At 43.1% G+C, this 144,179-nt stretch overlaps 3 protein-coding genes, 2 long non-coding RNA genes and 1 pseudogene across 6 annotated transcripts; 3 read left to right on the top strand and 3 right to left on the bottom strand.

Moving 5' to 3' along the window:
* The first annotated feature begins 4,699 nt into the window (after positions 1–4,699).
* Positions 4,700–24,014, top strand: gtpbp2b (GTP binding protein 2b). Of its 2 annotated transcripts, none has more exons than XM_034187805.1 (12): positions 4,700–4,986; positions 6,956–6,982; positions 12,708–12,892; positions 13,560–13,671; positions 13,904–14,101; positions 15,787–15,961; positions 16,046–16,298; positions 18,986–19,121; positions 20,428–20,486; positions 20,578–20,749; positions 21,028–21,192; positions 22,546–24,014. In XM_034187805.1, the coding sequence occupies exons 1-12, from the start codon at positions 4,798–4,800 to the stop codon at positions 22,780–22,782; spliced, it is 1,908 nt and encodes a 635-aa protein (XP_034043696.1). In that variant the 5' UTR covers positions 4,700–4,797; the 3' UTR covers positions 22,783–24,014. The 2 variants fall into 2 exon arrangements, with proteins under 2 accessions (XP_034043696.1, XP_034043697.1); XM_034187806.1 differs by having other exon boundaries at positions 16,079–16,298; positions 22,546–24,009.
* A 7,320-nt stretch (positions 24,015–31,334) lies between these two features.
* On the bottom strand, positions 31,335–101,067 carry LOC117525870 (apoptosis-stimulating of p53 protein 2-like). The gene is made up of 18 exons (XM_034187804.1): positions 100,850–101,067; positions 84,726–84,873; positions 84,486–84,599; positions 74,102–74,178; positions 73,523–73,624; positions 73,245–73,422; positions 63,895–64,085; positions 63,527–63,691; positions 61,816–62,035; positions 59,838–59,960; positions 57,332–57,438; positions 50,600–50,975; positions 40,553–41,292; positions 39,771–39,908; positions 39,501–39,634; positions 32,100–32,266; positions 31,821–32,020; positions 31,335–31,566 (listed from the first exon to the last, which is right to left on the bottom strand). The coding sequence occupies exons 1-18, from the start codon at positions 100,856–100,858 to the stop codon at positions 31,525–31,527; spliced, it is 3,231 nt and encodes a 1,076-aa protein (XP_034043695.1). The 5' UTR covers positions 100,859–101,067; the 3' UTR covers positions 31,335–31,524.
* A 1,366-nt stretch (positions 101,068–102,433) lies between these two features.
* On the top strand, positions 102,434–111,187 carry rrp36 (ribosomal RNA processing 36). Its single transcript, XM_034188869.1, has 8 exons — positions 102,434–102,593; positions 105,552–105,777; positions 107,366–107,498; positions 107,566–107,632; positions 107,725–107,829; positions 108,604–108,681; positions 108,795–108,912; positions 109,893–111,187. The coding sequence occupies exons 2-8, from the start codon at positions 105,561–105,563 to the stop codon at positions 110,018–110,020; spliced, it is 846 nt and encodes a 281-aa protein (XP_034044760.1). The 5' UTR covers positions 102,434–102,593; positions 105,552–105,560; the 3' UTR covers positions 110,021–111,187.
* Positions 111,188–114,250: 3,063 nt separating this feature from the next.
* On the top strand, positions 114,251–115,647 carry LOC117526797. Its single transcript, XR_004565354.1, has 2 exons — positions 114,251–115,435; positions 115,479–115,647. It is a non-coding gene; the product is annotated as an uncharacterized LOC117526797 (long non-coding RNA).
* Positions 114,816–117,106, bottom strand: LOC117526796. The gene is made up of 2 exons (XR_004565353.1): positions 116,882–117,106; positions 114,816–115,628 (listed from the first exon to the last, which is right to left on the bottom strand). It is a non-coding gene; the product is annotated as an uncharacterized LOC117526796 (long non-coding RNA).
* A 3,199-nt stretch (positions 117,107–120,305) lies between these two features.
* LOC117526988 lies at positions 120,306–131,725 on the bottom strand (annotated as a pseudogene).
* Between the last annotated feature and the right edge of the window lie 12,454 nt (positions 131,726–144,179).

Below are 144,179 nucleotides of genomic sequence, written 5' to 3'. Positions count from 1 at the left end.
TAATGCTTAAATAATACGTATTAAAACCCTAATCAATTATTTTGGTGACCCCTTATTTGGGGCCTAATCGCAGTCTAATTCAATGTGGGAGTTTAATTACTTATTCACTACACTGAATGCTACTATAATTGGTCCCCGGAATGAGGCCTGAATATACGTATGTAAAGCAAAGTGTCTCCACTCAAAATCACCAATAATCGATCTACTTCTATTTCTTACATTTTAGTCGGTGCTCCATGTGAGCGGGATTCAGTAAATTATTAATAAATTTATTCCAAAACATTTATTAATATTCGTGACAGTTTTATTGGTGCCCTCCGTCTGAGGTTTTAACCCATTTCACTACACATTTATTGGTGTCCTGTTGTGGAGGCATAATATTCGCTACCTTTTATTGTGGCCCACGTTGTGAGGCTTTTATTATTAATATTGTGTACATATTATTGGTGCCCGTCTGAGGCTTTATTATTAATATTGTTACATATTTATTGGTGCCCGTCTGAGGCTTTATTATTAATATTGTTACATATTTATTGGTGCCCGTCTGAGGCTTTATTATTATATTGTTACATATTTATTGGTGCCCGTCTGAGGCTTTATTATTAATATTTTACATATTTATTGGTGCCCGTCTGAGGCTTTATTATTAATATTGTTACATATTTATTGGTGCCCGTCTGAGGCTTTATTATTAATATGTTACATATTTATTGGTGCCCGTCTGAGGCTTTATTATTAATACTGTTACATATTTATTGGTGCCCGTCTGAGGCTTTATTATAAATATGTTACATATTTATTGGTGCCCACTTGTGAGGCTTATTATTAATATGTTACATATTTATTGGTGCCCGTCTGAGGCTTTATTATTAATATTGTTACATATTTATTGGTGCCCGTCTGAGGCTTTATTATTAATATTGTTACATATTTATTGGTGCCCGCGCTGAGGCTTTATTATTAATATTGTTACATATTTATTGGTGCCCGTCTGAGGCTTTATTATTAATATTGTTACATATTTATTGGTGCCCGTCTGAGGCTTTATTATTAATATTGTTACATATTTATTGGTGCCCGTCTGAGGCTTTATTATTAATACTGTTACATATTTATTGGTGCCCGTCTGAGGCTTTATTATTAATATTGTTACATATTTATTGGTGCCCGTCTGAGGCTTTATTATTAATATTGTTACATATTTATTGGTGCCCGTCTGAGGCTTTATTATTAATATTGTTACATATTTATTGGTGCCCGTCTGAGGCTTTATTATTAATATTGTTACATATTTATTGGTGCCCGTCTGAGGCTTTATTATTAATATGTTACATATTTTGGTGCCCGTCTGAGGCTTTATTATTAATATGTTACATATTTATCGGTGCCCGTCTGAGGCTTTATTATTAATACTGTTACATATTTCGGTGCCCGTCTGAGGCTTTATTATTAATACTGTTACATATTTATCGGTGCCCGTCTGAGGCTTTTATTAATACTGTTACATATTTATCGGTGCCCGTCTGAGCTGCTTATTATTAATACTGTTACATATTTATTGGTGCCCGTCTGAGGCTTTATTATTAATATTGTTACATATGTATTGGTGCCCGTCTGAGGCTTTATTATTAATATTGTTTACATATTTATTGTGCCCGTCTGAGGCTTTATTAAGACTGTTACATATTTATTGGATGCCCGGTCGGAGGGCTTTAGTATTAATACTGTTAATAATTATGGTTCCCGTCTGAGGCTTTATTAGTAATACTGTTACATATTTATTTGGTGCCCGTCTGAGGCTTTATTATTAATATTGTTACATAGTTATTGGTGCCCGTCTGAGGCTTTATTATTAATACTGTTACATATTTATTGGTGCCCGTCCTGAGGCTTTATTATTAATATTGTTACATATTTATTGGTGCCACCGTCTGAGGCTTTATTATTATACTTGTTTACATATTATTGGTGCCCCTATCTGAGGCTTTATTATTAATACTGTTACATATTTATTGGTGCCCGTCTGAGCTTTTATTATTAATACTGTTACATATTTATTGGTGCCCGTCTGAGGCTTTATTATTAATACTGTTACATATTTATTGGTGCCCGTCTGAGGCTTTATTATTAATACTGTTACATATTATTGGTGCCCGTCTGAGGCTTTATTATTAATACTGTTACATATTTATTGGTGCCCGTCTGAGGCTTTATTATTAATACTGTTACATATTTATTGGTGCCCGTCTGAGGCTTTATTATTAATACTGTTACATATTTATTGGTGCCCGTCTGAGGCTTTATTATTAATACTGTTACATATTTATTGGTGCCCGTCTGAGGCTTTATTATTATACTGTTACATATTTATTGGTGCCCGTCTGAGGCTTTATTATTAATACTGTTACATATTTATTGGTGCCCGTCTGAGGCTTTATTATTAATATGTTACATATTTATTGGTGCCCGTCTGAGGCTTTATTATTAATACTGTTACATATTTATTGGTGCCCGTCTGAGGCTTTATTATTAATATGTTACATATTTATTGGTGCCCGTCTGAGGCTTTATTATTATACTGTTACATATTTATTGGTGCCCGTCTGAGGCTTTATTATTAATATTGTTACATATTTATTGGTGCCCGTCTGAGGCTTTATTATTAATACTGTTACATATTTATTGGTGCCCGTCTGAGGCTTTATTATTAATACTGTTACATATTTATTGGTGCCCGTCTGAGGCTTTATTATTAATATTGTTACATATTTATTGGTGCCCGTCTGAGGCTTTATTATTAATATTGTTACATATTTATTGGTGCCCGTCTGAGGCTTTATTATTAATACTGTTACATATTTATTGGTGCCCGTCTGAGGCTTTATTATTAATACTGTTACATATTTATTGGTGCCCGTCTGAGGCTTTATTATTAATACTGTTACATATTTATTGGTGCCCGTCTGAGGCTTTATTATTAATACTGTTACATATTATTGGTGCCCGTCTGAGGCTTTATATTAATACTGTTACATATTTATTGGTGCCCGTCTGAGGCTTTATTATTAATACTGGTACATATTTATTGGTGCCCGTACTGAGGCTTTATTATTAATATTGTTACATATTTATTGGTGGCCCGTCTGAGGCTTTATTATTAATATTGTTACATATTTATTGGTGCCCTCTGAGGGCTTTATTATTAATACTGTTACATATTTATTGGTGCCCGTCTGAGGGCTTTATTATGAATACTGTTACATATTTATTGGTGCCCGTCTGAGGCTTATTATTAATACTGTTACATATTTATTGGTGCCGCGTCTGAGGCTTTATTATTAATACTGTTAACATATTTATTGGTGCCCGTCTGAGGGCTTTATTATTAATACTGTTACTATTTATTGGTGCCCGTCTGAGGCTTTATTATTAATATTGTTACATATTTATTGGTGCCCGCGTGTGAGACTTTCTTATGAATATTCACATACATAAGGATGTATTGTTTAGAAACTGACGTTGTGGTTAGTCTTGCTTTCTGTCTTTGTCCTGGACAAAACCACTTCACCTGCATCGTCTGAGTCCACCCAAACGGACTTACCTGGGGACAAAACCTATGATGGACTGGTGTCCCATCCAGAAGGAGTCAAAGGCTCCCATCCACGTCATGGTACAGAATCTGAGGAGAAATGGCAGCGGTCTCAAAGCCCAAGTAAGACTTACTTACTTCTTCTTGTACTGGATATAAGATTTTTTTTTAGTGCAGTTTCTAACTTAATCAATGATTTAGGTTTTTTTTTTTTTATCAAACTGAAAAATAACATGTTTTTCTGTTGTAAATACGAATGTCAAACATGTAAAACATATTGTATTACACCACGTGTGTGTGTGTGTGTGTGTGCGCGTGTGTGCGCATGCATGCACCTTTGGTCTGTCTTGGCTGAAAATGAATCAGAACTTTGCATTTAGCGTTCAAAATTCTTCACCAGTTTTACACACACACGCGCGCGCGCGTGCAAAGACAAGCTAAAAAACAATAACACGGATACAGATTCTCACCAACAGGGGTTGCGTTCACATTAATAAACTGATGTCCAAATCCGGTCTTTAGTCTGATCTGAACAGTCTCACCAAAAGAGATCAGATACAAACCACATCTAAATCAGATGGAGAACCACCAAAAGTGGCCCAAAACTAATAAAAAATAAATCCATAAAAAATGAAATTGCAATGTTATGTTCACATTACTTAGCCAAATCAGATCTATCATTATGTCACTGTTCACACTGGACAATAATCTCAAATCTGTCCTCAAAGACAATAAAATAAAATAAATAAATAACAGGACACTTCAGACAGTAATGTTAACGCAGCATTGAAATACAGGAAACTCGCCTAAACCGTCATCGTATAAACCGGATATTCGCCACTCACCGAACAAAGGCACAAGTCCTTGTATGATTTCCATGTAATAAACACCGGAACATAACGGATTTTTGGTTATTACTGCAGTGTGGAAATGAAACAAGTAGATATGGCGCAGATTTCATAAGTACAGATGTCGGAATATTTTGCCATTATTATGCTGAAAATACTTGGAAGTTTGACTGGGTACATTATTTTGAAGTGCAAAGCCGGAAGCTGTATGTGTGTCTTGTGTGCTACTTGCGTGTTGAGTTTGACGCTAATGTCATCATCATCATCTTCCTCCTCTGCGGTTATTCTTCCAAACCGGTGTTAAACGAGTCGCCTTTATTTTAACTTGTCACTGAGTGAACTCAGCCCTGATCCTGGGCCATGGTGGACCTGACCGAACCCGGCGTCCTGTCCCCCGGGCAGAGCAGACACGGACCGGGCTCCGGGTCCTGGAATAACGGCAAGAGACCGTCGAAAAAGTCACGAACGAGGAGAGGCAAACGAGGCCGGAGGAGACGGAATAAAAAGAATAACCGAAATAAAACCCCGCCGCCGTATCTCCCGCCCGAGGTGAATCTTCAAACCTCAATCCGGAATCCTGGTCCGCATTAACCTGCTAGCCAGGGCAGCTAGTCCCAAGCTAAGTGATGCTAACAGATAACTACGTTATTCCTGACAGCAAACTAAGAATTATCCGCATTTAAACGTTACTGTTCAAAAGAGCTACGAGCAAATGTTTTCACAAATGACAGTAAAAATTTTTGTCAGCTATAAATCATGAAAAAAGAAATCCATCAAATTCAGTTTCAATTTATTTTCATTTATATGGCGCCAAATCAAAACAAGTTGCCTTAAAGCGCTTCACACAAATAAGGTCTAACCTTCCCAACCCCAAGAGCAAGAACACAGGAGACAGTGGAAAGAATAAAAGTCCCTCTGATGATTTGAGGAAGAAACCAGCAGACCGGACCAGACTCAGAGGTCTGGTCAAGCAGACCAGACTCAGAGGGGTGACCTCTGCTTGGGCCATGATACCAAAAAAATACACAATACAGAACACAACACAACTGACGAGAGGCCGTGCAGGCGTCCGGTCAGATAGATGAACATTACACGAGAGGCTTTATTTCAACTGTTTTTAATCATTCTTATGTGGCAGCAAACATGCTTGTCCAGAACCTGATTTATTACAATTAAATATAAACTACTGGACTGAAGCTGCAGAGTTATAAATGTATAATAATTAGTAGTATTGTTGCTGTAGTAGTTTCCAGTTTTAAAGGTTTTGGTCCTCTTTGTCAGTAGATAAACTGTCTCAGACAGACGGACAGATTTGAATAAAATTTGGTGAAGCGGTTGATGACGTAGAACAGATCAAACTTTAGCTTTGAATTCTGTGCCTGTTGATTTCTGTGATACTTACTTTGAATAACATTGTCCTCAACAGAACCGTTTAAGAACATTTATGTTTTCAGCAACCTTCTATCAGGAGTCTTAAATACTGATTCAAGGATTTGTGGTCAAAAATTCCACATGGACGGTGAGAAGATGTGGAGTCATGGTGGGCACGAGTCCCTGTCAGACCAAAAACTTGAATGTTGCCTCAAGGTGCTTCACATCTTTCTTGTGTGAAGCAGCTTTGTTGTGATTTGGTGCTATATAAACTAAATAAAAATAAATTGAGGTTCCCTTGAGCAATGTCTGTAATCCCCAAGTTGCTCCTGGTGTGCATTGGCTGACATCTGTGTGTGTGTGAGAGAGAGAGAGTGAAAGGATGAATGTGTGACATCTTTGTAAATCTGCAGGTGATGGACAGTCTTTATTGTTGCTTTCAGTGGGGATGTTTATTGATGTGCAGACAGACTTTGGCCACATTAAGGATGTTTAACAGCATCATCCGTATTTATCTGAAAACATGATCAAGGTCACTTGCACAGTATGGTCTCTTTAAGGACAGATGAACAGAAGACTTGGTTTCAGTAGATGGATAGACATTCTTGCTCTGTAATTTTTAGTGCATTTTAATATTTTTTGGACTAGGGCTGCAACAAACAGTTATTTTCATAATTAATCGAGAAAATAACTGGCTGATTGATGAATGAGTTTGGTCCATAGAAAATTGTGAAAATGTTGATCTGTGTTTTCCAGAGTCTAAGATGATGTCCTCACATACCTTTTGTCCCTAACCCAGTTATATTATTTGACTCCCAGATAGATGTAAAGAAACTATAAAACCATAAATTATTCACTTAAGAATCTCAAATCAGAGAATTTGGATAAACTCAAACAATCATTTGATAATCAAAATAGCTGACAGTTAATGTAATAGTCATTTGATTTTTGCAGCTCTGTCTTGGACAGTGTTTGATGTCTGTTACTGCTAGAAACACGGGACAGAATAGAGTTATTTGCTAAATTCAAATGTCTCTACAACAGCTTGACTTCAGTAAATCAGTAGATTAAGTGGAGGTTTGTCTTCTGGCGAGTGCTGCTTCAGTTCATCTTTCATTGTCTTTTTTTTTTTCTTCTCTGTTTTCAGGCAGAAGAAGGAAACATTGAGTATAAGGTAATTATTTCTCATTCTGCTTTAGTGCCACCTTCAGCCTGAGGTTTCAGTCACAGTTGGGATTGACAAGGCACAGTCTATTAGACATTTTTAAGTCCTGCCAGCGTGAATGTGTTGTCATGGAGCTATAACCCCAATTCAAATGAAGTTGGGACGTTGTGTGAAATGTAAATAAAAAAAGAATACAATGATTTTCAAATCCTCTTCAACCTATATTCAATTGAATACACCACAAAGACAAGATATTTAATGTTCAAACTGATAGACCTTTTTTTTGTGCAAATATTTGCTCATTTTGAAATGGATGCCTGCGACACATCTCAAAAAAAGCAGGGACAAGTGGCAACAAAAGACTGGGCAAGTTGAATGCGCAAAGAACAACTGTTTTGAACATTCCACAGGTGAACAGGTTAATTGGAAACAGGTGAGTGTCATGATTGGGTATAAAAGGAGCATCCTCAAAAGGCTCAGCCGTTCACAAGCAAAGATGGGGTGAGGATCACCACTTTGTGAACAACTGAGTAAAAAAAACAGTCCAACAGTTTAAGAACAATGTTTCTCAATGTTCAATTGCAAGAAATTTAGGGATTCCATCATCTACAGTCCATAATAGAAGATTCAGAGAGTCTGGAGAACTTTCTATACGTAAGCGGCAAGGCTGAAAACCAACATTGAATGCCCGTGACCTTCGATCCCTCAGGGGCACTGCATTAATAACTGATATCATTGTGTAAAGGATCTTACTGCGTGGGCTCAGGAACACTTCAGAAAACCATTGTCAGTTAACACAGTTCGTCGCTACATCTACAAGTGCAAGTTAAAACTCTACCATGCAAAGTGAAAGCCAAACATCAACAACATCCAGAAACACCGTCGCCTTCTCTGGGCCCGAGCTCATTTGAAATGGACAGACACAAAGTGGTAAAGTGTGCTGTGGTCTGATGAGTCCACATTTCAAATTGTTTTTGGAAATCATGGACGTCGTGTCCTCTGGACAAAAGAGGAAAAAGACCATCCAGATTGTTAGATTAGATGAGATATACTTTATTGATCTCACAGTGGAGAAATTATGTTTACACTCCAGTTACCTCAGACAGCAATTAGTCCACATTTATTACTTTTTTACCGTAATAATGGCACACATCAGAATTAAAGGCAACACATACACATTTGACATTGTTTATGTGCACTAAGTTTGAAGAAGTCCGTTATCCGAATTGAGGCAAGTGGTGAAGGTCACGCAGCAACCCTGAGATGCACCGCGATCAGCTTGGGGGGGGGGGGAGTGATGGGGGCTGCAGCTAAAACTGCACCGCCCCCGCCGAAGGGGGAAGGAATGATGTTAGCAGATGCCGGAAAGGGGGGGTGCTGATGGGGGAAGGGGGGGAATGGAGCATGCTTCAGTCCCGTGAAAAGCAGTTTATTGTCTTTGTGAGATGAGATAAACAGCCAGTGTTCCCCAGGCTGAAAAAACAGTCGGGCAATTTGACCTTCAGGCTTGATAAGCCTGTAATGTTATGGTTACAGCAGTGAAAAACACTTTTTAAAACACTTTTTAACAATTCCACTTGCACAACCAAATCCCAATTATGAATTAAGTATATTCCCAAATTCCCAATTATGAATTAAGAATATTCACCGGCCTCTGAAATCTTCAGCTTAAACTAAGGCACACATCTGCTCCAAGATGTCATCCAATTTGCGTCTGAGTTCAAGAGTCATCGCAGTCTGAGAATGCACTGCCTTGCCAACCTCGTTAATCATGACAGACAGGCGAGGGGCTGTGGTTCTTGATGCCGCCGTCTTGCCAATTTTCCGGTAGATCAGGGCAGCACATAAGCCAAAAAGTACCAGCCCTGCTACCATAAGACCAAATATGAATAAATCCTCGACGTCCTCAACAGAGAAAGGCGCCAAGGATGCAACACGCCAAGACCCCCAGGAGTCGAGGACATAGCCCGCAGGATATGTTCCATCTGGGCAGGGAGGATCCCCCGGTCCTGACCTTCTTGTAGAAAAAATGGTGTCAATAGCGTTCAGAGACCAGCTGATCAATTCCATGGTTAATCCAATAGTAGTCCAGTAGATCCAGAATCCAATATAATTTGAGGAATTCACAGTCTGGTGAAGTAGGGGCTTGAAGGTTAAAGGCAGAGAACAGAGATAAGGGAGAGTGGAGGAGATGCGACCGCCCTCGTCGGAGTCCCAAGCAGAGGTTACCAGCGCAAAGTTCAAAAGCCAGCATCTGTGATGGTATGGGGGTGTGTTAGTGCCCATGGCATGGACAACTTACACATCTGTGATGGCACCATCAATGCTGAAAGGTACATCCAGGTTTTGGAGCAACACATGCTGCCATCCAAGCAACGTCTTTTTCAGGGACGTCCCTGCTTATTTCAGCAACACAATGCCAAGCCACATTCTGCACGTGTTACAACAGCATGGCTTCATAGTAAAAGAGTGCAGGTACTAGACTGGCCTGTCTGCAGTCCAGACCTGTCGCCCATTGAAAATGTGTGGCGCGTTATGAAGCGCAAAATACAACAACGGAGACCCCGGACTGTTGCAACTGAAGTCATACATCAAGCAAGAATGGGAAAGAATTCCACCTACAAAGCTTCAACAATTAGTGTCCTCAGTTCCCAAATGCTTATTGAGTGTTGTTAGAAGGAAAGGTGATGTAACACAGTGGTAAACATACCACTGTCCCAGCTTTTTTAAAACGTGTTGCAGGCATCCATTTCAAAATGAACAAATATTTGTACAAAAACAATAAAGTTATCAGTTTGAACATTAATATCTTGTCTTTGTGGTGTATTCAGTTGAATATAGGTTGAAGAGGATTTGGAAATCATTGGATTCTGTTTTTTTAGATTTTACACAACGTCCCAACTTCATTGGAACTGGGGTTGTAATTATCACGACCACATATGTGCTAACTGAGCAGGCTAGCTGATGTGAGCTGTTTTAATATCTGTGCCCAGCTGTGGTCCTCATAATAAATAGCCAGTATGTAGGAAATAAATTTTTGTACTTTACTTTTGTGTCTTACACCCAACTGTTTTGGTAAGATGTATAAACTCTGGTAGATCATGATTTTGTAAAACTGTATTATGTGACATAACTAGCTAATATGATAGTTGTCTCTGCTGTGGACTTTGAGTGATCTGGGGCCTCATGTCCAAAGACTTGCGTGGATTTCCTGCTGAGACATGGCGTACACTGAAAGCCAGAACTGTTGTACGCAGAAAAAAATTCAGATGTATCAAAGTGTGCATACGCATGGATCCAAGCACAGTCCTTTTGTACTTCCCAATCAATGTAGAATTAAGTGCACATGGAGAAGTACCAAATTCCTCCCAGTCCATGCCCTCATCTGAATATGCAAAATTATTTACATAGGCCCAGGGACCTGGGATTGCTCTGTCTGATCATTCAACATGAACGAAAGAAAGAAAAGAAACTTTACTGAGTCTGAACTAGAGATTAAGTGGAGGTACCCTGTCAATTGGGATAAATATTGTAGTGATCACCGGGCCATCACTAAGAATTGTAAATTGTTGTGCTGCAATGCAGCATGGGAGTTTGGGTTTTGGGGTTTTAAGTGTTGTTATTGGGGTTCTTGTTGGTTTAGCAGTGTTGTTGATTTGTTGTGTTTTGTAGTTCAGTTGGTTTAGTCAGTTTGATTGCATCATGTTACTGGTACCATAAGTGTGAAGTGTTGTGTGTTTGATGACTTTCACCATTGCCTCTGTGTTGTGGTGTGTAAACATTAAAGCTGGGTTGTGTTGTGATTGTAATTCAAATTAGCAATATTTGTCAGAGGATTACCATTGCAACCTTGATCAAGGACTGTTCCTTGCGTTAATTATTTGGATAGTGATTTCAACATGCCAAACAATTCGTCACGCTGATGTGGGGCTGCTACTGTGCTACAGCAGAGATGCTCTGCTGTCCTTCTGCAACATGGGCTTTACTCCACTTGTTGATTTCCCCGATGTGGTGAAGGTTCAGCCGGCACGAGCCAGATGAAGGAAGAGGTGTAAAAGAGGGGGGGCTTCGGCAGCGTCTCCGCCGCAGAGAGAATCGACCGCCTCTACCTGTATGTTACTCAGCAACGTAAGATCACTGAGAAACAAAATAGACGATCTTCACCTGAACACCAAGGTGTATTATGAGTACAGGGAATCGAGCGTGATGGTGTTCACTGAGTCTTGGCTCCATGAGGATATTCCAGACTCGCTCGTTGAGCTTGATGGTTTTTCTCTCATCCGGTCGGATAGAACTGAAGTGTCAGGAAAGAGCCGAGGGGGGCGGTGTCTGCATGTTTGTGAATGACAGCTGGTGCAGGAACTACACCGTGCGTGAGACTTTGTGTACTGCTGATGTGGAACTGTTATGCATGTCACTGAGACCCTTCTATCTCCTGAGGGAGTTTGGGAATATTTACATTTGTGCAGTGTGTGTTCCCCCAGGAGGTAACGCGGCCAGAGTCACGAGCACAATTGCAGACTGTGTTCATCAGCAATTGCATCAGTCGCCTGGAGCTCCCTTTTTATTCATGGGGGTTTTAACTATTGTAAATTATAACTGTCTTTACCTGGCTTTAATATGTAACATGTGACACACGGGTCAACAGTGTTAGACAAGTGCTGCAGAGCGTCAAACATGCTTACATTGCAAAATCAAAGCCTCCTTTTTCAAATTGTAACCATAATACAGTCCAGTTTATTCCAATTTACAAAACTGCTTTGAAAAGGAATAAGCCTCAAATCAAATGGGGGACTGTATGGGACAGTGATAGAATAGAGACACTTAAAGGATCCCTCCTTTGTACAGACTGGGATCTTTTTCATCAGATGGTACTGGAGGCGGCCGCAGAGACAATAACTGATTGCATACAGCTTTGTGTTGATTGTGTGATCACCAAAAAAAATTGTAGTTTATCCCAACAACAAACCGTATATGACCAAGGATGTAAAAGACTGTTTTAATAGGAAAAAGATAACTTTAATGAAGAAGGACAAAGTTGGTCTGAAGGTAATACAAAGGGAGCTTAATCAGATGTTCAAAGATGCCAGAAGGCACCACAAGGAGATTTTAGAACATAATTTTGTCAATAAGCTTCAGTAAGATGTGGCACTCTGTTAAGATAATAACCAACATGAGTACAACTAGGAAATACACAGTTACTGCAGTCAGGACCTGCAGTCTTTATGTGACCAGGCTCTTCTCAGGGGAGCTCAGAGGATATTGACAGACTCCTCACATATCCTCTATAAAGAATATGAACTCTTGCCTTCAAGTAGGTGATATAGAGTTCAGAAATTTAAGATGAACCATTTTAAAAAGTCATTTGTGCCGACGTCCATCAGACTTCTGAATAAGATTGCACAAGGCGGCAGAACTGTGTGATGGTATTTATGGTTAGGGGAAGTGTGCAATATGGGGGGGGTTGTCTGTTATATTGTCAGTTGTGTCATATTTATATTCATATTTATGTGGGGTGTTTATATTGGATGGGGTTTTTACTGTTTTTCTTTTAATTGTTTTGATTGTGCATTGTATCCGAGATGAATTTCCCTTTTTGGGATAATAAAGTATAGCGTATTGTATAAATAATGACGTGTTTGTTTGTTACAGCTGTTGAATTAAGCGGTCTGGTTGATACGTGTGGATGTTAACCTGCAGTGTGTTGGCGTTTCTGTCTCACTTGTCCTTGTAGCTGAAGCTAGTCAACCCCACTCAGTATCGCTTTGAGCATCTGGCCACCCAGCTGAAGTGGCGTCTGCAGGAGGGCTGCGGTGAGGCCGTCTACCAGATCGGCGTGGAAGACAACGGCCTGCTGGTCGGCCTAACGGAGGCTGACATGAAGGCTTCGCTCAAGACCTTAAAGAGGATGGCAGAGAAGTACGGCTGCATCTGCTGCTTGTGTTGATGTTTTACTTGGGCTTCGTTCAGACAGCTGCAGGATGTAGAGCAGGGTTCAGTTCCCAGTGTTTGCTTCAGGATACCTGTCTGTGTCTGTACAAGACACTTCACCGGCACCGTCCCAGTCCACCCAGCTGGAAATGGGTACCGGCCCCTGCTGAGGAAGTAACTTCTGATGGACTGGAGTCTGAGACTCGTCTGTTTCACACTGTGGAATCCAGGGAGGAGTGTTTGGCTTTTGACCAGTGACACAGGAGTCAGGGCTCTGTGAGAAGGGTCCTGGGTATATTTGGGGTTCAGGAGCAGGTCTCTGCAGTCCTCTGACCAAGGTCTGGAGGTTGTTCCAAGAACAAAGCGTAGAACCAAAGGAGACTCTGCTGTTGGAGGTTGTAGCTCCTAAACTTTGGACCTCTCTCCTGTGGGTGTGAAGATCTGTGGACACTGTGGAAATTTCAAAAAGCAGCTGTAGACCTTCTTCTTTCAGCTTACTTTAGTGTCACTTATTTTATCTGCTTTTATTCTGTTTTTACTCTGCATGTGTTTTTATTTATTTATTTAATGGTTTCTGTGAACCTCTTTGTGACCTCTAACATTTAAAGGTGTGATACAAGTAAGTCACTGATGTCATTACTGTCTGTGTGGACAGAGTTGGTGCTGATATCACACTCCTGAGAGAGAGGGAGCTGGACTTCAACTTGGTCAGAACCACACGGAAGATTGCAGAAGTCCTTGTTCGAAAAGTTCCAGATGATCAGCAGGTGAAGTTCTGTTGGTACCAGAACCTTTTTCCTGAAAAGAAATCTCACTGATTTAGTTTCTTAAAGACATCAGTGTATTTGATTCAAAATCAGTTCTCCATTTAATAAGGTGTGTGTGTGTGTGTGTGTTGCACTGCACACCAAAAATAAAAACCCAGAAACCCAGATTTATGTTATTAAAATAAATGATAAATGTGTGGTGCGTCTTTTGCCTCCTTGTGGTTCTGCTCAGTTCCTGGACCTGCGTGTGGCAGTTCTGGGGAACGTGGACTCTGGGAAGTCGACTCTGCTGGGTGTCCTGACTCAGGGGGAGCTGGATAATGGTCGTGGCCGTGCCCGCCTCAACCTCTTCAGGCATCTGCATGAGATCCAGACTGGAAGAACCTCCAGCATCAGCTTTGAGATCCTGGGCTTCAACAGTAAAGGGGAGGTGGGCTCTTCAGCAGTTTATTACATATGAAGGAATCTTCTTTGAAGTTCCTCTATCTTGCAGACTTTCAAGTCCACAACTCATCTTGTTTTCTTTAACAATTGTGTCCCCTGTCTGCACGTTTACTACTAAAACAATTATTCAGTCTAGAGCCAGGCTGCCCAGTTTGGGGCCCGTGTGCCACATTTTGCCCGTTGTGTTGCCCAGCATGACCTTTACAGCAAAAGACGTATTCTGTCCTAATGCCGGCCTTTTCAGGCTTGCTGCAGTTCCATATCTGTCCACGATTTTACATGCTGAAATTTGGAGCGCTGTACACTTTCTGTGATGGTCAGCTTGTTTTTGAATGAACACTGCCCCCTAGCGGACTCAGAAGAAAACCACCATATTTTTGAGGTTTTGCTATCATTACACATTTAAATTACTTTTAAACTAGTGTGTTGTCTGTAGGGATCCATGGGCTCTAGATTGGGTTGTGTTTATAAAATAGGTAGCTGGCGTTTTTCGAGGGTGGTAATAAATGATGCAAAGTCTCTAAAATGAGTTGTAATGGTGTGTGATTCTAGAGTGTTTTTAGAACCTTAGACCTCAACAGTTTTTAGAAGAAAAACTCTACCCTTGTATTTCCTGTTAATTATGTAATTTTTAATGTTAATTTACTGTCTCAATGTATTTATAAATTGTTTAGGTTCTTGTTATTATATACACACTATTATTATTATTTATTATTACTCCTATTTTGTTTTTTTATTTTTTTAAATGGACCACAGTGGAAATATGTGTTTTCACTTTCTTGTGTCATCCAGGTATTTTTAACATATTTACATTTATATTATGTATTCACATTGAACTTGGCAAATAAAATCACGCACATTAGACTACTAACAGTACTTATACAGCTAATGTTGTTATAATCATTCGGATGAGCTGCACTCTGATGCGGTGCGCTGATGCACTCGCATGCAGCATTTTTGAATTGTTTGCATAATGTTCACGTCATGAATGTGTGATGAGATTTTGAACATTTCACAATTTTCTTTGCACACTTGCACAAAGCTGCGCACAGTTTACAACAAGTTTGAGACGAGATTACTCTTGTGCACAGCAGAGTGTGTGCAAGTGCGCAGATCAAAGTCGTGCCAGTGTCAGGGGGCCTCTATACACGCACACAGAGGGCACTTGGCTGTTATAATATAGATTTGCCCACAGACAGCCTGGGCACATTTTGTGATGTATCATTTAACTTTGCATTAAAACAGCTGTTTTAAACCTGAATTTCCAAAGCACTGCCTGCACGTTCTGTCAGGAAGGTGTCTTTCTTTTGAAATATGTTATTAAAAACAAACATAGATACTTTTTTATTATCTCTGGTGTCTGCACATTAATTAAACCTCTGCAGGAGCAGAAGTCACAGTGATCACTGGGATTTGAGGGCGGTTTAAGGACATTTTAAATCTGTTTACTGTATCAGTATGAGCAGTGTGAAAACCAATACAGTACAGTATCATGGGAAACGCCCCTATTAGCCGTGCGCATTCTTAAACAGGAGTCCAGTTGTGGACCTGTGGGATCATGTGAGGTGAGACTGAACTGTGAATCATGAAACTTGTGTTGGACTGAAGTGCTTCATTGTGATTCTGTTTCTCGTAATCAGCTAAAGCGGTACGTTGTGTCGTGTGGTGCAGGTGGTGAACTACAGCGAGTCACGCACGGCGGAGGAGATCTGTGAGAGCTCCTCCAAGATGATCACATTCATCGACCTCGCAGGACACCACAAGTACCTGAAAACCACCATCTTTGGGCTCACAAGTTACTGCCCCGACTTCGCCATGCTGGTAGTGAGCGCCAACACCGGTGTAGGTGAGCCGCTGCCACACGTGTCACCTGCAGAAAACCAGTGGAACTTTCTGTGTGACATCTTCAGCTCAGTGTGATGACTGTTAGCTAGCCTTTTCTCCGCGTGCCTTCTGTGTCCAGCTGGTACCACACGGGAACACCTGGGCCTGGCCATGGCGCTGAAAGTTCCCATCTTCATTGTGGTCAGTAAAGTGGACTTGTGTTCCGCCGGCACTGTGGAGCGAACGGTCCGGCAGCTGGAGCGGGTCCTGAAACAGCCGGGCTGCAACAAGGTGCCCATGATGGTCACCAACCCAGATGATGCTGTTACTGCTGCACAGCAGTTTACACAGTCTACGAGGTACTTCACGCTGACCGTACCGCTAACGGTACTCCGTCTGAGGAAGGCGTAGTCTGTACAGACTGAAGGGTCACAGTCAGGCAGCTGAAATAGAATGTTTAGTGTGTGTGAGGTAACAAACAGTTTGTCACAAAGGCAACGTGCACTGAGCCTCATGGAGCAAGATCGAACCCCAGCGGGCTCAGCAGAACAGACGGACAACAAGAAGACGATTCTTTCTACAAATTCAATATGAAAGTAATAAATTATTCTTTTAAGTTTTAATTAAACATTCAAAGGTACCGTAGTCTTTACAAAATGCATACAGTGTCGTATGAAAAATCGACATTAGTTAATTAATGCTGGTGGTAGATGTCTGCGTAGGTTCCCAGTCATTCAGGTCATCGTTGTCTCTGGAGCTAGAAAAAAGGCCGCTGGACGTCTTTAATTTTCTTCAAGACATTTAACCTCTGACAGGCTTCTTTAGTTCTAAAAACCATAAGGTGGAGAGTCCCACGTATATAGAGCCCAGTGGGGGTTTTGCCCCTGGAGGTGGTATGTGACCCACCATTGCTCATGTGCCTAATCACATACGCCAAGGTGTGAAAGCAGGCGGAGTCACCGCCATCAGTTGTTTCAGGTGAAACCATTGGTTGAAGGGATTTCAGGGCTGCATTGTAAGACGTGGAAAGTTGGTGTCGTAACGTCTTAAAGAAGCTTAAAGAAGTCCAGTTGCCCTTTTTCAAGCTCCAGAGACAGTGCTAGTGCTGGTTGATTTGGAGTTGTTCTGTATAACTCATTAATAATGACTTTAATATTATTTGCTGCAGTAGCCAAAAGAAATGAGTTTTAATTTGATTCCAGTATTGTGCTGCCAGGATGACTGTGAGCTGCTGTAGCGAAACTGAACGACGTTAGTATGATGCTTCAACTAATGAAGCTTGTAGTGAAACCTGGGAGTCACAGCTTCACCGCAAACAACACTTAAATGAGACGCCAGTTTCATCTTGTCGTATCTCCCACCACACTGTGACCTGCCTGTTATGTCGTGTGCTGCTGCCTTTCCTGACCAGGTGTTTTGATCTCAGTGGGCTTTTTATCTGGATAAATATAGATATAGATATAGGTGTAGTTCCTTTGACCAAATTTCATTTTTATTACAGTGATAACGTTGTGTCACACTTAGCTGTCCCTGACATCACTGTATGTCTTAGTGACATGTGATGAAGCAGTGGTTCATGACACAGTTGTAGTCCATGGGCCAAGCAGGTTTTCGGTACCACTGAAGGTGACCAAATGACACTTAGAATCCAGCCTCATTGTATCATGGCCTACACAAAAATGTATGATAACCATCATAGGGTGGTAGCTGTAGCCAGGAAGGGGTCAATGAAGAATTACACAGAGGTCAAAATGCAACAATGCTTCAGTCATGTTGAAAACTATATCCCATTATTTGTCTGATCATAACGATTCCAAAAAGGTATAGTTTGTACTGTCTGTGACTGAATGTTCTGGAGTTATGGGGTAAAAACAGCAAAAATGATGACAAAGGTCAGTTTCAGTCTGTACAGGGGTCAAAAGTTACAGTTGCTCCAGTTTCAGTAAAAAATGATGCATGTTATTGTTTTGGTTAATAGGGTTCTAATAAGGACTAGTTTGCACCATCTGTCATGCTCGGTTATCATGTTACAGGGTAACATATGTCACATGTCATAGAATCCAATGGACATCAACCTTGTTTGATCTTTACTTTGGAGACCGAACATTCAACACAGTCAAAACTATTCCAACCAATAATTTGTACAAACTGAAATTGACCTTTGTCACCATTTTTGCTGTTTTGACTCCATAATTCCAGAACATTCTGTCATAGATTGTCCAAACTATACCTTTTTGGAATCTTTATGCTCAGACAACTAATGTGATATAGTTTTCAACATGACTGAAGCATTGTTACATTTTGACCTCTGTGTAATTCTTCATTGACCACTAGCTGGCTACAGCTACCACCCTGGGATGGCTATCATACATTTTTGTCTAGGCCATGATACACTGAGGCTGGATTCAAAGTGTCGTTTGGTCACCTTCAGGTCAAAGTTGATGACTGGCTCCTGGATTATTTGGGCTCAGTGAGTGCAAGCTTCAAACTTTTGTGCAGATGTCGAGCCGTCAGTTTGATTCACGTTTGATGTGCAGCTGCACACTGGATCTGTTTGTTTAAGGTGCAGATCTTATAGTCTGATTACAGAAATGCTCGATGTCATGTTTGCTGATGTATTTTGCAAATCAGTTATTTCTTTGATCATCTGCTTCAAACACTGTGTCCGATTCTTGAAGTGAGTCGGGTTGAGCTGCTGCTGCTGTTAGTCCTGATGATACGATCAACATGGCACAAAAACTGTTGATATCACTTTTTCAGAATTTTGGTATTAACTTGGTACTGAAGTATCTGTTCTGATATGAAGTGACTCCAGTTGACTGTCTGAGCAGCTCACAGACTCATTTCTGACCTGCACACATGGAGTTCACTGAAGCTTTTATCGCGCGCGTGTGTGTGTGTGGTGTGTGTGTGTGTGTGTGTGTGTGTGTGTGTGTGTGTGTGTGTGTGTGTGTGTGTGTGTGTGTGTGTGTGTGTGTGTGTGTGTGTGTGTGTGTGTGTGTGTGTGTGTGTGTGTGTGTGTGTGTGTGTGTGTGTGTGTGTGCAGCGTGACTCCGGTGTTTGCCGTGTCCAGTGTCTCTGGAGCAAGTCTGGACCTGCTGAAGGTTTTCCTGAACATTCTTCCTCCGCTGAGTAACAGCAAAGAGCAGGAGGAACTGATGCAGCAGCTCACAGAGTTCCAGGTACTTTAACAGTAAACAAAGCGCCAACCCACAGATGACAGGTCGCAGTAAAGCTGTTACTGATCATAATTTACAAAAGATGAATGAGAAAACACACTTTACAGTCCGTAACTTGTTAATCTTTTGAGAGAACTTCAGGACCCTTTGACCTCAGCTCACATAACACTGATCGTCTACGACAGCAAGATACACCACTCTGTTCTAGTAACTGTCTTCGTCTCAGTCAGACAGACAGCCTGCAGGCAGAAGGCAGTGCTTTGTTTTGTACTTTGGACAGCTGTAAAAATAAATCAATAAAATCTAGAGTCTGTGTGAACACCATCAGTCTGTCGGTTCTCACATAGATCCCAGGATGGTTCCAGGACCAAAAAGTGCATGTCTGTAAATAGCAAAGCAATTATGGCTGTTTGCACGTTTCTCCTGAAGGTTGTAAATACATTTATCACAAGTGACATAATAAAGTACACAAAATACCACAATGTAGCCACAAGTACCACATGGTTAAAGGACCAGAAACGAGTGTTTAGAACAAAGCCTGCTACGTTCTGTTAACACGTGAGGAAAAACAGTCTGAAAATGATTATTTTATTGTTCTACGCGGTCGCTGTAATAAAATTACTGAAAGAAAACAGAAGAAGTCGAGGTCTTTTTTTGGTTCATACAGACTATGTTGAGCTTCCCTACATGGCAACATGCTGAGGGATGCACAGGGGTCCATGAAATGGCTGCAAAAATATTAAACGTTGAATTTTTAGCTGACTTTCGGTGTCGAGCACCGGACGCAGTGTAACGCAGTATCGACTTATTAAATGCAAGTCACTGCAACACTGTGATACTACGGCAGGCCAGTGAAAAGTCCTTTAGGTTTTTTGATCAGTACGTACCTGCATTGCTAGACTTTATTTATCCCGCTGAACTTTGCTGGCAGTGAAACTTCAAAATCATGGAAGAAGAAGAGGCGGGCCAAGCTTCCACGTCCACAGCAACTCCTCACGGACAAATTGTGCACACCATTGCCAGCTGCAGCTTCACCTTCTTAAGTTCTCTCATGATTGTGGCACGTTAAATAAAGCCCATTAACTCCTGGAAATAATGTATTTTGAGTTTATCCAGTGTATCAAATCCATCTGTGTCCAGGCAGTCTGTAAAAACAGCGTCATGGAGACAAGCTTCTCCCCCGCTCGCAACTCACGCAGCTATTCCTGTGTACTAGACACGCAGTACAATGCAACTCTGCACAGGCCCGGTGTGGAAGGGGCTGAAGATGAAGATTTTGATCTGATTTCTTGCTGTGGTTTTTTTTTAGGTGGATGAGATCTACTCGGTGCCTGATGTTGGGACTGTGGTTGGGGGAACCCTCTACAGGTAGGAGCCCTCAGTGATGTGTGCTGAGTTGTACTGATCTGTAGTTCACTGTGCTGCAGCACTGACGTGTGCGTTTGTGTGCCCGTGGCAGTGGCGTGTGCCGTGAGGGGGAGAGGCTGGTGGTCGGTCCGACTGACGAGGGTCGTTTTCTGCGTCTGAAGGTCGGCAGCATCCAGAGGAACCGTTCTGCTTGCAGGGTGCTGAGGGCCGGCCAGGCTGCAACGCTGGCACTGGGAAACTTCGACCGCTCCCTTCTACGAAAGGTCAGAGGTCAAACACTGTGTGTGTGTGTGTGTGTGTGTGTGTGTGTGTGTGTGTGCACGCACTCATTGGACGTCTTCAGTTTAGAAACTGTAAGAACTTGTTAGAGTAGAAACTAACATGTTCTTTTGATCTGAAGACGTTGTTTGGACGAGTGTTGAAACATCTTGAAGACAAGAAGTTGAGTTTGTAAACCTTGAGACATGTCTGACCTGGATGACTGAGAACCGTCGGCAAAAGATGACGAGTTCTTCACACACGTCTTTGACTTTGGTTGCAGGGTATGGTCATGGTTAGTCCCAAAATGAACCCCAACATCTGCTGTCAGTTTGAAGCTGCCATCGTCCTACTCTTCCACGCCAAGACCTTCCGCCGGGGGTCACAGGTCACCATACATGTTGGGAACGTCAGACAGACGGCCACTGTGGAGTGTCTTCATGGAAAGGTTGTCATCAATAATGTACATTCTCAAACAGTGGGCAGGGCTTTTATGTCTATCAGCTGCAGACAGAAGTTACTCTCCTAAGTGCAGGAGCTCAGATGTACCACGATCTTAGTCAGTGGTGTGACAGAATCGAGCGTTTGGTTTGACAGACAGGTTTGGGAGTCGACAGTTCAGCTCTGGAGGATCATAGTGAAGTAGATTTGTGGAGCCAAACTCACCTGTCATCATGGAGTTTGGAAAGAATGACATCACAGACACAAACAGCTGAAATTAGTTTCTTACACATGGTGGCAGGACTCGCCCTGTGAGACGGGTCGAGGGGCTCAGGACTCGCCCTGTGAGACGGGTCGAGGGGCTCACGACTCGCCCTGTGAGACGGGTCGAGGGGCTCAGGATTCGCCCTGTGAGACGGGTCGAGGGGCTCAGGACTCGCCCTGTGAGACGGGTCGAGAGGGGCTCAGGACTCGCTCTGTGAGACGGGTCGAGGGGCTCAGGATTCGCCCTGTGAGACGGGTCGAGGGGCTCAGGACTCGCCCTGTGAGACGGGTCGAGAGGGGCTCAGGACTCGCTCTGTGAGACGGGTTGAGCAGCTCTGGATTCGCCCTGAGAGACGGGTCGAGAGAGGCTCAGGACTCGCCCTGTGAGACGGGTCGAGGGGCTCAGGACTCGCCCTGTGAGACGGGTCGAGGGGCTCTGGACTCGCCCTGTGAGACGGGTCGAGGGGCTCAGGACTCGCCCTGTGAGACGGGTCGAGGGGCTCTGGACTCGCCCTGTGAGACGGGTCGAGGGGCTCAGGACTCGCCCTGTGAGACGGGTCGAGAGAGGCTCAGGACTCGCTCTGTGAGACGGGTTGAGCGGCTCAGGACTCGCCCTGTGAGACGGGTCGAGAGGGGCTCAGGACTCGCCCTGTGAGACGGGTCGAGAGGGGCTCAGGACTCGCCCTGTGAGACGGGTCGAGAGGGGCTCAGGACTCGCCCTGTGAGACGGGTCGAGAGGGGCTCAGGACTCGCCCTGTGAGACGGGTCGAGAGGGGCTCAGGACTCGCCCTGTGAGACGGGTCCAGGGGCTCTGGACTCACCCTGTTAGACGGGTCGAGAGGGGCTCAGGACTCGCCCTGTGAGACGGGTCCAGGGGCTCAGGACTTGCCCTGTGAGACGGGTCCAGGGGCTCTGGACTCACCGAGATGCTCCCCCGCTGGGCTGAGGGGCGGGGCCATGATAGGGCACAGGGACCAAATAGGGTTAAGTTCAGGTTGTCAGGGTGTTTGCCAGATTACAGTGAATATAAAGCATGTGTCTCCATCTAGTGGTAGCTTGCTGGTACTACGCCCTGCCCTGTGCTGTCTTCCTGTAGGAGGAGCTGCGGACTGGTGAAAGAGCCGTCGTTCGCTTCCGCTTCATCAAACACCCTGAGTACCTCCGACTGGGCGCCAAGCTGCTCTTCAGGGAGGGCGTCACCAAAGGCATCGGCCACGTCGCTCGCCTGCTGCCCACCTCCCAGAACCACGACCAGAACCACAACCAGAACCTGAACCTGAGAGAAGACAGCTTCTTCTGTCCTCCATCTCAGGAGCGGCAGACGCGTCGTTGAGCCTCCGTGAGCGCGCTGCGTGTCTGGACGCTGTCGGAGCATCACTGGGTTTGAGTTCTTATAATCTTCGCGTGTCAGTGTCTGTAGCATCATCCTGTCTGAAATCCTCCTCCCAGCAGCTCCATCTCCTGCTGGCTTCGTGACCCGCCACATGCCTGGCGTTAAAGCGGTTGACCTCTTGACCTCTGTGCGTTCGGGGTCTGATAGCGGTCTGTGGATTGATGGATGATGCGCTCTGTTACTGAGGGAGGGATTTAAGGTGGCGAATTGCTTCAGTCTCAGGTTGGAGAGAGCTGATGATGGATTCCTCTAGCTCCTCCTCCTGCTCCGCCTCCCGCTCATCCCAGCCAGTCCTTCACATTCTTCAGCATGTTCAGGCTGGATATCAAATCTGAATTTTTCATAACATCCTGAGGACTTCTTGATTCATCATATTTTGACATTTTAAACATGAACCCTGAAATGATGCATATTAAATTATTTCCTGGAGCGTGCACGGTGGCGGTTTGGGATAAATCGTGTACTCCCATGTCTGTGAGCTGAAAAGCTTCGTCCAAAAACAAGCAGATTATGCTCCAGTTTCACAGTTGGAGCTCACTTAGCCGTTGTACTGAGATGAACTTGAGCCTTTAACCGTTCAGAGTCCGTCAGTAAAGGACTCAGATTTTAAATCAGTCGCAAGTCGACTAAGGCTGAGGCTGCAGAGGCTGTTTCTGTTTTTAAACCCCGCCCCCTGCGTTTATTTTGCACTTTATTCTGTTCCAGTGTCACAAACGCGTCATTGGGAGGATTTGATTTGGCGTTACTTTTTTATTCACCATAAACTGAAATGACTTTTCCGCCAGATGCCCTCAGAGTGACGCGGTTTGTCTTCATGATCACATCCTCCAGCAGCATTCTGGGACTTCCTGGCACCTTATGACCTCAGTCACGTTGTTGTCAAATGATCTGTGTCACTGCTTCTCTGCTAATTATCGTTAATCATGAAGGGTTTAAGTTTGTGTCAGAAAATAAAATTTCCTCAAGTTTCAAAGAAAAAAACTTTAAAAATCTTAAAACAGTAAAAATCATGAAGCAGTGATTCCAAATAATTATCAGACGTGAATCTGCAGAGACACTGAACCGTCATTAAACTCTGAATATTTGGACTCACGTTTTGTTTTTGTAGTCATTAGGAGGAAACAACACTTAAGAAGATATGAAAGTGTTTTTGAGCAGGTGTGTGTCTGAGCCGTCTGCATGCTCGCTGCCCGTCGCCGACCTCCAGATCCGATGATTTGATTTGAGGAACCTGCGTGTGAACGAGCGGCGCTGTGAGTGACTGTTTGCACTTTGAAATCTGATTAGCTTCTGCATGCTAATGAGATTTGGTTTGTTCCACTAACCGATTCTGAAATAAACTGTTGTTTGCTCCTGACGTCGGCTGTGACTTTTCAAATGTTCCTCTTTTCACAGGAGGCTGAAGTTCTACTTGTAAACGTGCCGACACGACTTCATGTTCCTTTTGGTAAGCGCATGTGAATTTACTCTCACAGTGAAATTAAACTGCAGCAGAACTCATTAAAGTTTAAACTGTCTACCAGGGAACAAACAAAAAAACATCAAAAATACCAAACACACACACGGTTTGTTCTTATTTATTTTTGTTAACATTTCACCAGCTGCAGCACACAGGCGGGTATTGTAGAGACACGCGAACGGACCAGTTGTCTGCCTGGGTGGTTACCATCCAGGACAGCACCAGCACACGCTCCCAGACTTTATATATATATATATATATATATATATATATATATATATTGTATATATATATATATATATGTATATATATGTGTGTGTGTGTATGTGTGTATGTACTTAATGTACTTTTTTTTTTCAAAATGACAAATCTGATTTCATATGTAGGTCCCCCTCTAGCTGCCACCTTATCGTGGTGGGGGAGTTTGCGTACCCGGATGATCCTAGGAGCTATGTTGTCGGGGGCTTTCTGCCCCTTGTAGGGTCTCCCAAGGCAAACAGGTCCTAGGTGACGGGTCAGACTAAGGGCAGTTCAGAACCTCCATGACCAGTAAAAAATCAAGGACCGAGACGTCGCCCGGTATGGCGGAGCGGGGCCCCACCCTGGAGCCAGGCCTGGGTTTGGGGCTCGCGCGCGAGTGCCTGGTGGTCGGGCCTTAGCCCATGGGGCCCGGCTGGGCTCAGCCCGAAAGAGCGACGTGGGCCCGCCCTCCTGTGGGTTCACCACCTGCAGAGGGGGCCATGGGGGTCGGGTGCAGAGAGGATTGGGTGGCGGTCGAGGGCGGGCGGCCCGGTCCATACTCACAGCCCCCGGCTGTTGGGACGTGGAATGTCACCTTGCTGGGGGGGAAGGAGCCTGAGCTTGTGTGGGAGGTTGAGACATACCGACTAGAAATAGTCGGGCTCACCTCCACGCACAACTTGGGCTCTGGTACCCAACTCTTGGAGAGGGGCTGGACGCTTCATTTTTCTGGCATTTCCCACGGGGAGAGGCAGAGAGCTGGGGTCGCATTGCTTATTGCTCCCCAGCTCAGTTGCCATGTGTTGGAGTTCACTCCAGTGAACGAGAGGGTCGCGTCCCTACGCCTTCGGGTCAGGGACAGGTCTCTCACCGTTGTCTCGGCCTACGGGCCGAGCAGCAGTGCAGAGTACCCGACCTTCTTGGAGTCCCTGGGAGGGGTACTAGATAGCGCTCCGACTGGGGACTCCATTGTTCTCCTGGGGGATTTCAACGCCCACGTGGGCGGCAACAGTGAGACCTGGAAGGGGGTGATTGGGAAGCACGGCCTCCCCGATCTGAATCGGAGTGGTGTTCAGTTGTTGGACTTCTGTGCTAGTCACAGTTTGTCTATCATGAACACCATGTTTGAGCACAAGGGTGTCCATAAGTGCACGTGGCACCAGGACACCCTGAGCCGGAGGTCAATGATCGACTTTTTAGTCGTATCATCTGACCTTCGGCCACGTGTCTTGGACACTCGAGGTCTTCAACTCCCACCTCCGGGAGAGCTTCTCCCAGATCCCGGGGGAGGTTGGAGACATGGAGTCCGAGTGGACCGTGTTCTCCACCTCCATTGTTGATGCGGCCGCTTGTAGCTGTGGTCGCAAGGTCTCTGGTGCCTGTCGCGGCGGCAATCCCCGAACCCGGTGGTGGACGCCGGAAGTAAGGGATGTCGTCATGCTGAAGAAGGAGTCCTACTTATCTTTGTTGGTAGGTGGGACCCCGGAGGCAGCTGACAGGTACCGGCAGGCCAAGCGTGCCGCAGCCCGTGCGGTCGCAGAGGCAAAACCTCTGGTCTGGGAGGAGTTTGGGGAGGCCATGGAGGAGGACTATCGGTCGGCCTCGAAGAGATTCTGGCAAACCGTCCGACGCCTCAGGAGGCGGAAGCAGCTCTCCACCAGCACTGTTTACGGTGCGGGTGGGGAGCTGTTGACCCTGACTGGGGATGTTGTCGGGCAGTGGAAGGAATGCTTTGAGGATCTCCTCAATCCCATCGTCACATCTTCCGAAGAGGAAGCAGAGACTGGGGACTCAGAGGCGGACTCATCCATTACCCAGGCCGAAGTCACCGAGGTGGTTAGAAAGCTCCTCGGTGGCAAGGCTCCTGGGGTGGATGAAATCCGTCCTGAGTACCTTAAGTCTCTGGATGTTGTGGGACTGTCTTGGCTGACATGCCTCTGCAACATCGTGTGGTGATCGGGGACAGTGCCTCTGGATTGGCAGACCGGAGTGGTGGTCCCTCTGTTTAAGAAGGGGGACCAGAGGGTGTGTTCCAACTATAGGGGGATCACACTCCTCAGCCTCCCCGGTAAGGTCTATTCCAGAGTACTGGAGAGGAGAATTCGACCGATGGTCGAACCTCGGATTCAGGAGGAGCAGTGTGGTTTTCGTCCTGGTCGCGGCACACTGGACCAGCTCTACATGCTCCATCGGGTGCTCGAGGGTTCATGAGAGTTCGCCCAACCAGTCCACATGTGTTTTGTGGATCTGGAGAAGGCGTTCGACCGTGTCCCTCGGGGCACCCTGTGGGGGGTGCTCCGGGAGTACGGGGTCCGGGGTCCGTTGCTAAGGGCTATCTGGTCCCTGTACCACCGCAGCAGGAGCTTGGTTCGCATTGCCGGTAGTAAGTCAAACCTGTTTCCAGTGCACGTTGGCCTCCGCCACGGCTGCCCTTTGTCACCGGTTCTGTTCATTATTTTTATGGACAGAGTTGTAGTCTTACACACCTCTCTGCAGCTTCTCTCCCCCTGCCATCCCCTCATTACCCCATCCCCGTAGAGACGGTGCCTGCTCCCAGACCACCAATAACCAGCAAAAATCTATTTAAGCATAAAAATTCAAAAAGAAAAAATAATATAGCACCTTCAACTGCACCACAGACTAAAACAGTTAAATGTGGTCTATTAAACATTAGGTCTCTCTCTTCTAAGTCCCTGTTAGTAAATGATATAATAATTGATCAACATATTGATTTATTCTGCCTTACAGAAACCTGGTTACAGCAGGATGAATATGTTAGTTTAAATGAGTCAACACCCCCGAGTCACACTAACTGCCAGAATGCTCGTAGCACGGGCCGAGGCGGAGGATTAGCAGCAATCTTCCACTCCAGCTTATTAATTAATCAAAAACCCAGACAGAGCTTTAATTCATTTGAAAGCTTGACTCTTAGTCTTGTCCATCCAAATTGGAAGACCCAAAAACCAGTTTTGTTATTATCTATCGTCCACCTGGTCGTTACTGTGAGTTTCTCTGTGAATTTTCAGACCTGTCTGACTTAGTGCTTAGCTCAGATAAGATAATTATAGTGGGCGATTTTAACATCCACACAGATGCTGAGAATGACAGCCTCAACACTGCATTTAATCTATTATTAGACTCAATTGGCTTTGCTCAAAATGTAAATGAGTCCACCCACCACTTTAATCATATCTTAGATCTTGTTCTGACTTATGGTATTGAAATTGAAGACTTAACAGTATTCCCTGAAAACTCCATTCTGTCTGATCATTTCTTAATAACATTTACATTTACTCTGATGGACTACCCAGCAGTGGGGAATAAGTTTCATTACACTAGAAGTCTTTCAGAAAGCGCTGTAACTAGGTTTAAGGATATGATTCCTTCTTTATGTTCTCTAATGCCATATACCAACACAGTGCAGAGTAGCTACCTAAACTCTGTGAGTGAGATAGATTATCTCGTCAGTAGTTTTACATCCTCATTGAAGACAACTTTGGATGCTGTAGCTCCTCTGAAAAAGAGCCTTAAATCAGAAGTGCCTGACTCCGTGGTATAACTCACAAACTCACAGCTTAAAGCAGATAACCCGTAAGTTGGAGAGGAAATGGCGTCTCACTAATTTAGAAGATCTTCACTTAGCCTGGAAAAAGAGTCTGTTGCTTATTAGTTGGCTATGTACCACAGGCTTTTAAGGTGGCAGTAATTAAACCATTACTTAAAAAGCCATCACGTGACCCAGCTATCTTAGCTAATTATAGGCCAATCTCCAGCCTTCCTTTTCTCTCAAAAATTCTTGAAAGGGTAGTTGTAAAACAGCTAACTGATCATCTGCAGAGGAATGGTCTATTTGAAGAGTTTCAGTCAGGTTTTAGAATTCATCATAGTACAGAAACAGGATTAGTGAAAGTTACAAATGATCTTCTTATGGCCTCAGACAGTGGACTCATCTCTGTGCTTGTTCTGTTAGACCTCAGTGCTGCTTTTGATACTGTTGACCATAAAATTTTATTACAGAGATTACAGCATGTCATAGGTATTAAAGGCACTGCGCTGCGGTGGTTTGAATCATATTTATCTAATAGATTACAATTTGTTCATGTAAATGGGGAATCTTCTTCACAGACTAAGGTTAATTATGGAGTTCCACAAGGTTCTGTGCTAGGAACAATATTATTCACTTTATACATGTTTCCCTTAGGCAGTATTATTAGACGGCATTGCTTAAATTTTCATTGTTACGCAGCTGATACCCAGCTTTATCTATCCATGAAGCCAGAGGACACACCAATTAGCTATACTGCAGGATTGTCTTACAGACATAAAGACATGGATGACCTCTAATTTCCTGCTTTTAAACTCAGATAAAACTGAAGTTATTGTACTTGGCCCCACAAATCTTAGAAACATGGTGTCTAACCAGATCCTTACTCTGGATGGCATTACCCTGACCTCTAGTAATACTGTGAGAAATCTTGGAGTCATTTTTGATCAGGATATGTCATTCAATGTGCATATTAAACAAATATGTAGGACTGCTTTTTTGCATTTGCGCAATATCTCTAAAATTAGAAAGGTCTTGTCTCAGAGTGATGCTGAAAAACTAATTCATGCATTTATTTCCTCTAGGCTGGACTATTGTAATTCATTATTATCAGGTTGTCCTAAAAGTTCCCTGAAAAGCCTTCAGTTAATTCAAAATGCTGCAGCTAGAGTACTGACGGGGACTAGAAGGAGAGAGCATATCTCACCCATATTGGCCTCTCTTCATTGGCTTCCTGTTAATTCTAGAATAGAATTTAAAATTCTTCTTCTTACTTATAAGGTTTGAATAATCAGGTCCCATCTTATCTTAGGGACCTCATAGTACCATATCACCCAATAGAGCGCTTCGCTCTCAGACTGCAGGCTTACTAGTAGTTCCTAGGGTTTGTAAGAGTAGAATGGGAGGCAGAGCCTTCAGCTTTCAGGCTCCTCTCCTGTGGAACCAGCTCCCAATTCGGATCAGGGAGACAGACACCCTCTCTACTTTTAAGATTAGGCTTAAAACTTTCCTTTTTGCTAAAGCTTATAGTTAGGGCTGGATCAGGTGACCCTGAACCATCCCTTAGTTATGCTGCTATAGACTTAGACTGCTGGGGGGTTCCCATGATGCACTGAGTGTTTCTTTCTCCTTTTGCTCTGTATGCACCACTCTGCATTTAATCATTAGTGATTGATCTCTGCTCTCTTCCACAGCATGTCTTTTTCCTGGTTCTCTCCCTCAGCCCCAACCAGTCCCAGCAGAACACTGCCCCTCCCTGAGCCTGGTTCTGCTGGAAGTTTCTTCCTGTTAAAAGGGAGTTTTTCCTTCCCACTGTTGCCAAGTACTTGCTCACAGGGGGTCGTTTTGACCATTGGGGTTTTTCCGTAATTATTGTATGGCCTTGCCTTACAATATAAGGCGCCTTGGGGCAACTGTTTGTTGTGATTTGGCGCTATATAAAAAAAAAAATAAATAAATAAAAAAAAATTTCTAGGCGCAGCCAGGGTGTAGAGGGGGTCTGGTTTGGAAACCACAGAATCTCGTCTCTGCTGTTTGCGGATGATGTGGTTCTGTTGGCTTCGTCAAATCAGGACCTTCAGCATGCACTGGGGCGGTTTGCAGACGAGTGTGAAGCGTCTGGGATGAAAGTCAGCACCTACAAATCCCAGGCCATGGTTCTCGACCGGAAAAAGGTGCTTTGCCCTCTTCAGGTCGGTGGAGTGTCCTTCCCTCAAGTGGAGGAGTTTAAGTATCTCGGGGTCTTGTTCACGAGTGAAGGACAGATGGAGCGTGAGATCGATAGACAGATCGGTGCAACATCTGCAGTGATGCGGTCGCTGTATCGGACCGTCGTGGTGAAGAGAGAGCTGAGTAGGGGGGCAAAGCTCTCGATTTACTGATCGATCTACGTTCCAATCCTCACCTATGGTCATGAGATTTGGCTCATGACCGAAAGAACGAGATCCCGAGTACAAGCGGCCGAGATGAGTTTGAGATGAGTGGCTGGGCGCTCCCTTAGAGATAGGGTGAGGAGCTCGGTCACTCGGGAGGAGCTCGGAGTCGAGCCGCTGCTCCTCCACGTCGAAAGGAGTCAGTTGAGGTGGCTCGGGCATCTTTTCCGGATGCCCCCTGGATGCCTCGCTGGAGAGGTGTTCCGGGCACATCCCACTGGGAGGAGACCCTGGGGAAGACCCAGGACACGCTGGAGGGACTACATCTCTCGGCTGGCTTGGGAACGCCTTGGGGTTTCCCCGGAGGAGCTGGAGGAGGTGTGTGTGGATCGGGAGGTCTGGGCGGCTTTGCTTGAGCTGCTGCCCCCACGACCCGACTCCGGATAAAGCGGAAGAAAATGGATGGATGGATGGATCTGTAGAATTCATAAAAAGCTGTTTTCTATTAAAAACTTTCATGCTGTTTAAAACAAGAAATTTAATTTTTTTCCGAGTTTGAACTTGAACACACGTGTCAGCACGTTTGGCTCATTGACCAGAATTGAGCCTTTAAAACGAATTTAATCCGATATGCAAATGCTCACAGACACAAATGACTGCTGCTTTTTTATTTTTTTAATGTCTAGTTTCATTAACCAGGTTAAATGTTCTCATGAACATGATTTAGTCGAGGACAAAACCTTTAGTTTTCATAACATGCTTCAATGACATTTTTGTAAATCTGACAAACCTTTGATTCTGTTTTATATCTGAAATTTCTCTTTGGCTTTTTGAAATCATTTGTCAGTAAAATGAGGATGTTGGTTTTGGAGCCCCCTGGTGGCTGATGCTGGTCACATTTGTTTAGATATACTTTAATTTTTGATCAGAACAGTAAATCAAAGACAAAGCGTTGGTGTGTCTGGCAGCAGCCATGTGGATTAAACGGTTTAGTTTGATGTTGTCGGGATGTTTCTTAATTTAATTTATCCTCCGTGGCTCAAACACGCTTCAGTTCTTTGTGTCCGTTAAGCCAGACTCCTCTGACGTGCTCTGATCCTCAGGTACAGCTGCAGAAGAAAAAAATGAAAAGAAATAAAATCATTCTCCACACTTGCTACAAATCAATGTTCAGTGATAAATGGACGAGATTTGAGGAGAAGAATCAGAAGAAAAGGATGATTCTGTTTTCACGGTGGCTTCCAGGAAAATGGAATCATCCTTTTCCTGACTGATTACCGCTAAAGATCCCCTGAAACCTTCTCAGTTACTTTATAAGTATTCGTGCCAGACTGTTTGCACAGACTTGACTCCGCCTCCTCACCCCCAGCAGGTTGCGAGGGATGTAACCCTCGTGGTCGCCGCAGCGCACCCACCACCACTCCGTTTCCAGCTTGTCGTCGCGCCTCAGCACCGTGATGCAGTCGCCCTCGCTGAAGTCTAACTCGTCTTCACGCTGGGCCTCGTAATCCCACAGGGCATAAACCACCCCGCGGTTCATCACGCCCATCTTCTCCTGAACACCTGCAGGAGGCACAGAAGCACCGGCGTAAGAATGCGAGCCTGTGTGGAACCCTGGCAGGACGGCCGTGTGTGTGTGTACCGTAGAGGAACTGGGAGCACTGGGCGTAGCCGTCCTCTAGCTCCTCGCACTTGTCGGCAGCGGTCTGCATGTCAGTGCAGGTGGTGGCGAACACAGCTGCCCCGGACTCCACCAGGAACTTACAGACCTGAACGTTGTTACAGGAAGCAGCACAGTGGAGAGGAGTCCTGGAGACAAAGGACAACAAAACCTGTTAGTCCTCATTAAATTACATACAAACAAACAAAAAACCAGATGTGAGATTTCTTCATCAAAATTTGAAACCCGTCAATGTTGTTTCAGTTTGGTAGAAGTTAAAGCTCGCCTCAGTGTTTCTCAAACAGTGGATCAGGTCAGAGGTCAGGAGTCTGGAGTGATGACCAACCAAACCGTTTTATGTCAGGGACCCAGGGTACATAGGGAGAAGGATGCTGAGGATGGAGCCACCAGGCAGGAGGAGAAGAGGGAGGACAAAGAGGAGGTTTATGGATGTGCTGAGGGAGGACATGCAAGAGGAAGATGTAGAGGCCAGGATGAGATGGAGACAGATGATCTGCTGCGGCGCCCTCTAATGGAAGCAGCAGAAAGAAGAAAAGCAACAGCAGGTCTAATCACCAGGGGAGCAAACGGGTTCCAACCTCAGCAGCACCTGGAAGGTCAACCAGACTACAAAACCAAAAGTGATGAGTCAGAAACAGTCATTTTGGGAAAAATTCCAGGACCTGTGCAGCAGTCTCATCAGAGCTCGGAATGCCGGGACAAAGATGGAGTCTAAAAGAAGAAGGAACGGAGAAGATGTGAGCTGGCAGAAGATTAAAGAGCAGGTCTGTGAAATGAAAATTGTGAAATCCAAGGAAAATTTGCAGGTGGTCTGGGGGGGCATAGGCCCCCAGGAGCCGGGGTCTTGCGCCCCGTGGGATCCCAGAAACCACATTAATTTTTTAAATCTAATGATACATTTTCAGCATCTCCTGGAACAAAAAAATCTCAAAATTAGTGAATATTTAAATGATCCTGTATTCAACCTTTCAAATGAAAGGTTGAATACAGGATAAGGTTAAAACTGAAGTTGTTGTACTTGGCCCACAAATCTTAAAAACGTGTCTAACCAGATCCTTACTCTGGATGGCATTACCCTGACCTCTAGTAATACTGTGAGAACTCTTGGAGTCATTTTTGATCAGGATATGTCATTCAATGTCAATTCAATATTAAACAAATACACTCAACAAAAATATAAACGCAACACTTTTGGTTTTGCTCCCATTTTGTATGAGATGAACTCAAAGATCTAAAACTTTTCCCACATACACAATATCACCATTTCCCTCAATATTGTTCACAAACCAGTCTAAATCTGTGATAGCACTTCTCCTTTGCTGAGATAATCCATCCCACTCACAGGTGTGCCATATCAAGATGCTGATTAGACACCATGATTAGTGCACAGGTGTGCCTTAGACTGCCCACAATAAAAGGCCACTCTGAAAGGTGCAGTTTTATCACACAGCACAATGCCACAGATGTTGCAAGATTTGAGGGAGCGTGCAACTGGCATGCTGACAGCAGGAATGTCAACCAGAGCTGTTGCTCGGTATTGAATGTTCATGTCTCTACCATAAGCCGTCTCCAAAGGCGTTTCAGAGAATTTGGCAGTACATCCAACCAGCCTCACAACCGCAGACCACGTGTAACCACACCAGCCCAGGACCTCCACATCCGCATGTTCACCTCCAAGATCGTCTGAGACCAGCCACTCGGACAGCTGCTGAAACAATCGGTTTGCATAACCAAAGAATTTCTGCACAGACTGTCAGAAACCGTCTCAGGGAAGCTCATCTGCATGCTCGTCATCCTCGTCGGGGTCTCAACCTGACTCCAGTTTGTCGTCATAACCGACTTGAGTGGGCAAATGCTCACATTCGCTGGCATTTGGCACGTTGGAGAGGTGTTCTCTTCACGGATGAATCCCGTTCACACTGTTCAGGGCAGATGGCAGAGAGCGTGGTGGCGTCGTGTGGGTGAGCGGTTTTCTGATGTCAATGTTGTGGATCGAGTGGCCCATGGTGGCGGTGGGGTTATGGTATGGGCAGGTGTCTGTTATGGACGAGAACACAGGTGCATTTTATTGATGGCATTTTGAATGCACAGAGAATACCGTGACGAGATCCTGAGGCCCATTGTTGTGCATACATCCAAGAACATCACCTCATGTTGCAGCAGGATAATGCACGGCCCCATGTTGCAAGGATCTGTACACAATTCTTGGAAGCTGAAAATGTCCCAGTTCTTGCATGGCCGGCATACTCACGGACATGTCACCATTGAGCATGTTTGGGATGCGTATACGACAGCGTGTACCAGTTCCTGCCAATATCCAGCAACTTCGCACAGCCATTGAAGAGGAGTGGACCAACATTCCACAGGCCACAATTGACAACCTGATCAACTCTATGCGAAGGAGATGTGTTGCACTGCATGAGGCAAATGGTTGTCACACCAGATACTGACTGGTATCCCCCCCCAATAAAACAAAACTGCACCTTTCAGAGTGGCCTTTTATTGTGGGCAGTCTAAGGCACACCTGTGCACTAATCATGGTGTCTAATCAGCATCTTGATATGGCACACCTGTGAGGTGGGATGGTGTTGTGGCTGGCGTGCCTGGCTGGCTTTTGTGTGTCCTCTGTTTCTGTCTTTTGGTTTTCCTCCCAGGTGGTGCGCATTTGGGACTGAGTGGCTGTGTAGCTGAGTTTATCAGGACCTCACCCTGATCACCTGAGGCTGATCACGTGCAGCTTGTCAGGACTCACAGCTGTGGTGCATCTACACGGATTGGAACATGGTGGCATTTAAGTCTGGAGTGCACAGTGTGTTTGCCAGAGACTCGACCTTGTGACCAGACGGGTGAGATCGTCGTCTCAAGAGCCATCTCATCCTCAGTGGATGCAGAGAACGTCCAGGTTTGATGCATGGTCTGTGAAAGAGGAGGGGGTGAGGTCTCACGCTCGTCAGCACACTTCCTGAGGTACGTTAGATTTTGTGACTAACATTTATACAGTCAGTAAATGTGTCCCTCACACCTTATTGTATTGAGCTGTTATGTTGGTCGTTTTAATTAGCTTCCACTGCAGTGGAATGTTCCATGCCTGCAGGGTGGGAAGCTGATTAGTAATTAAGCCAGGAAGTGTTTGCTGTTTGTACACCTTTGAGCGGTCTCTCTGTGTGTTGAGTGTGGACTCACAAGATGATTTCTTCATTCACAGACTCGGTTTGTCGCGGCCACCTGGGGGGTGTCGGCGGGGTCCTTGGGTCCGAACAGTTTTCTGGCTCCGGACCGTTAGCGCTGCTGGGAGCGCACCGCAATCCACCACGCCAGACCGCGCACTTTTATATTTATCACATCACTGTTATGTTTATTAACTCTGTTATCCTTTGTACCGTGCTCTGCTTATTTTATACTGGGTCCTTCAAACGCTGGTCGGTTCTCCGGGCTGCGTCCGACACATAACAGGATGGATTATCTCAGCAAAGGAGAAGTGCTCACTATCACAGATTTAGACTGGTTTGTGAACAATATTTGAGGGAAATGGTGATATTGTGTATGTGGAAAAAGTTTTAGATCTTTGAGTTCATTTCATACAAAATGGGAGCAAAACCAAAAGTGTTGCGTTTATATTTTTGTTGAGTGTATGTAGGACTGCTTTTTTGCATTTGCGCAATATCTCTAAAATTAGAAAGGTCTTGTCTCAGAGTGATGCTGAAAAACTAATTCATGCATTTATTTCCTCTAGGCTGGACTATTGTAATTCATTATTATCAGGTTGTCCTAAAAGGTCCCTGAAAAGCCTTCAGTTAATTCAAAATGCTGCAGCTAGAGTGCTAACGGGGACTAGAAGGAGAGAGCATATCTCACCCATATTGGCCTCTCTTCATTGGCTTCCTGTTAATTCTAGAATAGAATTTAAAATTCTTCTTCTTACTTATAAGGTTTTTAATAATCAGGTCCCATCTTATCTTAGGGACCTCATAGTACCATATCACCCCAATAGAGCGCTTCGCTCTCAGACTGCAGGCTTACTTGTAGTTCCTAGGGTTTTTTAAGAGTAGAATGGGAGGCAGAGCCTTCAGCTTTCAGGCTCCTCTCCTGTGGAACCAGCTCCCAATTCAGATCAGGGAGACAGACACCCTCTCTACTTTTAAGATAGGCTTAAAACTTTCCTTTTTGCTAAAGCTTATAGTTAGGGCTGGATCAGGTGACCCTGAACCATCCCTTAGTTATGCTGCTATAGACTTAGACTGCTGGGGGTTCCCATGATGCACTGAGTGTTTCTTTCTCTTTTTGCTCTGTATGCACCACTCTGCATTTAATCATTAGTGATTGATCTCTGCTCCCCTCCACAGCATGTCTTTTTCCTGGTTCTCTCCCTCAGCCCCAAACCAGTCCCAGCAGAAGACTGCCCCTCCCTGAGGCCTGGTTCTGCTGGAGGTTTCTTCCTGTTAAAAGGGAGTTTTTCCTTCCCACTGTAGCCAAGTGCTTGCTCACAGGGGGTCGTTTTGACCGTTAGGGTTTTTCCGTAATTATTGTATGGCTTTTGCCTTACAATATAAAGCGCCTTGGTGCAACTGTTTGTTGTGATTTGGCGCTATATAAATAAAATTGATTTGATTTGATTTGAACCATCAGTGATCATGTTGAAATAACAGAATATGACGTGGAAGTAGAACCTGGAATGATTTTACTTTTAACTGTAAACCAAATTATGCATCAACTCAGAACAGTTAAACTACATGAAATTCATGACGACTGAAAAGACTGTTAAAGCATTTCAAAAACCACAGCTAAAGCTTGTAGAATACGAGGTCTGTCCAAAAAGTATCGGACCTTTTTATTTTTTGCAAAAACCATATGGATTTGAATCACGTGTGATTGCATCAGCCAAGCTTGAACCTTCGTGCGCATGCGTGAGTTTTTTCATGCCTGTCGGTTGCGTCATTCGCCTGTGAGCAGGCCTTGTGGGAGGAGTGGTCCAGCCCCCTTGTCGGATTTTTATTGCGAATAAATGTCTGAACGATTTGGAGCTTTGCTGCATCAATTTTTTTCCAGAAACTGTTGAGAGACCTCCAGGTGGACACCGTTCGGAAAATTAATATGGCTTTCAGGGACGATTTTGTGGGGATTACACAGATTAAGGAGTGTTACTGCCGCTTTAAGGACGGCCCACAACTGCGCGCCGCGCTCCCAGCGCCGATCGACAGGCTGACACCCCGCTGAAACAACCAGATCATTTCCAGCGTGAAGGCTTTGTTGATCCGGGACGTCGTCTGACTTTCACAAAAAGGCAGAAGGTGTGGACATCAGCACTTTTTCGGCACATTCCACTGTTACAGGAGTTTTTTTATGGAAAGAAAAGCGGACGGATGCGCCACCGTGCCGTTCATGGTGCGGGACAAAACCACCTCCGTGTTGGTCTCACAGGACGGCTTTGAGATGGCTTTCAGACGGCTGTCGGTGGGTTTTCAGTCGTGTGACTAACCAAGAAATTGTGCATGAGCTGGACATGCCAGAACATGTCCTGTGAGGCTTCATCACGGCATTGCTTTGCGCCATGCGGCTCCACCGCGACGCGCAGAATTCCTCCACTCCTCTTTCCATGACAAAATCTCCTGTAACAGTGGAATGTTTATTTCTAAACTGGACGCTGTCTTGATCCGGTATGTCGTCTGACTAGCACAGGAATTGTGAAAAGACGTGGACATCAGCATTTTTTCGGCACATTGAGACAGACGTGCGGAGGAGTTCCGCGCGTCGCGGTGGAGCCGCATGGGTGCAAAGCAACGCCGTGATGAAGCCTCACAGGACATGTTTGGGCATGTCCAGCTCATGCTCAATTTCTCGGATAATCACACGACTGAAAAGCAACCGACAGCCGTCTGAAATCCACCTGAAAGCTGTCCTGTGAGACCAACACGGAGGTGGTTTTGTGCCGCGCCATGAACGGCTCCGTGGCGTGTCCCTCCGCTTTTCTTTCCATGAAAAAAACTCCTGTAACAGTGGAATGTGCCGAAAAAGTGCTGATGTCCACGCCTTCTGCCTTTTTGTGAAAGTCAGACGATGTCCCGGATCAACAAAGCCTTCACGTTGGAAATGATCTGGTTGTTTCAGCGGGGTTGGAGCCTGTCGATCGGCGCTCAGAGCGCGCTGTGCTCTCAGCAGTTGTGGGCCATCCTTAAAGCGGCAGTAACACTCCTTAATCTGTGTAATCCCCACAAAATCGTCCCTGAAAGCCATATTAATTTTCCAAATGGTGTCCACCTGGAGGTCTCTCACAGTTTCTGGAAAAATTTGATGCAGCAAAGCTCCAAATCGTTCAGACATTTATTTGCAATAAAAATCCGACGAGAGGGGTGGACCAGTGCTCACACAAAGCCTGCTCACAGGCGAATGATGCAACCGACAGGCGTGAAAAAACTCACGCATGTGCACGAAGGTTCAAGCTTGGCTGATGCAATCACACGTGATTCAAATCCATATGGTTTTTGAAAAAATAAAAAGGTCCGATACTTTTTGGACAGACCTCATATTTTGAAAATCAGGTAAAATATCAATAACATACCTTATAGTAAAAAAGTCATATATTCTTGTGTAAATTCCTGTAAATCCAGTCTTTTTTCCATGAAAAAAGTCTACATTAATAAATAATAACTTTGTACAAATGACAGAGTTGACATTAATGGAGTTATTCTATCAGTATTTTCAAAAAACCATAAGTTAGTATGACTTTATTTTTCAAGACCGCCTGACCGGAGTGTTGAAATTGATAGAGAGCTGCTCTTATGGCTGCTCTTGGTGTGCCTCTGTGGTGGGAGAGCTGTTGTAAACAGGAGCTTCCAGCAGGGGCAGAATGTTGAAAGAAAAATGATTATGAGTAGTAAAAAGTTGATTTTGTGGGTGCTCTCAGGATTTGTCTGTGCTGCTTCCTGCAGGGGCCAGCATGGTCAAACATTCTTGCTTATTCTTTAGGTCTTTTACTGCTTTTGATGCTTTCAAAAGCCATTGTGTTAAAAATCAATTTCAGCTCTTTAGTAACTGCAACTGTTCCATAGACAACACCGGAATTTATTGATTATCTGTAACTTCCGATACAGTTTTGGGTGGTTTATCTTTATCAAAGATAACTTTTCAGTTATCTTATTATCTGTTATCGAAGTTAATTTTTTGGTTATCTGTGCCCACCACTGTATATTATAATATATATATATATATATATATATATATATATAATTTAACCTTCATTTAGTTAGGTTAGTCCCACACCTCAAACAAAGAGAGAAAAAAAGAATCAGGCAAAGACAACAAATACAGTATAATTTGTCAGCATTAAGCAACAAGAAAAACTCTGCCGATCCGGATCAGACTCACCAGCCGTCGCTGTCAGCAGCATTGATGTTGACACCAAACTGAACCAGGAACTTGACGATGTCCATGTGTCCGGCGCAGACGCAGTTGTGCAGCGCTGTGATGCCCTCGTCGTTCGCGGCGCTGGGGTCGTCCACCTGCGGGACACACGTGACATCACAGCTTTAACCGCTGCAGCTGTTTTAGCTTCTTTTTTTTTTCTTTTTTTTTTTTTTTTGGGAAACAAAATATCTCTGTGGTGGATCTGCAGACAGTGTGACAACTGTGACTCACCTCGTAGATGACCCTCTGGACGAGGTCGTACTCGCCCTCTAGGGACGAGTCCAGCAGCAGGGCCAGAGGGCTGAACTTAACCCGCAGGCCGCGGTCGAGCCGCCGCGAGCCGGCTCGGTGGAGGATCGACCGCTTTACCTGAAAGACACACATGAGAAAAATACACTTTTTAAACAGACTTATTTAGGATAAAAAAATATGCAATTTTTAACCACATTAAGCCTTAAAAAATACATTTGAACCACATTTGAGCTTTCTGTGTCTGGAAAGTTGGATTATTGTAGACAATTTTTAAAATAATTCTTCACACTTAGAACATAAAATGTTTGATGGTGAAACAGTTTCAGCAAATGTTTTACGCTGCTGTTATAGTTTCATCATCAGCTTTCACATGTGGTGTACCACAAGTCTCACTTCCCGGTCCAGTTCCAGTCTTGTACCTGTGCAGTACGTGTCGGTGACATCACGTGTTACATGGTTGTATCTATGGTGATCATAACGATGATTTAAAGATGCCTTTGAAACAAAAGTGGAATTTTCTGACACAAAGGTCAAATTCTAAAACACAAATACACAAAATGAGTTTATTCACAATGTGACTTGTAGGTCTTCAGAATCTGGGCCGGACTTGGGTCAGTTTCAAAGCTGGCGGCCGGAGACGACTGAGCCGTTGTTGCCCAAAGTCTGTGTATTGTGTATTTGTAAAAACGCTGTAAAACATTTATTTTCTTTGGCTTTTTTTGTGGTTTTGGAATCTGATATTTTTGAACACTGATGCTCACCGGCTGCACGGCGACCTGTCCTGTGACCTCCGGTGGCTGTAGGCTGATTCTGCGGTTACCAGGCTCCGGCTCCTCATAGCAGGGGTACAGTGGAGGCGGGTATGGAGGGTACTCCTCTGTAGATTGATCGGGAGAGGCCGAAGTTGTCGGGTTAGTCTCCTCCTCATGTTCCACAGGTGGTGATGACACACTCCAGGAGGCGGGGTCGGCGATGGGCGAGTGGGGCAGTAGAGGGGGCGGGGCCTGGCTGTTGTCTGTGGGTTCCGCTTTCTTTTGGATGTTCTCACCTGCACTGGACATGACATCCTTGGTTCTTGCAGGCTCAGTGTGTGTCTCTGTCATAGTGACCGTCTCCATGGGGATGGTTTCCATGGCAGCAAGGGTGGCCTTCTGGTAGAGCAGTTTCTGGATGTTTGGTCCTGCTGGACCCTCAGGCTCTGTGATGGAGTTGCGTTTTTTCAGGGGCCTTGGGGCGTGATGAAGCCGGCGGCGGAAGGCATCCAGGTCGCCATCGTTGGGATTCCTGTGATGGTTGGACAGGAAGGGGAGGAGCTTGGTGGGACTGAGGGGTCGAGGGGGGTTGCACTCTGTTGCTTCTGCACCAACTCCATCACCTTTAGTTTGGCAACTTGTGTCCACCTCATTCCTGTCAGTCACAGAAGAGCAGCAATTCACACTGGTGACATCTGAGCCATCAGCCTGCTGCCCCCCACTGGTTGGGAGGGCCGGTTTTCCATACACTGGCAGAAAACGGAGAGAATGACATCAAAAGTATTAAATATATATCTATATATATACTTCAGTAAGACAAATTTTAAAAGTGAAAGTGTAATAAAAAAAAAATCTAACACTGCGTTTTATTAAGAAGATTGAAGATTATCCTCCAACAGTCCAACTGGAGCAGCTCCACGATACCCGATCAGGACATTAACCAGATTATTGATCATCTTCTGACAGATTGTCTCAACGAGATTAATTTACAGCTAGCTACATGCTAACTGGTTAAGAGTTTAGCGAGCTCGCTAAGCTCTTAACCAGATAATCATTAAAGGAGACCTGCATTGAAAAAAATGCAGTCAGATCTTTGGACCAAAAAATGACTTACATTTACACATGAGATCCTTCTGAATGTAGTAAAGTAAATCTGCAAGCCCAGATCTGTCATTCAACGGAGAAATCTTCATTTGAAAATGACAAATTTACAGCTAACATTTAGCCCTCCACAAATTGTCCCTCTCATCATGGACGCTGCCGAGACGTCACAGACAAGACCCTCTCCCAGCATGCATTGTGTGTGCCAACTGTAATTTGTGGATTTATGTCAGTTTGCATCTGCACCTTTTTCTTGTCTTACACGGAAGGATCTACTTTTTTTTAAAACTTCATATTGTCTTGCGGCACGTTTGGTGAGTACACATTTCTTTTATTTGTGCTTGAAAATTATTTTGGGGGACTTTTTCATACGCCCGTTTGATTGAGTGGTGTCGCAATGAAAATCTACTGTCTTTCGCCTCCGGTACCATCGCGGGATATGGAGGTGAGACCCGCAAAGAATCCCAGTCATTAAAAATATATAAACCTCTCTCAGCATCCATGGAGCTCTGGGGCTCCGATTGCCGAGACGTGCGGTGCTGTGGATTTTGCCGCAAGAAGTCTGTCCTTGCAGCAACAGGTGTACCGGCCGCTTCGCATTAAAACAGCGAGCGTAATCTCAGGACTTGTGCCAAGTGTGCTGCAGCTCCATTCAGTAGACAGAGAGGTGATGCCGGTGTTGTGCGCTGAATCTGACAACACCCGCAGACACGGGCGGTGTGAGTGGCCCGCGTCGGCGGTTAACGAGCTCGTTAACGAGCCCGCAGACTTAATAAGCGCAGCGGAGGTAGAGAGCGGGAGAGGAAGAACGGCGCCCGCTGTCGATGTCGTTGCTGAGCTGAGCACACAGATCTGTATCTCACATTCATTGCAGCTTACTTTTGGATGTTGAAACCAGGACGTGTATAAGTAACATTACTAACAGATAAAATCAATTTCAATGCGGGATCGGACTGAAGGCGGGAGCGCGTCGTCTTGTCCCTGACGTCATGGAAATGATACGGCTGTACAAACTGTTTTCACAGAGGGCTAAATTAAAAAAAAAAAAAAAATCACCAGTAATCAAACAGTCACCAAACAGACATAAAAAAAATCACCAGTAATCAAACAGTCACCAAACATCCATCAAAAAAAAATCACCAGTAATCATACAGTCACCAAACAGCCATCAAAAAAAAAAAAAAAAAATCACCAGTAATCATACAGTCACCAAACAGCCATCAAAAAAAAAAAAAAAAATCACCAGTAATCATACAGTCACCAAACAGCCATCAAAAAAAAAAAACAATCACCAGTAATCATACAGTCACCAAACAGCCATCAAAAAAAAAAAACAATCACCAGTAATCATACAGTCACCAAACAGCCATCAAAAAACAAAAAAAAAACAAATCACCAGTAATCATACAGTCACCAAACAGCCATCAAAAAATCACCCGTAATCAGTCACCAAACAGCCATCAAAAAAAAATCACCAGTAATCATACAGTCACCAAACAGCCATCAAAAAAAAATCACCCGTAATCAAACAGTCACGAAACAGCCATCAAAAAAATCACCAGTAATCATACAGTCACCAAACAGCCATCAAAAAAAAATCACCAGTAATCATACAGTCACCAAACAGCCATCAAAAAAAAATCACCCGTAATCAAACAGTCACGAAACAGCCATCAAAAAAATCACCAGTAATCATACAGTCACCAAACAGCCATCAAAAAAATCACCAGTAATCAGTCACCAAACAGCCATCAAAAAAATCACCAGTAATCATAGTCACCAAACAGCCATAAAAAAACAAAATCACCAGTAATCATACAGTCACCAAACAGTCATCAAAAAAAATCACCAGTAATCATACAGTCACCAAACAGCCATAAAAAAACAAATCACCAGTAATCAAACAGTCACCACACAGCCATCAAAAAAATCACCAGTAATCATACAGTCACCAAACAGCCATCAAAAAAATCACCAGTAATCATACAGTCACCAAACAGCCATCAAAAAAAATCACCAGTAATCATACAGTCACCAAACAGACATAACAAAATCACCAGTAATCATACAGTCACCAAACAGCCATCAAAGAAAATCACCAGTAATCATACAGTCACCAAACAGCCATCAAAAAAAATCACCCGTAATCAAACAGTCACCAAACAGCCATCAAAAAAATCACCAGTAATCATACAGTCACCAAACAGCCATAAAACAAAATCACCAGTAATCAGTCACCAAACAGCCATACAAAAATCACCAGTAATCATACAGTCACCAAACAGCCATCAAAAAAAATCACCAGTAATCATACAGTAACCAAACACCCATCAAAAAAAATCACCAGTAATCATACAGTCACCAAACAGACATAAAAAATCACCAGTAATCAAACAGTCACCAAACAAACATAAACAAATCACCAGTAATCAAACAGTCACCAGCCATAAAAAAATCACCATCAAACAGTCACCAAACAGCCATAAAAAATAACCAGTAATCAGTCACCAGTCATCAAAAAAATCACCAGTAATCAAACAGTCACCAAACAGCCATCAAAAAAATCACCAGTAATCAAACAGTCACCAAACAGCCATCAAAAAATCACCAGTAATCATACAGTCACCAAACAGCCATCAAAAAATCACCAGTAATCAAACAGTCACCAAACAGCCATCAAAAAAATCATCAGTAATCAGTCACCAAACAGCCATCAAAAAAATCACCAGTAATCAAACAGTCACCAAACAGCCATAAAAAATCACCAGTAATCAGTCACCAAACAGCCATCAAAAAAATCACCAGTAAACAGTCACCAAACAGCCATCAAAAAAATCACCAGTAATCAAACAGTCACCAAACCGCCATAAAAAAAAATCACTAGTAATCAAACAGTCACCAAACAGCCATCAAAAAAATCACCAGGAATCAGTCACCAAACAGTCATCAAAAGAAATCACCAGTAATCAGTCACCAAACAGCCATCAAAAAAATCACCAGGAATCAGTCACCAAACAGTCATCAAAAGAAATCACCAAGAATCAGTCACCAAACAGCCAGCAAAAAAAAATCACCAGTAATCAAACAGTCACCAAACAGCCATCAAAAAATCACCAGTAATCAGTCACCAAACAGCCATCAAAAAAATCACCAGTAATCAGTCACCAAACAGCCATCAAAAAAATCACCAGTAATCAAACAGTCACCAAACAGCCATCAAAAAATCACCAGTAATCAGTCACCAAACAGCCATCAAAAACAAAATCACCAGTAATCATACAGTCACCAAACAGCCATCAAAAAAATCACCCGTAATCAAACAGCCACCAAACAGCCATCAAAAACAAAATCACCAGTAATCATACAGTCACCAAACAGCCATAAAAAAATCACCAGTAATCAGTCACCAAACAGCCATCAAAAAAATCACCAGTAATCAGTCACCAAACAGCCATCAAAAAAAATCACCAGTAATCAAACAGTCACCAAACAGCCATCAAAAAAATCACCAGTAATCATAGTCACCAAACAGCCATCAAGAAAATTACCAGTAATCATACAGTCACCAAACAGCCATAAAAAAAAATCACCAGTAATCATACAGTCACCAAACAGACATAAAAAAATCACCAGTAATCATACAGTCACCAAACAGCCATCAAAAAAATCACCAGTAATCAAACAGTCACCAAATACTCATAAAAAAAAATCACCAGTAATCATACAGTCACCAAACAGCCATCAAAAAAATCACCAGTAATCAAACAGTCACCAAACAGCCATCAAAAAAATCACCAGTAATCATACAGTCACCAAACAGCCATCAAAAAATCAGCAGTAATCAGTCACCAAACAGCCATCAAAAAAATCACCACTAATCAAACAGTCACCAGACAGCCATCAAAAAAATCACCAGTAATCATACAGTCACCAAACAGCCATCAAAAAAATCACCAGTAATCATACAGTCACCAAACAGCCATCAAAAAAATCAGCAGTAATCAGTCACCAAACAGCCATCAAAAAAAATCACCACTAATCATACAGTAACCAAACAGACATAAAAAATCACCAGTAATTATACAGTCACCAAACAGCCATCAAAAAAATCACCAGTAATCATACAGTAACCAAACAGACATAAAAAAATCACCAGTAATTATACAGTCACCAAACAGCCATAAAAAAAATCACCAGTAATCATACAGTCACCAAACAGACATCAAAAATCACCAGTAATCATAGTCACCAAACAGCCATAAAAAAAAACAAAAGTCACCAGTAATCATACAGCCATAAAAAAAAATCAGTAATCATACAGTCACCAAACAGCCATAAAAAAAATCACCAGTAATCATACAGTCACCAAACAGCCATCAAAAAATCACCCGTAATCAGTCACCAAACAGCCATAAAAAAATCACCAGTAATCAGTCACCAAATAGCCATCAAAAAAATCACCAGTAATCATACAGTCACCAAACAGCCATAAAAAAAATCACCAGTAATCAAACAGTCACCAAACACTCATAAAAAAAATCACCAGTAATCATACAGTCACCAAACAGCCATCAAAAAAATCACCCGTAATCATACAGTCACCAAACAGCCATCAAAAAAATCACCCGTAATCAAACAGTCACCAAACAGCCATCAAAAAAATCACCAGTAATCATACAGTCACCAAACAGCCATCAAAAAATCAGCAGTAATCATACAGTCACCAAACAGCCATCAAAAAAAAATCACCAGTAATCATACAGTAACCAAACAGACATAAAAAATCACCAGTAATTATACAGTCACCAAACAGACATAAAAAATCACCAGTAATCATACAGTCACCAAACAGCCATCAAAAAAATCACCAGTAATCATAGTCACCAAACAGCCATAAAAAAAAATCACCAGTAATCATACAGTAACCAAACAGCCATCAAAAAAAATCACCAGTAATCATACAGTCACCAATTTGATTTGGCGCTATATAAATAAAATTGATTGATTGATTGATAATTTTAGAGATATTGTGTAAATGCAAAAAAGCAGTCCTACATATTTGTTTAATATGCGCATTGAATGACATATCCTGATCAAAAATGACTCCAAGATTTCTCACAGTATTACTAAAGGTCAGGGTAATGCCATCCAGAGTAAGGATCTGGTTAAACACCATGTTTCTAAGATTTGTGGGACCAAGTACAATAACTTAAGTTTTATCTGAGTTTAAAAGCAGGAAATTAGAGGTCATCCATGTCTTTGTCTGTAAGACAATCCTGCAGTTTAGCTAATTGGTGTGTGTCCTCTGGCTTAATGCTGTCTAATAATAGTGCCTAAGGGAAACATGTGCCTAAGTGAATAAAATTGGTCCTAGCACAGAACCTTGTGGAACTCCATAATTAACCTTAATCTGTGAAGAAGATTCCCCATTTACATGAACAAATTGTAATCTATTAGATAAATATGATTCAAACCACCGCAGCGCAGTGCCTTTAATACCTACGGCATGCTCTAATCTCTGTAATAAAATTTTATGGTCAACAGTATCAAAAGCAGCACTGAGTTCTAACAGAACAAGCACAGAGATGAGTCCACTGTCTGAGGCCATAAGAAGATCATTTGTAACCTTCACTAATGCTGTTTCTGTACTATGATGAATTCTAAAACCTGACTGAAACTCTTCAAATAGACCATTCCACTGCAGATGATCAGTTAGCTGTTTTACAACTACCCTTTCAAGAATTTTTGAGAGAAAAGGAAGGTTGGAGATTGGCCTATAATTAGCTAAGATAGCTGGCTCAAGTGATGGCTTTTTAAGTAATGGTTTAATTACTGCCACCTTAAAAGCCTGTGATACATAGCCAACTAATAAAGATAGATTGATCATATTTAAGATCGAAGCATTAAATAATGGTAGGGCTTCCTTGAGCAGCCTGGTAGGAATGGGGTCTAATAGACATGTTGATGGTTTGGAGGAAGTAACTAATGAAAATAACTCAGACAGAACAATCGGAGAGAAAGAGTCTAACCAAATACCGGCATCACTGAAAGCAGCCAAAGAGAACGATATGTCTTTGGGATGGTTATGAGTAATTTTTTCTCTAAAAATCTAAAAATTTATTAGCAAAGAAAGTCATGAAGTCATTACTAGTTAAAGTTAAAGGAATACTCGGCTCAATAGAGCTCTGACTCTTTGTCAGCCTGGCTACAGTGCTGAAAAGAAACCTTGGGTTCTTATTTTCTTCAATTAGTGATGAGTAGTAAGATGTCCTAGCTTTACGGAGGGCTTTTTTATACAGCAACAGACTCTTTTTCCAGGCTAAGTGAAGATCTTCTAAATTAGTGAGACGCCATTTCCTCTCCAACGTACGGGTTATCTGCTTTAAGCTGCGAGTTTGTGAGTTATACCACGGAGTCAGGCACTAATCTATCTCACTCACAGAGTTTAGGTAGCTACTCTGCCCTGTGTTGGTATATGGCATTAGAGAACATAAAGAAGGAATCATATCCTTAAACCTAGTTACAGTGCTTTCTGAAAGACTTCTACTGTAATGAAACTTATTCCCCACTGCTGGGTAGTCCATCAGAGTAAATGTAAATGTTATTAAGAAATGATCAGACAGAAGGGAGTTTTCAGGGAATACTGTTAAGTCTTCAATTTCCATACCATAAGTCAGAACAAGATCTAAGGTATGATTAAAGTGGTGGGTGGACTCATTTACATTTTGAGCAAAGCCAATTGAGTCTAATAATAGATTAAATGCAGTGTTGAGGCTGTCATTCTCAGCATCTGTGTGGATGTTAAAATCACGCACTATAATTATCTTATCTGAGCTAAGCATTAAGTCAGACAAAAGGTCCGAAAATTCACAGAGAAACTCACAGTAACGACCAGGAGGACGATAGATAACAACAAATAAAACTGTTTTTTGGGACTTCCAATTTGGATGCACAAGACTAAGAGTCAAGCTTTCAAATGAATTAAAGCTCTGTCTGGGTTTTTGATTAATTAATAAGCTGGAATGGAAGATTGCTGCTAATCCTCCTCCTCGACCCGTGCTACGAGCATTCTGGCAGTTAGTGTGACTCGGGGGTGTTGACTCATTTAAACTAACATTCATCCTGCTGTAACCAGGTTTCTGTAAGGCAGAATAAATCAATATGTTGATCAATTATTATATCATTTACTAACAGGGACTTAGAAGAGAGAGATCTAATGTTTAATAGACCACATTTAACTGTTTTAGTCTGTGGTGCAGTTGAAGGTGCTATATTATTTTTTCTTTTTGAATTTTTATGCTTAAATAGATTTTTACTGGTTATTGGTGGTCTGGGAGCAGGTACCGTCTCTACGGGGATGGGGTAATGAGGGGATGGCAGGGGAGAGAAGCTGCAGAGAGGTGTGTAAGACTACAATCTGCTTCCTGGTCCCAACCCTGGATAGTCACGGTTTGGAGGATTTAAGAAAATTGGCCAGATTTCTAGAAATGAGAGCTGCTCCATCCAAAGTGGGATGGATGCCGTCTCTCCTAACAAGACCAGGTTTTCCCCAGAAGCTTTGCCAATTATCTATGAAGCCCACCTCATTTTTTGGATACCACTCAGACAGCCAGCAATTCAGGGAGAACATGCAGCTAAACAATGTCACTCCCGGTCCGATTGGGGAGGGGCCCAGAGAAAACTACAGAGTCCGACATTGTTTTGCAAAGTTACACACCGATTCAATGTTAATTTTAGTGACCTCCGATTGGCGTAACCGGGTGTCATTACTGCTGACGTGAATTACAATCTTACCAAATTTACGCTTAGCCTTAGCCAGCAGTTTCAAATTTCCTTCAATGTCGCCTGCTCTGGCCCCCGGAAGACAATTGACTATGGTTGCTGGTGTCGCTAACTTCACATTTCTCAAAACAGAGTCGCCAATAACCAGAGTTTGATCCTTGGTGGGTGTGTCGCCGAGTGGGGAAAAACGGTTAGAAATGTGAACGGGTTGGCGGTGTACACAGGGCTTCTGTTTAGGACTACGCTTCCTCCTCACAGTCACCCAGTCGGCCTGCTTTCCCGGCAGCTCGGGATCCGCTGGAGGGTAACTAACGGCGGCTAAGCTACCTTGGTCCGCACCGACTACAGGGGCCTGGCTAGCTGTAGAATTTTCCACGGTGCGGAGCCGAGTCTCCAATTCGCCCAGCCTGGCCTCCAAAGCTACGAATAAGCTGCACTTATTACAAGTACCGTTACTGCTAAAGGAGGCCGAGGAATAACTAAACATTTCACACCCAGAGCAGAAAAGTGTGGGAGAGACAGGAGAAGCCGCCATGCTAAACCGGCTAAGAGCTAGTAGCTGCGCTAAGCTAGCGGATTCCTAAAAACACACAAAGTGAATAATGTGTAAATAATTTAGAGGTGATTCAGCAGAGGGAGTGCTTTAGTTAAGGCACGTGAAGATTACACTGTGAAACAAATCGTTATCTAGTTAACTAGATTAATCTAACTGCGCAGATTAAACAGCTAACAGATACAGAAAAACACCGCTGTGCTCCGGAACAGGAAGTGATACAATACCGCAGTGAGAGCCAACCACCAGTAGAGGCAGTCAAAATCATCAAACAGTCACTAAACAGTCACCAGTCATCAAATGATCACCAAGCAGTCACTAAATAATCACCAAACAATCACCAATCATCAGTCACTAAACAGTCAGCAGTCACGGCGCGTTATAGTGACATTATTTTATGTTTGCGTCATTCAGGTGAAGAAATCTCAAATTTGAGTAAAACATCATCTTCTGTTGATAAACTCTGTGATTCTGTTTAGTCACTGACAGAGGAAAGCCTGTGCGGTAAAACCTCTTGAAGGCTGAAACCAGAAGTCCAGTTGCATTTGACTGAGTGTTTTGGGCTAAATGTTTTTCGCCGCTGCTAACAGCAGTGATGGTGGCGTTTGTGGGTGTGTCACCTCTGGGCGGGCCCCGGGTCAGTGTTCCCTGTCCGTTTGCCTGGTAGCTCTTCCCCAGTGTAGCTTGTTGCGTGTACATGGAGTAGATGGAGGACGCCGTCAGAGTCTGAGGTTTCTGTAACACAGAAGGAGGAGCCTCGGCAGGGTCCAGGGCATAAGGTCGCACAGCAGCGGCTGGCGGGTTGTCCGGCTTGTTTGGCAGAGGGAGGGTGTTGCTGTAGGTGGACAAATCCGACAGAGCCTTCAGGTTACCCCCACCTGTCCGGACCTTTCCGGGGAATGTTCCGGTGCTGTAGGCGGGCTTGATTAAGGAGGGGTTTGGCTCACTGGGCAGTGGGGGCGGAGTGGACATCATGCCCTGACCTTTGCTTGAACTCTGTAATGGTGAAAGACAGGAAGTGGGGACACATGAAAGGAAATGGATTCATTAACGGCATGATGATATTTGCGTGAAGGCGAAACTGTTGTTGATTTTGTTTTGACGTCTCACACTCAGAGGCAGGACCAATCAGTCTGTGGGTCAGATTACGTGAGTGCAGCAATTTTTAGTGACCTAAATGTAAATTTGTTGGGTCAACATGATGAATTTGCGTTGCTGTTACTGAATTACCATGGTTCAGGCCAAGTAGATTTGTTAGGGTAAATGTAACAAAAATGCAGCTCCATGTTACATGGAGAAATGTGGCAGGGGCGGGGCTTGAACCTGGAACTTTGCTTTGTTGGATCAGCACAATCTAGTTTAAATGGCCCAAGGAAATTACATCAGTGTGTTACATTTACCCTTACGGGGCAGGGGTGGACAAGTGGTTTGTGTGCTTGGTTTCTCTGCAGAAGGTTCTCAGTTCAAGTCCCACCTTACAACATTTCTCTATGTAATGTGGAGATGCATCAGGAAGAGTATCCGGTGTAAAACCTGTGCCAAATCACCATGCAGATCCACCTCGGGTTTGCTGTGATGACCTTGAGTGAAAACAAGGGAGCAGCTGAAGGGACTTAACATTTTTGTACATTTACCCTAACAAATCTAGTTAGCCTGAACCATGATAATTAAGTAACAGCAACGCAAATTCGTCATGTTGACCCAACAAATTATATTTTGGTCACTCAGCAAAATTCTTCATGGCTAAGTTAATGTATTTTACGTGGGTGGAAATACTTTCCATAATGTTATTATGTTCACTGAGCAAGTTGTTTTTTGGAGTGCAGTTAAAACAAATCATTTACTTTAGGCGGTAAATATCACCCTGATGAAATGAGGAAGTAGCAGACAGGAAGTATGATTATGATGATATTTTGTTTTTTTCTTTTGCACCACATTGTACATTCTTGGCTACAACTCCAATTCCAATGAAGCTGGGACGTTGTGTAAAATGTAGAGTTGGGTATCGAGAACCGGTTCTTTTCGAGTATCGTTAAGAAATGATTCAATCCACCAACATCAATAGCCTTTTTGCTTAACGATTCCCTTATTGGTCCTTCAGAGCAGCCATTGTTTTTGAGGGTGTTTGTTGGGAAAATGATCATTCCTCTATGTTGATTATAGACCCCACAGCGGCTCTGTAATCAACCGTTTCTGCAACATCACTTTGAAGCGTGAACCAATAAAGCAATGCTTCGATCCACTGGCTCATGGTTCTTTGATTTGCTGCTCATCAGAAACGGCAAGTCCGTTTCTTAACTCCTCTCAAAGCCATTAAAATATCATGAGTCACTTTGTGTGGATTAAAGTCACTAACTGGGACTCTTGTCTTGTTGGAGTCAAGAAATGAGAATCGTCCTCCGTTCCATTGGCACAGCTCGAAACACTGCGTGGCTTTCTGCCGAGACAGGAGTCCGCTCGGAATTAATAACTTCAAAATGAATTGCCGCTTTAAATAAAATGACACCTCTTATAAACGTTGTAATACAGACAAAAAACTACAGTCGACTAAAACATTTTTTTTCATCCCAAAATGAGATGTGCTGCGTTCTTTATTTTAAATTACATCCTGATGTGCAGCACAGCAGCTGTAAGAGCTCAGCTCAGATGTATGGAAAGACATTCATGCTAATAAAGTCTGAAAGGAAATGCTTTTGACAAAAACTACAGATTTTGTTTATTTCTATTTATGTCCAGAGCTCAAGGATCCACCATGTAGAGTTTATTATGTCCAAAGTTTAAGGATCCAGTGACCAATTCATATTTATTTACTTTAAGACTCAATAAATGTTGTTCAGTTTCAATTAAATTTCAATTAATTGGCTTATAAAGCGCCAAATCAAGAGCCATCTCAAGGTGCCTCACATAGAACAGTTCAACATAAAAAAAAAAAAAAAAAAAAAATCAATACATATTTAAAAAACAGAAGTAAAATAATAAAACATAAAAAATAAAAACTATTCATAATAACTATTCATTCTGTTTTTATTTACATTTCACACAACATCCCAACTTCATTGGAATTGGGGTTGTAGATTTCAAACTTGCGGAGTAAAAATAATGCATATTGTTGGAAATTTCTTTAAAAAACGCCTCCCTCGGCTTGGCGGCACTCTGTTGCCCCCTTGTGGCCAGTAACTGCTGTTAGGTGTGCAAATTGTTGTGAAAAGTGTGATGACACAGACCCACAACAGGGGGCGTAAATGAACGGACAATGGAAATGCCAAAAGGTAACAATTTAATGTTGTGAAAAAATGCACAACAGTATAGAGATACGGTTTTGAACAACAGACAATTACACAGTCGGTGTCATGTGGGCAGGCCCGAGGATAGGAGACGCCTGTCCAGAGAAGAGTCGGGACCCACACGATTTCCCCTGCCAGCGGAGACCCGAGAGTCACAAGAGCCGCCAAGTCCTGAGTCTCTGGTGTTGGGCCAGCAGTACCTCCTCTTCGGTCGGCCCACACAACAGGACCCCCCCCCTCAACGGGCGCCTCCTGGCGCCTGACCAGGCTTGTCGGGCTGTCGTCGTTAGAAGTCGGCCAGGAGGGCCGGGTCCAGGATGTAGCTCCGCTTCACCCAGGAGCGTTCTTCGGGTCCGTAACCCTCCCAGTCCACCAAGTACTGGAATCCCCGGCCCCGCCGACGAACATCCAGGAGCCTGCAGACGGTCCATGCAGGCTCGCCGTCGATGATACGGGCAGGAGGCGGCGCTGGTCCGGGGGTGCAGAGGGTGGAGGTGAGATATGGCTTGATCTTGGAAACGTGGAATACCGGATGAATCCGCAGTGAGGCTGCGACTTCCAGCTTCACTGCGGCCGGACTGAGGACTTTGATGATTGGAAACGGTCCGATGAACCTGTCCTTCAGTTTCTGAGAGTCCACGTGCAGAGGGATGTCCTTAGTTGAGAGCCACACCTCCTGCCCGGGCTGGTACACAGGAGCCAGGGCACGCCGGCGGTCTGCATGGCCCTTCGCCCTCGTCCGGGCTTCCAGAAGGGGCAGAGCGGGCTGCGCGCCACACCCGACGGCACCTTCTGAGGTGGGCCTGGACCGAGGGGACCTCGATCTCTCCCTCCGTGGCTGGGAACAATGGGGGCTGATACCCCAAACATACCTCGAAGGGGGAGGGGCCAGTTGCCGAGGAGATCTGACTGTTATGGGCATAATGAACCCCAGGAAAGACAAAGAAGTGCGGTGGAACTCACACTTCTCGTCCTTCACAAACAGCCGGTTCTCCAACAACCGCTGCAGGACCTGACGTACATGCTTGACATGGTCTCAGGATCCGGGAGAAGATGAGAATATCGTCAGGTATACGAAGACGAACCGATGCAGGAAGTCCCACAAGACGTCATTAACCAAAGCTTGTTACATCGCGGGCGCATTGGTGAGGCCCGAACGGCATGACCAGGGTACTCAAAATGACCTAATGGGGTGTTATATGCCGTCTTCCACTCGTCTCCCTTCCGGATCTGAACCAGGGGATACGCATTCCTAAGATCCAGTTTCGTGAAGATTTGGGCTTCATGCAAGGGCGTGAACACTGAATCTAACAGAGGTAACGGGTATCGGTTGCGAACCGTGATCTCATTCAGCCCTCTGTAGTCAATGCATGGACAGAGTCCGCCGTCCTTCTTGCCCACAAAAAAGAAACCAGCACCCATCGGGGAGGTGGAGTTCCGGATCAACCCGGCAGCTAGGGAAGTCCCTGATGTAGGTCTCCATTGATTCGCGTTCCGCTTGTGAGAGGTTTACAGCCTGCTGGACGGTACTCAGCGCCCGGTATCAAATCAATGGCACAATCGTACGGATGGTGCGGGGGCAGCATGAGCGCCAGATCCTTGCTGAAAACGTCAGTGAGGTCATGGTACTCGGCTGGCACCGCCGCGAGATTGAGGGGGACTAGAACCTCCTCCTTAGCTGTCACACCGGGTGGAACCGAGGATCCTAAACACTCCCGGTGGCAGGTTTCGCTCCACTGCGTCACAACCCCAGATGGCAAATCAATCCGGGGATTGCGCTTTAACATCCATGGAAAGCCCAAAATCACTCGGGAGGTAGAAGGTGTCACATAAAACACAATCTCCTCCCTGTGATTCCCAGACACCACCAAGGTCACTGGCTGTATCTGGTGCGTGATTAATGGGAGCAGGATGCCACCTAGTGCCCGTACATTCAATGGTGACGGTAAGGCCACTAGAGGGAGCCCAACCTCCCTAGCCCATCTGCTGTCCAGCAGATTCCCCTCCGACCCCGTGTCCACCAGTGCTGGGGCGTGAAGGGTTAGATCCCCACTCAGGATCGTCACGGATGCGTGCGGATTTACGGGGTTTCCCCACGTGAGTATTGTGGCCCACCCTTAGCCCAGTCTCTAAGGGTGGGCGTTGTAGTTTAACCGCTTGGGGCAATTCTTCTGAATGTGCTCGCTCGAGCCACAGAAAAAGCATTCCCCGTGGGCCAGCCTCCGTTGTCTGTTTTCTGATTTCACTTTAGCCCTGCTCGTGTCCATAGCTTCGTCAGCAGGGGGAGCTGTCGCCACACGGAGCTCTCTGGCAGTGGAGCGTGGGGACGGCGGCACCCTTTCAGACCCGGAAGGAAGAGGGACGACTCGTGCCCGGCCATGCCCTTCGCCCTGCTCCCGACGATGTTGTCTAACCGTATAACCAGGTCGATAAGCCCGTCAAAATCCCGCGGCTCGTCCTTAGCCAGCAGATGCTTCTTCAGGACCGGAGACAGTCCGTTTACGAAGGCGGTGCGGAGTGCAACATTGTTCCAGCCGGACCTCGCTGCCGCGATGTGGAAGTCGACTGCATATTCGGCTGCACTCCGATGCCCCTGTCTCATCGACAGTAGCACCGTGGAAGCGGTCTCGCCTCTGTTGGGGTGATCAAACACTTGTTTGAACTCCCGCATAAACCCAGTATATGTCATTAGGAGCCGAGAATTCTGCTCTCAGAGCGCCGTAGCCAAGGCGTGTGCCTCTCCTCGAAGCAGATTTATTACATAAGCCACCCAGCTGGCGTCAGACGCATACACGATAGGACGCTGTGCAAAGACGAGCGAACACTGCATCAAGAAGTCAGCGCACGTCTCGACACAACCTCCATACGGCTCCGGAGGGCTTATGTATGCTTCAGGGGACGGGGGGGCTCGTTGAACGACCACTGGAATATCTGTATGTGGCACTCGGTCAGCAGGAGGAGGTGCCGCAGCAGCGCCCTGCGCGTGCGCTTCCACCTGAGCGGTGAGAGCCTCCATCCTCCGATTGAGTATAATGTTCTGCTCGGTTACCAAGTCCAACCGAGCAGTGAAGGCGGTTAGGATTTGCTGCAGCTCACCTAATACGCCTCCTGCTGGCCCCTGTGCACCCTGCGTTTCCATTGGAGGTTCACTTGATGGTTGACGCCCCTCGGGATCCATGACGTTGGCCGAGAAATCCTGTTGTGAAAAGTATGATGACACGGACCCACAACAGGAGGTGTAAATGAACGGACAATGGAAATGCCAAAAGGTAACAATTTAATGTTGTGAAAAAATGCACAACGGTATACAGATACGGTTTTGAACAACAGTCAATTACACAGTCGGTGTCGTGTGGGCAGGCCCGAGGATAGGAGATGCCTTTCCAGAGAAGAGTTGGGACCCACACGATTTCCCCTGCCAGCGGAGACCCGAGAGTCACCAGAGCCACCAAGTCCTGAGTCTCCAGGTGGCCACCGCCTTCAGCTGTCGGACCGGGTACTGCTGGCAGAAAGCAAAAACAGATCAAGTGGGTGTGTGCACACCCAGCAGAACAATCAGCAACTCAGTTCATTTCCTTTTGTGGGAGAATCTCCACCTCCGACACGGGAACAATATACATGCAGCGCCTGAGTGACTACTTATCCGAGGAGCGAAGAGCGTCGTCTCCTCCACAAACCCAGCCTCCAGCTGCGAAGTCGCCAACAGGTACTCCTGCAGAATATTCAGAACAATTGTATAGCAACAAAAACGGCTGAGAGTTTTACCAGTTGGTAAGACGATTTCTCGGCAGACATGTGGTGTCTCCTCCAGGCTTTTATGGTGATGATGACTGATGAGTGGTGACAGCTGTCAGCTCCGGGCTCCTGGAGCTCCTCTGCAGTGACTGCGCCCTCTAGTGCCTGAAGCCCGCCTTCAGGCAGGGCGCCCTCTGGTGTTGGGCCAGCAGTACCTCCTCTTCGGGCGGCCCACACAACACAAATATTCACTTTCTCTTTGATGTTTTTGGTTAACCAAGTTCAACCTTTTGTAGGAAAGAGGAAGAACTCTTTGTCCAGGTGCAGCAGTACCTGCTTGTCCCTGTGCATGTTCTCAGTGATATGATTGGTCCGTACGGGGACAGGGGGCGGGATGCTGGACCCAGACAGTCTCTTCTTGTCCTTTGGGGTCTCACCGCCTGCAGATCAAAGAGAAGGTAGTCATGGCAATGGCCACACCTTCAACACTGGCGTTTTTAACTCAGAAATGTTGGCCACTACGTTTTCATGATTTCATGAGGTAGTGTACAAAACACGACTGGGAACGACTAGTCAAGTATGACGTCAACCATGCAAGGGCACTCCCAGTAATCCCAAAATGATTTTACAGCCTATCAAGTAGAATATGATGATCCACTGTATCAAATGCAGCACTGAGATCTAACAGCAACAGAACCGTAGTGGTGTCTGACTCCATTGTAAGCAGAAGATCATTCACCACTTTAGTGAGAGCCGTCTGTGTGGAATGATATTTTCTAAAAGCAGACTGCAGTGGCTCAAAGAGATTATTCTCAGTAAGATAGTCCACGAGCTGCCGTGACACCACTTTTTCCAGAATTTTAGAGCAAAATGATAGATTTGATATCGGCCGATAGTTTTTCAATACACTAGGGTCAAGATTAGGTTTCTTAAGTAATGGTTTAATCACTGCAGATTTGAAACATTTAGGAACAGATCCAGAAGTTAAAGAAAGATTAATAATTTCCAGCGCAGTCGGCCCAAGAGTGGGCCACAGGTCCTTAAACAGTTTTGTTGGTATAGGATCAAATAAACAGGTTGTGCTTTTTGTTGACATTACGAGTTTCGTCAGCATGCCTAGTGAGATATTATCAAATTCTGTAAATCTCGGTAATACCTCAGTAGTGGCGCCCACCTCAATAGCAGGGTGTAGTGGCTGGATTAAGGCATGCTGGGATATGTTTAACCTGATGTCTTCTATTTTCTTATCAAAGTAATCCAGGAAATCTTGTGCTGTAAAAGGAGAGCGAACTACAGGTGGCTGTCCATGAATAAGTGTTGCCACCGTGTCGAACAAGAACTTTGAGTTATGCTTGTTTTTGTTGATCAAATCAGAGTAGTAAGTCCGCTTTGTAGCCAGTAATGCATGCTTATAGTCTAAGATAGCATCACGCCACGCAAGGTGAAATACTTCTAATTTTGAACGATGCCATTTCTGTTCTAGACCTCTTGCTTTATGCTTGAGGTCACGCAGATAATCATTGAACCAAGGTGACTGTGATTTAGGGGAGCGCGGTTTTAACACGTGGTGCAATCATGTCGAGTGTAGTTTTGAGCACTGAGTTTAAACTATCCACAAGTCTGTCTACTGACTGGGTATTTGTCAAATGTGAAGCTAAGACATCAGGCAGTCTAGCTTCGAGTTCAGTCTTAGTTGAGGAGTTGATGCATCACTGTAGTGATATATAAGGTTGTTGTTCCACTAAACACTGCAGCGAAACTGTAAACTTAATAAGTGAGTGATCAGAGACCACTAATGTAAGAGGCATGATGTCAGTATTAGTGACAGCAATACCACGTGTGAGAACCAAATCCAGGGTATTTCCACTAATGCGTGTCGAATCCCGAATGCATTGCTGAAATCCTAATGCATCCACAATTTCCATAAATGATTTGCAGAGGGGATCAGAAGGCTTATTTATATGAACGTTAAAGTAACCAATGATCAGAACGTTATCTGCACTAGCTGACAAGTTAGAGATGAACACACCAAATTCATCTAAGAATTCAGAATATGGGCCAGGAGGCCTATATACAGTGACAAAGTAATATGGCTGATTTTTATTCTTCTGACCTTGGCAATGTGTAATATCTTGAGCAAAGCAGAGAATCAGATGCCCAAACAAGTGATATTTGTGACCCCCAACAACTAATAAGCTAAACCTAGATTTATAAATACGAACAATACCTTCACATTAATAATTTACATTTTCTGTTTCTGTACCTCTGCATGGAACAACATCAGAACAAATTGTCTGTTCCAGAAAAGGACCAACATCTCTGTCTGGAACAAAAAGGTCCGTTCATTAAGAATCTTTTTTTTTTTTTTCTTTCCACGGGTATAAACTGAATTAAAAATGTTCTGGTTTAATGCTTTTTTCCCGTTTCTGGTTGGACTTCATCCAGAATTTAATCAGCATGAGATCTGAATGGTTTCGGTTCTAGAATAAATCTGAGCGCCGCACCACCGAATAATAAACTGTTTAACCTGAGGCATGACCTCGCTTTGAGCTTACAATGAAGCATCATGGGAATAAATGCCTGACAAGACCTCTAAAGATGAAAAATTAAACTGAACTGTGTGACCTGATAAGATTTTTGGTACTAAAGTAGTCAGAAGTTAATTTGAATTCATTCAAAGATTTTTACTCATTTTTATTATATAAATTTGAACAATTGGAATATTTTATTTTGAGTATTTGTAACTAGATTGTTTCTGTTTGAATTGAGCTGATTTAAATCCAGACTTTGATATTGTGAGGTTTTTGGTTAAAAACGTGGTGAACCAGCCGGTACTCGCCCTCGCCGTGGCTGATGGTCCTGGACATCTGCGGCAGCGTGGAGGCGTGGCTACAGCCGCCGCTGGATTCAGCAAAGGACTTCTTCCAATCAGACAGTTTGGTAACATGTGATTGGGTGATACCTGTTAACACACACACACACACACACGTAGCATTAGCACTGTAATAAAGAAATTCTAATAACTTTCACACGGAGAGCAGCGCGTCATCACGTTCTGGAAGTTTTTGAGCTCCTGAAAAACTTTTAAGTTTCTTTTGGGAATTTGAGTTCCTGTTGTGGGATGAGTCGAAAGTCACATTCCTACTTCAGCTTCAATACTGGACTGTTTTTACAGTTGTAAAAACTGGAAACACTGAAAAATGTGTCCAGCAGGGGGCAGACTGCAGCAGAATGTGTTGCTGACTGCAGATGTTTTGTTGCTGTGGAGCCACTTGGTGTCGCTGAGTTTCTCATTAAAAGCTGCTCAGTGAGGGTCGTGGCACTGGGACAGACGATGTGTGAGGCGGACGTAAGAATGTTAAGAACATCACACACCTGTTTGTTCTGACACGCGAGCACTGTGGTGTGTAATGCACATCACAGGCTCTCGGGGAAGCTGGCAGGGCTTTAGTTGTTTGTTTGTTTAAGGCCGTCTGTACACAGTCCTCTGAGGTGTTCCATACAGAAGGATACGTGGTGTAGAACTTCAGCTGTGGAGCCGTTCCAGATCCGCTGTAGGAACCCGATTAAAACGGGAGGTGCCAGAACATGAAACACAACTCTTACTGTGGGTCTTTATTTAAATCCTCTGCTGTCTTTATTATTTACTTCTGTTTTTGTTAGGTTTTTTTTCTGTGTGGTGAGGTGCCCCCCCTGTTGTGTGTTGGGGTGTGTGGCTGGACATTTTGGTGTTCTTTTCTTTTCTTTGCTCTCCAGGTGGCATGAAAGCTGATTTGTCTGTGGAGAAGGTGCTGGCTGAAGAGTCCTTCACCCTCATCAACATCATGTGCAGCACCTGTGGATGGTGCTCACGTGCAGCCTTAAGGACTTTCAGCTGAAGCAGATAATTGGATGGCGTTCTGCATTTAAGTCATGTGTGATTCAAGCAGAACTGCCGGGAACTCGACCTTGTGATGTTCGTTTGTGAGACGCTGAGGACCGCGCCTGGGTTTGACACATCGTGCCTCTGAAGGAAGAAGGGTGAGGGACACATGCTGTCAGCACACATCAGAGGTGATTAATTGTTTGACTACTTGTTGATAGTAACTTGGTATTTTGTTACGCAGTAGATTTGAATTGTGATGAGAATTGTGCAGCTCGCTTCTCACTGCCGTGGCGTGCGGACCGGTGATCCTCCACCTGTTGTGAGAAGCTGCTCATTTGCATAAAGCTTAAAATACAGACCTGAATGTGTTGCTGATGGTGTGTGTCTTTTGAAGGATATTAGTTGTAACTGCTGACTTACCTCACCTCTTCTATCCTTCGCAGAGAGTCGGTTTGTCGTGTCCACCTGGGGGGTGTTTGGCGGTAAAGTGAGTCCAGAAGCGCCGGGCTTCGATCCTTTTGGGCGCTGGAGAGCGTGCCAGCCTTCACTCCACCAGACTGACGCATTTTTGTTTATACACCTTGTTTTGCACCAGAGGGTGAAATTAATAAATTGTTTTGTTATTGGAACCGCTTTCTGGTTGTTTTGGCGCTGGGTTCCGTCGGACGCAGGTCCGCTCCTCAACCCGCGTCGACACATAACACCCCCGCCTTCAGCTTTATTGTCTGTGACTGATGGTCTGGTAGGTCATTGGTTGGTGATTGATGATCCTAATAAATCAAACCTGCTGTTTTCAGAACGCCTCGTGGCCTCATAGCAGGTGAACACCTGAGTGACGGTAACACTTTTACACAGTTTCCACAACAAGCCCAAATTCTGGAGCCGCCTTCAGTTCAGATTATGTTTGTTTTTGTTGAAAGTCGAATCCTTAATGTCACACAGCCCCACGTACCTGCGGCTGGTTTAAGTGGTCTGGGCGGCGGCTTCACGGTGGTATCTGGTCTGGGAAGTGTGGTGATGCCGTCCAGGTACACTGGCTTTGTCACAACCGCTGGGCGAGGTGGCAACGGAGGCGCCTGATTCTTAGATTTGGAGGTTGACTGGATATACGGTCCCACTGCCGCCACTCTGGAGCCCCCCCCATGCTGAGGGGTCGTACTGTCAGGCGCCACCTGCAGGAAATGGAAATCTGTGATTGACCCCCGCAGTCAATTTGTTGGAGTGTTTGCTCTGCTCTGTCTTCTGATTGGCTGTGTAACTGTAATTATAAATAGTTGTTTGGCTGTGTCCCATTTTACGGGCTGCGTCCTTCTAAGGCTGCAGTGATCTGCTCTTCAGACAAGACGGAGGCTGAAACAACCTGCTCTGAAATGACTCCAGGTTTCTGGGTGTAACCTGTAGTTTAGTCACTTTTCAGTACTAATTATTTACAGTTGTACATACGGAGTCTGAAAGTCTTTTTTAAGTCTTGTGGAGGGGGAGTGAGTGTTGGGGGGGAAATAACTGCATTCGTGTGTCTATTTGTGCCTTCAAACGCACAGCAACCTGACATTTTCAGAGAATAAATAAATAAAATGGCTGATTTACATGCAGACACATTAACAGCCAACACTGTTTTGGAACCAAGATGGCACCAGGAGTCACGTGACTGGGTTTTTCGATTCATCATGTCACCACTCTCTCAATTCAGGCATGAAATGAGACAGAGGTATGCAGCCTTTGAAGGATGCAGCTGCTCAGTTGGGACGCAGCCTTTATATTCTTTGATAACTATTGCACTTCAATGAAGGGACTCTTGGTGGCGCTGTGAGACAGTATCACACAGCTTCTTGTTCTTGGTAGCGGTCACACGTGGCAGCTCCCTCAGCGTTCTAGACATGTAAATTATCTGTAGTGATCAACAGTATTTAAATATGCGCAGCTGTCTGACAGGACGTTTGAACAAGGGCTGAAAATATCATTTTGACCTTTGACCTCTTCATCTTTTTGACTAGGGGTGGGTTTTAGGGGCGGTTACGTAGCTACTCCTCCAGACTTGTTAACATGATGTCCTTCCAAATCCACACATTATGTTCCACTTCCTGTCTGATGTGTGTGTGAACTTTGAGTAGGGTTGGCAGTTGTTGCGTCCCGTCTTGAATTAATACGGGATGTAAATTGTTCTGTATTTTCATAAATGTCCCACACACACACTCATCAAAACTGAATAATGAACAAAATAAATCACAGGACTATTAAGGGCAGCCATTGTTCTCTCTGTACTTCGCGTTGGGTCCTGTAACGAGGAAACTCCACCATGTCCAAAGAAGCAAAAATGTTTGCAAACGTACAAATGTGAGTGGAAAAATTAAAATTTTTGGTCTGTTTTCCTTAATATTTATCTTTATTATTGCACACTTCAGTGACTGATCAGTTTGTCATTAACAGTTTCATCTTAATAAAGCACTTAAATTATGACTAAATGCTTTTTTCAAAATTAAATCTAGCACTCTTTGGCTGGTGGGCGTGGCCCTGAGGAGCCGTGGTGGGCGTCCTTTATTTTCATTTCTGGTGGCAACCTTAACTTTGACTCCGAAATTGCTGTTGGTTGCCCAACATTTCCCCAGTAACATGTGCAGGATAAATGTTGTGTTCTTGCGGTTATTTGTTGACTGCTGACTTACAGGTGGGTTTTCATGCCGCTGCAGCGCGGCTTTCTTCTTCCAGAGCCGCTGTCGCAGCTCCAGCAGCCGCCGGTCCAACACCGCCACCTCCAGGTTCCTTTTGTTCAGACTTTCTCTTTGCTGCTGCAGCCTGTCGCTCTGACCCTGGTTCAGTTTGTTCCTCAGCTGAAGAAAGATATTCTTTAAGACTCTGGTCTCAAACTCTCGACCCGTGGGCCACATGAGGTCTGCAGGTCACAACTTTATGAGCTGTGGCATATTTTTCATGTATTTTTTAAATGATAATTTCAGATTTAACTCTTTAGAGTTGTTTTTTTGTGTGTGTGTGTCAGTATTGTAATCTGACGGTTTTATGTCTGCCGTCTCACCTGCAGCTCCTTATAAAGGAGCTCCAGCTCCACCGAGGAGGAGGTGCAGTGGTGAGAGAGAGGATTCTCCAGCAGTCTGCTGCTCCTCAGCGCCTCCAGCTGGCCACTCAGCTCCTCCACCCTGGCCACGGCGAGCAGCAGCTCCCGCTGCTTCTGCTGAAACATTCCGGTCATCTGATCAACCTCCTCCACTGTAAAAACAGACACCGCAAACGTAAAAAGTGACGAGGTGTAGCCAAGAAACTTTGTGACATCACGAATTTGTGACGCACCTCAGCTGTTACTGTCTCAAGCTCACACACAAACTCACCAGAATTTTTGTTCTTTTAAAGCTAACTACATGCTAACTAGCCAGACTGTCTTGGTGAGTCCTTGTGTTAAGCGGACTTAGCTGATGCAACAAGAGCGCGACACTCAACACCATCGATGACTATTATCGATGACTAACTATTATGAGATTGATTGTGACATACGTAACATTCTTTGGCATCTGCTTCTTTTGGAGATAAGATTAAACCCATTTGTTTATTTACAGTGCGTCTCTAACGGGAAGAGCTACAGTGGTACAGTAGTGTTCAGAATAATAGTAGTGTTATGTGACTAAAAAGATTAATCTGGGTTTTGAGTATATTTCTTATTGTTACATGGGAAACAAGGTACCAGTAGATTCAGTAGATTCTCACAAATCCAACAAGACCAAGCATTCATGATATGCACACTCTTAAGGCTATGAAATTGGGCTATTAGTAAAAAAAAAAAAGTAGAAAAGGGGGTGTTCACAATAATAGTAGCATCTGCTGTTGACGCTACAAACTCAAAACTATTAAGTTCAAACTGCTTTTTTTATCAATTCTGTGAATCACTAAACTAGTATTTAGTTGTATAACCACAGTTTTTCATGATTTCTTCACATCTGCGAGGCATTAATTTTGTTGGTTTGGAACCAAGATTTTGCTGGTTTACTAGTGTGCTTGGGGTCATTGTCTTGTTGAAACACCCATTTCAAGGGCATGTCCTCTTCAGCATAAGGCAACATGACCTCTTCAAGTATTTTGACATATCCAAACTGATCCATGATACCTGGTATGTGATATATAGGCCCAACACCATAGTAGGAGAAACATGCCCATATCATGATGCTTGCACCACCATGCTTCACTGTCTTCACTGTGAACTGTGGCTTGAATTCAGAGTTTGGGGGTCGTCTCACAAACTGTCTGTGGCCCTTGGACCCAAAATGAACAATTTTACTCTCATCAGTCCACAAAATATTCCTCCATTTCTCTTTAGGCCAGTTGATGTGTTCTTTGGCAAATTGTAACCTCTTCTGCACGTCTTTTATTTAACAGAGGGACTTTGCGGGGGATTCTTGCAAATAAATTAGCTTCACACAGGCGTCTTCTAACTGTCACAGCACTTACAGGTAACTCCAGACTGTCTTTGATCATCCTGGAGCTGATCAATGGGTGAGCCTTTGCCATTCTGATTATTCTTCTATCCATTTTGATGGTTGTTTTCCATTTTCTTCCACGCGTCTGTTTTTTTTTTTTTTTTGTCCATTTTAAAGCATTGTAGATGAACAGCCTATAATTTTTTGCACCTGCGTATAAGTTTTCCCCTCTCCAATCAACTTTTTAATCAAACTATGCTGTTCTTCTGAACAATGTCTTGAACGTCCCATTTTCCTCAGGCTTTCAAAGAGAAAAACATGTTCAACAGGTGCTGGCTTCATCCTTAAATAGGGGACACCTGATTCACACCTGTTTGTTCCACAAAATTGACGAACTCACTGACTGAATGCCATCATCATCATCATCAATTTTATTTATATAGCGCCAAATCACAACAAACAGTTGCCCCAAGGCGCTTTATATTGTAAGGCAAGGCCATACAATAATTACGTAAAAACCCCAACGGTCAAAACGACCCCCTGTGAGCAAGCACTTGGCGACAGTGGGAAGGAAAAACTCCCTTTTAACAGGAAGAAACCTCTAGCAGAACCAGGCTCAGGGAGGGGCAATCTTCTGCTGGGACTGGTTGGGGCTGAGGGAGAGAACCAAGAAAAAGACATGCTGTGGAGGGGAGCAGAGATCAATCACTAATGATTAAATGCAGAGTGGTGCATACAGAGCAAAAGAGAAAAACACTCAGTGCATCATGGGAACCCCCCAGCAGTCTAAGTCTATAGCAGCATAACTAAGGGATGGTTCAGGGTCACCTGATCCAGCCCTAACTATAAGCTTTAGCAAAAAGGAAAGTTTTAAGTCTAATCTTAAAAGTAGAGAGGGTGTCTGTCTCCCTGATCCGAATTGGGAGCTGGTTCCACAGGAGAGGAGCCTGAAAGCTGAAGGCTCTGCCTCCCATTCTACTCTTACAAACCCTAGGAACTACAAGTAAGCCTGTAGTCTGAGAGCGAAGCGCTCTATTGGGGTGATATGGTACTATGAGGTCCCTAAGATAAGATGGGACCTGATTATTCAAAACCTTATCAATCAATTTCAATCAATTTTTTATATAGTGCCAAATCACAACAAACAGTTGCCCCAAGGTGCTTTATATTGTAAGGCAAGGCCATACAATAATTATGTAAAACCCCAACGGTCAAAACGACCCCCTGTGAGCAAGCACTTGGCTACAGTGGGAAGGAAAAACTCCCTTTTAACAGGAAGAAACCTCCAGCAGAACCAGGCTCAGGGAGGGGCAGTCTTCTGCTAGGACTGGTTGGGGCTGAGGGAGAGAACCAGGAAAAAGACATGCTGTGGAGGGGAGCAGAGATCGATCACTAATGATTAAATGCAGAGTGGTGCATACACAGCAAAAAGAGAAAGAAACACTCAGTGCATCATGGGAACCCCCCAGCAGTCTACGTCTATAGCAGCATAACTAAGGGATGGTTCAGGGTCACCTGATCCAGCCCTAACTATAAGCTTTAGCAAAAAGGAAAGTTTTAAGTCTAATCTTAAAAGTAGAGAGGGTGTCTGTCTCCCTGATCCGAATTGGGAGCTGGTTCCACAGGAGAGGAGCCTGAAAGCTGAAGGCTCTGCCTCCCATTCTACTCTTACAAACCCTAGGAACTACAAGTAAGCCTGTAGTCTGAGAGCGAAGCGCTCTATTGGGGTGATATGGTACTATGAGGTCCCTAAGATAAGATGGGACCTGATTATTCAAAACCTTATCAATCAATTTCAATCAATTTTTTATATAGTGCCAAATCACAACAAACAGTTGCCCCAAGGTGCTTTATATTGTAAGGCAAGGCCATACAATAATTATGTAAAACCCCAACGGTCAAAACGACCCCCTGTGAGCAAGCACTTGGCTACAGTGGGAAGGAAAAACTCCCTTTTAACAGGAAGAAACCTCCAGCAGAACCAGGCTCAGGGAGGGGCAGTCTTCTGCTAGGACTGGTTGGGGCTGAGGGAGAGAACCAGGAAAAAGACATGCTGTGGAGGGGAGCAGAGATCGATCACTAATGATTAAATGCAGAGTGGTGCATACACAGCAAAAAGAGAAAGAAACACTCAGTGCATCATGGGAACCCCCCAGCAGTCTACGTCTATAGCAGCATAACTAAGGGATGGTTCAGGGTCACCTGATCCAGCCCTAACTATAAGCTTTAGCAAAAAGGAAAGTTTTAAGCCTAATCTTAAAAGTAGAGAGGGTGTCTGTCTCCCTGATCTGAATTGGGAGCTGGTTCCACAGGAGAGGAGCCTGAAAGCTGAAGGCTCTGCCTCCCATTCTACTCTTACAAACCCTAGGAACTACAAGTAAGCCTGCAGTCTGAGAGCGAAGCGCTCTATTGGGGTGATATGGTACTACGAGGTCCCTAAGATAAGATGGGACCTGATTATTCAAAACCTTATAAGTAAGAAGAAGAATTTTAAATTCTATTCTAGAATTAACAGGAAGCCAATGAAGAGAGGCCAATATGGGTGAGATATGCTCTCTCCTTCTAGTCCCCGTTAATACTCTAGCTGCAGCATTTTGAATTAACTGAAGGCTTTTTAGGGAACTTTTAGGACAACCTGATAATAATGAATTACAATAGTCCAGCCTAGAGGAAATAAATGCATGAATTAGTTTTTCAGCATCACTCTGAGACAAGACCTTTCTGATTTTAGAGATATTGCGTAAATGCAAAAAAAGCAGTCCTACATATTTGTTTAATATGCGCTTTGAATGACATATCCTGATCGAAAATGACTCCAAGATTTCTCACAGTATTACTAGAGGTCAGGGTAATGCCATCCAGAGTAAGGATCTGGTTAGACACCATGTTTCTAAGATTTGTGGGGCCAAGTACAATAACTTCAGTTTTATCTGAGTTTAAAAGCAGGGAATTAGAGGTCATCCATGTCTTTATGTCTGTAAGACAATCCTGCAGTTTAGCTAATTGGTGTGTGTCCTCTGGCTTCATGGATAGATAAAGCTGGGTATCAGCTGCGTAACAATGAAAATTTAAGCAATACCGTCTAATAATACTGCCTAAGGGAAGCATGTATAAAGTGAATAAAATTGGTCCTAGCACAGAACCTTGTGGAACTCCATAATTAACTTTAGTCTGTGAAGAAGATTCCCCATTTACATGAACAAATTGTAATCTATTAGACAAATATGATTCAAACCACCGCAGCGCAGTGCCTTTAATACCTATGGCATGCTCTAATCTCTGTAATAAAATTTTATGGTCAACAGTATCAAAAGCAGCACTGAGGTCTAACAGAACAAGCACAGAGATGAGTCCACTGTCCGAGGCCATAAGAAGATCATTTGTAACCTTCACTAATGCTGTTTCTGTACTATGATGAATTCTAAAACCTGACTGAAACTCTTCAAATAGACCATTCCTCTGCAAATGATCAGTTAGCTGTTTTACAACTACCCTTTCAAGAATTTTTGAGAGAAAAGGAAGGTTGGAGATTGGCCTATAATTAGCTAAGATAGCTGGGTCAAGTGATGGCTTTTTAAGTAATGGTTTAATTACTGCCACCTTAAAAGCCTGTGGTACATAGCCAACTAACAAAGATAGATTGATCATATTTAAGATCGAAGCATTAAATAATGGTAGGGCTTCCTTGAGCAGCCTGGTAGGAATGGGGTCTAATAAACATGTTGATGGTTTGGATGAAGTAACTAATGAAAACAACTCAGACAGAACAATCGGAGAGAAAGAGTCTAACCAAACACCGGCATCACTGAAAGCAGCCAAAGACAACGATACGTCTTTGGGATGGTTATGAGTAATTTTTTCTCTAATAGTTAAAATTTTGTTAGCAAAGAAAGTCATGAAGTCATTACTAGTTAAAGTTAATGGAATACTCAGCTCAATAGAGCTCTGACTCTTTGTCAGCCTGGCTACAGTGCTGAAAAGAAACCTGGGGTTGTTCTTATTTTCTTCAATTAGTGATGAGTAGAAAGATGTCCTAGCTTTACGGAGGGCTTTTTTATAGAGCAACAGACTCTTTTTCCAGGCTAAGTGAAGATCTTCTAAATTAGTGAGATGCCATTTCCTCTCCAACTTACGGGTTATCTGCTTTAAGCTACGAGTTTGTGAGTTATACCACGGAGTCAGGCACTTCTGATTTAAAGTTCTCTTTTTCAGAGGAGCTACAGCATCCAAAGTTGTCTTCAATGAGGATGTAAAACTATTGACGAGATACTCTATCTCACTTACAGAGTTTAGGTAGCTACTCTGCAGTGTGTTGGTATATGGCATTAGAGAACATAAAGAAGGAATCATATCCTTCCTTAGGGGAATACTGTTAAGTCTTCAATTTCCATACCATAAGTCAGAACAAGATCTAAGGTATGATTAAAGTGGTGGGTGGACTCATTTACATTTTGAGCAAAGCCAATTGAGTCTAATAATAGATTAAATGCAGTGTTGAGGCTGTCATTCTCAGCATCTGTGTGGATGTTAAAATCACCCAATATAATTATCTTATCTGAGCTAAGCACTAAGTCAGACAAAAGGTCTGAAAATTCACAGAGAAACTCACAGTAATGACCAGGAGGACGATAGATAACAACAAATAAAACTTGGGACTTCCAATTTGGATGGACAAGACTAAGAGTCAAGCTTTCAAATGAATTAAAGCTCTGTCTGGGTTTTTGATTAATTAATAAGCTGGAATGGAAGATTGCTGCTAATCCTCCTCCTCGGCCCGTGCTACGAGCATTCTGGCAGTTAGTGTGACTCGGGGGTGTTGACTCATTTAAACTAACATATTCATCCTGCTGTAACAAGGTTTCTGTAAGGCAGAATATATCAATATGTTGATCAATTATTATATCATTTACTAACAGGGACTTAGAAGAGAGAGACCTAATGTTTAATAGACCACATTTAACTGTTTTAGTCTGTGGTGCAGTTGAAGGTGCTATATTATTTTTTCTTTTTGAATGTTTATGCTTAAATAGATTTTTACTGGTTATTGGTGGTCTGGGAGCAGGCACCGTCTCTACGGGGATGGGGTAATGAGGGGATGGCAGGGGGAGAGAAGCTGCAGAGAGGTGTGTAAGACTACAACTCTGCTTCCTGGTCCCAACCCTGGATAGTCACGGTTTGGAGGATTTAAGAAAATTGGCCAGATTTCTAGAAATGAGAGCTGCTCCATCCAAAGTGGGATGGATGCCGTCTCTCCTAACAAGACCAGGTTTTCCCCAGACGCTTTGCCAATTATCTATGAAGCCCACCTCGTTTTTTGGACACCACTCAGACAGCCAGCAATTCAAGGAGAACATGCGGCTAAACATGTCACTCCCGGTCCGATTGGGGAGGGGCCCAGAGAAAACTAACGAGTCCGACATTATTTTTGCAAAGTTACACACCGATTTAATGTTAATTTTAGTGACCTCCGATTGGCGTAACCGGGTATCATTACTGCCGACGTGAATTACAATCTTACCAAATTTACGCTTAGCCTTAGCCAGCAGTTTCAAATTTCCTTCAATGTCGCCTGCTCTGGCCCCCGGAAGACAATTGACTATGGTTGCTGGTGTCGCTAACTTCACATTTCTCAAAACAGAGTCGCCAATAACCAGAGTTTGTTCCTCGGCGGGTGTGTCGCCGAGTGGGGAAAAATGGTTAGAAATGTGAACGGGTTGGCGGTGTACACAGGGCTTCTGTTTAGAACTATGCTTCCTCCTCACAGTCACCCAGTCGGCCTGCTTTCCCGGCTGCTCGGGATCTGCCAGAGGGAAACTAACGGCGGCTAAGCTACCTTGGTCTGCACCGACTACAGGGGCCTGGCTAGCTGTAGGATTTTCCACGGTGCGGAGCCGAGTGTCCAATTCGCCCAGCCTGGCCTCCAAAGCTATGAATAAGCTACACTTATTACAAGTACCATTACTGCTAAAGGAGGCCGAGGAATAGCTAAACATTTCACACCCAGAGCAGAAAAGTGCGGGAGAGACAGGAGAAGCCGCCATGCTAAACCAGCTAAGAGCTAGTAGCTGCGCTAAGCTAGCGGATTCCTAAAAACACACAAAGTGAAAAATGTGTAAATAATTTAGAGGTGATTCAGCAGAGGGAGTGCTTTAGTTAAGGCACGTGAAGATTACACTGGGAAACAAATGGTTATCTAGTTAACTAGATCAATCTAACTGCACAGATTAAACAGCTAACAGATACAGAAAAACACCGCTGTGCTCCGGAACAGGAAGTGATACAATACCGCAGTGAGAGCCAACCACCAGTAGAGGCAAGCCATCAATGCCACACTACTATTATTGTGAACACCCCCTTTTCTACTTTTTTTTTTACTAATAGCCCAATTTCATAGCTTTAAGAGTGTGCATATCATGAATGCTTGGTCTTGTTAGATTTGTGAGAATCTACTGAATCTACTGGTACCTTGTTTCCCATGTAACAATAAGAAATATACTCAAAACCTGGAATAATCTTTTTAGTCACATAGCACTACTATTATTCTGAACACTACTGTATGTAAAAGTTTGGGCCACCCTGATGATTTCCATGATTTTCCTTTATAAATCATTGGTTGTTTGGATCAGAAATTTCAGTTAAATATATCATATAGCAGACAAACACAGTGATATTTGAGAAGTGAAATGAAATTTATAGGATTTACAGAAAGTGTGCAATAATTGTTTAAACAAAATTAGGCAGGTGCATAAATTTGGGCACCCCAACAGAAAAAATACATCAATATTTAGTAGATCCTCCTTTTGTAGAAATAACAGCCTCTAAATGCTTCCTATAGCTTCCAGTGAGAGTCTGGATTCTGGCTAAAGGTATTTTGGACCATTCTTCTTTACAAAACATCTCAGGTTTCTTGGTTTCCGAGCACCGACAGCCCACTTAAAATCACACCACAGATTTTCAATAATATTCAGGTCTGTGGACTGAGATGGCCATTCCAGAACGTTGTACTTGTTCCTCTGCATGAATGCCTTAATAGATTTTGAGCAGTGTTTAGGGTCCTTGTCTTGTTGGAAGATCCAGCCCCAGAACAACTTCAGCTTTGTCACTGATTCATAAAAATTGTTCTGAAGAAACTGCTGCTATTGACTGGAATCCATGTGACCCTCAACTTTAACAAGATTCCCAGTACCTGCACTGGCCACACAGCCCCACAGCATGATGGAACCACCTCCAAATTTTACTGTAGGTAGCAAGTGTTTTTCTTGGAATGCTGTGTTCTTTTTCAGCCATGCATACCGCCCCTTGTTATGTCCAAATAACTCAATTTTAGTTTCATCAGTCCACAGCACCTTATTCCAAAATGAAGCTGGCTTGTCCAAATGTGCTTTAGCATACCTCAAACAACTCTGTTTGTAGTGTTTACACAGAAAAGGCTTCCTCTGCATTACAGCATCATACAGCATTGAAATGTGTTGCAGGCATCCATTTCAAAATGAGCAAATATTTGCACAAACACAAAGTTTATCAGTTTGAACATTAAATATCTTGTCTTTGTGGTGTATTCAATTGAATGTCGGTTGAAGAGGATTTGCAAATCATTGTATTCTGTTTTTATTTACATTTCACACAATGTCCGAACTTCATTGGAATTGGGATAAAAGAAAATCCTGAAAATTATCAAGGGTGCCCAAACTTTTACATACAACTGTACATGATGATATTTTACAGCTCAGTGTGGCATACCACAAGGTTCTGTTCTTGGCCCTTTGCTGTCACATTCAGTGTTATGCTGATGATGCAGATAATGTAGATCCTGTACGTTCAAGTTACGACTGACTTATACAAATAATCATTAGCCCCGCCCCCATTGAAAAACACCCGTAGCTGATGAGGTGTTGGTGGACTTTTGGCTCCCTTTCCGTTCACGTTGTTGTAGCGCAGTCTGGCAAGTGACCACACTGACCTAGTTTGCTGTTGCTGTGGCGTTTGTGCTCCACTTGGCCCCTGAGGGCCCGAACACGGTGAAGCTTGGCCTCCTGCTTCTGTGCATTTTCTCTGAGCCGCTGCAGCCGGTCCTGATCAGACAGTTCCTGCTGGTGGTGCCACTGATCCTCCAGCTGCAGGTTCATCATCTGCTGCTCCTGCTCCGCCCCAAAACACAATCAATCAGTCATCCAATCGATCGATACGGTGTATCAGGCTGGCAGTCGTGAATAAAAACTGAATGTTGGTGTGCTGTACTTTGGAGGCCAGCAGTTTTTTCTGAGCGTTAATTTGCTGCTGCTGACGAGTTGCCAGATCCTGCAGCTCGCTCAGCATCATTTCAGCAGGAGCAGAAGAAACCTGAAAAATAGCAGATTCACCTGAACTCCATCGAGGTCACTGAATCCGATACCGGTTTGTCCACGAAAAACATCAACACTAACTGCTGCTGAGCCCAAAATATATTGATTCTGCGTTTCTTTGTTTGTTCAATAAATAAGACACATAAAAAAAAAAAAAAAAATTCTTGGTCTTTTAGGAACAACTCAAACTTTTTCCAGTTCTGGATTTGCAGTTTCTAATTTTTAGTCTTCACAATAATCTCGCAGTTATCCCCCTTTCCACATTTTAGGCTTCACCACCAATAAATGTCCTTCTAGTCTTTAGAATTGAAGTTAAGTTTTCCAAATTTCCTGACTTTGTGCTGCTAACCTGAGCTAGCCGTTGCTCCTGGTGTCTTCATGTTACGCTAGCTCACAGTATCGCTATGCTTCCAGGTTTTGTGCTAAATTAGGCTAACAATAGCGGCGGTGTCTGTGTAAACCAGCAGCCACGTACCGAGTTTGCCACATAACAGAATGTAGAATCCTTCATCTGGTTACTTTTGATCATGTGATCTGCAGTTCTGGATCCACCTGCACAAAGAAACAGACTGCAGTTAGCACTTTGTCTTAATTTGGGTAAAAAATTAAGATCCACTCGCTTGCTGCAGGAACCAATTCAGATCACGTCAGTTTCATACATTAGAAACTTTAATTTTGTTGGTTTTGTGCATTAGAAACATTAGTTCAGGTAGTTTTGTGCATTAGAATCTTTATTTCGGTTGGTTTCAGATATTAGAATCTTTAGTTTTGTTGGTTTTGTGCATTAGAAGCCTTAGCTTGGTCGGTTTCAGATATTAGAATCTTTAGTTCGGTCGGTTTCAGGTATTAGAATCTTTAGTTCGGTCGGTTTCAGATATTAGAATCTTTAGTTTGGTCGGTTTTGTGCATTAGAAGCCTTAGCTTGGTTTCAGATAATAGAATCTTTAGTTTGGTTGGTTTCAGGTATTAGAATCTTTAGTTTGGTCGGTTTTGTGCATTAGAAGCCTTAGCTTGGTTGGTTTCAGATATTAGAATCTTTAGTTTGGTTGGTTTTGTGCATTAGAAGCCTTAGCTTGGTTGGTTTCAGATATTAGAATCTTTAGTTTGGTCGGTTTCAGGTATTGGAATCTTTAGTTTGGTCGGTTTTGTGCATTAGAAGCCTTAACTTGGTTGGTTTCAGATATTAGAATCTTTAGTTTGGTCGGTTTTGTGCATTAGAAGCCTTAGCTTGGTTGGTTTCAGATATTAGAATCTTTAGTTCGGTCGGTTTCAGGTATTAGAATCTTTAGTTTGGTCAGTTTTGTGCATTAGAAGCCTTAGCTTGGTCGGTTTCAGATATCAGAATCTAGTTCGGTCGGTTTCAGGTATTAGAATCTTTAGTTTGGTCAGTTTTGTGCATTAGAAGCCTTAGCTTTGTCGGTTTCAGATATCAGAATCTAGTTCGGTCGGTTTCAGATAATAGAATCTTTAGTTTGGTTGGTTTCAGGTATTGGAATCTTTAGTTTGGTCGGTTTTGTGCATTAGAAGCCTTAGCTTGGTTGGTTTCAGATATTAGAATCTTTAGTTCGGTCGGTTTCAGGTATTAGAATCTTTAGTTTGGTCAGTTTTGTGCATTAGAAGCCTTAGCTTGGTCGGTTTCAGATATTAGAATCTTTAGTTCGGTCGGTTTCAGGTATTAGAATCTTTAGTTCGGTCGGTTTCAGATATTAGAATCTTTAGTTTGGTCGGTTTTATGCATTAGAAGCCTTAGCTTGGTTTCAGATAATAGAATCTTTAGTTTGGTTGGTTTCAGGTATTAGAATCTTTAGTTTGGTTGGTTTTGTGCATTAGAAGCCTTAGCTTGGTTGGTTTCAGATATTAGAATCTTTAGTTTGGTTGGTTTTGTGCATTAGAAGCCTTAGCTTGGTTGGTTTCAGATATTAGAATCTTTAGTTTGGTCGGTTTCAGGTATTGGAATCTTTAGTTTGGTCGGTTTTGTGCATTAGAAGCCTTAACTTGGTTGGTTTCAGGTATTAGAATCTTTAGTTTGGTCGGTTTTGTGCATTAGAAGCCTTAGCTTGGTTGGTTTCAGATATTAGAATCTTTAGTTCGGTCGGTTTCAGGTATTAGAATCTTTAGTTTGGTCAGTTTTGTGCATTAGAAGCCTTAGCTTGGTCGGTTTCAGATATCAGAATCTAGTTCGGTCGGTTTCAGGTATTAGAATCTTTAGTTTGGTCAGTTTTGTGCATTAGAAGCCTTAGCTTTGTCGGTTTCAGATATCAGAATCTAGTTCGGTCGGTTTCAGATAATAGAATCTTTAGTTTGGTTGGTTTCAGGTATTGGAATCTTTAGTTTGGTCGGTTTTGTGCATTAGAAGCCTTAACTTGGTTGGTTTCAGATATTAGAATCTTTAGTTCGGTCGGTTTCAGGTATTAGAATCTTTAGTTTGGTCAGTTTTGTGCATTAGAAGCCTTAGCTTGGTCGGTTTCAGATATTAGAATCTTTAGTTCGGTCGGTTTCAGGTATTAGAATCTTTAGTTCGGTCGGTTTCAGATATTAGAATCTTTAGTTTGGTCGGTTTTATGCATTAGAAGCCTTAGCTTGGTTTCAGATAATAGAATCTTTAGTTTGGTTGGTTTCAGGTATTAGAATCTTTAGTTTGGTTGGTTTTGTGCATTAGAAGCCTTAGCTTGGTTGGTTTCAGATATTAGAATCTTTAGTTTGGTTGGTTTTGTGCATTAGAAGCCTTAGCTTGGTTGGTTTCAGATATTAGAATCTTTAGTTTGGTCGGTTTCAGGTATTGGAATCTTTAGTTTGGTCGGTTTTGTGCATTAGAAGCCTTAACTTGGTTGGTTTCAGGTATTAGAATCTTTAGTTTGGTCGGTTTTGTGCATTAGAAGCCTTAGCTTGGTTGGTTTCAGATATTAGAATCTTTAGTTTGGTCGGTTTCAGGTATTAGAATCTTTAGTTTGGTCAGTTTTGTGCATTAGAAGCCTTAGCTTGGTCGGTTTCAGATATCAGAATCTAGTTCGGTCGGTTTCAGGTATTAGAATCTTTAGTTTGGTCAGTTTTGTGCATTAGAAGCCTTAGCTTTGTCGGTTTCAGATATCAGAATCTAGTTCGGTCGGTTTCAGATAATAGAATCTTTAGTTTGGTTGGTTTCAGGTATTGGAATCTTTAGTTTGGTCGGTTTTGTGCATTAGAAGCCTTAACTTGGTTGGTTTCAGATATTAGAATCTTTAGTTCGGTCGGTTTCAGGTATTAGAATCTTTAGTTTGGTCAGTTTTGTGCATTAGAAGCCTTAGCTTGGTCGGTTTCAGATATTAGAATCTTTAGTTCGGTCGGTTTCAGGTATTAGAATCTTTAGTTCGGTCGGTTTCAGATATTAGAATCTTTAGTTTGGTCGGTTTTATGCATTAGAAGCCTTAGCTTGGTTTCAGATAATAGAATCTTTAGTTTGGTTGGTTTCAGGTATTAGAATCTTTAGTTTGGTTGGTTTTGTGCATTAGAAGCCTTAGCTTGGTTGGTTTCAGATATTAGAATCTTTAGTTTGGTTGGTTTTGTGCATTAGAAGCCTTAGCTTGGTTGGTTTCAGATATTAGAATCTTTAGTTTGGTCGGTTTCAGGTATTGGAATCTTTAGTTTGGTCGGTTTTGTGCATTAGAAGCCTTAACTTGGTTGGTTTCAGGTATTAGAATCTTTAGTTTGGTCGGTTTTGTGCATTAGAAGCCTTAGCTTGGTTGGTTTCAGATATTAGAATCTTTAGTTCGGTCGGTTTCAGGTATTAGAATCTTTAGTTTGGTCAGTTTTGTGCATTAGAAGCCTTAGCTTGGTCGGTTTCAGATATCAGAATCTAGTTCGGTCGGTTTCAGGTATTAGAATCTTTAGTTTGGTCAGTTTTGTGCATTAGAAGCCTTAGCTTTGTCGGTTTCAGATATCAGAATCTAGTTCGGGTCGGTTTCAGATAATAGAATCTTTAGTTTGGTTGGTTTCAGGTATTGGAATCTTTAGTTTGGTCGGTTTTGTGCATTAGAAGCCTTAACTTGGTTGGTTTCAGATATTAGAATCTTTAGTTCGGTCGGTTTCAGGTATTAGAATCTTTAGTTTGGTCAGTTTTGTGCATTAGAAGCCTTAGCTTGGTCGGTTTCAGATATTAGAATCTTTAGTTCGGTCGGTTTCAGGTATTAGAATCTTTAGTTCGGTCGGTTTCAGATATTAGAATCTTTAGTTTGGTCGGTTTTATGCATTAGAAGCCTTAGCTTGGTTTCAGATAATAGAATCTTTAGTTTGGTTGGTTTCAGGTATTAGAATCTTTAGTTTGGTTGGTTTTGTGCATTAGAAGCCTTAGCTTGGTTGGTTTCAGATATTAGAATCTTTAGTTTGGTTGGTTTTGTGCATTAGAAGCCTTAGCTTGGTTGGTTTCAGATATTAGAATCTTTAGTTTGGTCGGTTTCAGGTATTGGAATCTTTAGTTTGGTCGGTTTTGTGCATTAGAAGCCTTAACTTGGTTGGTTTCAGGTATTAGAATCTTTAGTTTGGTCGGTTTTGTGCATTAGAAGCCTTAGCTTGGTTGGTTTCAGATATTAGAATCTTTAGTTTGGTCGGTTTCAGGTATTAGAATCTTTAGTTTGGTCAGTTTTGTGCATTAGAAGCCTTAGCTTGGTCGGTTTCAGATATCAGAATCTAGTTCGGTCGGTTTCAGGTATTAGAATCTTTAGTTTGGTCAGTTTTGTGCATTAGAAGCCTTAGCTTTGTCGGTTTCAGATATCAGAATCTAGTTCGGTCGGTTTCAGATAATAGAATCTTTAGTTTGGTTGGTTTCAGGTATTGGAATCTTTAGTTTGGTCGGTTTTGTGCATTAGAAGCCTTAACTTGGTTGGTTTCAGATATTAGAATCTTTAGTTCGGTCGGTTTCAGGTATTAGAATCTTTAGTTTGGTCAGTTTTGTGCATTAGAAGCCTTAGCTTGGTCGGTTTCAGGTATTAGAATCTTTAGTTTGGTTGGTTTTGTGCATTAGAAGCCTTAGCTTGGTTTCAGATAATAGAATCTTTAGTTTCGTCGGTTTTGTGCATTAGAAGCCTTAGCTTGGTCGGTTTCAGATATTAGAATCTAGTTCGGTCAGTTTCAGGTATTAGAATCTTTAGTTTGGTTGGTTTTGTGCATTAGAAGCTTTACTACAGTCCGTTTCGTGCGTTAGAAGGTTTAGTTTGGTCTGTTTTGTGTGTTAGAAGCTTTAGTTCGGTCTGTTTTGTGTGTTAGAAGCTTTAGTCTGTTTCGTGTGTTAGAAGCTTTAGTCTGTTTCATGTGTTAGAAGCTTTACTTCGGTTGGTTTTGTGCGTTACAAGCTTTATTCTCTTTCATGTGTTAGAAGCTTTAGTCTGTTTCATATGTTAGAAGCTTTAGTCTGTTTCGTGCGTTAGAAGCTTTAGTCGGTCTGTTTCGTGTGTTAGAAGCTTTACTTCAGTCTGCTTCGTGTTTTAGAAGCTTTAGTCTGTTTCATGTGTTAGAAGCTTTAGTCTCTTTCATGTGTTAGAAATTTTAGTCTGTTTCATGTGTTAGAAGCTTTAGTCTGTTTTGTGTGTTAGAAGCTTTAGTTTGGTCTGTTTTGTGTGTTAGAAGCTTTAGTTTGGTCTGTTTTGTGCATTAGAAGCTTTAGTTTGGTCTGTTTTGTGTGTTAGAAGCTTTAGTTTGGTCTGTTTTGTGCGTTAGAAGCTTTAGTTTGGTCTATTTTGTGCGTTAGAAGCTTTAGTTTGGTCTGTTTTGTGTGTTAGTGTTGGGAAGGTGTCGTAGCACGGACCCACAACAGGGGGCGCAAATGAACGGACAATGAGTAAGCCAAAAGGTAACAATTTAATGTTGTGACAATACACAACTAAATATACAGAAATTGCAAAGTCAATTAACACCAGGTGACGTGTGGGCAGGCTCGAAGATAGAAGACCCCGACGAGAGAGAGGCCGCGTCCCACACGGCCTCCACCACCAACGGTCTGAAGAACACCGGAGCCGCCAAGTCCCGAGTCCCCAGGTGACCTCTGTCTTCGGCTGTCGAACCTGGTACTGCTGGCAAAAAGCAGAGACAAGATGAATGAGTGTAAGCCCTTACACTCAGTGGTCTACAGTCTGTACACAGTCAGGAGGAGGACCTCCACCTCCGAATCACACACTCGTGCAGCTCTTTGTTTAACCACTTATCTGTGGCGCAGTCGTCGTCGTCACGCCACACGCCAATTCCCCAGATAAGGGCGAACACCACAGGATACCGGCTGCAACAGAAGTTCAGAAATTACTCAACGATATGAGTCAGCAGAGAAATTACCTCTCGGTAGTCGATTTCTCGGCGGGGAGGTGGAGTTGCAGTCCGGCTTAAGTACTGGTGTAGATGAGTGACAGCTGGTGTGATGAGTGACAGCTGTCACTTCCTCTGGGTCTGGCGCCCTCTCGTGCTTGGAGCCCGCACTCCAAGCAGGGCGCCCTCTGGTGGTGGTGGGCCAGCAGTACCTCCTCTTCAGCGGCCCACACAACAGGACCCCCCCCCCTCAACGGGCGCCTCCTGGCGCCCGACCGGGCTTGTCCGGGTGACGTCTGTAGAAATCGGCCAGGAGGGCCGGGTCCAGGATGAAGCTCCTCTTCACCCAGGAGCGTTCTTCAGGTCCATACCCCTCCCAGTCCACCAGATATTGGAACCCCCGGCCCTTACGACGGACGTCCAGGAGCCTGCGGACCGTCCAAGCAGGTTCCCCGTCGATGAGCCGGGCAGGAGGCGGCGTGGGTCCAGGTGTACAGAGGGGCGAGGTGTGGTGCGGTTTGAGACGGGACACGTGGAAGACAGGGTGGATCCGCAGCGAAGCCGGGAGACGGAGCTTCACTGCGGCCGGGTTGATGATCTTGAGGATAGGGAATGGTCCGATGTATCTGTCCTTCAACTTGGTTGAGTCCACACAGAGGGGGATATCCTTTGTTGACAGCCACACCTCCTGCCCGGGCTGGTACGTGGGGGCCGGGGACCGTCGGCGGTCCGCATGGGACTTGGCCCTCGTCCGGGCCTTCAACAGGGCAGAGCGGGCGGTCCGCCACACCCGGCGACATCTCCTGAGGTGGGCCTGGACCGAGGGCACACCGACCTCTCCCTCCACCAGCGGGAACAATGGGGGCTGGTACCCCAAACACACCTCAAAAGGGGAGAGGCCGGTAGCAGACGAAACTTGGCTGTTGTGGGCATACTCGATCCAGGCCAGATGGTGACTCCAGGCCGCCGGATGTGCGGAGGTGACACATCGAAGGGCCTGCTCCAACTCCTGGTTGGCCCGCTCTGCCTGGCCGTTGGTCTGGGGGTGGTACCCGGACGAGAGACTCACGGTGGCCCCCAGCTCCTTGCAGAAACTCTTCCACACCTGTGAAGAGAACTGGGGACCACGATCTGAGACGATGTCCGAAGGTATCCCATGCAGCCACAAGACGTGATGAACCAGGAGGTCTGCTGTCTCCTGGGCCGTCGGGAGCTTCGGGAGGGCCACGAAGTGGGCCGCCTTGGAGAACCGGTCCACTATCGTGAGGATTACGGTGTTGCCCTGGGACGGCGGGAGGCCCGTGATGAAATCCAGGCCGATGTGAGACCAGGGGCGATGAGGCACTGGCAGGGGTTGGAGGAGGCCCGTCGTCCTCCGATGGTCTGCCTTGCCCCTGGCGCAGATGGTACAGGCCTGGATGTAGTCCCGGACGTCGGTTTCCAGGGACGCCCACCAGAAGCGCTGCTGGACTACTGCCACGGTCCTACGCACTCCGGGATGACAGGAGAGCTTGGACCCGTGACAGAAGTCCAATACGGCAGCTCTTGCCTCTGGTGGGACGTACAGTCTGTCCTTGGGGCCAGTCCCCGGGTCCGGGCTCCTGGTCAGGGCCTCCCGGACGGTCTTCTCCACTCCCGGTGGCAGGTTTCGCTCCACTGCGTCACAACCCCGGACGGCCAATCGACCCGGGGATTGTGCTTCACCATCCATGGAAAACCCAAGATCACTCGGGAGGTAGATGGTGATACATGGAACACTATCTCCTCCCTGTGATTCCCAGACACAACCAAGGTCACTGGTTGTGTCTGATGTGTGATTAATGGAAGCAGGGTGCCATCTAGTGCTCGCACCTGCACTGGTGCCGGCAGAGCCACCAGAGGGAGCCCTACTTCCTTTGCCCATCTGCTGTCCAGCAGATTCCCTTCTGACCCCGTGTCTATCAGTGCTGGGGCGTGAAGGGTTAACTCCTCACAAAGGATTGTTACTGGGATTCGTGCCGATCTGCGGGGTCTTTCCGCGTGTGTGTTATGGCCCACCCTTAGCCCAGTTTCTAAGGACAGGCGTTGTAGTTTGACCGTTCAGGGCAGTCCCTCTGCATGTGCTCACAAGAGCCGCAGACAAAACACTCCCCGCGGGCCAGTCTCCTTTGTCTGACATTTGATCTTACTTTGGCCCTGCTCGTGTCCATAGCCTCCTCAGCAGGGGGAGCTGTAGCCACACGGGGCTCTCTGGCAGTGAAGCGTGGGGACGACGTCACCTTGTCGGAACCGGAAGGGGGAGGGACGGCTCGTGCCCGGTCACGCCCCCCGGCCTGCTCCCGACGATGCTCATTCAAACGGTTGTCTAAGCGTATAACCAAATCGACAAGCCCGTCAAAATCCCGCGGTTCCTCCTTAGCCAGTAGGTGCTCCTTAAGGACCGGGGACAGCCCACTTATAAAGGCGGCGCGGAGCGCAACGTTATTCCAGCCGGACCTCGCTGCCGCGATGCGGAAGTCGACTGCATACTCGGCTGCGCTACGGCGCCCCTGTCTCATCGACAGCAGCACGTTTGAAGCGGTCTCGCCTCTGTTGGGATGATCAAACACTTGTTTGAACTCCCGTACAAACCCAGTATAAGACGTTAGGAGCCGTGAGTTCTGCTCCCAAAGCGCCGTAGCCCATGCGCGTGCCTCTCCTCGAAGCAGATTAATAACATAAGCTACCCGGCTAGCGTCTGATGCGTACATGACAGGGCGCTGTGAAAAGACGAGCGAACACTGCATGAGGAAGTCCGCGCACGTCTCGACACAGCCCCCGTACGGTTCCGGAGGGCTTATGTATGCTTCAGGGGACGGTGGGGGGGTTCGTTGAACGACCAGTGGTACGTCTGATTCAGGCCCAGGACCAGCCAGAGGAGGAGCTGCAGCAGCGCCCTGATCGTGCGCTTCCACCCTGGCAGCGAGAGCCTCCACTCTCCAATTAAGGAGGACATTCTGCTCGGTCACTAAATCCAACTGAGCCGTGAAGGCGGTTAAGATCTGCTGCAGCTCACTCAACACGCCTCCCGCTGACGCCTGCGCCCCCGGCTCTTCCATTGGTTGTTCACGCTCGAGCTGACGCCCCTCGGAATCCATGACGATTGGCCGAGAAATCCTGTTGGGAAGGTGTCGTAGCACGGACCCACAACAGGGGGCGCAAATGAACGGACAATGAGTAAGCCAAAAGGTAACAATTTAATGTTGTGACAATACACAACTAAATATACAGAAATTGCAAAGTCAATTAACACCAGGTGACGTGTGGGCAGGCTCGAAGATAGAAGACCCCGACGAGAGAGAGGCCGCGTCCCACACGGCCTCCACCACCAACGGTCTGAAGAACACCGGAGCCGCCAAGTCCCGAGTCCCCAGGTGACCTCTGTCTTCGGCTGTCGAACCTGGTACTGCTGGCAAAAAGCAGAGACAAGATGAATGAGTGTAAGCCCTTACACTCAGTGGTCTACAGTCTGTACACAGTCAGGAGGAGGACCTCCACCTCCGAATCACACACTCGTGCAGCTCTTTGTTTAACCACTTATCTGTGGCGCAGTCGTCGTCGTCACGCCACACGCCAATTCCCCAGATAAGGGCGAACACCACAGGATACCGGCTGCAACAGAAGTTCAGAAATTACTCAACGATATGAGTCAGCAGAGAAATTACCTCTCGGTAGTCGATTTCTCGGCGGGGAGGTGGAGTTGCAGTCCGGCTTAAGTACTGGTGTAGATGAGTGACAGCTGGTGTGATGAGTGACAGCTGTCACTTCCTCTGGGTCTGGCGCCCTCTCGTGCTTGGAGCCCGCACTCCAAGCAGGGCGCCCTCTGGTGGTGGTGGGCCAGCAGTACCTCCTCTTCAGCGGCCCACACAACAGTTAGAAGCTTTAGTTTGGTCTGTTTTGTGCGTTAGAAGCTTTAGTTTGGTCTATTTTGTGCGTTAGAAGCTTTAGTTTGGTCTGTTTTGTGTGTTAGAAGCTTTAGTTTGGTCTGTTTTGTGCGTTAGAAGCTTTAGTTTGGTCTGTTTCGTGCGTTAGAAGCTTTAGTTTGGTCTGTTTTGTGCGTTAGAAGCTTTAGTTTGGTCTGTTTTGTGCGTTAGAAGCTTTAGTTTGGTCTATTTCGTGCGTTAGAAGCTTTAGTTTGGTCTGTTTTGTGTGTTAGAAGCTTTAGTTTGGTCTGTTTTGTGCGTTAGAAGCTTTAGTTTGGTCTATTTCGTGCGTTAGAAGCTTTAGTTTGGTCTGTTTTGTGTGTTAGAAGCTTTAGTTCGGTCTGTTTCGTGTGTTAGAAGCTTTAGTTTGTTTTGTGCATTAGAAGCTTTAGTTTGGTCTGTTTCATGCGTTAGAAGCTTTAATTCGGTCTGTTATGTGTGTTAGAAGCTTTAGTTCGGTCTGTTTCGTGCGTTAGAAGCTTTAGTCTGTTTCGTGCGTTAGAAGCTTCTGTTCACTGGTTCGTATGCATCCTGAGAAATGTGCATTGTTGTTTTGTTGTCACCGTGGAAACAGATGAAGAGAAAAACGTGAGGACCAGAACCCGAGCTCTGGGTTCGTCCGGTTCCAGGTTTGGACTGGTAACCTCTGACCTGAGTCTCGTCTTGGAGGCCTCTGGTGGTGCAGCAGATACTGAACCTCTCCTCTCTTCTTCCCCCATTGCTGCAGCACCTCCAGCATCCGCTCCCCCTCATTGACAATGCGCTCTGATTGGTTAAAAAACAGGAAGTACTCCAATAAAGGCTGAGCCGATGAGAGGCCACACCCACTGATGGATGATTGACAACACTCAGTGAGTAAAGTGAGCAGATTAAGAGAAGTCCAGGAGTCACCTGATCCTCTCCAGGACTCGGACAGGTAGCACTCGTCTTCTCCGGGTTCCTTGCAGAGTTCCACCACGTCTCTGCACAGCGTGTCCGGGGTGACGGGAACCTCGCTGACGTGCTGCTTGTCCTCACTGAGGAACACGGTGAGAAACGTCTGCAAAGAACCAGCGCAGCGTGATTTTGCTTTCCACAGAGACAAACCTCAAAGAAGAAAAAGACGCCAGCGTTAAGACAGAACAAACAAGCACAGTGACCTCTAGTGGCCACAAGGAGCCTGCAATCAACACAGAGACTTCCAGTCCATTCCTTCGGCTTGTCTTATTATTTTCCCCACTTGGGGGCGCCACAGCAGATCTGAGGTGGCCCTGCATGTTGATTTGGCACAGATTTTACAACGGATGTCCTTCCTGACTAAACTCTGCATTACATTTTGAACCAAGAACCTTCTGCGCAGAAAACCTTGTTTATTATTTCAAAACTAAAAAGAGACTCCATGAATCCTGCTGAGTGGAGGATCATCCGTCAGTGTTCTGCTCCGCCCCGTTATCTCTCAGTGTCTCGTGTAAATGTTCTGCTCCGCCCCGTTATCTCTCAGTGTCTCGTGTAAATGTTCTGCTCCGCCCCGTTATCTCTCTGTGTCTCGTGTAAATGTTCTGCTCCGCCCCGTTATCTCTCTGTGTCTCGTGTAAATGTTCTGCTCCGCCCCGTTATCTCTCAGTGTCTCGTGTAAATGTACTGCTCCGCCCCGTTATCTCTCAGTGTCTCGTGTAAATGTTCTGCTCCACCCCGTTATCTCTCTGTGTCTCGTGTAAATGTTCTCGCTCCGCCCCGTTATCTCTCAGTGTCTCGTGTAAATGTTCTGCTCCGCTCCGTTATCTCTGTGTCTCGTGTAAATGTTCTTTTCCGCCCCGTTATCTCTCAGTGTCTCGTGTAAATGTTCTGCTCTGCCCCGTTATCTCTCAGTGTCTCGTGTAAATGTTCTGCTCCCCCCCGTTATCTCTCTGTGTCTCGTGTAAATGTTCTGCTCCGCCCCGTTATCTCTCTGTGTCTCGTGTAAATGTTCTGCTCCCCCCCGTTATCTCTCAGTGTCTCGTGTAAATGTTCTGCTACGCCCCGTTATCTCTCAGTGCCTCGTGTAAATGTTCTGCTCCGCCCCGTTATCTCTCTGTGTCTCGTGTAAATGTTCTGCTCCGCCCCGTTATCTCTGTGTCTCGTGTAAATGTTCTGCTCCGCCCCGTTATCTCTCTGTGTCTTCTGTAAATGTTCTGCTCCGCCCCGTTATCTCTGTCTCGTGTAAATGTTCTGCTCCGCCCCGTTATCTCTCTGTGTCTCGTGTAAATGTTCTGCTCCGCCCCGTTATCTCTCAGTGTCTCGTGTAAATGTTCTGCTCCGCCCCGTTATCTCTCTGTGTCTCGTGTAAATGTTCTGCTCCGCCCCGTTATCTCTGTGTCTCGTGTAAATGTTCTGCTCCGCTCCGTTATCTCTGTGTCTCGTGTAAATGTTCTTCTCCGCCCCGTTATCTCTCAGTGTCTCGTGTAAATGTTCTGCTCCGCCCCGTTATCTCTCAGTGTCTCGTGTAAATGTTCTGCTGCCCCCCGTTATCTCTCTGTGTCTCGTGTAAATGTTCTGCTCCGCCCCGTTATCTCTCTGTGTCTCGTGTAAATGTTCTGCTCCCCCCCGTTATCTCTCTGTGTCTCGTGTAAATGTTCTGCTCCGCCCCGTTATCTCTCAGTGTCTCGTGTAAATGTTCTGCTCCGCCCCGTTATCTCTCTGTGTCTCGTGTAAATGTTCTGCTCCGCCCCGTTATCTCTGTGTCTCGTGTAAATGTTCTCGCTCCGCCCTGTTATCTCTCAGTGTCTCGTGTAAATGTTCTGCTCCGCCCCGTTATCTCTCAGTGTCTCGTGTAAATGTTCTGCTCCGCCCCGTTATCTCTCAGTGTCTCGTGTAAATGTTCTGCTCCGCCCCGTTATCTCTCAGTGTCTCGTGTAAATGTTCTGCTCCGCCCCGTTATCTCTCTGTGTCTCGTGTAAATGTTCTGCTCCGCCCCGTTATCTCTCTGTGTCTCGTGTAAATGTTCTCGCTCCGCCCCATTATCTCTCAGTGTCTCGTGTAAATGTTCTCGCTCCGCCCCGTTATCTCTCAGTGTCTCGTGTAAATGTTCTGCTCCACCCCGTTATCTCTCAGTGTCTCGTGTAAATGTTCTGCTCCGCCCCGTTATCTCTATGTCTCATGTAAATGTTCTGGCTCTGCCCCGTTATCTCTCTGTGTCTCGTGTAAATGTTCTGCTCCGCCCCGTTATCTCTCAGTGTCTCGTATATGACTGAGTGTGACCTGTCAGTCATCTGTCATGAAGCACGAAGACATCAGGATGTGATTGGTCAGAATCTCTAACCTCAAGTGTTGAACAAAATCTCTTGATGATGTCACAGAGGGTTCACATGAGCAGAATCTATTCAGGCCACAAAGTGATTAAAAGTAGAAGCTGCGTGATGTTTGTGGAGACTCAGAGCCATCTGTCCGTCCAGCAGGGTTCCTGCTGTCCGCCCCAGATCCAGAGCTCCTCCCACACTCCGCCTCCAGCCTTCATCAGCCACAGTGCTGCGTTCACATTCTGTGAGTTCAAATACCATCACTTCCAATCAGTCATTTAATCAGTGGGTTCAGAACCACCTGGACCCTAATGTGGAGATACATCAGGACGGACTTCCAGTGTAAAACTTGTGTCAAATCTTTTTTCTTTTTTCATGACCTAAAGATGAACCAGATAGCGCCTTCTTTAGTTATGGTTGACTCATTATCCAACATCATTAACATACCTGATACGTTCATCCTCTCAAACACGCTGACGTTAGGTTTTAGCCTAAACTAATAAATATGAACTATTGCTGCAGTAACTCTGTCATTAACTAATTATCTGGCTAAGTTAGCTTCTGTTAGCGGTATCAGTGACATCATTAGCATACCTGATACGTTCTGTTCATCCTCTCAAACACGCTGACGTATTGTTAGGTTTTAGCCTAAACTAATAAATATGAACTATTGCTGCAGTAACTCTGTCATTAACTAATTATCTGGCTAAGTTAGCTTCTGTTAGCGGTATCAGTGACATCATTAGCATACCTGATACGTTCTGTTCATCCTCTCAAACACGCTGACGTATTGTTAGGTTTTAGCCTAAACTAATAAATATGAACTATTGCTGCAGTAACTCTGTCATTAGCTAATTATCTGGCTAAGTTAGCTTCTGTTAGCGGTATCAGTGACACTGAAGTCCTGTGAACTACAGAAAATGAGTCCAGTCAATTGCAGACGGTTGCCCAGTTCCGGATCACCTTTTTTAAAGTCCCGCTATACGGAGCCGTAATGCAACCGAATGTCCATTATTGTGTATTGTTGTATTGGGTATTTGGATGTTATTTAGCGGGAAAAAGTCTGGGTGGAGCAGCGCTTCTACTTAAAGTGTGAAGCCACATTATGTGTGGTGCAAATATTTGCCAGAAATGGATCACTTTTGCAGGTTCCGGATCACGACACTCTGTCACTTGCAGATTGCACAATGATACACACTGTGCCCGAGAATGTGTTTTGAACACAAAATGATAGAAATTATACTTATTAAATGAGAATTTACTTAGTTTCGAAAGGTGCCGTTATATGTTTTTACGAGCAAAAAATGAAGTGTGGAGGTGAGATTTCTCCTGAATTAAAAAGTAAAAGCCCCCACATTCATGTCCATTCATGATGTTGAGATGACCCCCAAAGTCCACATGGATCACAACTACAGACACGAGGCTGCTGCTTCAGTGATCCACAACCGGCAAATTTTCACGACGGAGATAAATGCGCGCAGCAATTAAACAGCAAGACATAACACACTGACATTTTCTACACAAGTAAGTAAGTATTTTCCCACTCTAGAACCAATGACACCGAACGGCTAACTCACCTTTGTTACGCTTTAGAGATCGTTACTTTAAAACTTGCAGGAGTGAGTCAGAAAAAGCGCGCACACCGCAGACACCGGGATGTTTGGATTCCTCTGCTGACCAGAAGGATGGCTGGATCCGGTCGAGCTTGTGGTCGTTTGTAGACAAAACATCAATCTTTACATTGGAACCAAGTATTAGCTTATTCGTGCTGATTACGAGAAACGGCGCAAAAACTACAGCAGTGATCCGGAACTGGCAATGATCTGGAACTGGGCAAGTGACTGTATTTACAAGTAAAGTGGTGCTTTTGATGATAATTAACACTTGGATCAGGTCTGGGAACTGGTATTCCTTTCGATTTTGGATGTAATTTAATTTATTTTATTTAAATTCAGCCTTTATTTAAGCAGGTTTGTCCCATTGAGATCGAGATCTCTTTTTCGAGGGAGACCTGGACAGTTATAAAGTTTCCCGTGCAGCTAACCTCATCTGAGATGTGGGCGTGTCCTCGACCTTCTCCAGCCTTTTCAAATGAATCAAACTCTTTGTAAAGAGGCGGCTCAGATATTCGTGCTTGCGTTCTGCAAATACTTGTGGAACTTGTGGACTGAAGGTTTTAGACCAGGTCCAGCGGTGAGGTTCTAGATGTTGATATCAGGATCCAACAACTTTAGGAAAAGTCAAGGACCACTGAACACATTTTCTCATAGTTTCTAGATCCATGAGGATCCATGTAAAGGTCATATGACCAGTAGACTGTGACCCCTGGGACAGCTGTCAATCACCAACTGAAGCTGTGAGTCAAAGGTCTCCCTCACGGTGGTGAGACTGTTGACTGAGACTTGGAGGATGTCTGAGAGGTGTCGTTTGCACCGAGCAGGTGTTTGTGCTGAAACTCTTTATTTGGTCTCTGGAGGATCCTGATGAGATTCTCCTGGTGCACTGATGGAACCAGGCTAATGAAGACACGTTCATGAAGCAGGTGACGTGACTGAGATGAATGCGTCCAATTACTCCATCCTACATTCAGCTCCGAGGGGACACCGGAGCGTCACCATCTCCCTGTAATTGGGTCCATGTTGTCAGTCACCTTTCAGACATTGAGCAGGAAACCCAGCAGCCAATCAGAGCACAGAGAGGACGGAGAGGACGACCTCCCGTTGCACGTCCCCAAAACCACAACAAGCAGAGACCATATGATCAAACCAACAGTTTTACTTTATATCCAGATTTTGTGAGCGTCACTGAACTGCTGCAGCGAGATGGATCAAAATAAAGGGGCGGATCCATGAATAAAGGGGTGGAGCCCTGAAATATATAGTTCCATTTTTTATGTTTTTAGTGCTGATTATCCACCTTTCAGGGGAACTTTTTAAAAGTATTTTTACTGCTACTGGAATGAGGTTTTTTTTTGTGATTCGTTCGGAAAAGTTCAGATCTACTCCAGAGTTTTTAATCTGCCGACACAGAAGGCTGTCCAGGCACTTTTGGTCCTTTAAGGACTGGGGCCTGCAGGGAAAAATAAAGTTGTTTGAGGAAACGTAGTGACAGCTGGCACGCGTGTGGAGGCGGAGTTAACGTCTGCAGCCATATGGCAGCCAGCGTCACATGACCCACTGAGACGGGATTAAAGAGGCGCCATGTTCCAGCCCGTCTGCTGCTCAGGGTCCGGACAGCAAACATCCACTAACCACCAAAAACCGTCCACGTTACTGTGGAACTGTTTCAAGACCTGATTGAACAGATTTAACTTCATTCATTAACAAATCCACAAACTTCTTAAAATGAATCGACGTCCTGGGATTCTGTGACAAACACTCCTGAAGTAACTCTGTAAAAATCTGGACTTCTTTGTGTTCATGTTTGTTGTGACGCGTGTGCGACCTGCTCTCACATCACTAAACACCAAACTCAAATCAGATCCATGACCACTTCATGAGGGAAGCCACCAAGACGGCCGTGACACCTGCGAGTGAGATATGAGCGTCACCGGCTGTGATTGGACACACGGTGAAGCATTGTGACCGCGGCTAAGGCCAACACGTCACCGTGTCCTTCAGCGTGAACAGCAGGTCCCTGAACCTCAAACAGTGTAAATGTGAGGCGTTTTGGCACCCGTTCTGAAGATGCTGCAGATGTGGACATCTGCTCGCGGTCTGATTGACAATTTGTGTCACATGGTGATGAAACAACACACAGAAATTCAGATTCAGGCCACATCATCCATAAATGTGAAACAAATGGACTGCATTTATATAGCGCTTTTCCATCTACATCACACGCTCAAAGGGCTTTACAATAATGCCTCACATCCACCCTGATGTGAGGCTGCTGCCACACAAGGTGCCCACTACACACTGGGAGCAATAGGGGATTAAAGACCTTGCCCAAGGGCTCTTAGTGATTTTCCAGTCAGGCGGGGATTTGAACCGAGGATCTTCTGGTCTCAAGCCCAACACCTGAACCACTAGACCATCACCTCCCTGCAACGCAACCTAATGAAGTAACAAAACTAAGAGATTGTTTCCATCCCTTGTTCAGACGTGATCTGAGATTATGTGTCTGGATGAATTTGACTGGACAGTTAAAAAGTGGGCGGGACTTGATGCCACACTTCTTTATACTTGTTATTTTTTTATAGCTGTTGTTTGGTGTTTGGAGCCCAAAAACGTTGACTTTGTTACTGGAAGTGAAGCAGAAGAACATCAGTGTTCTGAGGAACTCAAACACACGGTTCCCCCATGACCTCATACTGTAACACTGTCGCTGTGGCAACAGTAACCAGGCAGCATGGTGAGGATGAAGCTGATGATGATGACAGTGACATTCATACATTTAACATGAAACCATAGAGACCATAGTACTGATACAGCTAATAGTACTGATACTGTGAATACTGCTGACGCTGCTAATAGTATTTACTTCAAGAAGAAAATAAAAGACATCAGGTTAAACATATCCCAGCATGCCTTAATCCAGCCACTACACCCTGCTATTGAGGTGGGCGCCACTACTGAGGTATTACCTAGATTTACAGTATTTGATAGTATCTCACTTGGCATGCTGACAAAACTCGTAATGTTAACAAAAAGCACAACCTGTTTATTTGATCCTATACCAACAAAACTGTTTAAGGACCTGTGGCCCACTCTTGGGCCGACTGTGCTGGAAATTATTAATCTTTCTTTAACTTCTGGATCTGTTCCTAAATGTTTTAAATCTGCAGTGATTAAACCATTACTTAAGAAACCTAATCTTGACCCTAGTGTACTGAAAAACTATCGGCCGATATCAAATCTATCATTTTGCTTAAAATTCTGGAAAAAGTGGTGTCACGGCAGCTCGTAGACTATCTTACTGAGAATAATGTCTTTGAGCCACTGCAGTCTGCTTTTAGAAAATATTCCACAGAGACGGCTCTCACTAAAGTGGTGAATGATCTTCTGCTTACAGTGGATTCGGGCACCACTACGGTTCTGGTGCTGTTAGATCTCAGTGCTGCATTTGATACAGTGGATCATCATATTCTACTTGATAGGCTGGAAAATCATTTTGGGATTACTGGGAGTGGCCTTGCATGGTTGACGTCATACTTGACCAGTCGTTCCCAGTCGTGTTTTGTACAGTAACACTACCTCTTACCTTAGTGACATGAAATTTGGGGTTCCACAGGGGTCCGTCTTAGGCCCCCTGATTTTCTCCCTTTATATAGCACCCCTTGGGCACATACTGGGGCGTTTTGGGATTACCTTTCATTGCTATGCTGATGATACTCAGTTATACGTACAAGCCGATAACTGCTGGTAATCTCATTCACATAAAATCCTTAGAAGATTGCCTTGCAGCAGTGAGAAGTTGGATGTCTAGAAACTTCCTACTTTTAAACTCTGATAAGACTGAAATGATGGTTCTTGGTCCAGCGAGACATCGGCATCAATTTGACCAGTTAACGCTTAGCCTAGGCTCGTGTGTCATACATCCTACTGACAAAGTGAGGAACCTTGGGGTAATTTTTGATCCTACATTGTCCTTTGACCTCCACATTAGAGATATTACAAGGACTGCTTTCTTCCACCTGCAAAATATAGCGAAGATTCGTCCCATCCTGTCTATGGCCGATGCTGAGACCTTGATTCATGTGTTTGTCTCTTCTAGATTGGATTGGACTACTGCAATGTTCTATTTTCTGGTTTACTACAGTCCAGCATTAGGGCTCTCCAATTGGTTCAAAATGCTGCTGCCAGAGTTTTGACACAAAGCAGAAAGTTTGACCACATTACAACCATTTTGGCGTCTCTTCACTGGCTTCCTGTCCCAGTGAGATCAGATTTTAAGGTTCTGCTACTAGTAGAGAAGCTTGAATCTTCGACTGCACTGGGTTGCTTGAGAAGAATAACAGAAGCCAGCAAAGCTGGAGTTTTAAACCTAATCAGACCCCTCCTACCGAGAGGCAGACTGCTATTGGCTACTGACTAACATTTGCTGTAATTAGCACCTATTGTGCTCTAGTTAGCACTCTCCTAATGGACAGGGCAGTTGTGCCTCCTAACGATGGGACTGACACCTCTCCTGACGACTCTCCTGACGACTTGAATGACTCATTACCATGAACAAAAGATTGAAACTGCTTTGACTTAAGTACCCCATTGTAAACAGGGGACAAAGTGTGTCTCAGACCCCCTCCCAGGTTAAGGCTGGGTTTCACCTGTTTCACATACAATGCTTCCTTCACTCCCCTCTCAAACCATTTCTTTTCTCTGGCTAAGATTTTAACTTAGGTTTAAAACTCCAGCTTTGCTGGCTTCTGTTATTCTTCTCTACAAGAGTCAAGACAGAAGTCAGACTACCAGAGCAAGAAATTTAGCTGAGGAAGCTTCTGCGATTAGAAGTGAAACGTCCTCACGTCAAGCAACCGAGTCCAGTCGAAGATTCAAGCTTCTCTACTATGGAAACCACCTGGACAACTGAGAGCCTTCACAGAAACAGTTCTGCTACTAGCCTATAAAAATTTTCACGGACTGGCACTTCCCTACCTAGCTGACCTAATTAAACCCTACGTACCGGCCCGGGCTCTGCGTTCTCAGGGTGCAGGACTACTTTTTGTCCCTCGGGTGAATAAGAAGTCTGTGGGTCACAGAGCTTTTTCTTATCGTGCCCCTGTTCTGTGGAATGATCTCCCTGCATCAATAAAACAGTCAGATTCTGTGGAGACTTTGAAGTCCAGACTTAAGATGCACTTATTTTCTGTTTCATATGGCTAGCATCCTGACATAGTATGTTCTAGTGGCTGGCGATCACCTTAGTTTTTCTTCTGATTTCCTGTTGCTTAATTCTGCTGAATTAGACCTTAAGTGTAGTTTTTCTAATTGATTCTGTTTTCATTTTCTCTCTGTCTGAGATGCAACTGCATCCATGTGCTGCATTCAGTGATTTCTGTGGTGGATGCGGAACGGACTCTGCTGCAGGAACAGATCCCCAGATGACCCCCCCCCCCCCCCCCCCCCCCAGTCAAGGCGCCTCACACAGTAAAGTCTAACCTTACCAATGCCAGAACAAGCACACAGGTGACAATGTTAAGGAAAAACTCCCTCTGGTGATACTGAGGAAGAAACCTCAAGCAGACCAGACTCAAAGGGGTGACCCTCTGCTTAGGTCATTCTAACAGTAGCATGGTAAATGGACGGCATCGCTATAGACCATCACCTCCCCCTTTGCAAGCTTTATTCAAAGCTTTTACCAAACTGAAGAAACAGAAAACAGGAAAACCAGAGTACTGCAGATAGTACTTATACCAGCACTGCTGATGGTAGTTGTACTGCTAATAGTAGTCATACTGCTGATAGTTCTTGTACTGCTAAGTGCTAATACTAGCAAAGTGTGAGTAATATTAAAATGTAGTGCTAATGGTGCTGATATGATGCTGATGCTGCCTCTACTGGTGGTTGGCTCTCACTGCGGTATTGTATCACTTCCTGTTCCGGAGCACAGCGGTGTTTTGCTGTATCTGTTAGCTGTTTAATCTGTGCAGTTAGATTGATCTAGTTAACTAGATAACGATTTGTTTCACAGTGTTATCTTCACGTGCCTTAACTAAAGCACTCCCTCTGCTGAATCACCTCTAAATTATTTACACATTATTCACTTTGCGTATTTTTAGGAATCCGCTAGCTTAGCGCAGCTACTAGCTCTTAGCCAGTTTAGCATGGCGGCTTCTCCTGTCTCTCCTGCACTTTTCTGCTCTGGGTGTGAAATGTTTAGTTATTCCTCGGCCTCCTTTAGCAGTAATGGTACTTGTAATAAGTGTAGCTTATTCGTAGCTTTGGAGGCCAGGCTGGGCAAATTGGAGACTCGGCTCCGCACCGTGGAAACTTCTACAGCTAGCCAGGCCCCTGTAGTCAGTGCGGACCAAGGTAGCTTAGCCGCTGTTAGTTCCCCTCCAGCAGATCCCGAGCAGCCGCGAAAGCAGGCCGACTGGGTGACTGTGAGGAGGAAGCGTAGTCCTAAACAGAAGCCCCGTGTACACCGCCAACCCGTTCACATCTCTAACCGTTTTTCCCCACTCGCCGACACACCCGCCGAGGAACAAACTCTGGTTATTGGCGACTCTGTTTTGAGAAATGTGAAGTTAGCGACACCAGCAACCATAGTCAATTATCTTCCGGGGGCCAGAGCAGGCGACACTGAAGGAAATTTGAAACTGCTGGCTAAGGCTAAGCGTAAATTTGGTAAGATTGTAATTCACGTCAGCAGTAATGACACCCGGTTACGCCAATCGGAGGTCACTAAAATTAATATTGAATCGGTCTGTAACTTTGCAAAAACAATGTCAGACTCTGTAGTTTTCTCTGGGCCCCTCCCCAATCGGACCGGGAGTGACATGTTTAGCCGCATGTTCTCCTTGAATTGCTGGCTGTCTGAGTGGTGTCCAAAAAATGAGGTGGGCTTCATAGATAATTGGCAAAGCTTCTGGGGAAAACCTGGTCTTGTTAGGAGAGACTGCATCCATCCCACTTTGGATGGAGCAGCTCTCATTTCTAGAAATCTGGCCAATTTTCTTAAATCCTCCAAACCGTGACTATCCAGGGTTGGGACCAGGAAGCAGAGTTGTAGTCTTACACACCTCTCTGCAGCTTCTCTCCCCCTGCCATCCCCTCATTACCCCATCCCTGTAGAGATGGTGCCTGCTCCCAGACCACCAATAACCAGCAAAAATCTATTTAAGCATAAAAATTCAAAAAGAAAAAATAATATAGCACCTTCAACTGCACCACAGACTAAAACAGTTAAATGTGGTCTATTAAACATTAGGTCTCTCTCTTCTAAGTCCCTGTTAGTAAATGATATAATAATTGATCAACATATTGATGTATTCTGCCTTACAGAAACCTGGTTACAGCAGGATGAATATGTTAGTTTAAATGAGTCAACACCCCCGAGTCACACTAACTGCCAGAATGCTCGTAGCACGGGCCGGGGCGGAGGATTAGCAGCAATCTTCCATTCCAGCTTATTAATTAATCAAAAACCCAGACAGAGCTTTAATTCATTTGAAAGCTTGACTCTTAGTCTTGTCCATCCAAATTGGAAGACCCAAAAACCAGTTTTATTTGTTATTATCTATCGTCCACCTGGTCGTTACTGTGAGTTTCTCTGTGAATTTTCAGACCTTTTGTCTGACTTAGTGCTTAGCTCAGATAAGATAATTATAGTGGGCGATTTTAACATCCACACAGATGCTGAGAATGACAGCCTCAACACTGCATTCAATCTATTGTTAGACTCGATTGGCTTTGCTCAAAATGTAAATGAGTCCACCCACCACTTTAATCATACCTTAGATCTTGTTCTGACTTATGGTATGGAAACTGAAGACTTAACGGTATTCCCTGAAAACCCCCTTCTGTCTGATCATTTCTTAATAACATTTACATTTACTCTGATGGACTACCCAGCAGTGGGGAATAAGTTTCATTACACTAGAAGTCTTTCAGAAAGCACTGTAACTAGGTTTAAGGATATGATTCCTTCTTTATGTTCTCCAATGCCATATACCAACACAGGGCAGAGTAGCTACCTAAACTCTGTGAGTGAGATAGATTATCTCATCAATAGTTTTATATCCTCATTGAGGACAACTTTGGATGCTGTAGCTCCTCTGAAAAAGAGAGCTTTAAATCAGAAGTGCCTGACTCTGTGGTATAACTCACAAACTCGCAGCTTAAAGCAGATAATCCGTAAGTTGGAGAGGAAATGGCGTCTCACTAATTTAGAAGATCTTCACTTAGCCTGGAAAAAGAGTCTGTTGCTCTATAAAAAAGCCCTCCGTAAAGCTAGGACATCTTACTACTCATCACTAATTGAAGAAAATAAGAACAACCCCAGGTTTCTTTTCAGCACTGTAGCCAGGCTGACAAAGAGTCAGAGCTCTATTGAGCCAAGTATTCCTTTAACTAACTAGTAATGACTTCATGACTTTCTTTGCTAATAAAATTTTAACTATTAGAGAAAAAATTACTCATAACCATCCCAAAGACGTATCGTTATCTTTGGCTGCTTTCAGTGATGCCGGTATTTGGTTAGACTCTTTCTCTCAGATTGTTCTGTCTGAGTTATTTTCATTAATTACTTCCTCCAAACCATCAACATGTCTATTAGACCCCAATCCTACCAGGCTGCTCAAGGAAGCCCTACCATTAATTAATGCTTCGATCTTAAATATGATCAATCTATCTTTATTAGTTGGCTATGTACCACAGGCTTTTAAGGTGGCAGTAATTAAACCATTACTTAAAACGCCATCACTTGACCCAGCTATCTTAGCTAATTATAGGCCAATCTCCAACCTTCCTTTTCTCTCAAAAATTCTTGAAAGGGTAGTTGTAAAACAGCTAAGTGATCATCTGCAGAGGAATGGTCTATTTGAAGAGTTTCAGTCAGGTTTCAGAATTCATCATAGTACAGAAACAGCATTAGTGAAAGTTACAAATGATCTTCTTATGGCCTCAGACAGTGGACTCATCTCTGTGCTTGTTCTGTTAGACCTCAGTGCTGCTTTTGATACTGTTGACCATAAAATTTTATTACAGAGATTAGAGCATGCCATAGGTATTAAAGGCACTGCGCTGCGGTGGTTTGAATCATATTTATCTAATAGATTACAATTTGTTTATGTAAATGGGGAATCTTCTTCACAGACTAAGGTTAATTATGGAGTTCCACAAGGTTCTGTGCTAGGACCAATTTTATTCACTTTATACATGCTTCCCTTAGGCAGTATTATTAGAAAACATTGCTTAAATTTTCATTGTTACTCAGATGATACCCAGCTTTATCTATCCATGAAGCCAGAGGACACACACCAATTAGCTAAACTGCAGGATTGTCTTACAGACATAAAGACATGGATGACCTCTCATTTCCTGCTTTTAAACTCAGATAAAACTGAAGTTATTGTACTTGGCCCCACAAATCTTAGAAACATGGTGTCTAACCAGATCCTTACTCAATTCAGATCAGGGAGACAGACACCCTCTCTACTTAAAACTTTCCTTTTTGCTAAAGCTTATAGTTAGGGCTGGATCAGGTGACCCTGAACCATCCCTTAGTTATGCTGCTATATGGGGGTTCCCATGATGCACTGAGTGTTTCTTTCTCTTTTTGCTCTGTATGCACCACTCTGCATTTAATCATTAGTGATTGATCTCTGCTCCCCTCCACAGCATGTCTTTTTCCCTTTTTCTCTCCCTCAGCCCCAACCAGTCCCAGCAGAAGACTGCCCCTCCCTGAGCCTGGTTCTGCTGGAGGTTTCTTCCTGTTAAAAGGGAGTTTTTCCTTCCCACTGTCACCAAGTGCTTGCTCATAGGGGGTCGTTTTGACCGTTGGGGTTTTTCTGTAATTATTGTATGGCTTTTGCCTTACAATATAAAGCGCCTTGGGGCAACTGTTTGTTGTGATTTGGCGCTATATAAATAAAATTGATTTGATTTGATAGTAGTAGTGTTAGTAATATACAGTAGTATATTATGGTGCTGATCGTAGTAGTAGCAGTATATTTGTAGTAATTCTGGTTTGGACCATGTTGGCAGATGGTGATAGTAGTAGTGGTAGTATTAGAAGTACACTCAACAAAAATATAAACGCAACACTTTTGGTTTTGCTCCCATTTTGTATGAGATGAACTCAAAGATCTAAAACTTTTTTCACATACACAATATCACCATTTCCATCAAATATTGTTCACAAACCAGTCTAAATCTGTGATAGTGAGCACTTCTCCTTTGCTGAGATAATCCATCCCACCTCACAGGTGTGCCATATCAAGATGCTGATTAGACACCATGATTAGTGCACAGGTGTGCCTTAGACTGCCCACAATAAAAGGCCACTCTGAAAGGTGCAGTTTTTTTTTATTTGGGGGGGGGGGGGGGGGATACCAGTCAGTATCTGGTGTGACCACCATTTGCCTCATGCAGTGCAACACATCTCCTTTGCATAGAGTTGATCAGGTTGTCAATTATTCTGATGGACTCAGCTGAAGACCTGGATCAAAGTCGGGTTGGTCTTCTGGAACTGTTTGGTTCCTTGAAGACATTTTGCTCTCTGTCGGTTGTGAAGGTGAAGTTCTTGTGAACTTTGCTTGTTTGTGTCGTACCAATTAATTCTGTCACACATGGACTTAAAAAGCAGAAGTTCTCACTTCTTATTTTAAGTTTCCTCAAACTGAACTTCTTCCTCAGTGAGCTACTAAATCAAAACAAAACAACGTCGGTGTCAACTGTGATGCATTTCCCCGTTGTCACCATGACTGAATCTTCAACGAACCTTTGAGATGATTGACGACGTTTGACTTTGTACATTCGTGTCGTCGCTGGGTTTAACATTTTTAGCTTCCTGGTTCACACTGCTGAGGGTTGCAGGTTCTAGTCCCACTTGGTCCTTTCTGAGTGGAGTTTACATGTTTCTCCCCGTGTTTGTGACAGTAAACTCCGCCTCTCACCCAGTGACTGCTGGGATAGGCTCCGCCCCCTTGAGCCTTAAATGGAGTAAGTGGGTTCAGAAAATGTTTTGATGGCAGATTGTGAGCTGTTTTTTGTTAGTTTGTTTGAATTCAGGAAGTAATAAGAATATTTAGCCAAAATCAACAAATGTTTAAAGTGAATCGAGCCAAAAGAGTCGACTCAGTAACATGAACCATATTTACCATCAATGTAATGTCAGCTTTCAAATCTCGATGTTTCTGTGTCATCAGTCTGGAGCTAATCATAGCACAAATAGCTAACATAATATCTCTACTGCTCATTTATTTACAAAAAAGTATTTACAATATTTAAAGATAAATGAGCTCAACATGCCAATGTCTAAACCTGCTACCTGCTAACTAACCAAGTGAGAAACACTGCCGCGCCTGAGCTAAGCTAGCTAGTGTGGATGTTTTTCCAGGTAATAAACAAACAAATGGGTTAAATAACTGTATTTTATAAAATACAGCTTTGCCTGAAGACTAACTGTAGATCTTTTTTTGAAAAAATCACGATTGAGTAGATAAGATATTTTATACATTGTATAGTGCAGCACAGCTAGCTCATGTAGCTGCCGCCATTTTTAAAGTAAGAAGCATGGAAGCATTTCTTAATTATGGCATTCAGTCTGAATTTTAAACTACCTCAGTTTTTCCTGCATCAGTATAAATCTATATTTTGCTTTAATTATAAGTGTTGTACATAATCAGATTAAACATTTGTCGTTGGAGTGTCGCTTTTCAGCCAGTTCCTTTTTAGTAGCAATTGACAGAATTTTCTTTCTTTTTAATTATTTCACCAGGTATGAGTCCCAGATACACAGTCTGTGGATCCATAGGTATTTTAGAATTTAAAATTTCCTCCTTCAATTGAATTACATTGTTCCAAAATGTTTGTATTTTTGCACAATTTCGATACAATCTTAATGGGAGTTCTTTTATATGTGTCTGTCAAAAATCAAAAAGAAAGCTCCTTTTAATTAGTTGCTTGAAATTAATCAGTTGTTAATAATAACTTTAATGATAACAATCTGTTTGTGAATCTGCTTATTTTTATTATTTTGTTCCAGAATTATCTTTGAATGAAAAAGTGTGTCTGAAACAGCAGTGTCCAATGCAAAATAATATCTCAGTGAAAACATATTTAATATATTTACTTTTGAATGAAATGTTTGGACACTCACCGGCATCATGTTGGTACATCTGAACTCTGTGGCATCAGATCAGGCAGATAGTACTCAGAACCTTCACCCTGTCAGACCAGAAGACCAGAAGGTTGTTACAGACCCTCAGACCTTTAGACCTTCTGATCCTCAGACCTTCATCCTATCATTACTGGGACTGCCTGGTTTCCTCTTGGACCTGTTGCAAAGACTGTTGGTCTGATCCCACTGCAGAGAAAAAAAAAAAAAAATGCAAAAATCATTCCACTGGTCTGAAGCAGGAGAGAAGCTCAGGATGAGGAGGAAGCTCAAAAAATGACAAATGATAAAAAATAAAATCCACTTTCATAACATGCAATAAAACACAATCCAGTATGATGAAAGCTGCAGTGAGACACCCAGGGCAGGTGTGCGCGTGCGTGTGGAAGGGGAACCTGTTAATCGCCAGAACCGATCCGAGCTCCTACTGCAACAACAAAAGCTCTTCCAAGGACAAATTTCACAATAAAAGGTGCTGCAAATTCAAAAACATGAGTTAGAAAATTCATCTTTTATCTAACAGCGTTCACACAAACCAAAACATATTTTATCTGTAACATGACAAGTAAATAGGAAATAATACAGTTCCTGTCACACTTTGTACCAGCTATGAAGTTGTTCTGAAATAAACACACGTGTACGGGGTTTTGTACCATTACAATATTTAATTAAATATCCAAAGTTATTAGAGAGTGACAAACTGATTTAGGCCCCATAAAAACATGAGTTTATCATCCTTGACATAAGAAAAAAGTAATATGGGTGGATTTTTTTTTCTTCTTAGAAACAGGCAGATACAAACCTGAAAAAAGCCACATATAGCACCTGCATACCAAGTATTTTTAAAATAAATAAATCTAAGTAGTATAACCAGTGAAAACGGCAATCTTTTATTTTGAAGGATGTGTTTGCATTACCGGGTTTAACGTGTTATACTTGGCCAAAATCTTCACCGGGTTCTCCTAGCAACCAGTGGACTCCTCCCCCTGCGTGTGTGTGAATGTGCACAGAATAAAAAGACTTAGGTAAAAATAAATGTATAGCAACATAATTAAAAATACATCTTAATCATGTTTTATATAGAAGAATTTTTATGTGAAATTGAATTTTATTATTTAACTGATTTAATCTTTCTACAAGAGCTGATTTATAGCTTTTATGTGGCTTTTGTTCAGTAAAAATACTTCTTTTCAGCATAACGAATTAAGACGTGTTTTTTTTCGTTTTATAACCTTTTTTGACTTTTCATTTATTCATAGCTTTTTATATCTAAAAAGTAATTTATTGTGACAAAACCCGACACAGATATTTGGAGTGTGACAAACAGAAATTAAACCAGAAGAGTGTGTTTATTTGTTTGTTTATTTGTTTGCTTGTTTGTTATTTGAAGATTCGGACATGAAGCTTTAACTGCTGCGGAGATTTCATGTCAGGTTAAACTCGTTGATGCTAAAACAATGAATTCATCGTGTTTGCAGACATGACGGAAAGGAAGTAGTTGACTCAATACTGCAGGGGGCGGTAACATGCCACGAAGCAGTAAATTGCTAAATATAAAGAGACGAAGAAGAAGCAGCAGGAGGTCTGTGGAGTTCTGTGCTGTAACGTGTTTGGTTTGTTTTGTTTTATAAGTTTAATATCAACGGTTTTTTTTATTATTAATATGTGATGTGAAACAGAACATAACTGATGTGAAGCAAGGCATAAATGAGGATTTAATTTGTTGGTGAGTTAACCTTTAATCGTTGTTAAACCCGTTAGCTTTGCTAATGCTAATGTTCTGCTCGCTCCGCCAGACACTTAAACACTTTTTATTCAATTAAAATCAAACCGATAATAAAACATCAGCTGGAGCATCTTGCTGTTGTTAAATACGCTATAATTCGGCGTATAGTCGATGTTCTGACTTTTGTTGCAGGAAAGTTACTAATGAAGTGACCAAAAAAATAAAATTTTAACAAACTTTAAAAGCAGCGAGACAATAAAATTAAACCGCAACGACAACAGCTTCATAAAAGAAGACGAAAGGTTTTTGATTATTAGTTTGAAGACCAGTCGCCAGATGTTGTAAAGTAGAGGTGGGCGGATCGATCCTAATACCAATCAATATCAATGCCAACGCTGGTATTGATATGGAACGATCCTCGTGTAAAAAGATCGATACTCAAGCTTTTTTTCTCTCCTGCATGCACTGACTGCTGCGCACGCAGATTCATCAAAATCTGCTCTCTGTAAGAGCAGCGCTGCGCTGTGTCACACAACACGGAGCAGGGCACCCTTGTGTTGTGGTTTGTCGGCCCTCTACATCAGGAGATTTTGTTTTACGTTGTGTTGAGTGATATTTTTTAAACAAAAATATTGATTGTGATAAAGTATTTTGTTGTCACATACAATGTTTGATGAAATTCTGTCCTAGGTCTTTTGGATCCTTTGGATCTATGAAGCTTAAATATGAAAAAGTATCAGTATTGATGTTGGCGATACTGGTCCTGTATTTACTTGGTATTGGATCAATACCAAAATTTCCAGTATCGTCCACCTCTGTTGTAAAGGTGTAATCCGGTGTCACGTACAATTCTTTCCGCCTCGCTTAGAAAACAGCGCGGAATGTTATGCTTAGATCTATTTATTCGTTGCCATCTGCATCTCTACCTGTCAACTGACACCAGGGCAGAAGTAAGCTCAATCTGTTTTAATTGTTAACACTGGTTAATCACGGACTCAATGAAAATGCAAATGTTTCGTGAGCAGATGACTGCCCTTGCGGAATATTTATGAATGAACAACTACCCACAGGGTATTTCAGAATCATCCAGATGGACACTGAGATACCAGTCCAAGAAATTTTTCTTGGAGAACAGTTAATATGTCAAAAAAGAGTTAATAACATCGATTAAATAACTGACAATAGCTGTAAATGAAGAAATTTGGGTGTTTTGCTTCTTTCATCATCCATCCACCTCAAGTTCCAAACGCTGTTTTCTAAGCGAGGCGGAAAGAATTGTACGTGACACCTGATTTTGAAATCCCTTTGTTTGCTATCCAGGATCACGTAATCTATTTTACTTTTAGCCCAGTTGATCAAAGTGAAGTTGGATGTTCTGAATTAGACGCCATATGAGTTGCGTCAGGAAGGGCATCCGGCGTAAAACTTGTGCCAAATACCGATGCGGATCCGGATGTATCCGCTGTGGCTACCCCGGACAATAACGGGAGCAGCCAAATGGACAACATCATCACACTGAAAGTGTGTGTAAAACCACCACATCCAGCAGGGGGCCACTCAAAATGTATTTGATGAAACAAAAGCACAGAAAATACAAATACCCCATTTTCAATATCTTTTGACCAGCCGGACTGTCATTGCCCCACAAAACATAAAAAAAGCAAACGCACATCCCATGTCCTTCAAATTCAAACTTAAAATGTCAACCTTTAAACATAAAAAAATAAATCGTGCACACAAACATTCAGTCGCCTTCTTCTGTGGAATGACCGAGCTGTGCTTTGAGGAGAAGGATCTCAAGTTTGGCTTTGGTTTGGTGCAGTTTGGTTAATTTGTTCCTCTGCTCCTTCAGTTTCTCCTTTAAGAGAAGTGTCCCATAGGCGGCATCATCTTTGCTTGTCAGAGGACCTTCTAAACCTCTTTGACTTCCTGTGGCTGTGATTAATGTCTCTACTTGTGCAGATTCACCTTCTTCCACAGTAACAGCACTGAGATCAAGAGTCACAGTTTCTTCTGCATCAGTAGGAACAGATTCATAATGTCAAGACCCAAGTTGGTGTGTTCACCTCTCTTGAAGCTTGTTGTCTGAGTGTTTTTATTTATTTATTTATCTATTTATTGCCTCTGCATGGTTCTTAGTTGCTTTCGTCTTCTTCCATCTAAATTTGACCCGATTAGTTGTCCTCTTCTGGTCAGATCCTGTGGCATTTACATTCTGTGTGATTTCAGCCCAAACATCTTTTTTTTTTCTTCTTGTTGGTCAGTTCTCCTCCCTTTGTACAACTAAAACATCCTACTGTTGAAGCATAATGGCACCTTGTGTGTGCCTGTGGTTTCTGTCACTGTGAAATGAGATCCTTTGAGTGCTTGGTTCCACGTGTTTGGTGCACAGAGCTTATGTAGACCTCCAGTGTGAATGAGTCTATAATTTCAACTATTTGGTTTGAGAATCGCTGAAAAATAGCAGTGAATAAATGTATATCTACTGCATGATAAATGTTATTTATTTCACCAATTAGAATTTAATTTAAATCACATTTTGTTGCTGAAATCCACCTTGAATCCATCAAATGTAATAATTCAGATTTTTTATTTATTTATTTTTTTGGATCAAAGATACCCCAATGCTACTAAAATGTTTAGAACAACACAAACTGAGGGTTTGATCCAGATTAAAACCAAGATTGGATTATGTGATCTAATCTGGCTTCAGAATCTGTTTTTGAACAACTCATTTTCTGGCATTGATCTGATCCTTTATCTAAAATACAATCAGATTACCTTTAAACAACTGGGCCCAGAGGATCCTCTGTTCAAATCCCAGCAGACCACAAAACCACTAAGGACCCTTGAACAAGGCCCCTAATCCCTGAATGGGTGAATGTGAGTCATCACTGTAAAGTGCAATAGAAATTGATTTAAACTCTGGTTTAAAAGCCTGAAAAACTTGAATCACAGAGTGACGGGATGAAGCAGCAGCATCAGAGGCCAGCTGCCATGGAGATGATGGAGAGCAGCAGTGGTGATGAAGACTCTGATGTGGAGAAGAACTACACCCTGATCTCTGAGAGAGGAGAGGCTGTGGAGGAGGAGTCTGGCGAGGAGGAGGAGTCTGGTCAGGACGAGCACGGTGACGTTGAGGACACTGAGGGTGGCGGCAGCGCGAGCAGAGACGTCAGGAAAGGTGAGTGAACACTGTCTGCTTTGTACTCAGGATCAGCAAATGTTTCATTTTTTATGTTTGAAAAGTGGGTGGGGTTAGCAGCAGCTAGTCGTTGAGCAGCGACTCTGTGGTTAGTGTGGCGGAAATCAGATTAAATTATTCATTGATGTCACTCAGTGGAATTTAAAACTTTCAGATTTCTTTTCAGTGTCTTTGAGTAAATCTGAAATATTCATATAATAATTTAATGATGAGCGTGTCGTTTTTGGCGGAGCTGATGTCATTATTGTGTGGCACTGAGAAAACACTGACGTTCATAAGTCTTTGTTTTGCTAACACAAAGAACAAATGCAGGGCTCTCCCCAGAGAATTAGAGCATAGTGGCGCTCGGTGCGGCTGGAAGAGATTCTGCCTGGTTGCCCACAAATTGACAAAACAAGAAAGATAATAATAAAATAAAAAACAATAATCAAATAAAATAAACTTGAATGCACATATCGATCTTGCGTATTTATTGTTGTATTGCTATGATGCATGCTTTTTTATACTTTTGTGTAATTTTTTTATTTTTACATACATGCATTTTTAACTGCTTATCTGGTATCGGATCGCGGGGTTGGCAGCTCCAGCAGGGGACCCCAGACTTCCCTTTCCCAGGCCACATTAACCACCTCTGACTGGGGATCTGTAATTTTTTTTTATTTATTTTTTTTTTTTTATACAGTAATAAATTAATTTAGAGTTTTCTCAAACAAAGCTTGAGCTTCTCTTTGGTCTCAGCACTGATGAGCCCCCCCCCCACTGTGGTCGTTGACCGCAGCGCCCTGGATGTTCTGGCAGTTCTCAGTTTCATGGACGTTGGTACCTCCCGAGATGGCACAAAAAACAAAATCCTCCTCTGACCGCAGACGTTGTGTATCGGTTGTGCTTCGTGGTGACTGATGTGGACAGAGAGTCGGCTGACTGTGTTCATGATGTTTCCTCTTAAACCTTTGCATGTTGTTGAATATTCCACCAATGACGGCACTTTATTTTTTGAGTGACAGTTAACCAGACCAATGACGTGCGAGTGCTGCACAAGATGCCTGCGTTACGAGATTACACAGGAAAGCGATGCACAAGAAGAGAAATGACTCCACGCAGCTACAAACTGATGAATTTCAATAAATTTAAGCAAAATTCTCAGAGAAAGCAGAGTGAATGTCGTAAACGTGAAACTCGTCATGATGGCGCTGAGAATGTAACACCCTGGAGCTGCGCCGGACTGCCATTGGTTGGGGAGAGCCCTGAAATGCATCATTTATCCAGAAGGTTGATCGACTGCATTGATCTGTTTTTGTGACCACAGGAAGTGATCACAATATCAATCCCACAGTTTATCTGCGTTTTTTGGCAACTAAATGTTTTGTGTTGTGGCGTGAACACCACCAACTGGACTCATGATGATGATGACGGGTCGCAGTCTGAGGTGATAACTTTAATTATGACACCAGAACGGACTGCTGTCGTGTGATTGGTGGACTGTGTCACATGACAACCGTTATTTGTATATTTTATTGCCCTTTCAAGAAAAATACATTTGACAGTGTCTGTGCCCTTTGACCTTTAGAGCTGTCCAGCATGTCCTTTGAAGACATCATGAAGCTGCAGAACAAAGTGGGAACCAAAGCTTACAACGCCATCGCTTACGGCAACAAGACCAGACGCCGCGAGCAGGCGACGAAAAGGCTGAACAAGAACCGGTGAGTTCTTTGTCTCGCTGCAGCCGGCTGGTTTTAAACTCCCATTTTATTGTTTGTTTGTGTTCAGGCCCGTGGAGATTTCATCCAAAAAACCTGTTCCTTTCCTCTGTCAGGTTGTTCCTGTAAAGAAAACTGTGCGTATTTTTTTTATTTATTTATTTTTGCTCTCTTTTGAAACCAGATTCTTCTGCTGGACTTCATGTATGTATGTTTGTTTGTTTGTTAGACTATGAGGGATCCTCGATTCGACGACCTGTCTGGAGAATACAAACCTGCCATATTTGAAACCTCGTATAAATTCATTAATGACCTCAGACAAAGAGAGAAAGAGGTGAGGAATGCTTAAAAAAGGCTCTTCTCTGGGGGATTGCTTAATTTTTTTAAAACAAAAACATGAAAACAAGTTTTGGTTTTGGAGGCAATTTTTTTCCCCACTTTTATTAAAACTGACCAGAAATTTTTTTTTGTAATTTAAAATTTAATTTTTTATTCAAACTTTGATTTACTATTTATTTGTTGGATTCAGATCATTTTTCCAGTTTCAGAGCTTCATTCCTTCATTTTACCTGTGAGGTGTGGTCTTACCTGAGAGGGGTGTGGTTTAACACATGAGGCATGTCTGCTCAGAGCTGTAAAAACTGACCACGCCCCTCTCCAGTAAGACCACGCCTCTCAGGTAAAAGCTCCTGGGGTGTCAAAAAAAAAAAAAATCAGAATGTTGGGTGGAAAGCTTGAATTTAAAACTAAAGTAGAAAATATTCCAAAAAATCCAGGTTTGAGATGAGGTCATGTTCAAACTGGAGAAATAAGTACCTGTTACTTCATATATTTTTGGAATAATTGTATTTTTCAGAGTGCAAAATCAGATTGTATTTTCAGGCTTCTTTTATTTTTTGCACCCACAGTTTTAATGTCCGGCGCGTGCTGGTTGAGCATTAAAGTTTGTGCCGTGGTCAGTGCTGATGTCCTTATGAAAAAAACAACAACAAAAAGGACAGATCTTAAAAATGCTTTGTTTTACCATCTTCAAATAAATGTGGTGCAATGTAACACCATAAGGTGGCACTGTGTGATGTGAGAATGTGATGTTTGCTTTTTGTTTCAGGTGGTAAAAAAGGAGCTGAAGAAAATGAAGAAAAACAGCCAGAGGAAAGAAAAACTGCAGAGTCTCCTGAAGAGGATGGTGAGTTTAACGCAGCCTGACTGTCAGTCACACCGAGGGGGAGGAGACCAGACGCCACAGGCCTGCTGTGCTGTGTGTCGCCACCGTGTGGTGTGAATGTTACTGTTTTCCAGGAAAACCAGGAGCGAGTGAGGAAGAGCCGAAAAGAGGAGAGCGAGCGAGAGCTGCAGTTCAAGAAGCAGCAGAGAGAGGGCGCCAAACAGGGCCTGAGACCCTTCTTCATCAAGAAATGTAAGAAACGACATTCAGCCCTGTTTTTATCTCCATCAGCAAGAAAATGTTTGTGTTTTTTGCAGAAGAATCTGATCAGTTTGTCTATTGATTCGGTTTAGATGTTGTTTTTATTTGATGTTTTCATTTCTGGATACAAACAATACTTTTTTTTTTTTTTTTTTGAACCTTAAATAATCAAAACTGGGTGAATGGGTCAAGAAATACAAGTACAGTAAATAAATAAATGTGAACTCTTGGACCTCGCCGTGGACAAATGTGTTCCAATTTCTAAACTCTTATTGATCATTTTTAGTCTGTTTTTACGAACATTTTCCTCCATGTTTGACTTGTGTAAACTTTTGGTTGACATGTTCTTCAATGTTTAATTAATGGTCAGCTTTTTTTTTTTTTTTTTTTTAGAAGTTCCAAATCCATGTCAAATGGACCTAGACTGCTTTTTAATAAGTTTGGTCCATAAGTATTTGGACAGTTTTGCTTTGTTAAAATTGGCCGGATGATCTCGTTGACTTTCATCATTTAAAAAAATAATCTATTTTCTATTTAGAATCACAATCAAAAACATTCTTATTTAGGGTCTGCTCCGTTTTCTGCCCCTGAGCAAGGCAGCATCTCTACATCTGGAGTTGGTCCCTGGGTGCCGGACTGTGGCTGCACACCACCCCTAGTGGTTGGATTCTGTACAGAGGGCACATTTGATTGTGATGTACAATAACAATAAAGGTTTTCCATCTGATAGACAGACACACACGAGACCCAACTGCACGCCAGGAACAACTCAGGATCTGCAGCAAAAAAACAGAAATAAACCTTCTCAGCTAAACCTGTAGCGAACAAATGTCAGTTACTTGCTCATATATTTACATACAGCTGCAACCCGAAAAGGCTCAAAGTGTAAAATATCAATAAAAAAGCAGAAAATGATTTCCTATTTGTGTTTAAATGGACTGAAACTGGTTTGTTTTTATGTTCTGAACCAGCTGAGAAGAAGAAGCTGCAGCTCGCAGAGAAATACCAGCAGCTGAAGAAGAGCGGGAAGCTGGACACGTTTCTCAGCAAGAAGAGGAAGAGGAACACCAGGAAGGACCGCCGGAAGCTGCCCGGATAACTGTGACAAAACACATGAAGAAGAAGCAGCTGAGAAAAAAACAAACGCTGAACTCTGACACCAGACACACTTTGCTCTGTGGTGGAGCAGTGACCCCAGTTAGCCACTAGATGGGAGCAGTGTCGCATCATCACTGCAGGTGGACTCAGTGAGCCACAGGGTTCCTTTTTGTTTTTTGGGGGGGTCACTGAATTTATGGTAAATTTTGTATTTTTAGGATGGATATCAGCACAATAATATTTAATGCCACCAGGGGGTGCTGTGTAGTTTCACTGTGAAATGTGCTTATAAAGAGGAAGAACAGAGTAAATGATGTCACATTAACATAATTTCACCATCATTCCTGAAGTAGAATTCCAGGATTGTTCATTCCTGGCAGAGAGATGTGCACAGAGTGCCCTTCGCCCTGGAACTAAAAACCCCAAAAGTGGGGGAAAAAAAAAAAAAGTCTGAAAGTATGATTTTATAAACGCAAACACCATATTTATCCATAAATGAACGGTAACAGATTTTTCTGCCACTAGATGTCACACTAGCTCAGTTTTTAAGGAGTTACAGCTTCCCTCCTCAGCCCGCCCACTCCATCCTTATCCCGCCCATTCTGTCCTTATCCTCCTCCTCTCCTCCATCCTTATCCCGCCCCCTCCGTCCTTAATCCCATTCCGTCCTTATCCCCCTCCATCCTTATCCCGCCCACTCCGTCCTTATCACGCCCATTCTGTCCTTAATCCCCCCTCCTCCATCAGATGCATCAAGAAGAATAAACAGCAGTTGGAGCTTTAGAACAGTTCGAACGCTCTGAGGGGAAATCAAACTTATTAGGGTTTTAGTATGAAAACTGCAGAGATGTGCTGAGTCGTGACTCCTGCTGCGTCACTGATGTCATGTGCTGCTGCAACAATGTAAATTTCCCTGTTGTGGAACAATGAAGGATTCTTATCCTAAATGGGGAGGAGCAACAGTTACTTGAGTGCCTTGATTGAGAGAGCGGCATCAACTCAGAACGTGGCACCATTTTGGTTCCAACTGTACTGAACTACTGAACGAAACTTAAATGTTTTCAACATTTTTTAAAATCCTTTAACCACATACAGCAACACATCCAGGTCCAGGTGCTATCAAAATAAATATAAAAATAGTTTAAGATACCAAATTTACATAAATTTACAATTGATGATTTATTTAATGAATTTATGCGTCTGCAGCTCTGTAACGTGTGTGACAGTTTTAAAGTTCTCTGTCTCTGGATTTTGCTTTATTCTGGACTAATTTCACCCTCAAGCTTTTCTTTCTACAATCATCACCTCCAAATCAAAGGTTAGCTGAACATTTTCCTCTTTTACCGACTTTGTGCTGTAAATGTGATGAGAACTTTTCTGATCCATTTATAATCAGCATGCGCACTATATAATGATGGGAGACGAAGGATTAAAAGCAGCAAAGTGTCAAATCACAGCCTTTTGTGTCTGATTTAACAGGTTCACGTCAGGCTGCAGGTCCAAGTCTGAACACGGTGTGAGGAAAAAAAAAAGGTCAGACTTTTAATCACAGAAATGACTCCGGTCCCACTTTCCACAAATCGGTGAGTGTCACAGCTGAACTTTAATTTGTACCTCTGTTACTGTGCACGTCCAGACTGTTTGGGGTTTTAATGGACATTGCAATCGGACAGAACATTTTATCAGATGTAAGTGAAAAATCCACTGTACAAAATCAGTTATAAACAATGATTATTCCATGGAAAACAATACAAAAACTTTTGGACTTTTTTTTGTCCGGTGACTGTGAATATCTGGTTTATACAATGACGGTTTAGGTGAGTTTTACTGTACATAGTTGGCTTATTAACGGCTATTTACTTCTAACTAAAACTAGCTTATTTTCATTATTTACAGTTTTATTTTACATGGTTTCGATTTTTAATGATTCATTAGTTTGTTCTTTTAAAGACATCAACATACGAGGTCTGTTGGAAAAGTATCTGACCTTTTTATTTTTTTCAAAAACCTGATGGATTTGAATCACGTGTGCTTGCATGAGCCAACCTTGAACCTTCGTGCGCATGCGTGATTTTTTCACGCCTGTCGATTGTGTCATTTGCTTGTAAGCAGCCTTTGTGTGAGGATGGGTGGAGTCTCTCGTCGTTTTTTCTTTGCAAGGAAAAAGACTGAACGACTGGAGCAGCGCGACTGCATCAAATTTTGCCAGAAACTGGGCGACAGCCAGGTGGAAACCATTCGGATTATTCAGACGGCTTTCGGTGACGATCCTATGGGCATCACACAGATTAAGGAGCGGTACAACCGGTTTAAAGACGTCCGCACAACGGTGGAGAGTGAGCCGTGCTCCGGGCGACCATCAACATGCTGAAATGACCAGATCATTTCCAAAGTGAACGCTGTGGTGATGCAGGACCGTCGTGTGACTATCCAAGAAATTGCGGAAGAGGTGGACATCAGCACTTTTTCGGCACATTCCCCTGTGAAAGATTTTGCCGTGAAAAGAGTGGCGGTGAAATTCATGCCGATGGCTTGGGCATGAAGCTGATGGCGCAGCAAAAGTGCCACCGTGTTGAAGCCTCACAGGACATGTTGTGACATGCCCAGCTCGTCCATAATTTCTCAGATAGTCACACGACTAAAGCCACCAAAAGCCGTCTGAATAATCCGAATGGTTTCCACCTGGCTGTCGCCCAGTTTCTGGCAAAATTTGATGCAGTCGCGCTGCTCCAGTTGTTCCGTCTTTTCCTTGCAAAGAAAAAACGATGAGAGACTCCACCCATCCTCACACAAAGGCTGCTTACCAGCAAATGACGCAATCGACAGGTGTGAAAAACTCACACATGCACACGAAGGTTCAAGGTTGGCTCATGCAAGCACACGTGATTCAAATCCATCAGGTTTTTGAAAAAAATAAAGAGGTCGGATACTTTTCTAACAGACCTCGTATAGTACCATAGTTCTTAGGTTTCCATTTGATAGCATATAGATTATGCTTTTTATTTTCCTATAGTATGCTAGCAGAGTTACTTTAGATAGATACCAATAGAATTACATCATAGCTTGTTTCTATAATACCAGATTTATAGCTTAGCCTACTACCTATAATTTAATGTTACTACTAATCTACATATTAAATTACCTATACTACAATCTTCTATATTAATATTTAGGTTTTAATACCTACTCCTGTATGTTATATAGTACCATATTTATTGTATACGTTGTTTATTACCCTTAATATTTAAATATAACATATGATGTCTGTTGGGTATTTTCTCCTCCAAACATTTTTAAAACCTTTAACAAGACAAACAGAGTCAAGAAACACCAGTGAGACAGAAAGTCAAATTTTACGCGCGGAGTGCAGTCAGGCTGTACACCAAGGCTACACTAAAGTCTGGCCTGCTTTTCCGCTCTTTTTATTAAGAGACGCCCTCATCACATAAACAAAAACTTGTCCTAAGGGTGGGGGTGATGACGCAAGACAAGTTTCTTCCCGTAACATAAACGCATACGTCAATAAGTGCAGCTGTAAGGAAGAACACTTTCTTTTACACAGGTCAGCACATCTCGTTCGTCTGTTGCAGTTATCAGCTGTTCTGCATCTGCCTGAAGTGTCCTGTCCTTCACACTCCTTCACACTAAGCACCACATCACAACAGTCAAAACGTTCTCTTACTCCCAGTCGTTAAGAGGCTGCGAAAACAAAGTTATATTATAATAATAAGTACATCCAGCCCTTCATTCCCAGCTCAGATTGACCCCAGAGTGCTAAAACAAAATTGAATTCTCAGGCTTGGTTAAGACAGGTGCAAAACAGCACAACACCGTTCTCATGAGGAAGAAGACAAATGTACAAATGTTTAACAGTGATAACATATATACAAAATCTTTAACAATGTCTTATCTTTCTTATGTCTTATTATATAGATACCTTTTTTTTCTTGAGCTGCTTGGGTGGGTAGGGAGAGTTCCCATGGAATACAAAAGCTTTTCAACCTACCATCCCTGGTTCTCAAGACCAGACACCTAAGTGGCTCTACTCTACTCTTTTCTGCTCTATTTCACTCCTCCTTTTTAGATATTTAGATATACCTTTGTATACTGGCATAGTTCCACCTTAAAAATGGGATATAAGATATACCTTACTGAATTTTCATGGGACTGAACAATAAATTGACCTCTTAAAGCTTTGATGATGAAGTCACTTCCATCCCACACGCTGACTTTATTTTCCCAAATGTTTCTTCTGTTCGGATCTGAAGTGAATCTACATCTTGAAGCCCTTGTTGTGCCTCCAAACACACAACAACCTGACATTTTCAGAGAATAAATGAATAAAATAGCTGATTTACATGCAGATGGATTAACAGCCAACACTGTTTTGGAACCAAGATGTCGCCACTCATCACGTGACACCCCCCATGTCACCACACTCTCAATTAAGGCACACTAACAGTTACTGATGTGGGACTCACGTGCACGTGCTGTCAGACTGAGTGCACAGAGGAGTTTATTCTCTGCTCAGAATTATTTTAAGACAAAATAAGTGATGAAAATTTCAGTTCTATAAACTAGTTTTTACGTTACCGCAGTTCACTTAAACCTAGAGTGCAGTGCAAGTTCCCTGGGAACTTTGGTGCCCCCTTAAGGGGAAAACTTTTTATCATGCAACTTCAGATAAAACTTTTTTTTTTACATATTTGAATCAAATTTAAGCATGACTGAAGTTTTGACTAAAATTGACCACCAGAGCTGAAAAAAAAATCTCATGGAAAAACTGCAATGAGTCATGTTTTCCTCAGTCATTTTATTGATCACTGGCATCAGGAAAACCATGATCAGCGTTATGACCCCAAAAAGAGCATGCAAGATTTGAGGTCAAAGGTCACATCACAGACTCTTGGCTACATGTTTGTCACTTAAGGTTCCTGAGACGTCCCAGGACGACTGAAAAGGTGAACAGAAAAACATGCAGCATGGCTGCAGCAGGCACACTGCCCTCCAGAGGGAGAACAGGGAGCTGCAGTCTGATGTGAACAAACCTCAATCTATAAAACTTGTTTCAGACTCGTTTCTTTTCTTTCTGTTAATCTGTGAGTCGTTAACTCATCATCCAGAAACAGGTTCAGTCCAGTTTGTATTCAGTCATGTTGTGTTTCAGCGCCGCCTCCGAGCGAGCAGCGCTCTTTATTGCTCGCTGTATCAGCCACATGCTCACATGGACGCTGATAAAAGCACTGCCAGCTGCCCAGAACCAGTTCCTCCTGATCCAGCTCTGAGACCTCATCACCCAGATCCTGATCAGCTTACACGTCTTACTCTGTTGGACCAGCAGTCCACTGAGGCTGGGACCTTGGACCTTGCAGGGACAGACTGGTGTGGGTATCCGGGTCGGGTCTACTTGTTCTTGGTGGCAGTAGGCGGTGAAACGTAGCCGATGACGGCCGGCTCAGGACTGGATTTGTCTTTGGGACTTTGAATCAGAGGATATGCCTTCAGGTTGTACCAGCCCCAGTGGATCAGCCCCAGACTGGTTCCCATAACAATCAGGACTTTGTACTTTTCCCAGATGCTCTGGAGGCCCATGACAGACAGGAAGTCACCTAGAACAACATTAACCAATGAAAATGAAAATCAGTGGATTAACTGCAAACACAGCAGCATCCAATCAGAGTCCTCAGAATAAAGAGGTGACCACAGACTGAGGGACGGTTCCAAATCCATGTCAAATGGACCCACACTGCTTTTTAATAATTTGGGTCCACAAGTATTTGGACAGTTTTGCTTTATTTTAAATCATCTGGATTATCTTGTTGACTTTCAGTTTTATTTCAAAATCACATTAAACTTTATTATTATTATTCAGTCCGTCCACCTTCAGAACCTGACTGCACAAATAAAAGGATAATTTTAATATAAACAGTTTTCTGTCAAGTAAGAACATGAGTATTTTTTATTACTATTCAGAAATACAAACCGTCTGGAGGAGGCAACTTAACTTAGAGGACGTTTAGAACGACAGCACTGGATCAAAGTGCAATACAGACGTGGGCACCAGGTTCCAGCCAAGACAAGGGGAGGAGCCTGGTGAGGGAAGAGACACTGACACGTCTGTGACCGTGTGGAGGATCCGTTCACAGTCTGTCTCAGCTTCAGGACAAACGGACCAGATTCTCTTCGAGCCTGGACCGTTTAACGGTGTGAGGATGAAGACAGAACTTCATTCATCCCTCAGAAGAGTCTCTCGGGGTTAAGGACTTTATTTAAAAATGTCTAAAACCTCAACAGTAAAGTCAAGTCAACACAACGAGATCATCATCTAAACTGATTTGTTTGTCTGGACATCGTATCTAAAACCTGTTTTAATGTTTTGGATGCAAATCTTAAATGCGCAGAAAATGTTTAATATTTGGTCACGTAGAGACTCATGAGGCGAACAGCTGCCTTTATATTAAACCTGCAAGAAAACGCCCGTAAACATCAGTTTAAAATGTGCACATTTTCATGTCCAAAAACAAAGTTTAACGCAGGACGCCTTTACGTACTTCCACTCCCACCGGAAGTCCGAGCTCCGTGATTTTCATGTTACTAAAACGGCAAAAAAGAAGGAAGCCGCTTGTTTTAAACGGGTCGTTTTGTAGTTATTCTCTGGAGCGCGTCAAAAACTGACGTTTCAGCCCACAAACAGACTTGGCAAAGAATTTATAGCTGTATGCTATCAGTTAGCTGGCGAAGCTAGCATTTTTTTAACAGCCCGTTTATTCATTTATTTAGTCAGATTGTTTGTTTAGTCTGTTTATGTGTTTACAACGTGTTTACACAACCAGCGACAACATTTAAACAAAGTCAGTCTCACCTTCAGAAATCAGCTGTTTTCTGCATCACGATTTCAGGCGAACAAACAGAAGCTTTCCAACAAAGAACGTAGACTAAAACGTTTCCTGATTTACTAAAAACCCCAAAACGAAACCTGGACTGACGTTTAAACGTCCGTCAGGCAAAAGAACCTCAGCCCACGAGTCACGTGACCAGCCGGCAAGGTCAAAAGACACGGGTGACACCAACTTAGCTTAGGACAAGCTAAAAGTGGACACTCGTTTTGACCGAACAACTGTCCAGTTTCTGAGTATTCTGTGTTAGTACGCGCCCGCGGCCGACGTGCTTGATGAATTCCTGCGCAAAAAGTAGTTCTCACATAATTGTGATATATTCCTGTGCAATGAGTATATCTCATCTAAATCAATTCTAAAACTTACCAGTAATAAAATTAGAAAGACAACTGAAGTTTTAAAAGTGGCCATAATAAATATTTAAGAAACTTAAGTTTATGAGCATTGTAAACATTAACACAATGGAGTTTGATACGGAAGAGTTCAGAAAGATATGAGTGAAATGTTTTGATGACCATTTACAGTTGGAGATGAAAGAGTTGGGTGTTGGTGTTAAAGTCAGAACAAGAAGCTGCACTGAAAGAGATCAATCTGGGACAGAGAGAAATTCTGTGTGTTGGTGCTGCAATGAGAGCGGCACGTGGAGCGGGGTGGGGCAAAAGACTGACCCCTAGCAATAGTGACGTCATTAACACAAATGACAAGAAGGCTTTAAAATATGTGTTGGGGGGGGGGACAAAATCGAAGTTTGAAACAAAACCAACAAAACGTAAAGATTTTTATCATGCTCGTTAGAAGGAGGGCGCCCTCTGTTGGAACATAAAGTCATCACACTGTGTTGAAGGAGTTTGGTTTAATTTTGAAAAATAAAGCAAAATAACTTGAAAATACAACAGAAGACCAAAAACAAAGAAATCCTTATAAAGTCTTTTTACCTGCAGGAGGCGGGAATGCAGTGCTCAGATCAAATCTACAAACATATTTATATACATACACACATATTTATATATAAAAGGAATTTATCAGACATATTCACATAAAGCATGGTCACATCATCCAGAGCTGAACCTGATCCAGCTAGAAAAGGTCTAGAAAATCCATATTTATATATGTATATTTCATACAGCGAGTGTGGACGAGGCCGTAGAAAGTGTCAATGAATAAATAAAGTGGTTCACAGCAAAAATAAGTTCTCTGTCCTTAAACAAAAAAGTCGTCACACGTGACTGCTTCCTGTTTGACTGTTTCACAATAAAAGAACAGGAGGTTGTTTGGCCCTTCAGGACTGGTGGAAAGGATGGAATGAGAAAGTTTAACGAGAATATTTACAGTTTTACATGAATGACAGCCACCATTCGAAAAAACAATGACACAATTATGAGAATAAAAATTTTGTTGTGAAAAAAGTCCCTACAGCAGAGGCCTGGTTTAGACTAGGGGTCACCACAGCAGGTCCAAGGTGGATCTACATGTTGATTTGACACAAGTTTTACACCGGATACCCTGCCTGACGCAATTCCACATTACATGGAGAAAGAAAAATCTATTATTCTACAAATCTATTATTCTACAAACTGAAAAAAAAAAAAAAAAAATTCCATCGAGTCAATGAACAAAAATGCATTAATAATAATAATAGTTTAAAATGTAACTCATTTCATTTCTCAAATCTAAATTACTTATTATAATCCATCAGTTATTTCAGCTGACACTGTGGAAAAAAGTGCACTTATTTTACAGTTATGTTCATATAATCATTATAAACATGAACTCTGAAGCAAAAACAAGTTATTAATTTGAGAATAATTTTGGAGTTTCCCTCAAATATTAACTCCTGTCTAAATGCAGTGAGGATTCTACAGGAATCAGGTCTGTGAGGGAAGCCCTTTGACCCGACTCCTCCCACATGGCTACAGATACAAATACATCATCTGTCATTTTGACCTTGAAAATGACCTTACTGTTCTGATGGCTTTCCTCACTTGATAAGTCAGATGTTATAAGTCAGATTATGCCTCCTGTATAGTTGGATAAAATCAGTCAGAAATGTCTGACACAGGAAGGGAAGTCTGTCTAGAGCAGGCGGTCCTAGAAAACTGAGTGTCCATGAAGATGAGTGAGGGAAACCAAAATACACCATGACAACGCTAAAGTGGTGATCGTATTTTCCAGAGCATAAGTTGCACCTGTTTTCTGTATGTGGAACTCACTTTGTAGCAACAACAGACACACAGCACGCTGCGGCATGTGCACACCACAGCTGTGCTGTTACTTAACATGAAAATGGTAAATGGACTGCATTTATATAGCGCTTTTCCATCTGTATCAGACGCTCAAAACGCTTTACAATAATGCCTCACATTCTGACTCACTGATGTCAGGGTGAATGTGAGGAGGAGTTTAAAATTTTAAAAATAAGCAAGACAGATGATAAACATGCAATGGACAACGTACTGGATGTTATTTGATGTAGTTTGGACAAAATAAACCATCACATGAACACAGAGTGGTGACAAAGCCAAGTGGCCTGTGTGTGCGTGAAACCTCGTTCACAGAGAAACTGGGGAGAGCTGATGTTATGTATTATGGGTCAAGGACGAACTCTGTGAAAAAGGAAACGTTGATAGGACTAATACTGTTGGAGGAATTAGGGATATTAGGTAACACCTACTGGAAAAATGGATGCTGATGTCACCATGAATCAGTCCCTGGTAACCAGACAAGCTCTGAACAAAGGAACTATCTCAACCTTGTCAGCTGTAAAACACAACTAAATGTGCCAAATAATGAATACAATTATTCACAAAACTTTCTCATTTTAATTTCCTGCACTTTCAGTTAAAATAATTATAGAAACTTTGCATAATTTATTACCACCTTTGAAAAATGTCAGCTGCTTATTTACTGAACACGACCCAATCTAGAGCCCATGGATCCCCACGGACAACACACTAGTTTACTTTTATTACTGGAGTTTGTTTTGTTGAGTGCACAGATTTTTAGGAAAGTCCTTAATGAACACATGATTATTTTTGGTAGACAGTTCACACTAGTTTAAATCATAGGACGTCTCAAACTAGTAAAAAAAAAAGAAAAAAAAAAGGGGGGGGGGGGACTTGTGGTCTGAAAAATGCAGTTTGAGCTTCAATAGTTTGACTGGAGGTTTTTTTTTTTTTTTTGCATCAGTCGCCTTCGTGGTTGAGAGGATGCCAACATGGCTCTGAGAAAAGAAGTGCTGTGATTCCAACAAGGGGTTGGGAATTTTTCTGGAATTAAAGTGACTGAACTCTTTCCACTGAAATATTAACCTCATTAATATCTGTCATTTACTTTAATATGACCGTTTTCTAAACTTCTGATCGTATTCTCATTAAAAAGCCTTTTCTCAGGTTTTTGTCTCACTGAACCTTTAGGACCCGTGTCCAACAAGTCAGCGTTGGGTTTAAAAATCATGGAATTCTAATCTGGAGAGTGTTTTCTGGGCCGTGACGGAGGCTGAAGGTCCGTACGCCGGCTGATCAGCAGTGAAGTCGTAGTAAAATATTTGTGTGCTCAGCCACAGGAAGTTTGTTCATCCTGCAGAAAAACGAGCGACACAGAAAAGATGATTCATGCTGCACAGAAACGAGCGGCGCTGCCCTTACCAAAAAACAGTACTTATAAGTATATAAAAAGTAAACTAGAAGTATACTTAAAACATACTTGCATATACTACTTTTTGGTAAGTGTGTACCATAAAACCCACCGTGACCTGTTGCTCCTCCTCCAGCTCGTCCTCGTCTGTTTCACGCTGCACCAACAGCTGATGTGAAATTTTAGGCTCAAAAACACGGCAGCATAATCTTGGTGTAAACATCGGAACACCAACGGTCCAGACTAGAGGTTTGGTGGAAAGCAGGCCCTGAAGTCCTGAAACAATTCAGATCTTATTTATTCCGTGTTTTTGATTGGCTGAATCAGGCGCGCTGACGCAAACTAACTTCCTGTTTCAGGTTAAGACTCTTCATCTGGTTTGGAACCGTCTGAACCCAAAACCAGGATTAAGACCCACAGTGACACTGATCTGTAAACACTGGCTGTGACTCCGCCTCCTTGTCAATATCACCCTGACAGCGATGGAGGGAGCAGTGAGGAGGCGTGGTCACCAGCACACGTGGGAATGTGGTCATTGGACGGGTGAGCGCACAGAAGAATGACCCCTCCCACTATTTCTATTTTATAGAGAATAAAGTGCTTCCTGCAGTCAGTCTGACTGGAACAGAAGGCGATCCGTACGTCTGAACAGTCAGCGCCGTGACGGCGGCAGAACCAGGAAGGTCCACTGCTACTTCTTCTTCTTGACGTTATTGTTTGAGGCCAGCCTGGATCGTGGTGTGAGGAGGAGGCCTCTCAGCGGGATTTGACTTCGAGTGACCTCGAAGAGTTTGGAAAACACCTGAAGAGGAAGATGTAAAGTAAACGAGTGCCACAAAAAAACAGACACACAGATGACCAACGTTAAAACCCAAACCAGGTCCGGTGCCCCCCACAGGTCATTAACTACAGCTGCAAACGCAAAGACAAGGGCAGAGGTCACATTTTTCAAACAGAACAAAATGTTTTGTTGCATCACACACACGCTGAACTGATGGTGTTTTTATAACAAAGCTGGGCGGAGCTTCTGCTTTCACCCGTTTGTCTGTTTGTGAACCTGTAACCTGCAATGTTTCATATATCGTTATGAAATTTTTAGAGGATTCATATCCTGATTGATTAAATTTTCAAGGTCAAAGGTCAGGAAAAATCTTTTTAAAAATTGGAAAAATCCCTTTCCTTTAGTACTGAACAAGTTCTCAAAAATTCCTAACTGTCAAAAAAGATCACATTTCTTTCAGATTTCAGAGGGTTATGTAGGATTGTATCCTTTGTCGATGGACAAAGTTTGATCCGGGTCTGATCCGGATTGTGGATTTGTGGACATTTGAATTTAATATTGAAAAGCCCATCTGTTGTACATTTTGAATTATATCTCAATCAAATGTGCCTCAGTCACTCTCGTTTTTCTGTTCTGGATTTACCTTCACCACCAAAACTGGATGGAGGTTCCAGTTTTATGCCCATTTGTGTTCAAGTTGTCAGTCGGAAACCAGGTGTCAAAAAGCAACACATTGTTCACAGCAGAGAAAAACAAAGTCAGTGAAATGACCTGAAAAAGAATTCAGAAACCAAAACAATAGAAGAAAAAAAAAAAAAAAAAAACCTGACAACACCACAAAAAACTTCAACTGCATGACCTAAATACATCCTCCTGACATTTGATCACATCTACTTTATCTGATGAAAAGTCACTTTGACCTTGAAAATGTTTTCCAAGGTAAAAATTTGTGGAATTGGAAACCAGTGTTTGCGGAGGTTTGTGCTCTACGAGTGCAGCGCTCTAGTTATACTTTCATCAGCGCGTCCGTGGTCATACAGACGAGCGGAGGATGCAGCCGCGGGTTCTGCAGCCCGACAGGGAATTAATTTATACTTAGTCTTTTCTGAAATCAGCCAAACACAACGGGCTCAAATGAACATTAAAAATAAAGCCACGCCTCCTCCCTTCTTGTTAATGTGGGCTAAACGCGGGTCGGCGCTCACCTTCCGTGGCGTCCTCTGCAGCGTCAGCAGGAGAAATAAAAACAATCAGATGATACAAGAAGACAGAAAAACGGCAAAAACATCTTCCGTAAGACGCCTCCTCTCACCTGCTCCCACAGCGTTTCAGCCACCTGGTCGATGACTCCGCCCACCTCACGAAACTTCCCAGAGTACTTGGCGTAGGTCCAGACGCAGAGCACTGTCAGAGTCACGCCCATCAACAGGTTACACAGTGTGGCCACCAGCTGATGCCAACAAAGCCCGTCACCAGAGAGACCACGTACATGGTGACATGACGGCAAACAGGGGTGGCCGGCGGGCGTGCGGCGTAGATATGTTTTGCCAGCGTTGTGCTTGCTGAAGTTGGCATAGGCTTCGTCCAGCTCCGCCTCCAGCTGCTCTGTTAGCGGTGGCAGAAGTGCTCACGCCCATCTTCTTGATGGTTCGAAGTGTCGCACTGACGCCTGGCGGAGTTCAGCGTGGTGGCGCTCCAGTTCTGCTGGGGAAAGGTACGGCCGGTCTCCGCCACAGATCTGACAGAGAACGTGACATTCATCTGGAGTTCAGGCAACAGTAACGGGAAGTAAAGGAAGACTAATGGGTAATTGTTACCTGCTCCATACTTTTGATGTACGCGTCTTTAGCGCCGGCTACAGCTGCACGGTTATGGCTTCAGCTGTTGCCTAGGAAACAGATTGTATTTGGATTAGATCTGACCAATTCTGGTGTGCAGAAAGGAAAACAAATAAAACAAACAAAACAAAAAAATGAGTGGAATCATCCAGTCAGAATCAAGTAGTCACTCGCGAGAAGCACTTCCTGTATCAGCATCGACTATGAACGTGAGTTACCGAGACGAGGGAGACCAAACAAAAAACATGACAGGAGTCATCATAAAACATGGTGTCAAGATCGTGCCACAAACGGGCTGCCTTGCTGTTTCAGTGCGCACTCTTTAGTTTGTTTTTGGTGTGTTACTTTTGTACTTTTAAGGATATGATTCCTTCTTTATGTTCTCTAATGTCATATACCAACACAGAGCAGAGTAGCTACCTAACTCTGTAAGGAGTTAGAGTATCTTGTCAATAGTGTTACATCCTCATTGAAGACACCTTTGGATGCTTGTAGCTCCTCTGAAAAAGAGAGCTTTAAATCAGAGTGTCTGACCTCCGTGGTATAACTCACAAACTCGTAGCTTAAAGCAGATAACCCGTAAAGTTGAGAGGAAATGGCGTCTCACTAATTTAGAAGATTTCAGCTTAGCCTGGAAAAAGAGTTTGTTGCTCTATAAGAAAGCCCTTCGTGAAGCTAGGACATCTTTCTACTCATCACTAATTGAAGAAAATAGAACAACCCCAGGTTTCTTTTCAGCACTGTAGCCAGGCTGACAAAGAGTCAGAGCTCTATTGAGCTGAGTATTCCATTAACCTTTAACTAGTAATGACTTCATGACTTTCTTTGCTAACAAAATTTTGACTATTAGAGAAAAAATTACTCATAACCATCCCAAGATGTATCGTTATCTTTGGCTGCTTCAGTGATGCCGGGTATTTGGTTAGACTCTTTCTCTCCGATTGTTCTGTCTGAGTTATTTTCATTAGTTACTTCATCCAAACATCAACCTGCTATTAGACCCCATTCCTGCCAGGCTGCTCAACGGAGTCTACCATTATTAATGCTTCAATCTTAAATATGATCAATCTATCTTTGTTAGTTGGTTATGTACCACAGGCCTTTAAGGTGGCAGTAATTAAACCATCTACTTAAAAAGCCATCACTTGACCCAGCTATCTTAGCTAATTATAGGCCAATCTCCAACCTTCCTTTTCTCTCAAAGATTCTTGAGAGGGTAGTTGTAAAACAGCTAACTGATCACCTGCAGAGGAATGGTCTATTTGAAGAGTTTCAGTCAGGTTTTAGAATTCATCATAGTACAGAAACAGCATTAGTGAAGGTTACAAATGATCTTCTTATGGCTTCGGACAGTGGACTTATCTCTGTGCTTGTTCTGTTGGACCTCAGTGCTGCTTTTGATACTGTTGACCATAAAATTTTATTACAGAGATTAGAGCATGTCATAGGTATTAAAGGCATTGCGCTGCGGTGGTTTGAATCATATTTGTCTAATAGATTACAGTTTGTTCATGTAAATGGGGAATCTTCTTCACAGACTAAAGTTAATTATGGAGTTCCACAAGGTTCTGTGCTAGGACCAATTTTATTCACTTTATACATGCTTCCCTTGGGCAGTATTATTAGACGGTATTGCTTAAATTTTCATTGTTACGCAGATGATACCCAGCTTTATCTATCCATGAAGCCAGAGGATACGCACCAATTAGCTAAACTGCAGGATTGTCTTACAGACATAAAGACATGGATGACCTCTAATTTCCTGCTTTTAAACTCAGATAAAACTGAAGTTATTGTACTTGGCCCCACAAATCTTAGAAGCATGGTGTCTAACCAGATCGTTACTCTGGATGGCATTTCCCTGATCTCTAGTAATACTGTGAGAAATCTTGGAGTTATTTTTGATCAGGATATGTCATTCAAAGCGCATATTAAACAAATATGTAGGACTGCCTTTTTGCATTTACGCAATATCTCTAAAATCAGAAAGGTCTTGTCTCAGAGTGATGCTGAAAAACTAATTCATGCATTTATTTCCTCTAGGCTGGACTATTGTAATTCATTATTATCAGGTTGTCCTAAAAGTTCCCTAAAAAGCCTTCAGTTGGTTCAGAATGCTGCAGCTAGAGTACTGACGGGACTAGCAGGAGAGAGCATATCTCACCCGTGTTGGCCTCCCTTCATTGGCTTCCTGTTAATGCTAGAATAGAATTTAAAATTCTTCTTCTTACTTATAAGGTTTTGAATAATCAGGTCCCATCTTATCTTAGGGACCTCATAGTACCATATTACCCATTAGAGCGCTTCGCTCTCAGACTGCAGGCTTACTTGTAGTTCCTAGGGTTTGTAAGAGTAGAATGGGAGGCAGAGCCTTCAGCTTTCAGGCTCCTCTCCTGTGGAACCAGCTCCCAATTCAGATCAGGGAGACAGATACCCTCTCTACTTTTAAGATTAGGCTTAAAACTTTCCTTTTCGCTAAGGCTTATAGTTAGGGCTGGATCGGGTGACCCTGGACCATCCCTTGGTTATGTTGCTTTAGACGTAGACTGTGTTTCATAATTATTGTATGGCCTTGCCTTGCAATGTGGAGCGCCTTGGGGCAACTGTTTGTTGTGATTTGGCGCTATACAAGAAAAAAAAGTTGAAGTTGAAGTTGACTTGCACTGGTTCCTGGATCAGGGGAACAACGCCAGCGGATTTGTTTCCCATTTTTCTTGAGCCGTCATTGGATTTATTGGGCATCTTGGCCAAAGGTGCCCTCACCACGGCCTTCACAATGAAACACCGGAAGAGGGGGAGATATACCGGTGCACTTGTGCAGCTTCACTGACACGGTCACCGTACACCGCTAACAGGAATATTCCTCTCCAACATGCACTCTCTGCAAAATAAAATGGCCGAACTCCAGCTACTGGTGGGAAAAAGCAGAGATTTCTCTACATCTGCTGTTTTGTGCTTCACGGAGATGTGGCTCTGCGCATCAATTCCGGACTCTGCGCTGCAGCTGGCAGGCTTCCGACTTTTCGGAGAGGACCGAGATGCAGGACTCTCCGGCAAAATGAAGGGTGGAGGAATCTATTTTTACGTTAACAGTGGCTGTTGTAACAATGTGATAGTGATCCAACAGCACTGCTCTCCTGATATGGAAACATTTTATTAACTGCAAACCATTCTACTCACCCCGTGAGATCACCTCATTCATTCTGGTCAGTGTTTACATTCCACTGCAGGCCAACGTCCACGAGGCACAACACACACTCACCAACCAGATACTTTGTGTGGAGCAGACCAACCCGGACTCTTAAGTTATTGTCCTCAGTGACTTTAACAAAGGTACTCTCTCCCACGAACTTCCCAAATACATACAGCTTATGTCGACCAGAGAGGACAGAACTCTGGATCACTGTTGCATAACTATGAACAATGCTTATCATGCCGTCCCTGTGCCGCTCTGGGACACTCAGACTATGCCATGGTCCACCTGATTCCTACCTACAGGCAGAAACTAAAGCTCTGAAAACCTGTAGTGAGGACATCTAAACTGTGGAGCATCTACAGGCATGTTTGGAAAACATGGACTGGGATGTGTTCAAGACTGCCACCAACACAGACGCTATGACCTCATATATTAGGTTCTGTGTGGACTGCTGCATACCGTAACAAACCACAGTGAGGTATAACAACAACAAACCCTGGTTTAGTCCTAAACTCAAACAGTTGAGGCTGCAGAAGGAAGCTTTCAAGAGTGGGGACAAGGTCAAGGCGATTAGGGAAGCTAAACGGCTGTACGCTGACAAACATCAATACCAGTTCTCAGCCAATGACTACATCTGTCTGGAAAGGACTCAGACAGATCAGTCACCTGTGTTCTTGCTCTTGGGGTTGGCAAGGTTAGACCTTACTTGTGTGAAGCAGCTTGAGGAAACTTTGCTGTGATTTGGCGCTATATGAAATAGATTGAATTCAATCACCAACTACTAACCACCCCCCCCCCCCCCCACCCCCCCACCCACACACACACACACACACATATACAAACACTCTGTCAATGACCCTCTACTGGCCAACAAGCTGAACCAGTTAAACTGCAGATTTGAAAGACAGACTGTCCTAATACCATCCCCATGGTCACCAGCTCCAACCCACCAGCACCTCCCCCCCCACCCCGACTGGGGTCTGCCCCACGTAGTGTAGAGTTCAGTGGTCTGCCCCCCACACAACTGCCCACAGCAAGGACCCCCACCTCATCCCCCACCACGCCTCTCTGTTCATGAGAGGGATGTCAACAGGTTCTTCAAGAGACAGGACCCACACAAAGCAGTCGGACCTGACTCTGTCTAGAGTGCGAGAGAGCGCATCAACTCGGAACGTGGCGCCATTTTGGTTCCAACTGCGCTGAACTACTGAATGAACCTTTAATGTTTCACCATTTTTTAAAATCCTTTAACCACAACAGAAACACATCCAGGTTACAGGTGCTATCAAAATAAATATAAAAATAGTTAAGATATCACATTTACATAAATTTACAATTTATGATGATTTATTTAGTTAATTTAAAGCCTGATTTATGCGTCTGCAGCTCTGTAAGTCCGTGTCATACGACGTGTGTGACAGTATTAAAGTTCTCTGTCTCTGGATTTTGCTTTATTCTGGATTAATTTGACCCTCAAGTTTTTCTTTCTCCAATCATCACCTCCAAATCAAAGGTAAGCTGAACATTTTCCTCTTTTACCGACTTTGCGCTGTAAATGTGATGAGGACTTTTCTGATCTGTTTATCAGCGTGCGAACTGTAAAAACTATGAAAATATGATGGCAGACGAAGGATTAAAAGCAGCAAAGTGTCAAATCACAGCCTTTTGTGTCTGATTTAACAGGTGCACGTCAGGCTGCAGGTCCGAGACTGAACACGGTTTGAAAAACTAAGCGCAGACACAGTGTGTGTCCACTTGGTGGCACTGTTGGACTACGTCTTCCTTCGATTAGTATTTGTAAGAACAGGTCTGACCTGCAGCATGGACTTGGGGTGAGGAAGCTCCTCCCCTTGATAGATCTTCATGTACGCCTGAACACAGAAATGACAAGCAGACAAAAAAAAAAAATAAAAAATCACAAAGCTGTTAAGAAAAGCAGAAAAACAGAAATAATTTTTTTTATCATGAACTGTCCAAAGACTAAAACCACCAGAGACTTAAACTATAAAGACACATTACAGAGCAAACCTCGTCCAGGTCTGACCCAAAGTCCTAAAAAGAAGAGCCACTGTGTTTGAATTTAAGATTCTACAAAATAAAAAAAAAAATCAAAAGTGAAGATCACAGGAAGGGGTCAGACCTTGAAGTAGTGAAGGAGGTCTTGCAGGTGATTTTAACTCCTCCGATCTCCTTTTCCACCAGATTCTCTGGAGACAAGAGCGCCGGGATGAGGTTTGCGAGCTCCTTCTTGAAGTCCTCGTCGATATCTGGGACAAGACAGGACCACAGGTTCACAGCTGTCGACAAGGTTCTCAACCATCAAGACAGGAGGAACCTACAGACTTACTCCAAAGCAAGTGGACCTCTTCTTTAGTCTTCGACACCTTTCACAGCTCATCCCAGTGACTTTAAAACTGAAGCACTCACTTACAGCTACACCTTTACCTACATGTGTTAAATGGTAAGAAGGCGGTTTTGCCCTGTTGTTCAGTTAGTTCTGAGTTACCTCTGAGCCGGCCGTCAAAGTGAGGGTTGGTCGCCACCTTCAGGCCGGGGTGAGGCAGCAGGAAGCACCTGATATTGGAGAAGCAGGAGTGGATGTGTTTCCTGACATTCTGCAGTTCTTCATGTTGATTCTGCTTCACCTGGACACAGCAGTGAGGAACCTCAGAAGCTGAAGGACCAGGTCCCAGGTCTGTTTGATCTATGACAATCATATATGAACCGTCAAACTTCACAGCTGGATCGAGATCCAACCGTCAACCAGGTGCATGGACCCAGCTTGGGTACATCCCACGAAGAGGACCAGATCTCAGACCTGCTCGCTCTGAAGAACACCAGAAGTAAACTTCTAAAACACGGGACTCACCAGCAGCCGTTTGTCCAGGAAGCTCCGCCCGCCCTCCAGGCCGTACGGATGTTCATACGGGTAACTCCAGTCTCTGATCAGGAACATCAGCGTCTGAACACATGTTCATGTTACTGATTCACAATCACAAGAGACCAAAACGGCTTAAAACCACCTGAGCCAAAAACCTGCTCACCTCAAAACAAACTTCATTATTTTTATGACTTTTATCTGCGTGCGTTTTTGTAACATGTCCGCTGAGGCGTGTCTGGGCTGGTGGATCATAAAATGACAGCTAACAAACGTGCTGTTTAATTTATAAAACAAACCCTTGGCTCCATCCATTTGAACAGATGGTATGATTTTATTTCTCAGGGACATTGCACAATAATACATTGACTTAAAAAAACAGGAAAGATGCATTGTGCCAGGTTATAGCAAAAATACTAATTTCCACCTATAGTCCCTGGACAGGTTGATGTCTAACTATAAATAACAGCATTTGTAAATGAAAAGAAAATCCATTTAGCACAAAGACTATTGATACTGTAAACATATAATACCTCACCCCTCAAGTATACATTCATAAAAACTTTCAACATTTTATCAGTTCAAAGACATATACAAAAGATACCACTTTGTTCACACTCACACTCATTATATATACACACACACACACACACACACATATATATATACGTGCCATATACACATACATACATATATATATATATATATATATTAATATATATATATATACGTGCACATATACACACATACATATATATGTATGTGTGTATATGTGCACACATACACAGTCACACTTTTCAAACATCATCACACTATATTCTCACGCTTACATCATATATACAAATCATATTTTCAGACGCCTGCACTCTGTGCTCTCATACACATACATTCATCAGTGGTGGGTACAAACTTGCTTTGATAAAAGCCATTTCTTTGTCAGCTGTGCAAACATTGGAAAAGTTGTACATTTCATTATGTCGTTTGGTAAGATATTCCACTGACTAGAGGCAACAACAGAAAAGGCAGATTGGCAAAAGAGGGTCTACATTTAGCAATGCTGCGCTCTCCTCTAGAGGTCGCCCTTGTAGCTCGAGTTGTTCTTTCTGAGCACGTGACAAACCTTCTTAGGGGAGGAGCAGCCATATCGTAGATGATTTTAAAGAGTAGACAGATATTTGCATGTATTATTAGATTGCAAAATTAAAAACTCATACTTAGAAAGAATAAGACAATGATGATATTGTCTGGATTTCCTATCATGAATTTTTATTGCCCCTTTTGAACATTAATTCAAGGGGCTTTAGGGCTGATTACTGGCCTGCGACCAACTAGTCACGCGATCCACTCCAAGACTGAAAACTCACTGGACCTGGTTTGAAGGTGTTGTCTGCAGTCAGCAGTTCGTACCTGAAAAGGTTTCTTGAAGACTTCCTCCATAGCGAGTCGTCCATACTCCGTGAAGAGCTACGAACACAAAACAATCTGTTTATTTAACACATTAAAAATAAAAAAAACAGGCTCATTTGACATTTGAACCAAAATCCACCTCAACCTGAAACACATTTTTCCTCCTGCACAAGAATTTAGATTTTCTATTTGGATTTTAGATTTTGATTTTCTATTTGGATTTTAGATTTTGATTTTCTATTTGGATTTTATACAGTACCAGTCAAAAGCTGGACTCACTGTCTCATTCACCTGAATCGGGCAGTGAGTCTAACTTATGACTGGTACTGTATTTTAATTTAATTGATGGATTTCCACTTAGATTTCTATTTGGATTTTATATTTTATTTATATTTAGACTTCATATCATTTTATTGACGACATCTCAAAGCTGTTCTCTTTTTCTTTTATTTGAATAAATGTAATGATATGATGCTATCACAGGGATATATGAAATGGCCGTTATCAATAAAACCTAAATAAGAGGAAGCGGGTCCAGCTGATAATCCTGAAGTCCTCCTGGGTTTTTGTTTAAATTGAGGGTTCCTGTGTGCAGTGGTGCTAGATGTCAAATTCTACCATCGGACTGATTGTACGGTGCAACTAGGACGGCACTCAGAGGAGATGAAGTTGAATTTGTGCTTTCCACCATGTGACGTGAAGTGTTACCTCACAAGATCTCAGGGGACATGATTGAATCCTGCAGTGAGTCCAGCCTAAAACCGTGCTCAACACGCAAAGTTCTGACGACAAACTGACCTGGAGGTGCTGGAGGTCGTCTTCCTGGACGTTCTGGGACAAGTTGTACACCTGAAACACATCCAGAAAAATGAACGATTCTTTCTAAAAGTGAGAACTCAGCAGCTTCTCATCACATCTGTCAGATGCATTTATGAGCAAAAGTTTGTTTCTGAGCGCATATTAAGATCTGACCTGCACAGAGCTCGTCATGGTGCTCAGGGCGAACAGCGTGGCGCAGTCTTTGATGGTTGACTGACTGTCAAACGCCCCCTGTGTGTCAATTAGGAGAAGTGCAACCTACACGAAAAAAAACCCGTGAAAATAAGCAGCTTTTCTCCACAGAGCATCAATAACTGTGAAAAAAGTACAGAAATTAGCTGTTTTAACTGAAACATAGCGACATGAAATTACATCAAAGGGTCATGTTCTAAGGAGTGAGGAATGTTCTCAGTTTGCACAAGAAGCTACATTTCAGTCTTTTCTTATAGTTTGTGGTGGCAACGAGACCAGCAGGTGACTTTTATTAAAAAGTCTCCATGGATACAGAAGAAAAATAAATAAATGCTAAACAGACTTTTTATTTAAATCAACATTTCATCCACATGCAACCAGGAGGAGGCAGTAAGTAAATGTCCAAACTGACCGTATGAAGTTTGGACTTTTACCCAGAGTTCAACACACATCAGCAAATATTTAGGAAATAATGGGGCAGGTTCAGATGGAAAAGCATGCCCTTAATCCAGCCACTACACCCTGCTATTGAGGTGGGCGCCACTACTGAGGTATTACCTAGATTTACAGTATTTGATAGTATCTCACTTGGCATGCTGACAAAACTCGTAATGTTAACAAAAAGCACAACCTGTTTATTTGATCCTATACCAACAAAACTGTTTAAGGACCTGTGGCCCACTCTTGGGCCGACTGTGCTGGAAATTATTAATCTTTCTTTAACTTCTGGATCTGTTCCTAAATGTTTTAAATCTGCAGTGATTAAACCATTACTTAAGAAACCTAATCTTGACCCTAGTGTACTGAAAAACTATCGGCCGATATCAAATCTATCATTTTGCTTAAAATTCTGGAAAAAGTGGTGTCACGGCAGCTCGTAGACTATCTTACTGAGAATAATGTCTTTGAGCCACTGCAGTCTGCTTTTAGAAAATATTCCACAGAGACGGCTCTCACTAAAGTGGTGAATGATCTTCTGCTTACAGTGGATTCGGGCACCACTACGGTTCTGGTGCTGTTAGATCTCAGTGCTGCATTTGATACAGTGGATCATCATATTCTACTTGATAGGCTGGAAAATCATTTTGGGATTACTGGGAGTGGCCTTGCATGGTTGACGTCATACTTGACCAGTCGTTCCCAGTCGTGTTTTGTACAGTAACACTACCTCTTACCTTAGTGACATGAAATTTGGGGTTCCACAGGGGTCCGTCTTAGGCCCCCTGATTTTCTCCCTTTATATAGCACCCCTTGGGCACATACTGGGGCGTTTTGGGATTACCTTTCATTGCTATGCTGATGATACTCAGTTATACGTACAAGCCGATAACTGCTGGTAATCTCATTCACATAAAATCCTTAGAAGATTGCCTTGCAGCAGTGAGAAGTTGGATGTCTAGAAACTTCCTACTTTTAAACTCTGATAAGACTGAAATGATGGTTCTTGGTCCAGCGAGACATCGGCATCAATTTGACCAGTTAACGCTTAGCCTAGGCTCGTGTGTCATACATCCTACTGACAAAGTGAGGAACCTTGGGGTAATTTTTGATCCTACATTGTCCTTTGACCTCCACATTAGAGATATTACAAGGACTGCTTTCTTCCACCTGCAAAATATAGCGAAGATTCGTCCCATCCTGTCTATGGCCGATGCTGAGACCTTGATTCATGTGTTTGTCTCTTCTAGATTGGATTGGACTACTGCAATGTTCTATTTTCTGGTTTACTACAGTCCAGCATTAGGGCTCTCCAATTGGTTCAAAATGCTGCTGCCAGAGTTTTGACACAAAGCAGAAAGTTTGACCACATTACAACCATTTTGGCGTCTCTTCACTGGCTTCCTGTCCCTGAGATCAGATTTTAAGGTTCTGCTACTAGTAGAGAAGCTTGAATCTTCGACTGCACTGGGTTGCTTGAGAAGAATAACAGAAGCCAGCAAAGCTGGAGTTTTAAACCTAATCAGACCCCTCCTACCGAGAGGCAGACTGCTATTGGCTACTGACTAACATTTGCTGTAATTAGCACCTATTGTGCTCTAGTTAGCACTCTCCTAATGGACAGGGCAGTTGTGCCTCCTAACGATGGGACTGACACCTCTCCTGACGACTCTCCTGACGACTTGAATGACTCATTACCATGAACAAAAGATTGAAACTGCTTTGACTTAAGTACCCCATTGTAAACAGGGGACAAAGTGTGTCTCAGACCCCCTCCCAGGTTAAGGCTGGGTTTCACCTGTTTCACATACAATGCTTCCTTCACTCCCCTCTCAAACCATTTCTTTTCTCTGGCTAAGATTTTAACTTAGGTTTAAAACTCCAGCTTTGCTGGCTTCTGTTATTCTTCTCTACAAGAGTCAAGACAGAAGTCAGACTACCAGAGCAAGAAATTTAGCTGAGGAAGCTTCTGCGATTAGAAGTGAAACGTCCTCACGTCAAGCAACCGAGTCCAGTCGAAGATTCAAGCTTCTCTACTATGGAAACCACCTGGACAACTGAGAGCCTTCACAGAAACAGTTCTGCTACTAGCCTATAAAAATTTTCACGGACTGGCACTTCCCTACCTAGCTGACCTAATTAAACCCTACGTACCGGCCCGGGCTCTGCGTTCTCAGGGTGCAGGACTACTTTTTGTCCCTCGGGTGAATAAGAAGTCTGTGGGTCACAGAGCTTTTTCTTATCGTGCCCCTGTTCTGTGGAATGATCTCCCTGCATCAATAAAACAGTCAGATTCTGTGGAGACTTTGAAGTCCAGACTTAAGATGCACTTATTTTCTGTTTCATATGGCTAGCATCCTGACATAGTATGTTCTAGTGGCTGGCGATCACCTTAGTTTTTCTTCTGATTTCCTGTTGCTTAATTCTGCTGAATTAGACCTTAAGTGTAGTTTTTCTAATTGATTCTGTTTTCATTTTCTCTCTGTCTGAGATGCAACTGCATCCATGTGCTGCATTCAGTGATTTCTGTGGTGGATGCGGAACGGACTCTGCTGCAGGAACAGATCCCCAGATGACCCCCCCCCCCCCCCCCCAGTCAAGGCGCCTCACACAGTAAAGTCTAACCTTACCAATGCCAGAACAAGCACACAGGTGACAATGTTAAGGAAAAACTCCCTCTGGTGATACTGAGGAAGAAACCTCAAGCAGACCAGACTCAAAGGGGTGACCCTCTGCTTAGGTCATTCTAACAGTAGCATGGTAAATGGACGGCATCGCTATAGACCATCACCTCCCCCTTTGCAAGCTTTATTCAAAGCTTTTACCAAACTGAAGAAACAGAAAACAGGAAAACCAGAGTACTGCAGATAGTACTTATACCAGCACTGCTGATGGTAGTTGTACTGCTAATAGTAGTCATACTGCTGATAGTTCTTGTACTGCTAAGTGCTAATACTAGCAAAGTGTGAGTAATATTAAAATGTAGTGCTAATGGTGCTGATATGATGCTGATGCTGCCTCTACTGGTGGTTGGCTCTCACTGCGGTATTGTATCACTTCCTGTTCCGGAGCACAGCGGTGTTTTGCTGTATCTGTTAGCTGTTTAATCTGTGCAGTTAGATTGATCTAGTTAACTAGATAACGATTGTTTCACAGTGTTATCTTCACGTGCCTTAACTAAAGCACTCCCTCTGCTGAATCACCTCTAAATTATTTACACATTATTCACTTTGCGTATTTTTAGGAATCCGCTAGCTTAGCGCAGCTACTAGCTCTTAGCCAGTTTAGCATGGCGGCTTCTCCTGTCTCTCCTGCACTTTTCTGCTCTGGGTGTGAAATGTTTAGTTATTCCTCGGCCTCCTTTAGCAGTAATGGTACTTGTAATAAGTGTAGCTTATTCGTAGCTTTGGAGGCCAGGCTGGGCAAATTGGAGACTCGGCTCCGCACCGTGGAAACTTCTACAGCTAGCCAGGCCCCTGTAGTCAGTGCGGACCAAGGTAGCTTAGCCGCTGTTAGTTCCCCTCCAGCAGATCCCGAGCAGCCGCGAAAGCAGGCCGACTGGGTGACTGTGAGGAGGAAGCGTAGTCCTAAACAGAAGCCCGTGTACACCGCCAACCCGTTCACATCTCTAACCGTTTTTCCCCACTCGCCGACACACCCGCCGAGGAACAAACTCTGGTTATTGGCGACTCTGTTTTGAGAAATGTGAAGTTAGCGACACCAGCAACCATAGTCAATTATCTTCCGGGGGCCAGAGCAGGCGACACTGAAGGAAATTTGAAACTGCTGGCTAAGGCTAAGCGTAAATTTGGTAAGATTGTAATTCACGTCAGCAGTAATGACACCCGGTTACGCCAATCGGAGGTCACTAAAATTAATATTGAATCGGTCTGTAACTTTGCAAAAACAATGTCAGACTCTGTAGTTTTCTCTGGGCCCCTCCCCAATCGGACCGGGAGTGACATGTTTAGCCGCATGTTCTCCTTGAATTGCTGGCTGTCTGAGTGGTGTCCAAAAAATGAGGTGGGCTTCATAGATAATTGGCAAAGCTTCTGGGGAAAACCTGGTCTTGTTAGGAGAGACTGCATCCATCCCACTTTGGATGGAGCAGCTCTCATTTCTAGAAATCTGGCCAATTTTCTTAAATCCTCCAAACCGTGACTATCCAGGGTTGGGACCAGGAAGCAGAGTTGTAGTCTTACACACCTCTCTGCAGCTTCTCTCCCCCTGCCATCCCCTCATTACCCCATCCCTGTAGAGATGGTGCCTGCTCCCAGACCACCAATAACCAGCAAAAATCTATTTAAGCATAAAAATTCAAAAAGAAAAATAATATAGCACCTTCAACTGCACCACAGACTAAAACAGTTAAATGTGGTCTATTAAACATTAGGTCTCTCTCTTCTAAGTCCCTGTTAAATGATATAATAATTGATCAACATATTGATGTATTCTGCCTTACAGAAACCTGGTTACAGCAGGATGAATATGTTAGTTTAAATGAGTCAACACCCCCGAGTCACACTAACTGCCAGAATGCTCGTAGCACGGGCCGGGGCGGAGGATTAGCAGCAATCTTCCATTCCAGCTTATTAATTAATCAAAAACCCAGACAGAGCTTTAATTCATTTGAAAGCTTGACTCTTAGTCTTGTCCATCCAAATTGGAAGACCCAAAAACCAGTTTTATTTGTTATTATCTATCGTCCACCTGGTCGTTACTGTGAGTTTCTCTGTGAATTTTCAGACCTTTTGTCTGACTTAGTGCTTAGCTCAGATAAGATAATTATAGTGGGCGATTTTAACATCCACACAGATGCTGAGAATGACAGCCTCAACACTGCATTCAATCTATTGTTAGACTCGATTGGCTTTGCTCAAAATGTAAATGAGTCCACCCACCACTTTAATCATACCTTAGATCTTGTTCTGACTTATGGTATGGAAACTGAAGACTTAACGGATTCCCTGAAAACCCCCTTCTGTCTGATCATTTCTTAATAACATTTACATTTACTCTGATGGACTACCCAGCAGTGGGGAATAAGTTTCATTACACTAGAAGTCTTTCAGAAAGCACTGTAACTAGGTTTAAGGATATGATTCCTTCTTTATGTTCTCCAATGCCATATACCAACACAGGGCAGAGTAGCTACCTAAACTCTGTGAGTGAGATAGATTATCTCATCAATAGTTTTATATCCTCATTGAGGACAACTTTGGATGCTGTAGCTCCTCTGAAAAAGAGAGCTTTAAATCAGAAGTGCCTGACTCTGTGGTATAACTCACAAACTCGCAGCTTAAAGCAGATAATCCGTAAGTTGGAGAGGAAATGGCGTCTCACTAATTTAGAAGATCTTCACTTAGCCTGGAAAAAGTCTGTTGCTCTATAAAAAAGCCCTCCGTAAAGCTAGGACATCTTACTACTCATCACTAATTGAAGAAAATAAGAACAACCCCAGGTTTCTTTTCAGCACTGTAGCCAGGCTGACAAAGAGTCAGAGCTCTATTGAGCCAAGTATTCCTTTAACTAACTAGTAATGACTTCATGACTTTCTTTGCTAATAAAATTTTAACTATTAGAGAAAAAATTACTCATAACCATCCCAAAGACGTATCGTTATCTTTGGCTGCTTTCAGTGATGCCGGTATTTGGTTAGACTCTTTCTCTCAGATTGTTCTGTCTGAGTTATTTTCATTAATTACTTCCTCCAAACCATCAACATGTCTATTAGACCCCAATCCTACCAGGCTGCTCAAGGAAGCCCTACCATTAATTAATGCTTCGATCTTAAATATGATCAATCTATCTTTATTAGTTGGCTATGTACCACAGGCTTTTAAGGTGGCAGTAATTAAACCATTACTTAAAACGCCATCACTTGACCCAGCTATCTTAGCTAATTATAGGCCAATCTCCAACCTTCCTTTTCTCTCAAAAATTCTTGAAAGGGTAGTTGTAAAACAGCTAACTGATCATCTGCAGAGGAATGGTCTATTTGAAGAGTTTCAGTCAGGTTTTCAGAATTCATCATAGTACAGAAACAGCATTAGTGAAAGTTACAAATGATCTTCTTATGGCCTCAGACAGTGGACTCATTTCTGTGCTTGTTCTGTTAGACCTCAGTGCTGCTTTTGATACTGTTGACCATAAAATTTTATTACAGAGATTAAAGCATGCCATAGGTATTAAAGGCACTGCGCTGCGGTGGTTTGAATCATATTTATCTAATAGATTACAATTTGTTTATGTAAATGGGGAATCTTCTTCACAGACTAAGGTTAATTATGAGTTCCACAAGGTTCTGTGCTAGGACCAATTTTATTCACTTTATACATGCCTTCCTTAGGCAGTATTATTAGAAAACATTGCTTAAATTTTCATTGGTTACTCAGATGATACCCAGCTTTATCTATCCATGAGCCAGAGGACACACACCAATTAGCTAAACTGCAGGATTGTCTTACAGACATAAAGACATGGATGACCTCTCATTTCCTGCTTTTAAACCTCAGATAAAACTGAAGTTATTGTACTTGGCCCCCACAAATCTTAGAAACATGGTGTCTAACCAGATCCTTACTCAATTCAGATCAGGGAGACAGACACCCTCTCTACTTAAAACTTTCCTTTTTGCTAAAGCTTATAGTTAGGGCTGGATCAGGTGACCCTGAACCATCCCTTAGTTATGCTGCTATATGGGGTTCCATGATGCACTGAGTGTTCTTTCTCTTTTTGCTCTGTATGCACCACTCTGCATTTAATCATTAGTGATGATCTCTGCTCCCCTCCACAGCATGTCTGTTTTCCCTTTTTCTCTCCCTCAGCCCCAACCAGTCCCAGCAGAAGACTGCCCCTCCCTGAGCCTGGTTCTGCTGGAGGTTTCTTCCTGTTAAAAGGGAGTTTTTCCTTCCCACTGTCACCAAGTGCTTGCTCATAGGGGGTCGTTTTGACCGTTGGGTTTTTTCTGTAATTATTGTATGGCTTTTGCCTTACAATATAAAGCGCCTTGGGGGCAACTGTTTGTTGTGATTTGGCGCTATATAAATAAAATTGATTTGATTTGATAGTAGTAGTGTTAGTAATATACAGTAGTATATTATGGTGCTGATCGTAGTAGTAGCAGTATATTTGTAGTATTCTGGTTTGGACCATGTTGGCAGATGGTGATAGTAGTAGTGGTAGTATTAGAAGTACACTTCAACAAAATATAAACGCAACATTTTGGTTTTGCTCCCATTTTGTATGAGATGAACTCAAAGATCTAAAACTTTTTTCACATACACAATATCACCATTCCATCAAATTATTGTTCACAAACCAGTCTAAATCTGTGATAGTGAGCACTTCTCCTTTGCTGAGATAATCCATCCCACCTCACAGGTGTGCCATATCAAGATGCTGATTAGACACCATGATTAGTGCACAGGTGTGCCTTAGACTGCCCACAATAAAGGCCACTCTGAAAGGTGCAGTTTTTTTTTTATTTGGGGGGGGGGGGGGGGGATACCAGTCAGTATCTGGTGTGACCACCATTTGCCTCATGCAGTGCAACACATCTCCTTTGCATAGAGTTGATCAGGTTGTCAATTATTCTGATGGACTCAGCTGAAGACCTGGATCAAAGTCGGGTTGGTCTTCTGGAACTGTTTGGTTCCTTGAAGACATTTTGCTCTCTGTCGGTTGTGAAGGTGAAGTTCTTGTGGAACTTGCTTGTTTGTGTCGTACCAATTAATTCTGTCACACATGGACTTAAAAAGCAGAAGTTCTCACTTCTTATTTTAAGTTTCCTCAAACTGAACTTCTTCCTCAAGTGAGCTACTAAATCAAAACAAAACAACGTCGGTGTCACTGTGATGCATTTCCCCGTTGTCACCATGACTGAATCTTCAACGAACCTTTGAGATGATTGACGACGTTGACTTTGTACATTCGTGTCGTCGCTGGGTTTAACATTTTTAGCTTCCTGGTTCACACTGCTGAGGGTTGCAGGTTCTAGTCCCACTTGGTCCTTCTGAGTGGAGTTTACATGTTTTCTCCCCGTGTTTGTGACAGTAAACTCCGCCTCTCACCCAGTGACTGGCTGGGATAGGCTCCGCCCCCTTGAGCCTTAAATGGAGTAAGTGGGTTCAGAAAATGTTTTGATGGCAGATTGTGAGCTGTTTTTTGTTAGTTTTGTTTGAATTCAGGAAGTAATAAGAAATATTTAGACCAAAATCAACAAATGTTTAAAGTGAATCGAGCCAAAAGAGAGATCGACTCAGTAACATGAACCATATTTACCATCAATGTAATGTCAGCTTTCAAATCTCGATGTTTCTGTGTCATCAGTCTGGAGCTAATCATAGCACAAATAGCTAACATAATATCTCTACTGCTCATTTATTTACAAAAAAGTATTTACAATATTTAAAGATAAATGGAGCTCAACATGCCAATGTCTAAACCTGCTACCTGCTAACTAACCAGTGAGAAACACTGCCCGCGCCTGAGCTAAGCTAGCTAGTGTGGATGTTTTTCCAGGTAATAAACAAACAAATGGGTTAAATAACTGTATTTTTATAAAATACAGCTTTGCCTGAAGACTAACTGTAGATCTTTTTTTGAAAAAATCACGATTGAGTAGATAAGATATTTTATACATTGTATAGTGCAGCACAGCTAGCTCATGTAGCTGCCGCCATTTTTAAAGTAAGAAGCATGGAAGCATTCTTAATTATGGCATTCAGTCTGAATTTTAAACTACCTCAGTTTTTCCTGCATCAGTATAAATCTATATTTGCTTTAATTATAAGTGTTGTACATAATCAGATTAAACATTTGTCGTTGGAGTGTCGCTTTTCAGCCAGTTCCTTTTTTAGTAGCAATTGACAGAATTTTCTTTCTTTTTAATTATTTCACCAGGTATGAGTCCCAGATACACAGTCTGTGGATCCATAGGTATTTTAGAATTTAAATTTCCTCCTTCAATTGAATTACATTGTTCCAAAATGTTTGTATTTTTGCACAATTTCGATACAATCTTAATGGGAGTTCTTTATATGTGTCTGTCAAAAATCAAAAAGAAAGCTCCTTTTAATTAGTTGCTTGAAATTAATCAGTTGTTAATAATAACTTTAATGATAACAATCTGTTTGTGAATCTGCTTATTTTTATTATTTTGTTCCAGAATTATCTTTGAATGAAAAAGTGTGTCTGAAACAGCAGTGTCCAATGCAAAATAATATCTCAGTGAAAACATATTTATATATTTACTTTTGAATGAAATGTTTGGACACTCACCGGCATCATGTTGGTACATCTGAACTCTGTGGCATCAGATCAGGCAGATAGTACTCAGAACCTTCACCCTGTCAGACCAGAAGACCAGAGGTTGTTACAGACCCTCAGACCTTTAGACCTTCTGATCCTCAGACCTTCATCCTATCATTACTGGGACTGCCTGGTTTCCTCTTGGACCTGTTGCAAAGACTGTTGGTCTGATCCCACTGCAGAGAAAAAAAAAAAAAAAATGCAAAAATCATTCCACTGGTCTGAAGCAGGAGAGAAGCTCAGGATGAGGAGGAAGCTCAAAAAATGACAAATGATAAAAATAAAATCCACTTTCATAACATGCAATAAAACACAATCCAGTATGATGAAAGCTGCAGTGAGACACCCAGGGCAGTGTGCGCGTGCGTGTGGAAGGGGAACCTGTTAATCGCCAGAACCGATCCGAGCTCCTACTGCAACAACAAAAGCTCTTCCAAGGACAAATTTCACCATAAAAGGTGCTGCAAATTCAAAACATGAGTTAGAAAATTCATCTTTTATCTAACAGCGTTCACCACAAACCAAAACATATTTTTATCTGTAACATGACAAGGTAAATAGGAAATAATACAGTTCCTGTCACACTTTGTACCAGCTATGAAGTTGTTCTGAAATAAACACACGTGTACGGGGTTTTGTACCATTACAATATTTAATTAAATATCCAAAGTTATTAGAGAGTGACAAACTGATTTAGGCCCCATAAAAACATGAGTTTATCATCCTTGACATAAGAAAAAAGTAATATGGTGGATTTTTTTTTTCCTTAGAAACAGGCAGATACAAACCTGAAAAAAGCCACATATAGCACCTGCATACAAGTATTTTTAAAATAAATAAATCTAAGTAGTATAACCAGTGAAAACGGCAATCTTTTATTTTGAAGGATGTGTTGCATTACCGGGTTTAACGTTGTTATACTTGGCCAAAATCTTCACCGGGTTCTCCTAGCAACCAGTGGACTCCTCCCCTGCGTGTGTGTGAATGTGCACAGAATAAAAAGACTTAGGTAAAAATAAATGTATAGCAACATAATTAACAATACATCTTAATCATGTTTTATATAGAAGAATTTTTATGTGAAATTGAATTTTATTATTTAACTGATTTAATCTTTCTACAAGAGCTGATTTATAGCTTTTATGTGGCTTTTGTCAGTAAAAATACTTCTTTTCAGCATAACGAATTAAGACGTGTTTTTTTTTCGTTTTATAACCTTTTTTGACTTTTCATTTATTCATAGCTTTTTATATCTAAAAAGTAATTTATTGTGACAAAACCCGACACAGATATTTGGAGTGTGACAAACAGAAATTAAACCAGAGAGTGTGTTTATTTGTTTGTTATTTGTTTGCTTGTTTGTTATTTGAAGATTCGGACATGAAGCTTTAACTGCTGCGGAGATTTCATGTCAGGTTAAACTCGTTGATGCTAAAACAATGAATTCATCGTGTTTGCAGACATGACGGAAAGGAAGTAGTTGACTCAATACTGCAGGGGGCGGTAACATGCCACGAAGCAGTAAATTGCTACAATATAAAGAGACGAAGAAGAAGAAGCCAGGAGGTCTGTGGAGTTCCTGTGCTGTAACGTGTTTGGTTTGTTTTGTTTTATAAGTTTAATATCAACGGTTTTTTTATTATTAATATGTGATGTGAAACAGAACATAACTGATGTGAAGCAAGGCATAAATGAGGATTTAATTTGTTGGTGAGTTAACCTTTAATCGTTGTTTAACCCGTTAGCTTTGCTAATGCTAATGTTCTGCTCGCTCCGCCCAGACACTTAAACACTTTTTATTCAATTAAAAATCAAACCGATAATAAAACATCAGCTGGAGCATCTTGCTGTTGTTAAATACGCTATAATTCGGCGTATAGTCGATGTTCTGACTTTTGTTGCAGGAAAAGTTACTAATGAAGTGACCAAAAAAATAAAATTTTAACAAACTTTAAAAGCAGCGAGACAATAAAATTAAACCGCAACGACAACAGCTTCATAAAGAAGACGAAAGGTTTTTGATTATTAGTTTGAAGACCAGTCGCCAGATGTTGTAAAGTAGAGGTGGGCGGATCGATCCTAATACCAATCAATATCAATGCCAACGCTGGTATTGATATGGAACGATCCCTCGTGTAAAAAGATCGATAACTCAAGCTTTTTTTTCTCTCCTGCATGCACTGACTGCTGCGCACGCAGATTCATCAAAATCTGCTCTCTGTAAGAGCAGCGCTGCGCTGTGTCACACAACACGGAGCAGGGCCACCCTTGTGTTGTGGTTTTGTCAGCCCTCTACATCAGGAGATTTTGTTTTACGTTGTGTTGAGTGATTTTTTAAACAAAAATATTGATTGTGATAAAGTATTTTGTTGTCACATACAATGTTTGATGAAATTCCTGTCCTAGGTCTTTTGGATCCTTTGGATCTATGAAGCTTAAATATGAAAAGTATCAGTATTGATGTTGGCGATACTGGTCCTGTATTTACTTGGTATTGGATCAATACCAAAATTTCCAGTATCGTCCACTCTGTTGTAAAGGTGTAATCCGGTGTCACGTACAATTCTTTCCGCCTCGCTTAGAAACAGCGCGGGAATGTTATGCTTAGATCTATTTATTCGTTGCCATCTGCATCTCTACCTGTCAACTGACCCAGGGCAGAAGTAAGCTCAATCTGTTTTAATTGTTAACACTGGTTAAATCACGGACTCAATGAAAATGCAAATGTTTCGTGAGCAGATGACTGCCCTTGCGGAATATTTATGAATGA

Source organism: Thalassophryne amazonica, chromosome 15 (assembly GCF_902500255.1).
Source record: "Thalassophryne amazonica chromosome 15, fThaAma1.1, whole genome shotgun sequence".
Classification (NCBI taxonomy): domain Eukaryota; kingdom Metazoa; phylum Chordata; class Actinopteri; order Batrachoidiformes; family Batrachoididae; genus Thalassophryne; species Thalassophryne amazonica.
This window is presented reverse-complemented; position numbering and strand designations above follow the sequence as displayed.

What these genes read in the sequence shown, in the direction of transcription:
- gtpbp2b (XM_034187805.1), top strand. Translation starts at nt 4,798, where the DNA reads ATGGTGGACCTGACCGAACCCGGCGTCCTGTCCCCCGGGCAGAGCAGA. An exon ending in AAGGAAACATTGAGTATAAG is followed by an intron (nt 6,983 to 12,707) that starts GTAATTATTTCT and finishes TTGTCCTTGTAG; the next exon opens with CTGAAGCTAGTCAACCCCAC. An exon ending in ACCGCTCCCTTCTACGAAAG is followed by an intron (nt 20,750 to 21,027) that starts GTCAGAGGTCAA and finishes CTTTGGTTGCAG; the next exon opens with GGTATGGTCATGGTTAGTCC.
- LOC117525870 (XM_034187804.1), bottom strand. An exon ending in TCTGTTATGTGGCAAACTCG is followed by an intron (nt 73,625 to 74,101) that starts GTACGTGGCTGC and finishes GCTATTTTTCAG; the next exon opens with GTTTCTTCTGCTCCTGCTGA. An exon ending in AAAAACTGCTGGCCTCCAAA is followed by an intron (nt 73,423 to 73,522) that starts GTACAGCACACC and finishes GGGGCGGAGCAG; the next exon opens with GAGCAGCAGATGATGAACCT.
- rrp36 (XM_034188869.1), top strand. Translation starts at nt 105,561, where the DNA reads ATGAAGCAGCAGCATCAGAGGCCAGCTGCCATGGAGATGATGGAGAGC. An exon ending in GAGCAGAGACGTCAGGAAAG is followed by an intron (nt 105,778 to 107,365) that starts GTGAGTGAACAC and finishes TTTGACCTTTAG; the next exon opens with AGCTGTCCAGCATGTCCTTT. An exon ending in TTGTTCCTGTAAAGAAAACT is followed by an intron (nt 107,633 to 107,724) that starts GTGCGTATTTTT and finishes TTTGTTTGTTAG; the next exon opens with ACTATGAGGGATCCTCGATT.